This window comes from Pecten maximus, chromosome 5 (genome assembly GCF_902652985.1).
Source record: "Pecten maximus chromosome 5, xPecMax1.1, whole genome shotgun sequence".
Classification (NCBI taxonomy): Eukaryota; Metazoa; Mollusca; class Bivalvia; order Pectinida; family Pectinidae; genus Pecten; species Pecten maximus.
In genome coordinates, this window is record NC_047019.1 from 19,829,672 (window position 1) to 19,956,422 (window position 126,751).

Here is a 126,751-nt window from a genome sequence, read left to right on the forward strand (position 1 = left end):
ATATATATGTTATACATGTATTAAACGGGAAACCATTCAATGTTCTTTTTATTGCATTTCATTTAGACAAAATTAAAACATCGAAAAATAAATAGTGTAAAAAAGTGCGCGAATCAGTAACATTATTCATGACGTCATTACTTTGTGACGTTACTCCACGTCAACTTGACGGCGCCATTTTGAAAGGACTGATCAACGCAATTTAAGCGTTTTCTGCTGTTATCAGAGAATCTGTGCATGAATAGCAAATGTCAAGTGAGTATTAAGTCAAAAACTAGTCTGAATATTTCATGAATACAGCAAAATAGCCTATTTATCTATCTTTGCTTCGATACGAGATATAACGTTAGGCAAGTTTAATACAAAGATTCTTTCTGATTGGTCAGAAACGAAGAACTTATATTTTCACTGAAAAACCTACATTTTCACTGAAAAATCTTTTACTTTCACTGCTCATCGCTGCAGTGAAAATATAACTTTCATTAGTTTGATAAATTTCTATATTTCACTGGCGAAAATGCAAATCCATATATGTAGGTTGTTACTCCTTCTATGCGCGGTGGTCGCGGTCCTTAAATGATCAACTAATTAACCAAGCCATCCTCATTACGTTCTGATGATTTGGTACCCATGTCTTGTAGAGTTTGTGAGGTATCTATACTGTCGATTCTTTCTCACTAAGTCTCGTAGTGTTTCTATAGCTTCGTAATCTTCTTATCCTCAGCAGATTACCCAGATAAACCCTGTATTTTCAATTCTTTTATTACTTCGGCCACACGGCCTATCAGTCACAACAACATTGTACATGAAATACATAATTCCAGCATGGCGTATACAACAGAACATAACTTATAGAGAATGAGACATCATAACATCAATAATTGGTTTAGGAATTAATTCTTTTAGTCGCCTCATGTATATACTTTTCTAGAGAACACAGTTCCTTTACATTTCTACTCTGAATAGCTTATAATTAATTTAAAAACAGATTGATTATTCCAGTAATAACGTTTGATGTAATTTTCCCATAAAATTCTATGAATATATTCAAGATTGAAATGATATTCATCTTCTATTTGTTATCTAGTATTGCACATATTACAAAAACGTCTTGATATTGGAGTATTATTATAGTATATCTACCTGCTTCAATGGTACATATCCAAAAGCAAGCGGAAAGGGGTAATTTTTAACAAAAGTTAACCAGTTGAAACATTTTCTTGTTTTACTATGTCTTAAAAAATCCTATGCATGTTTTAAAATACAATTTCGTGTAGTAATAAACTTAAACTAGTACTCAATTATCCTGAGTTTCCTGTGATATTAAAGTGGAAAATGACTAAGTTCACAATACGATATCGCATTTGAGGTCGATTTTTTACATTAATTATTCGTTTGCAAAAATTGGTGTGTACCTTTTCAATGTCATTTTCATTTGACGATCCCCATATGTCGCCATCATAGTTTAATGTACTTCCAACATATTATCGAAAAGACGAAGCATAGTTTCAATATTTAATTTCATGTGATCACATTTTATAAAAGTGAAAACATCGGTGATTTGCTTCTTAAATTTGAATTCTGCTGAATTTATTCAGACTTACTCCTAAATATGTGAATTCATTTACCAGGCAAGATCACTACCTTGGTATGTCCATTTCGGATTGCATTGAACTATTCCACCTTTTCGGAATACAAAAACTTAAGTCTTTATTTAGGGTTTTTAAATTTGTGTGGGTGTGTGTGTGTGTGGGTTTGTGAGTGTGTGTGTGTGTGATGGTCAGGGAGGTGGTGTGTGAGTGTTTTTTTTGTTTGTTTGTTTGTTTTTTGTTGTTTTTTTTTTGTTTTTTTTTATTGACAGTCCGTTTCCGTTGGTTTGAATACCTTTCTAAATTATCAAGTAGATCTAGCAAACCCTTGACAGTCTCCGAAAATAGCAATATATCGTAAGCGTAAAGCATGAGAAATAAACTGAGGTCTTGAAAATCGTATTGTGAATTACAATGCGATATTAAGAAAGATTCAAAATCATTAACATACAAAGAAAAAAGTATCGTGGAGAGAATTTCCTCTTGGAAGAGGCCGATCTCATTATCGAAGAAGTCAGAGATGGGTGCATAAAAAGGTAGATAAATCGAATGCTAACATCTTCATCAGAGGTGTAAGTCTTGGTAAAGTATTTTCATCAATATCAAATCGTCGGTTATTGAAATGGAGTGAATCATATGACATTATATCTGATGCCCAATTCGAGTTTCGTCCTTAAATGAGTACAATTGATGCTGTTTGCATTACATTCAATAATTACAAAGTCTTTGTCAGGAGTAATCGCTCTAGACCATCCAGCCGACAAATATCCTGAATTTAAAATTTCATTAAACAGAGTACACAATGTGGGTAAAAAGACAGTTTCCCTGATAATAAACATTCGTTTAAAATACCGTCAAACCCATGTGCTTTCCACGTTTCAGTGTCAGAATTGCTCGTGATATTTCTTCTATAGAAATTTATCATATACTGGTATATCGTTGCCAACTTCATTATCCACAAATATAACAGAATCACTGTCTAAGTCTGTATCGTTATTAGTATTTGCATCATCAACTCTTGACAAATCCTTAAAATATTCATATAAACAACTCAAATTCGTTTGAGGTCCTGATGATTTTTTCTTTGCAAATTGTTTTTATATTGAAGCGGGTTATACTTTCGCAAATAATCTAACATATCTTTATATTCTATTCAACTTTCTATTCACACAAAATTGTCAACTGTCCTGTGCTACTCTAAAATCTGAATATGTTTTTTGACCCAAAATTACAATTGGTAGACCTTTTTTACCTGATGTGTCTGTTCACTCTTTAAATTTACTTTTCGATCAAAATTAATTCCATTACCATTCCAAAAGATTGGCCATCTGTCTCTCGAATACAATATAGTTAAGTTTTATAATGTTTGTCTCTACGACATGTCCTATTCGAATTCCGAACTTATATTATAATTAAAGCTTGGCAGTTTTGTTCAAAAGTTGGAGCTGGTGGCCATTACATGTTTGAGATATTTTCAAATTTGACCATTACATGTTTGAAGTATTCTCACACTCAATCATTTCATGTTTGCGATATTCTCTTACTTGACCATCACATCTTTGAGATATTCTCATACTCAATCTAATTAAAATTAGACTTGTAATTTCCGTTCCTCTACGGTACACTGCAATACAAGATCTAACAACACTCCATAGGAGGTCATCTCAGCATGACCTTTGAGCTTTAAATATAAGCCAATGAAAACTGGCCAATGACGTCATCAGTCAACCAATGTCAAACAGCCTTATACGAGCCTTTGGTTGCGTCTCCTTAGTACACTGTAAAATCAGCGCTTGTTTTGAAATACCCAAAATTTCACAAACATTATTTGAAGACTATTTCAATAGCTACGATAATAAAAAAAGGTTGCTAATCCTCTGGACATTACATTGAAAGAAGAAAAGAAACGATTATACATTGTCTTGTCGACAGGACGGCTTGTGTTGCCAACTGGATTTCGAAAACCGTTACCGTACACGTTATTCCCTATCAAACTAATTTTTACACGACGCTGCTGCCTTCAATGTCTCTCACTCATACAGTTAAGGACAAATTGCACAGGCAGCACACGTTTGTAAAACTATTTTGTTGAAGTGTTCTCGGTAAAATGGAGTGGGTGAAGCCATGTTGTTAACCGTTGCTATCGACCATCGGAATACCTCGGGAACGTTACTTAAGTATACCGAAGAATGAAATCACACCCAAGATTTCATAGGCAACGCGCTGATTGGCTGAGCTCAAAGGTCATGTAGAGGTGACCTCCTACGGGGTGTTGTTAGATCTTGTATTGCAGTGGATCCTAGAGAAGCGGACATTATAAGTCTAATTTTGATTAGATTGTAAAGTTCTCATACTTGACCATTACCCAATGATTGATCAAATTCGTTTAAAATGAAGTCACGAGAGTACTGACACGATTTTCTTGAATAGCAGCCTTGACCTTGGCCTTGGTACCTTTAATTACGAACTTGTTCGAGTATACTTGTATTTGACCAATATGCATTATGCATGAAGTTTGATTAAAATCCGAATGGAAATGAAGTCAGAATAGAGCTGACAAAGATGTTTTGAAACAACCGTAACCGTGATCTTATCCTTGACAATGGCACTCTGAAACATGAACACTCGAGGGAACTGGCCATTGTAAGAAACTGATTAAAAGTGAAGCCACAAGGGTGCTGACAAAAGGCGAGCATACGCATGTACGTTACATCCCCTCTCCGACTCCGGGGATTAGAATATAGTTAATTTGTATTAACAACCTTATTAATATTACAATATTGTCTGCTTAACACCTTAAAGTGTACATAAGCTTCACGTTTCATTTGTATAATTACAGTGACAGTGAAGTCACCGAAATGCCAGCCGTGAAATCCAATATAGGTTTGGATTAATCTTAGTATATTCACATACGTGAACACATAACACTACATTTTAGTTATTGGGCCCATTTGTACGAGTAACTGATATTTTGAAGTACATATTACGACTGGAAATAAATGCAATTGTTGTTTAATTTGTTAATATTTACATTTTCACTTCGCTCCGCCTCAATGAACATAGTAAACTCAGATCACTCCATTTCCCGTTGAAGATTATGGGTCGCGTGCTTCTGTTCTGAGAGACGATTCACTTTCTTGCCGGCGTGTGAATACATTCACTGAGTTTACAATGGCGATCGAGTTCTGTACCGCCACAGACTTGAATGCACTTTCATTTCGTGAATTGTGTAACATTGTTATAAACGTATATAAACACAAGTGGAATAACCGCTTTAGGTGCTAATAAAAATGCCAGTATAACGCAGACAGTTTAGAAAACAGGATCTGACAGAACACTAACACTCCCGATAGCACCGAGCTCATGACCTACGTAGCGCAGTAGGTCTAACGTTAGCTGTATCTCGAATGCCATGCTTGATACCATTTTAGTGGTCACAGAAAATAAACCTCAATTTTAACACTATTTAATAACACAAAACAAACTGTAGCAGCAGTATGCTATATCGAGCACAGGGACACATTATTGTCGTAATTTGACTCAATCTAAACATATGGAGGACACAAGTTTCCAGCTGTCGAATACCGCGATTTTCAAATCAATGTTTCGTTACTTACTATTATCAGAATGTACATCCCAAAACGCCAGTACGACAATGAAATCCAATATTTCAAGGGCACAATGTACATCATCAGCTAACCTGCGACTAAAATCCACATTGTTACACTTTTTCTGGAGCTCTGAATATCCCGGCTATTAGACTGCATCACATACGGTCACAGGGGATCGGCGTTAAATTTTGAGTAACATATATGACATCTATAAATAATCGAAAGACTAAAAATCCATCATTCACTCAAATTATAAAACCTTACAAAAGCCATTTTTTCAAGACTTTAGAGAGAATATAAACTCTGTTTTTAATGTTGTGATATTTCATTGAACAGCTGTCGTCACGTTAACCTTGTGCTCATTTTTTTTAACCGAGTCCCGGTGTCTCGAGTGACCCAATCACACACATACTATACTGTCAACACTGCACTTAAATTCGTATTTATATGGGTATTGCTAAGGTTTTATTATACAATATCATAAATATGTGTTATAAATGAATATTTTACCTTGAAAATATCGTATTTATGTGTATCAACATCGTAATAATCAAAACGTGTATGGGACTATAATTTGTGTTGCCTTGGCGACGAGAATAGCTGACTGTCTAGATCTGCTGTTCAACTACTGTGCACACATGTACGATAAGTATAACAATGTTACAAAAAGTTTTTAATTTGGTTAACGTTAATATAAGGATTGATTGTCAATTTTGTTGCTTGCATGGACTGATGAAGGGAAGTGAACCTCGTGCAAATGGTGCATGAACTGCTTCGCAGTTCACTTCATTTGCACGAGGTTCACTTCCCTTCATCAGTCCATGCAAGCAACAACATTGACAATCAATCCTTAAATAAAATGGTAGTGTAGTGTAGTGTAATGTGGTGTCTAATCTTCCTAGTTAACTATTACCAATCATTCCAACAACACTTAATAATGTCAAAACACTTAATTCCCATAAACTTGAGATTTACAGTAATTTCGATCGCGGATTTTGCTGTTTATGTTGCATAATTCGTTGATTGGGACATGATTTGGTCATACCCGCCTACACTGTGGGCGAATTAGCAAACAAAGAGAAGTTTTTTTCCTGTCCGTTCACGGCTTTGCACTAATGACGTAACTTTTACCTGTAATGACGTCATTTACTCGTGCGGCTGCGCACTCGTGAAAAATATCAAAATATTAGCCCCACTCGTGAAATATATTTGGTATTACTGAAGACACTGTTAGATATCCTCTATATATTCTTTCATCAATGAATCATGTGTATAGATAATTTGGTTTTCCTCTTTTTATGTTCAGTGAAGGAATTAGAATACTAGTATGTAATTCGTAAATGTCTTTTTACAGTTTAACGTTCAACATATTTTGGTCTTGATATGATGTCACTTCATTCTAAGTTCTGTGTGGAAATATATGTAATATTAGTATTGGAATTACACTACATTTTGCTTGTTCTTTGTTATTGTACTATTGTCACCACCCTAACTATTATTCAAGATTGATATTTAATCATGATATTGTCAATATTATCGTATTGCGGTTGTCGTCTATGGAGAATAAGACGCTTATTCTCTCGGATAGCCTGGTCTTATTATCCTTATATTTTAACCTTTAACCTTGCTTAATCGAGTTTGACTTGTTGGTATTCTTTGTATTACATGATGTATTTCTATTTCATTTTCAAATGAAGTTTAATTGATGTTTTCGATGGTCACTATTCTCGCAATAAAAATGATATATAAGAAAGTAGAGATGACGTGATAAGACAGATAGAATGCTTTCAAGACTTCATACTTAGATTACAGTTCAGAGACCAACCAACCAATTGTCTTCCCATAGACCTTAGTGTTAACGTTTTGGATTATTTCATTCAAATTCTTGAATTGAATATGACGATTATGGTTTATAACAAAGTTTAGGGTCTGATATAACACCTAATCAAAAAAAAAAGTTGGGTCCTTCAGCTCAAATTTTCTCCAGGGTAGCCATTTTGAAAATAGGTGAATTTCGCAGTAAAAATTCTCAAAAATCTTAAATTTTGACCTGTTTACTATTATTACGTGAACTTTTGGGGAAAAAACCAATCGGACTTCAGAAATTTATATCAACATTTCTTATTGATAGTTACCTATCAGGCTACATATCTATTTTCTCACTTCATAACATACTGGCCAATCAGTGGCTGCCAGACATTTTATCCTTGGCTCAACGTTCTATACACAGGGGCTGTTTCAAAAATATATTTTTTCAATTCGTTGGTTGTTCCCTTCAAGGAAAATGGCCCGAAAAGGGAAGATTTAATTATTCTGCCACTTAATTGAAATTTATATCCTACAAGTTTCAGTTCAAATATTAAAAAGGATTTTCCTTAGTCATCAAATAAATGAATTGATAATATAATGAAATCTGTGAGGAGACCACTCGACGAAAAATTAGCTGTATAAAAATCGACTGTAGAACGGAAGTAGACCTGATTGGTCGACAGCTCTATAAACAACTAACTATACGAAATCAACTCTGTGGTATATTAATCAAAAACATGTAACGATAATATCATGATTACGAGAAACAACTGGAGGCTATATAGCTACTTTGTCTCGGGGTAATTTCCCAAAATGTTATATTTAAGCTTGCGCCTACGGAAAAGTGTGGTGGTGGGTAGGGTAAGTCTGGTGTTATCGTCAGGACGTTCGTATGTGGTTAATATGGCTATGAAACAACATAAAAACGAAATATATGTACACTATATGTACAAATGTCTTTGTGCATTCACGTTAGTAGTTTTAAATGGTAAAGGTAGCTGTGGTTAATTATAATCTGTATACAGGCGGCGGTTGTCTTTTGCCCAACATTGATACAAGACGATAAACACGTTGTGAATTGAAATACGTTTTATAAGTACACTGATACATGCATAGAAAAAAACAGATATGACTTTGTGATTATTTTATTTAAATGAATAACCGTACAAATATGAAACACAAGCATAGCATGTAATTCAATAATACGATTAAAGCATGGAAAATAGTTCAACATATTGTTGAACAAAAATATTGAAACATTTCATGATTAGTTTTGAAGAAAGTTTAACCTCCAATAAAAATTCACATACAATAATTGGATAGTTTTAAAGATAAACTATGATAACCCCTGGTAAAAGGGTCAGATACATTTCGTATTTTGTCATTTTCCGTTAAATGTAAAGAGTTATTCGACGGATGAATGACGGCATACCTGCTTCCAAAATATAAATAGGAAATAAAATCATATGTTTTTAGTTATGTTGTCTAGGGAATTGTGTTGTTTTCAATGGAAATCAAGCGTCATAGTCAAAATAATCATCATTTTAGATAATTTTTACTTTTAAGAGAGGCACTTTGAAATTGTATTGCCGGTTTATACATGTTTGAGCAGTAGTACTAATGTTAAAGTCATAATAAGTGTTACCTGTTACTTGATACTGCTGACATATTTGACATTTTTGAAAATGTTTCATGCAGCAATACAACATTGAATCAGTAGTATGATTTGGAAAAAAAACATGTAAATTTCTCATCAGAGTAAGTTTATATAATTTATGTACAGGTTATGACATTCATGAACAATCCCGTGATGATACAACGCGAAGGTCTAGAGGATGGGCGTAGATACCACAGAGTTCCTTCCATATCTCCTATAAAAATATGATCAAGCTTCAAAGTGTCTATATAATGCATTTATGTTGATACGCACATAGGAAAAAACACACATATTTAAAAATCCAATGTAGAACAAAATTGATAACAAATCAATAATATTCAACAGTATTATAAGTAAAACTGACACAATATACTAACGATGTTGTCTTTCTGGTGTTGACAACGCAATCAGATAAAGTATTAGTAAAAGGTCTATATGAATACACAAGATAAATATCATCAATCGAAACAAATCAAAAATAAAATTTAAAAGCAAATGATACACAAAAGCTTAATAATAGCATGAATCAAGACACACGAAAATTAAAGATACATGTAAATGAATAAACTTGTTTCGACGTGCATGTATATATGCATGCTATTGCGAAAGAAAGCGTATAGGCCTTGTACGTATCTATAAATGTCAATTTAACTGCATTGAATATACACTGGAATATACGTTAAAAACATTTTAAACTACGTAATAAAATTGTCTCTATTTACTTACTCCAAAAGCCTTTTTACAGAAGATACAATTTGAAAAGTTGCAAAAAAAACCACAATAAAACAAAAACAAAACAAAACAAAAACAAAAAAATGACAAAATAACAAAACAAAATGTGAATATGTTTTAGAATCCGTTCAATTATGTTCAGAACAGGCATGATTATAAAATTACATTCTCTTCCCACGTCTTGTACAATACAACAGATATAAGCATATATACAATGTAACCAAGTCATATACAGGAACCAAAACAATTGTAAAATCTGTTTACGAATTCTAGCAGTAATAAAACTTTCTTGTCAAAGATATATTTAGCAATATTTACAGAGCACTACAATAGGTACATGTGTATATAATAAAAGTATTATCCTAAAGGACGAAGGAATACAAAAAGAAAAACAGCAACACGTCTTTGGTTGATTCTGTACTTTCGTTGTAATTCGTAAAATGAATAAGATATGAATACTTTTTTTAAATTAATATAATGACAACCTAAAAAATATACATATTTATATTACATATTGTATATTGGTGTTTTTGCCGGTTCTGATAAATTAGAACACACATTCTTCTGAAGCTAATGAATATCTAACTATTCTAATTTTAAATAATCTTTCATAGAAACATTCCAAATTCGTGACCATTTTGAAACTGTAACTGATATGACAGGTTATCTGAGTTGAAATATGAAATAAATCATTCAGAATATTGTTTATTTTCCTTGCTGATGGGAAGAAATGATTTGGTTCACTTATCATCACTGTAGCCGATTCATATCGACTCATCTCTGTATACACAATCTAAACTAAATTTTGAAAATTGAGAAAACTAAAATTAAAATAAACGAATGGCAATAATTAAGGTGAAAAGAATAATCGACTTACTTTATAATACTCTTAATAAAAAATGAAATTACGAGAAATAATGACAGTTCACATAAAAACAATAGGTTTTAGTAGAAATCGCGGTATACCCTCTTTACAAAATGTATATCCGTTGGGTATTTACCCATAACGTAGGAACCAATAAAAAAGAGAACTGGTATATTATAATATCGCATGTATTAAGGTAAATCAGAATATCATAAAATCATTCAAGCTTGGCAGAAATAATATGCAATGTTGAACATTGATTAACCTTTATCTTATTGTCTTTTTTTCAATCTATATTTTCGCACCTAATGCAATACTTGAAATAGTCCTTTTATCAAGAGCAATTATATGATAGTAAATATCATGTAATAGACATTATATACAATTGATTTGTATATACAAACACCTGAATAAAGGAAGGTGAAGTGATAATGATAGGACGGACATCTGTAATTTGTCACATTTCCTAGTCTATCTGGCCATTCATCAAGAAATGCACATAAAACATTAAAAGTATCACAAAAAATAACCTGAACGATGATAATAAATTTAAGTTAACCAATTGTAAGGCATCCCTTCGGAGATATCAAATCTTACGAGGATTGATTAGTCAAATTAACGATAACTTCCAACGTAGAATTGTTTTATCCCAACAGAATAAAAATCGATGACAAAATATCTCGTAAACAGTCTGCTATATAAACGTCTGAATTTATGTTCATGAAAACATCAAGACCAACTAAACCGCTTAGAACCACTGTAAGGAAAAATCCAATACGAAACACAGAAGCATACCTACCTTGACGGGTTCCTCTCGTTTTATATGAATGTTAAATGTTATTCTGTCCATAAAACAAACATTGAAATAAATACAACTTTCAGAAAAACAGACAGCCATCATAGACACAGTTGTATTTATTACAACTTTTGATTTTTGAAAAGAAAAAACACCAATCCTACAATTTGAAGTGCTTGTCTTTTTCAATATTCTATGTCGGAAGGGATTGAGGTTGAAGCTTGCTGGTCATAGTTTGGGTGCGAATGGTAAGCAATTATCATCATCATTTAATACAACGGCCACGTTTGAAAAATAAAATGATTTTGTTGAGATATTATAATACACAAGTAATTCGGTTCCTACGTTATGGGTAGTTTGGTACGAAAAAAAAGAATGCAGTATTTCTAACTCAATTTCAATAACGTGTAGTGAACTGTGAGGTTGGTTGGGGACTCGCTGATTTACATTCCAGATATTATAGGTTAGGCAATGAAAATAAACACGTCTTTCCTGTTCCAAATCTTTCTGTATTCTAACAATTATAATCTTTTATCACAAGAGATTTACAAAAAGGGGAATAACTCCGATACATACTGGAGTTTTATTATCTCCCTTAGACTGTAATGTGTAATCTCCTCACACCCATATAACTATATACATAACATCCCCGCCTACAAAATTAAAATTGGGGATACACAATTTTACGATGGGTGTGGAAGATTACAATAAAAAAACGAGTAAAGAGGTTAACCGAATATTATCAAGAAATAATAAATCACTTTAAGTTAATGAAGTGAATGATCAAAATATAGTGGTAAAAATGAGAAATTACTGCAGACCAAAATTACACACATACCTCTCATAAGTACCTGAGCTGGCCAAGCATCAAGTGTACTTTCACACTCCGATTCATTGTCTGAACAATTTGTCAAATTATCACTCTATGCTTTATAACATCACACTTTGGGAAAGTTAAAAATAATCAGTAACATATATTTTTTAACAACTATGTTAAGTACATCTTAAATTGGATAAAGTTTTGGGACATTTTATCAAGCTCAAGATTATATAATGAAAACAATACATACAGGTACATATAGCATCAATTTAGTTTGTTCTGGCAATACTCCACTAACTGCATAACATTACAGCATCAACATGTTGGGTCATAAGACCATGTGATTTAAAGTTATAAAGAAATTGACCATAATAAAACTTACAACATTTAAATAATCTACAATATTAACCGGCTGCCAGCCTTATATTTATCCATATCAGCCTTATCGTAGCTTTATATACGTGCTGAAAAATACCTCGGCGTGGCCTTATGGTTCATAAATAATCACAACATCATACAATACCAATTATCACCAAATACTACCAGCATAAAATCACCAAAGTTCAAAAAACATTACAGTGTAATGTACCATAATTATAATACTTCCCAAAATCCATTTAACAACATAATACAGTTGATATACTTATTGATTATATGCTCATCCTTTAAAAATGTAAACCAAACATCACAAGTTATTCACAGTAATATCAGCAGAGATTTCGCTCTTCATTGAATAGTATATTTCCGATATAATTTTTCTGAGAAAATACTCATGAACATTTGGAAAACAATGATGTTGTGCAATATAATTAAGACATGGGAATGGGTACTAAAACATTGTAAATCAAGGGCTAGATGAAAGGTTCATATTTGTCATAATGATATTGTTCAGTTTCTTCAAATTCACGTCATGACTGTTCGCTGTTAAATTTTGCAGAAACGTCACTGTTAGTACTAATATAAGTTCATATATAAATTCAAAGTTCTGTATGAAGTGGAGTAACTAGATCTCAAAACAAGTTGTTGGACTGGAACAGGTATCAATTAAACTGTCAAACAAATGAAACAATGATCATTCCGTTATCCCCCGCATGAGTTGGAAAAGTTTAGTTCATCGTCCACGTGGTTCGACTGGCTGATGTGTGATGGATACACATGTGTACACGGGTGTCGACGTCAGTGACAGGATACTGGATAATTATATGTACGAAGTTCAATTACGAAAATATAACATTGCGATGAAGGAACTCCTTTCCTATGTAAATGAAAACTGTAAGAAGTGCCGGCTTTATTCAATTGATGATGACGTCATCGTTTAATCAGAGATATACGTCTCAACAACGCACAATCCAATTGGAATTGACAAAAGTCATAAAACAACCAGAAACATATATAACATGTTTCTGAAACAACGAATCAAAGAAGATATTCACAATAAAATGTTCTTCATTATATCTATATCAAAACACAGGAAACTTCATCAAATTATATTTCTTCTTCAGAGAAGTCCAATAAACAATCACTGTTCAACTTCCCGCCAAAAAAGCACATGGCGTGATGATGTCTGATGTCTGGCCGACGAGCTGAGGCTGACTCGCCGGCCACATCGGCGAATACACAATAAAAAAAGGTTACATATTGTCGTCAGTTATCCTAACCAGGGTTTGGATTCTCCACCATGTAGTGAACTGTGAGGTTGGTTGGGGACTCGCTGATTTACATTCCAGATATTATAGGTTAGGCAATGAATATAAACACGTCTTTCCTGTTCCAAATCTTTCTGTATTCTAACAATTATAATCTTTTATCACAAGAGATTTACAAAAGGGGGAATAACTCCGATACATACTGGAGTTTTATTATCTCCCTTAGACTGTAATGTGTAATCTCCTCACACCCATATAACTATATACATAACAAACGAAAGTAAAACTAATAAATATACAACGATATTAACAAAATATTGATTTGCGCGGTGAGCCAATACACAGTTGAAAAATATATCATGCACGTGTTTACTTTGCGGTAAAGAATAGAGCTGAGCATTTCACTGCCACATTGAGAAAACGGGAAGTCTTCAATAAGACTATAGAATGGTATGTATGACAATTAAAAGGAAAAACAGATACAAAAAAGTATATATTGAGACTAAAACGTAACTGTTAAATGGTATTTCATAGCACTAACAAATACGAAGCCTTTAATGTTATGATATTACGAGAAAATAAATTCATATGTAAACGATTATAAAGAAAAGAAACGAGTATATTCGGAGAAAAAGAAACATTAATCTAGTTGATGCAATATATGATATTTGTTTGAATGTAATCATTTATAAATCTTAATGTGAAATAGTTCTCCAATAGTAGCGTCTGGATAGCCAGATGATTCCGTAGTGAAAACAGTGTTCATTAAAGTGGACAATTTTATGTTTATATGTACACTTTATAACACACGAGAAAATACATCACTCTTTTAAACAGGGTTGTTGATTAGCATTGGAAGCACTTCTTGAACTTTGTGCATTTGGAAAAAAAATTAAGAAAAAAACAAAAAACAAAAACGATGAAATGCCATTCACTGGTTAAACAAATCTATCTGTTAACAAATGTGCCAAAATGTATACATCGCCGCCTTTTATTATTCAAGTAATAATAGTTCAGGACAATTCTAATACACAATGACTTAGATATGGTGATCTGCAAAAGATAATGCATTGGAAAAAACAAAGATTCATATTATATGCAAAGCACTGAAATAATGAAAGTTCTTCATTGATTTGTGATTTGTTATTACCCAACACCTTTTTTACGTTTGTCTAAATAAATCATCAAAACAATTATCCATGGATGTAGCATGCTATACAGGTTATAATAGCTGATGAATGTATGGTTCTTCCACCATTCACGAGAAATATAAGTATTAAGATAGCCATATTGATTTTATACATACATTATATGAAATCGTAATAAGTGATAGGTTTTGTAACCATCCATTTATGTATGTACATGTCGATAGTAGTAACTAGTAAAAGTAATCAACCGAAATAAGACACATTGTTTCAAATATTTGTTAATTTTGATACAAGTATCGTATTATTATGTAGTAAATTAAATATCCATATTAAGGATAACTTTGCAACCATCCATGATACACCTATTGTGATATGTTATACTTAAATAATGAATTGATTTACAACTATCTATGCATTTTGAAACATGTATCGTAATGTTTTAATCTGACTATACATCTTTTTCATGGTTCAAATATTTTATTTATATACAACAATATAATTAAATCCATTCATCCATGTATTATAAGATACATGTTTCACAGAAATAGTAGTCATCTTATCATTAAAAAAATCAGAATCGAAAATATGTATTAGGCATACATTAAACGCTTTGATTAGATTGACTTCGTTAAGGTATTCATAAAAACGATTGATAATCAGTGTTATCTTTGTATCCTTTCTATAATCATATATACACTGGTTGTTCATATGAACGATTGTATTACATGCAGGATCAATGTTATTTAAAAAGTTCAATATGTATTAAGCTATGCCTATAATTATATGTCTGATATAATATCTTTCAAGACGAACAATGTAAGTATCAAATGCTTAAATCGGGTCATGCCATAATGATCACGCATTATAACTGACAAACTGATATACCGTTTCCGTTGGCAATGAATGGTGAAAATATCCCCAATACATACAAACACAAATATAAGTGGCAAAATGGGCCTGCAGCTCAGCTGGCATTAATTCGAGAAGTGGTGTAAGCTGAAACATCTTTGATTTCAATGACTGAAACTATATCGAGGTCATTCGTTTGAATAGCAATGTCTCAGGTTGGCAACAATTCATTCCGACATATCACTGACCAATTATTTTAAACAATTTTGACTCCTTTGTCACTAGATATAAGTCAAGATCATTCATTTATATAAATCAGTTAACCCTTCATCCCAGCATGTAACATGTCCAACATAAGGTATCTGGGACTTTTTGTTATTTAGAAGTTGTATGAATATTTAAGAAAAATTGACCACTGTAACCTTGAAAGTAGATTAAGTTCATTCATTTGACCAAATCTGGTAGCAATTAAGGCCAGTATACTACAGGCCCAATATCTGGTCACTGGGCGTATTGAATATTGAGAAGACACCATTTTAAAGATTTCAGACCCATGTGACCTTTAAGGTAACTCAAGGTCGTTCATTTGAACAAACTTTGAGAAAAAGTTGTTGAAAGATTTTAGTTTTTTTTAACCCGATGACCCTAAATAAAGATTAAGGTCATGTTGTAAACAAACGTGGTCAGCATACAGCAGGCCTAATATCAGGTAACTGTGCTTGTGCCTCTTGGTTGTTGAAGATGTGGTTTTGATGACACGTTGATGACGGACAAACGACGGACGCCGCACCACGGTATTTGACCCTTCAGGCTAGATGAGCTAATAATGTTCAAAGGTCGTAAAATATCTATTTTTAATTGCAGCATAAACAAGCACTTACTACAGAAAACACGTTTTTACATATTGCACATGTGTCCATTGACAAGATCCCCACTCTCGAGTTTCAGGTGCAACACACACCGATAGTACTATCTCATTCGGTACCCTTAACAGGGTTATGTCATTGTTATAAACCTGACCAACAGTCATGCTGCTTTCGGTATACCGTCATTATAATGTACAACACTATGACACATGTATCCGGAATACCATTGCCGTCTGTCATCATATCAGGGCCAACCTTGTGTACACACCTACGTCACATACAAGGCTATACCGATCAAGATACTGTGGTGCTTTGTAAGTGGCTACGGCGCTTCTTGTAGAATAGTTGTGGTAATGGATCATTTATCCTAATATAAACAGCTGGCGATTTGTATCTCACGTTATCTCTATTTCATTTAAATATCTGAAACTTTGCTGATGTCGCGATACATTTCAATCCCGATACATCCATTACTTAAGCTATTTCAGTATTAGTTTTGTGGATTTTTCTTAATTTTCCAAAAGCTTACTCTCCCAGCCTTATGCAGAAAAGGGACCATATGTCATTTACCATTTATTTGACCATGATATAAAGGTTTTTTGCCAAAAAAATGATACCTTTCATTTTTTTATTTTGTGTTTTTAATTCAGAACTAAAATTAGCATAGAAATGTGTTTATAAAGAAAAAAGGTGATCGTCCTATTTCTACATAAGCTTACCCTACTCCAAAGCGTATGCAATAAAAGAACCATGTGTCATTTATCATTTATTTTACCATTAAATAGAGAATATTTGCGTAACATAAGGAATCATTTCAACTTCATTTTCATTAATTTCAGAACTAACTGTATAACTAGCCTAGAAATGTGTTTAAAGGAAAAAGGTGATGATCTTATTTCTGCATTAGCTAACCTTACTTAAAAACTAATGCAGCAAAAAAACCAAATGCAAGGTATCACTTATATACCTTTTAACATTATTTTTCATTAAATTATTAAAAGTTATGGTCCTATTTCTGCAATACTAACTCTATAACCAATCTTACGCGCCAAAAGGATCATATGTCATTTATTGTATTTATTTATCTTTTTTTTAATATTAAATAAAGGTTATTTGTTTTAAAAGGCTAGTTTTAGTTCTGAATTTGATGAAAATGAAGTTAAAAACATTTTTATCACGGTAAAATATATTATGATGGTATATTATCCTTTTGCTGCATAAGCTTGAAAGTAGGTTAACTTATGCAAAAATAGGACCATCACCTTTCTTCTTTGATAATTTTATTTCTGAATGTAATTAAAATCAAGTTGAAAGCTTTTCTAATTTTGGTAAATAATTTTCATTTTACGGAAAGATAAATAATAAAAAGCATGTGGTCCTTTTCTGCATAAGCTAACCCTACTTTCAGCTTATGCAAAAATAGGACTATCACTTCTTTTATCGTTAACATATTTCGTTACTAGTTATCGTTCAGAAATTAATGAAAATAAAGCTAAAAATTTCCTTATTTTGACCATCACCTTTTTCCTTTATAAATACATTTCTTCACTAGATTTAGTTCTGAAATTAATGTAAATAAAGTTGAGAGGTTTTCTTATCTTGGTAAGTAATTTTTATATCACGGTGAAATAAATAACAAATGCCACATGGTCCTTTTTGCTGCATAAGCTTGGGAGTAGGGTTAGCTTATGCAGAAATAGGTCCGTCACATTTTTCTTTATCAATAAAAATCTTCAAATGTTTTAGTTCTGAAATTAATGTAAATAAAGTTGAAAAGTGTCCTTACTTTGGCAAATAATTCTTATATCACGGTACAATAAATAACAAATGGTACATAGTTCTTTTGCTGCATAAGCTTGGTAGTAGGGCTAGCTTATGCAGAAATAGGACTATCACCCTTTTCCCTTTATAAACGCATTTCTTCGCTAGTTTTATACTGAAAGAAATTAAAAGATACGTTGAAAGGTGTCCTTTTTGCGGAAAATAACCTTTACATCACGTTAATATCAATGATCAATAGCATAAAGAAAACAGCAATGGCCCATATTCTGCATAACTTAACCCTACTCCTAAAATGTGTGTAATTTTTTTTCTTAAAAATTCAACTGATATTGACTGCTACTGATACCAGGAATATTCATTTTTATAATTCTTTTCTTATATAAAAGCAAAGGCAACTCTAACCATCTGGGTCTTTCCCTTTTCAACATATTAATATAAATGCTAAAATGTATGTATGTGATATGACATCAACAATGTTTCTCATCGCTTATCATCTGTAAATAATGGTAACAATGCTTTCAGACTAAGTTAATATATTTGGAAGTTAAAAATCTTGACCCTGTATATGGTCATTTTTTCTGCATAAATTTTTGTTCATGCCTTACGTGAAAAGTATGAAATTTTAAAAAGATTTTGGATTAAACTTAAATCCCCGTAAATCGATTTAGTATTTAAAAGGCTTTGTATAACTGCTGCAAATCCCAAAATAATAAGCGTACTAAAACAAGATATAGGATGCCATTCATTTTAAGCAAAAATCAAACTCTACTTCCAAATAATAATGGGTCTTAAATAAATATCAACCAACCTGAAACATATATATACATATCTTATATTGTCAGTTATCATGTAAATTGTTGATTATTGAATAGAAAGTATTTTGAGTTTAAATATTATATAATATTTAATGCTTCATTTTTCTGCATAATTTAGGAAGAAGCAAAAGCAACTTATGATAGAGAACAAATAACAGTTTAAATATATGAATATTTGAATCTAAAACTACCATAAAACGGAAAGAAAAGTTGAGATCACCGTTAAAATGTGGTTTTACAAGCACTTGAAAAGGGGCATTTTTCAGCATATACGTTTTTATTTGCTCATTACATTTTTGTCTCTTGATATTATTCTTCAAACTGATGTTTTGTTCATGGTTTTAATGAAAGGAGAACATAAAAACTGATTTTTGTTTTTTGTTTTTTTCAACCGAAGATATTTTCGTGAATTTAGTTAGTGTAAATGTCTACTAGGTGCTTGTGCTAAGACACCAGGAATCCGAAAACCCAGGGTTAAGACTTATGTAGGAAAAGGACCACTTTATAAAAATCTATCCGTACTCTTAACCCTTGAATAGCTTTTAATGATTTTAATATATCTAGTTTCTTTGGAACTTTCCGAAGACATTGGTACCAAATTTGATAATGCTCTATCAATTTTTAAATTTCCAAAAACGTGATAATATCATATCCTCGATATGCCCGTTCCCATTTCTTCATGGTGTCAGGAATGTTCTAAAGAAAGTTACCGGTCACAAATCAAGGATCTAATGCAGAGATGAAGGGAATTCAAACCTAGCTAATAATTAGTCGAATCAGCCTGTTTTGATAATTTGAAGAGTTAATGTGAATCTTTTAATATATCATATAAATACATTTTAAGACTTTTCCTTTTTACGTAAATATGAAAATACAAAAAAAATATGGTTTGTAGCAAACTGAAAAAAACAAGGCGCAAATTTCGAAATATAACTTTTGTTTGAACGCTGACGATATGAAGAGATGGGATATAGATCGCTGATATAAACTGTTATGAACGAGAATTTTCACATGTATTAATTGACATCAATTCAGATACTGAAAACTTACATCCTATTAAATAAGATCACTCACACTAATTCAGGATGAATTAAACTTGTGAGAACACTTCTCATTTAATGAAAAAGAGAAAACGTTGGGTACGCCGCACCAGCTGTTTTTGTTACTGTGTCAATATTTCAATGTCCAAACCTAACCTCCTGAAACTTCGTGTCCACTCACAAAACAGAACAGTAGCCCATGGCGGATGCCATAGTATCCCGACCGATATAGTCTTGTATATGGTGTAGATGTCAGACAAGGTTTTCTTATAAATTAGTGTTAAAACACATTTAAACACACGTCATCTCAAATACACACTCATACACTTTCAACATTCATTTTCCGTGCTCCATTCACATCATATAGACTTTCACACATTTGTCAATAATACTAGGCGCACACATACACAATTCACTAAGTATTCATTCATACGCAAATTCAGGAACCCTTTCACTCTCTTCTCTGCATACATACTATATATGTATATATATGTTCTCACACACATTCATAGCAATGGTTGAGGTTTGCATATCCGCATTTGATCATACTCATCACCCATTCCTATAAAACGTAGTTAGTTTATATATCCTTTTACACACACAAAACAATAGTTAAGGCTTGTATATCAGCCTTCAACCAATATATTATCATCCATTGATCCATCCAATTTGCGAAGCCTCTCGTACACAAACTCATAAACTGTATTTCGTTAACTTACCTTGTCACACACAATACATAGACACTTGATTGACATATCTACATTCAACATTTCAATGTTTTTGGGGTTCTGATATCCGTAATACGTACATCAACTCACGACCTTTTCTCTCGCACTTTCCTTGATGTATACAAATAATATAGATTTCACACATTCGCAAATAATATTAGCGCACAAGTATCTTCATGTAACAATGATTCATTGATTCATTCGTACATACATCTATGGACTTTTTCATTCACTAACTGTTCCGGATGCACACTGTCTACTGAGACCACATTCAACCATTATGAATTCACGAATAACAATTGTTTAAACACTAAGGTAAATCATAATCTACGGAGTAACAAGTTTATTCAATTCAAAGTTCGTTATTTGATCTCATTTTTATTTACTCTTCCTCTCTGTCGTTAATACATCTATCATCCACGTAAGCAAACTTACCAGCATTTCCCTTATATATCTATCTATTAATTTATTCTATACTCAATTAATGGGTACATTTATTTACCAATATTGAAAGAACCATTGTCGTAAATGCTTTATCTATGTACACCATACATGTGCGAAACTAACATATATGAACACTGTATCACTATTTACAAAAAAAACATTTGCTAAGTTTTGACAAATCTTGGGAGTGAAGAATATGTTAGGATTGTTGATCACACAGAATCTCAAATATCGTCAAATATTGTCAGATAATACGATGCATATCAATTTTAAAACTATAAAAGAAGAAAACTTCAAAACGTGATCTTAAAGGGAAATATTAGATCTCAAGAAATTCTAATCTAAAACATAGAGAGAAATTTTATAGGATTTAATATCAAGCAATCATCTATAGCTTTAGTGGATATTTTTTAAAAACAAAATTCGTTTTACGGTTTTTATATTGAAGAGATTTGATGAATAAGCTTCACCCTATCCTGAGTCGTATGACATGTAAGAGTCACCACGTCACTATGGATTAAATTAACGGTAAAATTTAAAGTTAATCTAGAGCATGTGCAAGCATTTGAGATTGTGAAATGATAACGCTCCCCCGTATTCTATAGTCCCCGAGGTGTGCCTTTACCTTGAATGACGTGTCTACGTTTTGTCAACAGTGGCACCAATTCAGAACCTACTCAACTGATCATCTATCAAATGAATGTTCAAAAGATGCAGAGCATAAAATTTAGTAAGAAATATATTATGATAGTACAGAAAATTAGTATAAATCTACATAACACAGTCGACTTGTGTTTGTAAGACTCTTCTTCAGTGACACTAGGGACATTCATTATCCATAACGACCCCGCTAATTACGTTGGGCTGTTAATGCATCCCTCATGTGATATTTAACATTTCTTCCATCCGATTTTAGTTCCGTCCCCCTCTCTGCCAGATACAATCTCACAATTTCTAAAGCAGCAACGTTAACACCACTGACGAACATCAATTAACTGGTTTGTATTGAAAACATTGTGGTAAATCATTACTGATTATGGACGTTCCTTTAAATATTGTTATCCGTGCTTTATCATGTCCACGTGTCATTATTCGATATCTAAAAAGGTTATTGCTATTGGAAAGATTATATTTCAATTTCAATTAAGATACCGATAAGGGAAACCAATATCGAGTAAAACAATAGTAAATTAATCATCTGATAATAAAATAATTAAATCCTTCAAGTAATTTCGTTAATTCATTTTCATGCCACGCCTAACACTAGTGTTGTATATATATGTTATTCATTGTCATTAGAAATTAACAAAACTAACCAAATTGATTAACCCTTGGGGTTTATTTAACCCTAAATTCGTCTTTTTAATTTCCATAGCTTCTTTAATGAATTCCCATGCGTTTTGTCCCTAGTATCATTGACGACTCGTACAAATTCTGTAGTCTTTACTAACACCAACTAATTGTGATTCGATTCTTCTAAATACATTCTGATATCATTAGCACGCACATGTAAAAGCATAGATGCTGGTGTACATAGTATCGGTTATTTTTACTTTTATCAAATTACTGACCCTGTCGTCTTCTGACTGATTTCTTTTCCAGATTGACATCAATGTATAAAGCATCAGTCCGATCTACGGATATCTATCCCAATCATCTATCTCATCTGCTGATATATATACCAATCATCTGCTCGATCTACGGATATCTATCCCATCTGCTGATATATATACCAATCATCTGCTCGATCTACGGATATCTATCCCATCTGCTGATATATATACCAATCATCTGCTCGATCTACGGATATCTATCCCATCTGCTGATATATATACCAATCATCTGCTCGATCTACGGATAGCCATGCTTGACGCATCTGCCCAATCTACGAATATTCTTGCTTGATGAATCTACTCGATCTTCGCACATCCATTCTTAAATCATCTGCTTCACCCATCCAATCCAACCATTCACATATTCTCCCAAATCACCTTAATTTCCGTTCATCTATATATTTGTATTTTCATTCTCGTGTCTACTCTTACCGGCAAGTCATTTAATTCATTCGTCCTCTCTTACACAAGTTTAGCTATCCTCCACTCTTTCATACCATTCATTCATTCATTTGTTCGTCATTCCATTCAATCAGTGATTCACTCAATTAATTATTCGACCAATCAGCGGTTTCTGTTCATTATGTTTTGAAATACAAACATCCATATATTGTATCTAATAATTGGATTGATCTATGCCAAGTTAGTAAAATGATTCAGTCTATACTTCTGTCATACTTCACACTCCCATTCTAAAATGTATTACCATATGTGATTATAAAGACTTACCCTCGTCCCGGGCTGTTGGAGAGCCTAGATAATATAAACATGATAAGTAATACATCTGGAGGATATCAAACTGATTGTAAATCTTTTGACATTCTTATCAAAATTGTTATGTTAAGTTATACTTACTTGAAACAATAGAACATCTCTCAATTAAGGTTTGTTGCCCAAAGTACTTACCTTAACTTGTTGAACACGGTACATACACTATTTTAACATGATTGATTAGTAGTTTACCCTTAAAATTATATTATTAGATTAGATTATGATAATCCTGCCGTGTCAATAAAGATACAAATTAAATTCATATTTAGCTAACACTGATAATTTAAAGATGGATGTGTTTTGGGCTATTCTGTGGCTTTTTAATAATACGTTGTTTTTATCATATTTATTATTTTTTGTTCTGGAAGAAACGTTTACATCTGTATGAATGGTGCAAAAGTCAACGAGCGCAAATTACAAACTTTAAACACAACATTTCATTCACCATCGGCATCGAGTAAAAGCCATTTTTCGTGTAGTTTCTGCCAAATATACATCAGGTTTAAGGCATTGAAGGTCGCAGTGACATATTTTACTATTGGTCTATTATGATAGCTATTTCTTTTGTATGGATTCTCAAACTAACTGCCGTTCGGGAATCAATACTACCATTTTTTAAATGAAAATCAGACAAACGAATTCTAGGAAATAATTTATGAAACATTAAAAAAACACTATCACTCTCTTTGGCCTACACCATGTCCCACTTTTTCTTGGGGTCACCAACTTACCAAATATAGACAGTAATCTCCACGTTTCTTGAGTTTTGTTTTCTTTAATATCATTTTTACGGTTTATTAATGAAATTCTTTGTTTTTTTTAAACGTATTTCATTTCTAAATATACTAATCATAAATACAGTGAGTGCGAATTAATTCGGATCATCATATTGACTGGATTTTTTTTTGAAATACAAAAACCTGATGTTTTAGAAATCATGATGCATGCAACGTACCTAAATATATCTTTTTGTAAAAATAGACAAATCATTGAGGGGTAACAGAAACGCTCAAATTGTCACCAATCCTTTCACTTTAATTATTTGTTAAATATATAGGAACGTTCGAGAAATATCACGAAAGGCCCGATTGCAAGCGATTATATTTACAGATATAAACAGATTTACGTATCGATTTGAAAAGGGGGATATTTTTGGTTCTGGGATTTAATGTCGAAGACAGGATTTGTCATGTCTTCAAATTATGAATCCTAAGTCTCCCCAATAATCGACACATCAACAAGATGACTTTTTTAAAGACTGAGATAATGTTTTGTCTTGTCTTAATATTACATCATATCTATAATTGACTTCATTGTTAGAAAAAAATAATACAAAACTAGACCGATTTCACGGGAAATACGATTAAAGTATCTCATATTAAAACATCCCTAATTAGTGTACTATATGTCTCTCGGGTAGGTATGTGATTAAGACTTAATGAAAATCTCAAGTATAGTATGTTGTATCTTCGCTCAAGACGAAAAAGACGAAAACGCCGTATAAATGGCGAAGATGTCGTAATAACTGATGATATAGACCAAGGTACCACACTTATTATACCGCGGTATATAATCATTTACTTTTTTACTTCTTTCAATAGATTATTTGTATGTCTGGTATTGTATTTCAATGGATAATTTACTTGTGACAATAAAGATGACAACGGTTGGATACTATGTTACGTTTTGGATGAGCGAGTTAGTCTGTTACATTTAGCAGGTTGATGTCAGTCTTTAACAATTTTGAGGTATTAAAACAAACTAGTCGACTACTAAAAAGGCTAATTCCAAATACGGTTGAAGTTGTTTGTGATAACACATTCAAATGTAAAGCATGGCATTTCTAAAAGTTTTTTAAAAGCGTGATACAGCTGTTTGAAAATTCGTACAGAAGTAAAACATAATAATAATAAAATAAAAGCTGGTAAACCTATATAAAAATGTCATATACTTTGTATAATATCTTATACATTTAGTTAATAATATCAGCACCTGTATATATTTCAGTTAGGTAGATAGGACCTGTACGCATCATATACGTATATGAGTATGTCAAAATGTAAGACAGTATGTATACATGAAATATCCGTGTACATTGATAAACTTATACATTGATATAGATAACATATTAAATGATGACATCATGTGTATAAAGCACCTTCACAAATCAAATGAAAAATGACAAACGAAAGACATTTGGCAGTAAAAAAGTCAGATGTTTGAAAGAGAGTAAAACGCACCGATCTTTCTCGATGGCAGTGTGATAGCAAAAATACGCGGCTAGTAAAAATATATAAAATATACATACAAACCATGACAGTGTCACATATCCATAATAAGCTGTTATAATCTGAAATACGTTTGGAGTTAGGAATGGCGAGGCAGAAAGACTTAAGCGAATGAGCTTCGTTCTTCCTTTCTGAGCCAAACGGTGAACAGCATTCATTTTTTTACTACAACAGTGATCTTCACATCAAAACGGAACTCCACTCGCATGATCTTTTGTTTTTTTGTGTTTTCTTTTTTTTCTTTTTTCTGTATTCCCTTTTCTTTGTATTTCTTTGAATTTTTTCTGTTTTTTTTTTTCTCTTTTACTTCTTCCTTTTTTTTGTTGTCCTTTTTTTATTTTCATTTTTTTTCCATTTATTTTTCCCCAATATTTTCTGTCTCGTATTCCATCATTGGAATTAACACAAAACACTAATCATTCTGCGTTGCAGACGTGAATGACGAAAGTCAAAATTCAGCTCAACTCAGATAAAGCACATGTGTAAAGGAATTGTTTTGGCACTTTACATTGTTGAATATGTTATTGCTTTAACCATTGGCAGTTGTCGACTGCTATCCGTGGAGGGTGAAGGATACAACAATGTATTTGCTTAGCTACAGGCATATACGTTAGAATATGAAAATGTAAGAAAAAAAACATACACATGTACATATTGCATAAAACTCTTTTCGATATTTTTCAAATATACCAGAATGAAAGGTATGTATGTATTGATGTTTTTTGTGCGGAATAACTACATTTGTAAGAATTAAGCCTAGTTAGCAATTGACCATGACAGAACGCAGTGGTCTTCCACTGGGTATATATTTCACCTTGAGCACAATTTGCCTTGAGTTTACATAAATGTACGAAATGCCAAATCATAATCACAAATTGTATGCAATGACACCATTGAACAAAAAGATATTTCATACACGTTTATATGTGACGGTACACGAAATACTCGTGTAGATAACACGTTCAAAATGCCTTGGTTTAGTTTTCAAAGCTATTACTAATCTATTCTCGTACAATTTATTAGATCGACCGTTCCGAATGTTTAAAAAGAAAACTTAAAAGAATTGTACAACTAACAGGAAAATTCTCTCAAATTACACAATGAACTAGCTTACCATTTGATTGTTATTTACGAACTCTTCCAAGTCCAGGTTACATGAAGAGTCCACCATATGAGCTTACCCTAAACGGGATAGTCATACCTTACTTCCACTCATTTAATGCTGAACGCCAAATTGAGGGCAGTAAGTACCAATTTTAGAGACTTTGGTTTGTCTCGGTAAAGGGAAAGAATCCACAACCTTCCTCACTTGGACGAAGGTTCATTACTTATGCCAAAATCGAGGTATTTACAAGTAAGGCGTCAGGAAACAAAAATGTAATAAAGGATGTTTGGAAAAATATCAAATTTTGTAATTAAAGATAGAAATTTCCCCATCGGTTCTTGTTCTCCAAACTTTTAAGAATAAATTTCGCAAGCACTGCAAGGGTTTTCACATTAGTTCCTTCCTCCTACCTGCAACGGGCAACAGCAAATATATTCTCATTCATTAACTAACTAAGCAATGAACTTTCCGTGTGACACTGTACAAACACTGGTATCCTGTTAGAGATCTTTGTTCTTACCAAAACTCATACGATTCCAGTTCTATTGAGGCAAGGCCTAGGTATGTCATTGACGGTTTATCATAATCTTCAAGTTGCTGACACCGGCTAACATAGCAGATTGTCGTAAATTGGTCGTGTATGCACAGTTCAAAACATTAAGAGTAATATGCATCTTGTACTCTTAAGGGGTACCTTCTTTCTGTCAAAATAACTGCAAAATAAATCATATGTTTGTTGAGTCAATAGATTATTGTTACGCACATGTGACCGATATTAAGGACGTTTAACCTAATTAGGACAAGCTGTAAGGATATATCAGCAGTTTCATCAACCAAACAATGAAATTAAATCATCTCTGCATAAATTTATCATAAATATTCCATCGATACAGGTTGGTTTATACTAGAGTAGATCAAAGTGGTCTAAATAAATTCGGAACCGACGATCTGATAAACGTCCGAGCGTATGTCTTTCGCTTTCAATTCCTTTAATTGAAGGAATCAGCTTTGCATGCTGTGTCATTATGTGGTATTGAGATCTTTTTAGTAAATGTATTCAGATGTTCATTGAATTTGCAAATCCTGCATTTTTATGAGAACACGTTCTGCATGTCAAAAGTGATCACATATTTAAACCGAGGGATTTGTATTAATTAGGAGTCTTTCTCAAAGCAAATATACTGTTTTGGTACCACTTCATGGACGTATAAATCATAACTCATACTTCATTTAGAGTTAATTAAATTGAGATTATAATCATCTCGGCATGCTTTTATTCCACTTCCTGACGCAGATCTAGAAGTAATTCTTTGAATGTACAGGAGCAGGTTACTGATCTAGTACATGTTGCAAATTTTGATATTATTTTCGAACCCGAAATTGTATTCAGCCGGTCCATTTCGCCATTGCCACTTTGCTGTAGATGTAGATACTACATTTCCAGTGGTTACGGTGCATATGCTGGACGTGTGGCTTGTGACTTGCTGGCAGAGCCTTTGAGTTACGGCGGGTTAAACAGAAACCCTTTACCAGCCTAAACCCCCGCACAGAGTTGTCTCTAAATGACTGAGGAGAACAACTATATTGATCTTCATACCAATATGACTAGCTATAATCCAAATGTTTTAAACTGACCTTGTTGAAGTTTTAGTCGTTCCGCAATGATGTACATGCTTTATCTTCTTGAAAACCATTTACATATGAGGGATGTTATAAATGTCAGCGTCAGTGTATGAAAATTCTAACGTTAGTCCTCCCTTTCTCCGCATTTCATCCAACGCGTATAATAAAACGACAATGGCACAAAGTATTAAACAGACCTATGCCATTAGATACGCATAGCGTGATACTCTCTGAGGAATGCAGCTACAGGGTAAATAGTATTCCTTCTTACATAAAGACATCCTTTTCAGTGGTATTGTACGATTCCTGGGTGCATAAATCTTCGGTCAGCTCGAAATTGAAGACCATTTCAAGGCATTTTGAATTCACTAATAAAGATATTTTTCGATTTATACTTAAATAACACCAATAAAGTGATCCTACATAATGTATAAACAGGTCTGCTCAATATTGCTTAAGAGTAGAATGGTTAATGAATACTCCACATATGATAATACATGCAAGAACTGTAATAACGATCTGCCTCATATACATGTATTCGTCCTTAAAAATAAGGCCAATCTATAGATTTTCCTTTCCTTATTTATGAAATTACATGTATGCGCACTGTAACCCGATACATCGTAAAACGTATAATATCACAAACCAAATAGGAGTCATACACACCGTCAATGTGTTTGTGGAGCTATACCAAACAAGGTGAATTATTACGCTGACAACAGTTTATCATGTAAAACAAATAATAGCCCATACGCTCTTGACATTTGTCCGATTTTGAACTGACTAGAGGAGTAGGAAGAAGGTATAAAATAAATTCGTGAACTATATACATGTATATCATATGACTAGGTATATTTTACATGACTAGGTATATATCACGTGACTAGATATATATCACATGAGTAGATATATTCTACATGACTAGGTATATATCACGTGACTAGGTATATATCACTTGACTAGGTATATATCACACGAGTACATATATTTTACATGACTAGGTATATATCACATGAGTAGATATATTTTACATGACTAGGTATATATCACACGAGTACATATATTTTACATGACTAGGTATATATCACATGAGTAGATATATTTTACATGACTAGGTATATATCACATGACTAGGTATATATCACGTGACTAGGTATATATCACACGAGTACATATAGTTTACATGACTAGGTATATATCACACGAGTACATATAGTTTACATGACTAGGTATATATCACATGACTAGGTATATATCACACGAGTAGATATATTTTACATGACTAGGTATATATCACGTGACTAGGTACTAGTATATATCACATGAGTAGATATATTTTACATGACTAGGTATATATCACGTGACTAGATATATATCACATGAGTAGATATAGTTTACATGACTAGGTATATATCACGTGACTAGATATATATCACATGAGTAGACATCACATAACCCTAATAAATTCGATAACATACCACCATCATGTCTAAAGCAAGCTCAGACCAGTTAATGAAAAGTAAGTTAAGTTTCAACTTCAACAGATATAAACAATTAATGTACGAGTAGGCATACATAGCAGGATAGCAAATTCGATTAAGCTGTTCATTTTATAAACTTAAAACTATGCCTGATATTAAAAGACTTAAAACGAACTTGCGAGAACCATAACTTTGTCTGATCACAGAACAAGTGAAAAATAACACAAAAACAATAGGATAATATCTGTGTGTAAACTTAGCCATAACTAAATGAGTATTTCGTCTAAAACATATCAAAACACTTCAAAATCCTAACCATACAGGAAAAAAACCATCACGTGATTCATATGTCATGTGATATATTATTAGTATTAAGATACCATCGTTATGTTATGGACAAAAATGGATCGAAATTTACATATTTCATGAAAGGGATATATATTTGTTGGAGGCAAAAATTGCATGTAAAAGGCACATTAATACATAAAAATACGACTGTATATATCTTCTATATATCTACATATGAAAAGAATCAACTAGCATAGTTATAAAGCAATGTTGCAAACGTAACACATGAAATGCTTAAAGCAAATCAAATGTTCTCAGTGACAACATTTCCAGTAGTAAAACGTATAGATATTTAAATATAAATACATGTACATATTTCTAACAAAAATAAATACATCATATATCATATTAAGCTTACTTGCTAAAAGTAATGTTTATATAAAATGGGATTAATTACTGCAAATATTAAAATATATAAACAATGCTACTAAAGTCATAGAAATGAAAAACATACATAAAGACTATTTTACATTTCATACATATGTGTATAAGTAATTAAATTGTAGAAAGAATAGCATTAATGTCAATAAAAGTGGTAAGCAAGAATAGCATACATAATCGTTGTTTTATTATAGTTTATATAGAAATTGAGAAAAAGAAGAAACTTTTTTTTTTCTGACTTCTTTGTCAAAGAAAGACTAGAACATGTAAAACACCACATAATATAATAAGTTAATTGATTCAATGAGCCTTCTAGCGTTTCAAATGCTATTCATTCTTATTTTCAGTAAAAATGTAGAATCAACCTGGATGGAACATCTATAACATCTATAACATTGAAAACAGAACATAGATAGATCATGTAATATGATGTGGAGGTAAAACGATGTCAAACGATTCCAATCGGAATTAATACAAAACATCAAATAAATTCGCTCGAGTATTATTTCAAACAAAACCTATATATACAGTGTCTGTTAGTGTTTCCACAGCCGCTATGTTCTATTCCTTTCCCTTAAGCGTGAGTTCAGCATACACTCGTTCCTTTCTGACGTGTTAATACAATAGTTATATTACCACTCTCAAGTAACGTTAGGCAGGCATATGTTAATGTTTTATATGTAAAACAAGCATTAATCATTGTATTAATAATTTTGTATAAAAATCATGTAAATAACACCAGAAAAAATGGCGGTATACAGTCCACTTGCAAATAAATGAATCAATGTGTATTTTTTTCGAGAACGTACTCGAGTGTTATTCCTTTTCAACGCACCGGCTGCTATTCGAGACTATACGGACTTTACATATAAACACGGTTTTTCTTAATATTTATGTATATACATGTATATATAAAGCACATCATTTTAACTTATACGTGCACTGAATAATGAGATATAATCTCTACATCTATGTGTTTAAGTAAAATGTTTGGTAACGTATGGTAGTCCTTCCCCTTACTCTGCGGTATTGTCAATTATTCAGTGCGTGACAAACGGTTAGGTACACTCATAGAAGTTGGTGGAAATATAAACTATGAGAAGTCTATATAAATGTTCTTATGGGTTTTATGGCCAGTATTTGCTAAAAACAAATTCCCCGATAGGTCTCGGTCTTGGAAAACTACCTGGTACACTTATCGAAGGACCTGTATGTTGAAGGAGGAAATTGAGGTTCCGACTTTGCCTGGTCTAGTCATTCTCCAGATATTTACATTATAAAAAATGTTTGGAAAATGTTATAAAACTTGGTCAGACCTAGTCCAGAATATTAAAGAAATATACATTGTGTTTTATTATTATTATCATTATTCAACAATACAATGTATGGTATGCATAAATCGGCCCGTTGGCATTAAGAGTCATGTGTTATCGGCCCGAATCGGCCCGAATTGGCCGGTTGGCAGGGAAAGTGTTAATATCAATATTGTTACTGATATATTGCAGATTATGAAATAGTTTCAAGCCGAAGTATCAAACAGCAAGTTATTCAAATAGCCAAAGCAGAAAGACAAATATTTTCATATAGTAGGAAATACGTCTATATGCCAATGACATTTTACAACTAGAAATTTGCGCAACGTAAATGTTCCATGGGATTGAATAGTTCATGATTATGATGATAATGAACATAAAAACAACTGGTAAATACAATAGTCTTACCTTTTTTTAAAACGATCCCCTCTGGCTCAATCACAACGACACGTGTTTGCATAATATATATCATAGCATTTGAATTTGAAAAATATTCGGAATATAAAAAACACTTACCTGCAAAACTATTTGGCGTTTCCGTGGTAAATAAAATCGAAATGAAGCATACGGCATTGTATGTTTGTATCATAGTATCATGTTAATTTTTATTTTACCATTAGTGAAATATGTGACTAAACAATGACTTAACAGTGAATGAGAAAAACTCTGCAAAGCATGATTATGATTTTAGTTATGAAAACTGCATTTTTGCCGACACATTACCGAATCCGCATGATAAAAGTCGCGCTTTGCCATCGTTCAAATATATGAACAGGTGTACATTTATACCCAGATCGCCACCTTTATACTATTCTTGGAATGTCAACGTTACTAAGTACTTGAACCCTCATAGTCAATTTCATTTGAGAGTAGTTGTATTTGCCTGCATTCAACTTTGGCTATCTCTATCATCTGACAAATTTCAATTATCTTTAAATGATTTTAATGGAACGTCTAACGATATTGCCATTAAATTTCAAATAATAACTTTCAATCAGTTCTGTTAGGTTTGGCCTAATAAATGATACAGTATTAACCAGCTACCAGTATGGAAGCTTATGTAATTATAAAGAAATTAAACTCAATTTGAAGTTAAACAGAAAACTTAAACAAGGCCATATCAATTAGCTGAGTCTAATGAAGGGGCATCTAAAGATCAAATCCAGTGATATTTTAGTCTTATCAATCTCTTATATGGTCAATTTAACAGAAGTAACATTAGTATGTAGCATGGTTAACCTTGGACCTTGCTATTTATGTAATTTGTTGAAGTGTTTGGTAGATTTCAACAAAACAGACGAACAATGCATTTTTCGGGGGGACACGATGAACTCATTTGTATTACATCTATTGTACAAAATAACCATGTCCATTTGCTCGCCAGTAACACACAATAGGAGCATGGGTGTGACCAGACTTGATTTTATTAAACGTATAAAACTGTTTTTTAAAACTATTTTGACCTTCAAATGCAAATGGCGGTTGTGAATTATATAGCACAGATATGACATATAAGGAGGTATTTCAAACATAAAAAAAAAAAACATTTAAGAAATCGAGAACTCAGGAACTCAGTTTTTAGGTAAAATATTCGACCGCTTAGTTTGGGGTGAAAGATGCAAATTCACCAATGTAACATTTTGCCTTAAAATCGTCGTTCTGACTATAATCAGATGTCTTATGCTACAAGAGCATTTCATCTATCTTCTTTGTGTAATATTATTCACAGCCGCCATTTACATTAATTTTCAAGATATAAACAAAATATGAGTTTATTCGTACATCAGTAAAATCTGGTCAATCCAATGTTGGTAACTAGTGCTATAGACACTTGTGAGCATAATAACAAGTTATGTGTGCGATTTATTCAATGTAATTATTCCCTTCTACACCATACTACAAAGTAACTTCACAGAAGAAACCGTAAGCATCCACAGTAAATTATTGGTGATTTTAAGAAACTACATGTACAGACAAACTTTTCGTATATTCAAGTAAGAGAGGTTTCCAAAGTTTTATGACGCTTGTGCATTGCATGTAGATGTAAAATGTATAATTTTGTTTATGACTTTTTTTTTCGGTCTGTTTTTGTCCGGGTTGGGCGGGGGTCATCAAATGTGTAATATGTTGTAAATCTTGGTAGGTTTTTGGTACTGGTTTTGGTATTTCAGACGATGCGGTTACCTGTGCACGTGCATTGCCATTCATAAAAGACGTTTGTCGGCTGGTCAACTTTACTTAAATTTTCATACAAAAGGTTTTGCTTTTTACTCTTCAACATCACCGATTCATTTATTGACATCAACTCGTTGGCATACATATACTAACTTTATATTCTTTTAGGATTCTATTTTTATGTTTGATAATATTGAATATGTATGTAAGATGGGGAGTACAAGTGTCATGATCCACCTTAAGACAAATTGTTAAACTGTTGTGTTTGGGGCCTTTCTCAAAATATCCATATTTAACACCAAACTCAACGATTGAACTCTTTAAAAAAAACAGTGTTTATAAATATAAAGTCAAATCTGGTCAAATCGATGCTACTATGTTGTGCTTTAGAATCTTGTGAGCAAAACGACATGGCTATTTTTGCAATATATGCGATACAAATGATCTAATTACATGTATGTCCTCTCCCACCTGAAACATGCATGTTTTGCATGTTTTGTTTAAATTCACAAACAGCTTAACAACAATTACATTCAACAGCAAGTCCCACTTCCAGGGAAATAGCCATGAAAAATGGCATTTTTTCTAAATTCCAGACGGCATTTTTATTTCCATGTTAGTATGAAAATTGAAAGACTAAGGAAAACTTCGATATGATATTAAAATGAGTTTTAACAGTGACATTAATTTCTACTGTAACAATCCAAGATACCGGCAGTGCGCCGATACTCTTGAATTATACCTTCCACAAGGAGATTCAAAGGGGAACCTACATATCAAAAGAAAGAGTTTGGTTATGAAATACTTTCTTAGCATTCGAGAAAACAAAATTGCCTCAAAAGATTTAAATTTGTTTGCCAATTCATGTTGTGCACGTTACGATCTAATCATCTAGCAATTAATCAGAACTGGCAATTATAGTACAAAAGAAGCAACTTCTGAAAGTTGATTACCAACACTCACGGGAAAATAACACCTTAGTCTCCCTTCTGTTACGCCGCAAAACAAACATCAGTGACGTGTACTTTCATCCTGACCATGTATACGGGCTCTCGTCGCACAATGCCCCTAAACAACTAATTGAAAAGTGGGATAAATAGATGACTGGATTTGGAACCATTCGTTTTGAACTTATGCAGAAGTATATTGTCCCCCTTATTCAATCCTTGTGTTGCTACTTTTCAAGTTCCTTTAAATGTTATGATAAACTTAGTTTTGGAATTCAGCTTTCTCTTAAATTTCGTTTAAGGTCCGTCTATTCTTTTCATTTGGGTACTTATAGCATTTGCATATGACGATCGTGGATGTTATTATCTTTGTCTTTTATATAATTTTGTTAATAAGTGACCGGTGATAACGAATATGCATTAAAGATGGTGAAGAACTATGCGGTACATATAGAGAAACAAGGATGCCTGACCCAGGAGTGCAACTATTTATTTCCCATCTTTTAAACTACGTGATATACTGATCACGTATACAAAGTTTCGTTAAAATCGGAGTAGTACTTTAAAAGGAGTTGTCCGGACAAGCCTCAACCAATGAGAAGCCGGCAGCCATTTTGAAAAATGAATTTTTGAAAAAAAAATAATATGGGATGCACAACTACATGTTATACTGATCTTGTATACCAAGTTTCGTTAAAATTGGAGTAGTACTTTAGGAGGAGTTGTCCGGACAAGCCTCACCCAATGAGAAGCCGGCAGCCATTTTGAAAATTGGTTTTTCGAAAAAAAAAAAAAAATGTGGGATGCAAAATTGGGATGCACAACTAAATGTTATACTGATCATGTATACCAAGTTTCGTTAAAATCGGAGTAGTTCTTTAGGAGGAGTTGTCCGGACAATCCTCACCCAATGAGAAGCCGGCAGCCATTTTGAAAATTGGTTTTTCAGGAAAAAAAAGTGGGATGCACAACTAAATGTTATATTGATCATGAATACCAACTTTCGTTAAAATCGGAGTAGTACTTTAGGAGGAGTTGTCTGGACAAGCCTCAACCAATGAGAAGCTGGCAGCAATTTTGAAAAGTGAATTTTTGAGAAAAAAAAATGTGGGATGCACAACTACATGTTATACTGATCATGTATACCAAGTTTCGTTAAAATCGGAGTAGTACTTTAGGAGGAGTTGCCCGGACAATTCTCAACCAATGAGAAGTCGGTGGCCATTTTGAAAATTGGTTTTTCGAAAAACAAGAGATCCTAGAGAGATCTTGGCCACCACCATTGAATGATCTTCATAGGTTCCATGTCAGATTGATCTTTTTTCTTTTTTTTTTCCCCCTTCCTCTTACTAATCTGTATAAATTGAGAAACATCCCTCCAGTGCTTTTTAAACAAGGGAAACTTATATATGAAATTTGAGATTTGGCGATAATGGTTGTCTGTCGACAATGCTTTCAGATTGGTCCAAAAATGCAATATAACAGACAAAGGAGAACCTACATATGAAATTTGAGAAAGATCCCTTCAGTACTTCCTCAGAAATAGCAATAACAAACTTCAATTGTCAAAATCCAAGATGGCTGCCTGCCGGCAATGCTGTTTTTCGATCGGTCCCAAAATGCAATATGCATAACTGGGCACCAAGGGGAACCTACATATGAAATTTGAGAAAGATCCCTTCAGTACTTTCTCAGAAATAGCGATAACAAACTTTAATGGTCAAAATCCAAGATGGCTGCCTGTCGGCCATCTTGTTTTCCGATCGGTCCCAAAATACAATATGCATAACTAGGCACCAAGGGGAACCTACATATGAAATTTGAGAAAGATCCCTTCAGTACTTTCTCAGAAATAGCGATAACAAACTTCGATTGTCAAAATCCAAGATGGCTGCCTGTCGGCCATGCTGTTTTCCGATCGGTCCCAAAATGCAATATGCATAACTAGGCACCAAAGGGAACCTACATATGAAATTTGAGAAAGATCCCTTCAGTGCTTCCTCAGAAATGGCGATAACAAACTTCAATTGTCAAAATCCAAGATGGCTGCCTGTCGGCCATGTTGTTTTCCGATCGGTCCAAAAATGTAATATGCATAACTAGGTACCAAGGGGAACCTACATATGAAATTTGAGAAAGATCCCTTCAGTACATTCTCAGAAATAGCGATAACAAACTTCAATTATCAAAATCCAAGATAGCTGCCTGTCGGCCATGTTGTTTTCCGATCGGTCCCAAAATGCAATATGCATAACTGGGCACCAAGGGGAACCTACAAATGAAATTTGAGAAAGATCCCTTCAGTACATTCTCAGAAATAGCGATAACAAACTTCAATTATCAAAATCCAAGATGGCTGCCTGTCGGCCATGTTGTTTTCCGATCGGTCCCAAAATGCAATATGCATAATTTTTATTTTGAAGGCACCAAGGGGAACCTACATATGAAATTTGAGAAAGATCCCGTCAGTACTTTCTCAGAAATAGCGATAACAAGAATTGTTTACGGACGGAGGGACGGACCACGGACCACAGACGCAGGGCGATTTGAATAGCCCACCATCTGATGATGGTGGGCTAAAAAAAATGTGGGATGCACAACTACATGTTATACTGATCATGTATACCAAGTTTCATTACAATCGGAGTAGTACTTTAGAAGGAGTTGTCCGGACAACTATTGCGTGACAGACAGACAGACGGACAGACGGACAGACAGAGGGTAAACCTATATTCCCCCTGTTTTTCAAACGGCAGGGGACTAATAAGACGGTGGCATTTCAGTCCTCTAATACAATAAGCACAAGTACATGATGACTAGTTGACCTTAAACTGGATTGAATTCCAAGATAGATGTAGTAGTATGGTAAGATATTGGGTGGCTTTGGGTAAAACTCCCTACAGTTTCTCAAGGGGAGTGTGTCAATAATACTATTTTCAGAAGCATTTGAGGCACAAACAGCAGTGAACAATCACTTTAAAGGTCAAGCAAGAAGGTAAGATTAAACAAGGATCAGCTGCATGCTGAACTGATTTTTGTTGAACTAGAGACACATGAATGAAAGACTACGTTTGCCATGCAAGCTTTTTGCATTCACCATTCTTGATACCCCGCAGGTTAAATATTGATTATGTGCTTTCACAAGCTAACATTTCAACAATGAGTTTCCCCCATTCATTCTAATTTCTTACTATGGGACTCGTATAAGACATGTATTTAATGTGAGAAGGGGAAATCATTCTGAAATCTTAGCTTGCAAAAATATATACAAACTACAGAACAATTTAATACTAGTAGCTTTTCATTTTCATCCTTGATGAAGTATTAGATAACATTAAAAAGAAGGCACTTCAATAGACTCATTAAAATTGAAATAAAGTTTATTTCCAAATATATTATGAAGGAACTTGCAAACTCACAAAACTATCAAACCTGATTTTGTTTAGATTGAGATCGATAAATATTGCAGGCTAAGTAGTAAATAAACCATGATGATATAACATGAAAATGAAAAGTAAGAAATAATTCAAAAGCATCAATAAATATGTAACTTTTAAGATCAACCAATTAAAAAAGATTGACCAATCAAAAATCATCAGAATTCACATTTACACATTTGAATGCAATTAGTTTTTACTTTTCATTTAAAGCACGCAATGAAGCATAAAATGTGAATGATGAAACATTTGTGGTATTTGCAATATGAGAAAATAATATGAAAAACAACCACCATGATTCACATGTAAGTTCCCAAATTAATGGGAATTAATGTTGAACAAATAATGCATTTTTCAAGAACAATGGATGGTACATATGATACGAGTGGTTGTTCTGGCTAAATCGCATGACTTTGCTACATACTATACTGAATTTAATGTCACTATAAAGCACACATGCAGAACAACAAAAATAATGACAATTATGAAAGCATGAAAAACCGAACGCAATTCCCAAAATGAGTTCGAGATGAAATATCAACAAAATATCCATATTACAATGAGGTCCTTTGAAAGTCACAGAGGATAATACCAGACATCTGAAATAAGTTATTATGTCACTCCGATACTCAATACAATGCAGTTTACTTCATTTCAAGTTTGTTAGTATATACAGATACATTAAAGAAATCAACATACTTCCATTCACATCTTTCACACAAAATATATAGATCTAAACTAAATGGTAGGGTTACCGGCAGCGTCAAGACACATATACCAAAGTCTGTACAGTTTAATGTCAGCACCCGTTGTAAATGGCAGTATGGCTGAGGCTCGGGATACCGAGGAGAAGGAATGACCATCTCTGTGGAAATGACAGTGAGTCAGTGTCAACTAAAAATAGTCAAATGCTATTGCTGGGACAACTCATGTCAGTTAAGGTGATATTCCAGGTTAAACAACTACACAGAAACCAAAGTCTCGGTAAGCCTACATGTGCCTTTGAACTTTTAAGTAAATATGATGGATGTTGAAAGAGTTCATTTACGATGATATAAATCAATTTTCATAACATAAAGTGAAAAAAAACTATTATACTGCGACAAGAAGCCATCATACCAATAAATGGTGTTGGACAGAAAAAAAACATGATACCACTTAATTATATTTCACTCATGTTGTCCTCTCTCAGTGGCTCAATGAATATTGCTGCTGACATTTCTATACATCTACAGTCATTCAGAAGTATTTTCTAAGGAACAGCATGCTATCAGTTTTCTGTATGCTCTTTTCAAGATATGTAGCTTGACATTACCTTTTGTTTAACTGATATTCAAGTTTCACCGAATAAATATAAAAATCCCATAATTTGAGAAAGTCTCATCTCAAGATGCATGATGTATATTCTGAGGTTGTATGATTTTTAGCATCATAGGGCAGGATCTTAAGATTTCTTTTATCATTTTTTGATAATGCCGTACATTCTACATCCATAAACATACACTATGTAGAACATCATCATTTTCAATTCAAACCGTTTGATTATTAAAATCGTTAAAAAGATGAGAATGTTTGAAATAATGGAAGCCTACAGTATGTCTCTTTTGCTTGGTTTAAATCACTGACGTTAATCTTATTGTTCTAGTAGACACAGCATTATCCTTATTCATTCGGAGATCATTTCACTATCACTGCAGAATACAACATTATATCTCGAAAAGACATTTTCTGTGGTATTCCTGACAATCAGTGGATTGTCATAGCAACAGTGAATTACTATTTTGTCGACACAATATCACTGCTATTTCATAGGTCAGGTAATTTCCAGTAGTACCATGGTGTGTTGGTTTCCCCCTATCATAAAGTCATGGTATTCTAATGCATAATGCTGAAATACATTTCAGTAGCATGTGCTGCCTTCTAAAAAAATCAAAAGAATACCTAGAAAATGAGTCCACAATATACCTGAGATGTACTTGTTGACTAGACATGAATATGATATGTTGACTTTTTAAATATTATTAATTGAAGAATATCAAAACATCACATAACTAGGATTAGGTAATAGGTGGTATCATGTACAACGAAAATGTTTGTCTGTTTTTACTATAATGGTGTAAATCAGATTTTAAAAAAAAACAAAATACACAGAGTCCAATAATTAGATGGACGATATAAGTAAATGTTCAATTTTTATCTAACACTTTCAGCTCTGGACATGATTTGTTAATAAAATACATTCAAGAAGAGAAAATATTGTTTGCTTTGGTAAGATTAATATTTTTCATCATTCTACACAAATGGTTAACATATGATAGCATTACTACGCAATATTTCCTTTTTAATGTATTTTACCAGGTCATGTTGTAACAGTCAATATGCTGAAATTGCCTCTTTTACTGGCATCCATTGGCAATTGGTCAATCACCAAGGGAGTAAACAGCTAAGTGAAAAATGTATTTTCACTGTTACGCTTCTTCATTAACCAAGGTAGGTTTTATATCGCTGTTCAATCTTACTATCACAGTGAGGACAGGTACTTGCCTGTTCCCCACAACCCTGACATGTTATCCTATGCCCACAGGGCACAAAAACAATGCAGCGTTCGTTCTTATCACAAACCTTACACTTGAATTTCTCTCTCAAGTATTCGTTTTCTTTTTTCATCGCTGCGGCAGCTTGAAGACAAAAAAAAGGAATTGTTATATAGTTTCCTTTCTCATTAACAATTTCTATCAACATCAAATTTGATTATCTGGAATATTTTGAACTATACAATTAATATGAGTAAAACATATAGATGTTCAAGCAGAACTCAGAAAAGAGAGGGAACAACTTGTGAACATAAACACACAAAACAATGTATCAACGCAAAAAACAACTTAGTTTTGTTGTTGAAATCAAACAAATATATTCTTTTTCCAAAATATACGGAATAAACATTATTAAATGAAGATTTTATGTATAACTTAAGCATATAACAGATTCATTAATTTATAGCTCTAAGAGTATGATTTATGATCACATAGAAAGGGACATTCCTTCATTTGAAGTGTCACAAAAATGAAACTTAATGAAAAACATGTATTTTTGTCAAGTAGTAAATGTTATCATCTTTAAATTAATACAACTCATGGGAAACCAAACTGCTTCAAGTATAAGATCATAAAAATTCTCAATTGGACATGAAGTATAACTAATTACGGCAAAAGCAGATGGTATTTGTGTATGATACATCATTTTTCTGTACATTTCGGCATTACTTTCATTACTGGTAGGCACAAAAACTCATATAATCCTCATTCGGGCACAGATTTTATCAAAAGAAATTTTGCACCTTTCTGATGTCCAAACCAAGGTATGCCCCCTTTAAATTAAGTTGAATGACTCTTTGATACACCATCTGATATATGGAATAGCAAAATAAAGAAATGAGTGATACAGAAACAACATCGATATTGAACCATAAGAAAATATAGTGGGAAAGCATATCATGGCTATGTAAGCAAAAACTTACAGAGTTCCATTTCCTCATCACATCCTCCAGCAGCTGCTTGGCCTATACAAATTCAAGACAAAAAATTGTTAAATATTGTCCATTAATATCAAAATTTTACTAAACATTCAAAACGAATATCATCCAATTTTCTCAAATATAATTGGACTGATTCAAATTTCTAATGTCATCTACTGATTCAAATTTCTAATGTCATCTTTTCATTATCTACTACACTAATTATTTCATAAAATGTGTCTCTTGGAAATGCAATAAGAGTGGTAATCAAAATAGGAATATGGTTGTTGAAAAACAAGCCAATCTGAAGTTGAAAGTTTATATATTATGAACATTTCAACCAGTAATGCTAATGGATAATTTCACTAAATTAAAGTTGATTGTACAGTTAACAATTGATTCTCGATGTCTTTACATTTAATTCATTACTTTGAGAACAAAACAAATCGGAGAATGGCATATCAACTCTCATGAGATTTGAAATATTTTCAGAGAAATTAGATGTGAAGTTATGTATAGCAGGTGGTCTAAGGAGAGCCTTCTGTGTTAAAAGCACACCCTTTATAAGCCTGACTCATACCATTGAAACTTGACTTCATGTAAATTACCAGATGTAATGTAAAATTTACAAAGGTATTGAAATAAGCATTTTTGGAAATTGATAATATCCTTCCATAACCTATGATAAATAATGACAGTAGCAACTGCAATGTGAAAGGAAATATAAGATTTGTTATCTTATCTGTACATACTGGCTGTTGCACCTATTTTGTCATCATCGTCCTCCAAATCACTCTCCAGGAACTGCTGACCAGCATCTTCCATCCTCATGATAATGTCCATCAAGTCGGTAGCCTTGAAGTCTCGTCTCCCTAAAATCACGTAGATGAATCAAGTTTGTTGTTTTACTTGTTAATGAGAACTAGTACACTGACAGTAAGGGCCCCGTCTTGTGTCAAACAATATATCCCCAACATCTGTACATATAGCAGAGATTGATGTTTGACATTTGGACTTATAATGCAAATATTTTACATTCCACATGTACTGTCATCTTCCATATTTGCTGGGTTAATAGAAATGTAAATACTGATGCAATACTCATTTGTTGGTTTTGACAGGATTTATTTCAATTTAAAAACCTTCCCCATCAAGAGCCAAGTTTAAGTCAGAGACCTACATGTACCCTAGGCAGTTTGTGTTTCTTGGGAAGCTAAGAAATGGACCCGTCTGTTCCAGTGTGATTTCACATGACTTTTTGTTTATTTAAATATGCATAACTACAGACCAAGGGGAACCTACATATGAAATTTGAGAAAGATCCCTTCAGTACTTTCTGAGAAATAGTGATAACAAACTTCAATTGTCAAAATCCAAGATGGCTGCCTGTCGGCCATATTGTTTTCTGATCGGTCCCAAAATGCAATATGCATAACAACAGACCAAGGGCAACCTACATATGAAATTTGAGAAAGATCCCTTCAGCACTTTCTCAGAAATAGCGATAACAAGAATTGTTTACGGAGGGACGGACCACGGACGCAGGGCGATTTGAATAGCCCACCATCATCAGATGGTGGGCTAAAAAAGATATAAAATTGACATTGACCTTTGACCAGTGACCTTGACCTTTGGTCAGTTGACCTCTTATCAATATCAAAAGCAACAATGTTTTAGTTTCAAAGTGTCACAAGAAAAATTTCATTAGTGAAAAGCAAAATCATTTTATCTTGACCTCTGACCCAATGGCTTTGACAAAAGATGGATCATGGACCATGAATCAAACTCATATAATGACATTTTTATCTCATGTAGGTAAGATCATCTAAATATTTATCAAATATTTCTAGTTCTTATTGTGCAATGTCTCATATACATGTATGCAAGTGAAATAATTGACTTTTAATTGTTTTTAATCCTTTTCAAAAATCAATCATTTGTCATAAAAGTAAACAGCCACCTCAATATCACACATTCTATCAGTTACGTATACATAAGGGGACTTGTGTGCTATCTCCAATATTCATTTTCATGTTTATATACTCTCCCTGTACTGTTTTCAATGAATAATCAATTCTTATTCCTTTTCCGTAGATTTTCATTCATTGACCTGTCAGACAAATTGTAGAACCACTCGCCAGTTTAAACCTTTGAGTTGACATATAGGTCTGTATATTAGATATAATTCTCCTTAATTTATTTCCTTACAAATCTAAATTTCAAACATCTCTACAAAGAATATCTGAACTCTTTAAATGCAAATCAATGCTACTATAGGTGTATCATTAACAATAATAGTTGACAATATCAACTTACAAAATACTATGAACTTCAGCACTGATAAGAAGCAATATTCAAAGCATACAGTATATCAAAAACAATAATAATGAAAAAACACTTGTGAGTTCATGTGCTTCACTCAGTCATTGTTTACACGCATGAAACCTAATAAAATTCTGTGGCAACATTTCACTGAATTAAGTGTCATCATTAACAGAATGATTAAGTGGCCTTATTTTCGATACCCTAGCAAATTCATCAAATGGTAAGAAATGAAATATTAAGGCTTCAGTTCCTCGGCTATCATGATCTTTGTACTGTTTAAAAAAAAATTCAAAAATAATAATTGTTTTGCCAGTGAAGCTGGAATAACTACCATTGTCAAACTGCTTTCAAATAAATGACATAAACAAATGAATACAGGTAAATGTTTGATTAAATGTTTTACCAGTATGAGCAATGTAACTGTCAATAACCATTCGAATTGTCGCCTTCGAGTAACCCATGCTCTTCAGACTCTGAGCTGCAGCGGAATACATTGGGTTTCTTTGTTCCTTGATTCTACAGCTATCGACAAAGCTTAATGCCTGAGGAGCTGAAACAACACAACATTGGTAAGAGGCTGTATTAAAAAGTTCCATAATGACATAATCTTATTACACAAGTATCTATTTTAGACCAGTTTATCAAACAAACGTACTTTTCATTTTTGTCAATCACATATTTGTATTTGGTGAACAATATGATACTCATCGAAATGTTAAACTTCTTTATAATGCAACATGACTTAAGGATATCGTTATCAATTAAAATCTCACTCAAATCAGTTTCCATTTTACATAATTTTTTTATCAATATGCCAAACTTGACCGATTTTTCTCATGATTTAACAATGAAGAATGTCTTCCGTGAAATCTAAAAATCAGTGGTAACAATATTCCTAAATACCACATCTTATTGCAACTTAAATTTCAGTTCGAAACCAGTGACATGCAAACCCTTAAATGTTCCTAAGTCTGAGAACCCATTACACGAAGTATAAGATATGTGGCATCTCGCGTCTAATTTCCAACAAGAACATTGACAGTTTAGTAAGGGCCCTGTCTTGTGCCAATCATCCCCGAAAATTATCAAGGAGACATTTGCCCATATAGCTAAGGTTGATGTTTGACAATTGGACTTCAAAAACTATTGCAAGGAAGCAAAATAGACCATATTTATAGATTACAATTATATGACTGGAATCCTGTTTCCTTCCACCTAGATATATGCTGGGCTAACAGAAATGTTAATACCGGTGCCATCCTCTTTAGTTAGTTATGTTTGATCTAAAGCCTCCCTAGACATTTAAGCCTGTGAGTGGCTGTGATAACTCACTTGGTTACAGTATTGGCAACATAACATGATGAGTGGTTCTACACATGGTAGGTTGTGTTTCTCGCAAAGCAATTTGAAAGTAAAAAGATATGAATTTGACCCTGACCTTTGACCCAGTGACCTACATGTAGACATTTGGTCAGATTACTCTTTGATGAAATATAACTGACAATGTTTCATAGTCTCATAAAAAAGGCTTCAACAGTGTAAAGATACAAAATTTGATATTGATAGTTGACCCAATGACCTTGACATTTGGTCAGTTGACTTCCTGTACAATTCTCACCAACATTGCTCCAATGTGTCATAAGGAATGTTCATCAATGAAAAGATACAAATCTTACCTTGATCTTTGACCCTGTGACCTAAACTTTTGGTCAGTTGACCGTTTTTTAATTTTCACCAACATTGCTTCAAAGTGTCATAACAAAATGTTCACCAGGGAGAAGATACAAAAATTTACCCCTTCTTGAAATCAAACCAACATTGCTTCATAGCTTTGCAAAAAATTTTCACTTAATAAAACCTACAAAAGTTGACCTTAACCTTTGACAAAAGTGACCTCTGACTGATGACTCTGTCCTTTCACCAGTAGATCTATGAGACCTTGTTTGATTTAATTTTGAGCAGCTTTGCTTCATCATTTCACAACAAAATGTTCATCAGTGAAAAGATGCAAAGTTTGACCTTGACCTTTGAACCTGATCACTTTGACCTGGACTTTTAACTGAGTGCATTTTTGTGCCTATCATTGGTCAACCATATCTCTGATACAAGCCCCTTATTAATGCACAATAGCATTGCTACTGGTTTCTACATATATGTTACCATGTATAGGATTGCATCTAACCTGCACTTAGCAATATACCTCAATGTGAATTTAATATACTTCAATGCAGGTACAGAAATCAAAAATAATCCTGAAATATTTACTTTAACAATAAAATTGTTTACTGAAACAATGTGCAAATTATATGGTTCATATCTCTGATGGGTAGATATAAATTCTACAACACTGAGCTGATTATCCCATTATACTTACGTTCACTGGCATGTGGTGCTACTGGTGGAGCGGCCGGTGCCTGGAGTCCATTTCCAGGCTGAAACAAGTTATAAAACTTAACTCTACTGATTTAATATATGTGAAATATAACTACATGTATCTATATATGTATGTATATGTAAAATGCTGACAAATCTGCAGGAGATCAACATCTATTTTTTCTAAAATTCAGTTTTTAAATCTATATGTTAAGAAACAAACTATGGTTAATTTGTGAAGTCAAAAACATTTCAATAGAACTTTAAATGTCATTATTGTAAAATAAGTGTTTCGTATTATTGTTGATGATGGCAAAAGAAAACTCTGACAGAGCCATTTTCATTTATTGAAAACAACAATAGCCTGTTGTATATTGTATGCAATACTAAGAAATGGTTTAGGTTTTATCATCACCCTCTAAAAATTTGAACCTTGAATTTCATCTTTTAGATCTAAAGTTAATAAATTGTTGCATCCCGTAGAAATCCTTTCATGCTCCATCTTAAAGAATTAATCAATAAACTAAAGGTGTCTTAATTAGATTAACAATAATCAATATAACAATCAAAATCACCAAGATATGCATTCAAATATTTTACTCACATTTCCAGTGGCAGAAGCTTGGATGAAGTCGATGCCTTTTATCTTCAACACAAACTTACAAAACGGAAACCATCGGGCATGTTCTACCCAGGGATCATCTGCGGGTTCCCACTCCCTAAGGCCTCCATCACAGTAGTGGCACCTTACAGTGTCGCCCTCTCCTACAGGAATAAAAAAACATTTATGTATTACCTATCCCTAAATAAGTACCAATTCATAATTAGCTACATTGAAAATATTAACAAGCAGTCATAACAGTGTACATGTCTATTTATCAGAACAAATTGCACAACCTAACTCTTATATGTACAGCAAATTTGAAAAAAAAAAGGTTTCCTAAAATAGTATTTTACCTGAGGTAACATTGATATACTCATTAAAGGTGTAACCATGCTGTAGAGATCACTGGGTGTATATATTTATCATATATAAGATATCTAGACCCATGTGTAAGGCATCATATCACCCAAGTATGATAACTATTATGAATTTAGTTTCAGCTAATAGACAAAATAATAGCTAATAATTGTTTAATACAAAAATTGTTTATGGGGTAGAAATAGGCTTTCCTCATATGACCCGAGCTGTTACAAAGAAATTAAACCCATTTAACCAGAACACTCTTTGCAAATACCATGGTAATGACACCTCTGTTTCAAACTTTACACGATATATACACAACTGTCCCACTAAACATTTACCTGTGTAAAAGAAACCAGCGGCAGCAAGCAGTTCAGGAGACTGCAATACATTATCTCTGGGCCAATTCTCATTTCGAAACGTCCTACGTCTTTCATCGACTTGTGAATGTTGTGGATGTTTAGGCGTGTAAATCTGTATAACATCACATAACACACAACATAAATAGAGGTCAAACAATGAAAGGTCATTGTATATGGTATTTATTTTTTCAAGTTTGTTATCTTTTAAGTTACAAAAAACATGAGTAACATATTAAGTGCCAATGGATAATGCGTATATTTGTTTTCCAAGTTAAAACAAAAAGCAAATTAAGTGGAGACTCACAAACATATACCCAGTCCACACACCATGCCATCAATGGTCATCATGTATGTTATTATCAACATTTTTTTTAAAGCAGTCCAGAGCAACTTCTAACCCAGGCCTTTTCTTTTCACTGATGACCATTGAAACAGTCCAGATCGACTTTTAACCCATTTCTTTTCACTGATGACCATTGAAACAGTCCAGATCAACTTTTAACCCAGGCCTTTTCTTTTCACTGATGACCATTGAAACAGTCCAGATCAACTTTTAACCCATTTCTTTTCACTGATGACCATTGAAACAGTCCAGATCAACTTTTAACCCATTTCTTTTCACTGATGACCATTGAAATCTAATCATGAGCAGATCTTTAAGGTTTGGCAATATGATGTCAAATATGAATGAAATGTGATAAGGGATTCACCATATCATACAAACAACCTTAATGCACATAGAAAGAGACAGACCAATTGCAGTACAGCTCCATTTACTAAGAGGGGTTATAATAACCATGGTTTTATCTGTCAAATGTAACAGTCAATCACTGCTTTATGAAGGCTGAAGGCCTGTTCCTGTTTTTCATCATATTTACAAGATACCTCACCTTTGCCCATTGTGTCTGAATGTTGTTGATGTAATCTTGACCTTTTTGGACTCTAAGGTATGGACATTCAGGACTATGACGGGCGTGTTCTACCCAGGGGTCATCATCTGGATTCCATTCTGCAAGTCCGATGTCACAATAGAAACATCGCACAATATCTTCGGCTCCTAGAAACAGCAAAACAATGCAATTTTGTTGTTTAAAACACAAAATTTGGTAGGAAACATAATGTATGATGGATAAAACATAAAGACATACAGGTATATTTTCTGATAGATTTCTAATTCAATATCCAGAGGAAATGTGAGACCCCTGGGTCATTGATTTCACAATTTGGCACCTCAGGACACTTCTGTCTACAAAGAGTATTTTATTTTACCATATAAGTCCCACCCCTCCAGCCTGTTGGGTCATTTTGGGCCAATATGTGTACCAAACTGCAATCCCATACTGATAATTCAAACCAAGTTTCAAACCATTTCCAATACAAAATAGACAATTAGTGCTTAAAAATGTGATTCCCAGAATAAACTGTAGATATGTTCTGGCATGTGAGTACATACTCCTATACGTATATGAGGTCTTATTCCACCTGATTACATTGGTGGATATTGCGACCTCATATCCCCTCAGCGTGTTTTTCTTGTAGCTGCCAGCGCCCTGATTCTAAGGGCGCGACGAAAAAGTGTCATAAACCATCTAAAACGATAATTTATGTTAACAAATATGTGTACGCTTACTTGTTGATGAAGTATCAATCCATTTATGCACAAACTGTTGATGGACACCTCTTAAATATAATTATATCCTCAATAATTCACTTGCAACCTACTGTGTTAAATATTGGGTCACTGAAACAACTTTGCTGTTCCGGTTATTATAAAATACGGAATGCAAATAAAACGGAAAATGTAGCGTAATATTTTCACAGCGTTTTGTTTGTTTCGTCTATTTCAACTCCATATTTGGATAAACCGGAAATAACCTCGAGAGGTCACAATCAAAACAAGTATGGCGGTATATACAAATGGGACCTACGCTTAAACGACAAAAGAGGCTAATAATCACTGATCTTGGACATAGATATGGACACACGTTGTGTGACTTTGTGTATTTATGATAGATAAATAGAATAAGGTAGGTCAGATCATATGAAATGTGAGTAAAGATAACTTTTAAACGACTTTAATTAGGTGGGTCACAGCAACAGGTTTTATGCGCGGTGGTGATTAGAGGTTACATGACAGCCTGTCAAAAGTTTCCTGTCGTGTAAACCTCTAATATTATTGGAGTAGTGAGTACAAAGAAACCAGCGGCAGCAAGTAGTTCAGGAGACTGCAATACATTATCTCTGGGCCAATTATACAAGGTATCAGTCAATATTAAATATCACTCTCCCAGAAGTAGAGTAAATGATGCAGATATTTACAAACCTACATGTGATTGCTACATGAACGCAATTGCTCTGATGACACCATTCCAGGGATTTGAAGAAGAATATTGACATCTGATTCTGCTGACTAGAAATACTATGTATTTGTGTGAGCAATTTTAGTCATACAGAGCATACACAGTAAAGGTAAATTGCTCTGCAGTCAATTTACTTGGCGATCATCTCAATTACCTACGTTTTGTTAAAATTGCTGTCCAAGCAAAACATTTTTCAATTTGATTATTTATAATATAATGCCATTTTTTACTACTTACCTGTGTAAAAGAAGCCGGCATTCACAAGAAGATCTATGTCATGTGCTCTGCGATGTGGCCAATGTGTGTATGATTCACGACGGGCGTTCTGTTCTGTATACCGTGCATTACGTATCGGGTAAGGTGCATTACCGCCTTCAGCACCCAATATGGTGTTTTCGATCTCTCTTACAGCTTCCCCACTGGAGGTGACATTGTTAGTATTTGGTACAGCCAAAGCAGTCCGATCAAACACTTCCCCAGTCCTGGGACGATCTGCAATGATTGGGTCCGATGAAACTATTCCATTATTTCCAAATACTGAAGATGAACTATCAGTTTGTCTAGGATTATTGATTGACGGTGCATTATCGATGAATACATTTCTATCATGTCCTGGTGGTGTTTTTGTGACTGAATCTTTATCTTTCAGGTTACTTCTTGATTGAGGTCTTCCAGCATCACCAGTTTGTGTGCTATCCAGTGAAACTTGTGGGTCAGCATAGGCCGTAGCTCCATGGCTATCGACGGACAAAGATGGAGTGTTTGACGAACTTGTCGAAGTTCTGACTTGCTCGCCATCAGCATTTTGTAACTTTGGTTCGTGGAAGAATTCACAATCAGGAGAATTTTTCTTATGGTACTCCAGTGGAGTTGTACCACTCAAAGTGGATACATTCAGCTCCAATCCACATGCTGTACATTTGACAGTGGCTGTTTGGGGATCCTTACAAGAAAAACCTGCCTCCACTAAAGGACCAGTCCGGATGTTACGATGGGGCCAAAGACTAAAGCTGGACAGCCGTGACATCACATCTTGTACAATATAGATAAATAATTGTGTGTGATACGACTGCTGTCGCAGGGGTCGAATGAGTTCCAATGCTTCCTTTGATGTCTTCTGTATTAATCTCCTATTTACAACTTTCTGATGATGGAATTCCATATCACTTATGCCCTTAAAGAAATGCTTTGTTTTAACCATCAGGATATTTCCTCTTTCATTCCTGTCTTTGTCATCAAACAATATCAGACTTTCCAAATCATTATGTTTCTGCATAAAGTCAGCTTCACATATTCCAATGCCTAAAATTCAATAACAATTTCTTAGATTTCCATGCAAATATCAAAGTATCCTTATTGTGTCAAATTTAACCTAGTGCAAATGTGAATGCTAGTTGATTTTGATGCTAGACTAATTTTGATGATGTTTTATTTCATAGAGAACAAGACTGCAATCTCAACTCATATGTGTTCTTTTATATACAGAAACTGGTAGTTTGACAGTATTGAAATATTTGTAAGCTTTTAACCTGTATATTTATTGTACATGACCAAGACTACTTATTTGATGTAGATCTGTGAAGAATTGATGATTAGAAGTATGAGCCATTTAATGTTGCTTTCAGACCATGTATCACACCCAAGATAGATCAGTTAACTTTTTCATTAAAAGAGCCATACCATTCATCCCAAAAAAAAAAAAAAAAAAAAGGTGATCATCAATATTCTGTAAAATAAATACACACATCAAAACATTATTTTGCCTCAATGTCATGCTAAAATTGTTTCTTAAAATGAAACAATTTCGTGTTTCACTAGATAACTGTTTCAATGATTTCACCTTTTAGCCTTTTAGACAATATGTTTCCATATCTGGATTGCCATCACTATGACAGTAATCATTAACACACCCTGAATGCCATTCTTACTTTTTGTAGAAAATCTAAACTTTATCAATACATATTCCAAAAAGTAGTTTCCTTTTAATTTTTGTTCTTTTCTTTTCGGCTTACTCATTCAACATGGTAGATATAAAAATTACATAATGTTATCATCGTACCATGCAATTACAACTGATTTCCATCATAACAAATGGTTTTACTATTGTTACTCTTGACCTGTCTTTCATCCAGGAAAGATTGACAATAATATTTTAACATCTCTAAACTTTATTTAAGTACATTGAAAGATCCCTGTGACCTTGAAGGGAGATCAGTGAATTAACAACAGTATCGTAGAATAATCCAACCATATGCATCGTAGGAGTTGCTTGACATTTGGAAATTGGAAAATAGTGAAATAAAAACACGCACAATTTATAAAGAAAAACTAAAACCAAACTGCAATGTCACAGAAGGTATAAATGGAACTATTTCATAAACAGCTGTCTGGAAAACAAAAATGGTAACAATGATTTATTTCCCTTACCTCCATCAGGAGGATCCAAGAATTTTCTTTCACGCATCAAATCTATTTTCCCTTTCACATCAGCAGGATGCATTTCAGAATGTTTGGTTTCGTTTCCCTGTAAATATATTGGATGTTATATTCCACTAAAGGCATATAAATAACGATTTATATTGTGTCACTGAGGAAATCAGAGAGTAGACAACCACAATTTTAACCTTAGATGTACCTGTAAAATTCTCTTCAAAATTACTTTAATTGGTGATAATACATGCACATGCTGAATAGTGAAATATGTAAGCAAGAATTGAGATTCTCAATCGATGCCAAATATGAAGAAAAACAAGGAGCCGCAAAGCTTGGCATTATCCCCCGCGCCTCGCAGTTGGTATGAAAACCCAAAGAGGCACAACTAGGGCATTAATCCAATACATACATAAAGTTTTGGTGAACTGTTTTGCAGCTGTAGCCCAGAAAAGTATGTCAAATGGACAGATAGGACACAACTAGGATACTACAAACAAAAGGAAACATTAGTAATTTGTTTTTGACAAATTTTTCATTATAACAGAAAAAATACCGAAAAAGGAAGGTCTGCAATAGCAAAAGGCACAACTAGAGTACTAGTCTGATCCATACAGAAAGTTTCCAGGAGCTGCGCTGAACGGTTTTTGAGTTATAGCCTGGAAACAAAGGAAACAGTAATTTGGTATTTTTGACTAAGTTTCCATGGTGACAGAAACAAAAGATCCCAGAGGGATCTTGGCGCCCACCATTGAATGATCTTCAAAGGTTCCATGTCAGATTGATCTTTTCTCTACTTTTCCCTCCATTTTACTAATCTGTGCAAATCGAGACATCCCTCCAGTACTTTTCAAACAAGGGAATCCTAGCTATATAAGAAAGTTGAGATTTAACGATAATGGCTGTTTGTTTGCCAGGTTGTTTTCAGGACAGACTGGTCCAAAAATGCAATACAAGGAACCAAGGGGAACCTACTTATGAAATTTGAGAAAGATCCATTCAGTACTTTGAGAAATAGAGATAACAAACTTCAATTGTCAAAATCCAAGATGGCGGTCTGTCGGCCATGTTGTTTTCCGATTGGTCTCAAATCACAATATGCATAACTAGGCACCAAGGGAAACCTTCATATGAAATTTAAGAAAGATCCCTTCAGCACTTTCTCAGAAATAGCGATAACAAACTTCAATTGTCAAAATCCAAGATGGCTGCCTGTCAGCCATGTTGTTTTCCGATTGATCTCAAAACGCAATATGCATAACTAGGCACCAAGGGGGCCTACATATGAAATTTGAGAAAGATCCCTTCAGTACTTTCTCAGAAATAGCGATAACAAACTTCAATTGTCAAAATCCAAGATGGCTGCCTGTCAGCCATGTTGTTTTCCGATTGGTCTCAAAACGCAATATGCATAACTAGGCACCAAGGGAAACCTACATATGAAATTTGAGAAAGATCCCTTCAGTACTTTCTCAGAAATAGCGATAACAAACTTCAATTGTCAAAATCCAAGATGGCTGCCTGTCGGCCATGTTGTTTTCCGATTGGTCTCAAAAGGCAATATGCATAACAAGGCACCAAAGGGAACCTACATATAAAATTTGAGAATGATCCCTTCAGCACTTTCTCAGAAATAGCGATAACAAACTTCAATTGTCAAAATCCAAGATGGCTGCCTGTCGGCCATGTTGCTTTCCGATTGGTCTCAAAACGCAATATGCATAACTAGGCACCTAAGGGAAACCTACATATGAAATTTGATAATGATCCCTTCAGTACTTTCTCAGAAATAGTGATAACAAACTTCAATTGTCAAAATCCAAGATGGCTGCCTGTCGGCCATGTTGTTTTCCGATTAGTCTCAAAACGCAATATGCATAACTAGGCACCAAGGGGAACCTACATATGAAATTTGAGAAAGATCCCTTCAGTACATTCTCAGAAAAAGCGATAACAAACTTCAATTGTTAAAATCCAAGATGGCTGCCTGTCAGCCATGTTGTTTTCCGATTGGTCTCAAATCGCAATATGCATAACTAGGCACCAAGGGAAACCTACATATGAAATTTGAGAAAGATCCCTTCAGTACTTTCTCAGAAATAGCGATAACAAACTTCAATTGTCAAAATCCAAGATGGCTGCCTGTCGGCCATGTTGTTTTCCGATTGGTCTCAAAAGGCAATATGCATAACTAGGCACCAAAGGGAACCTACATATGAAATTTGAGAATGATCCCTTCAGCACTTTCTCAGAAATAGCGATAACAAACTTCAATTGTCAAAATCCAAGATGGCTGCCTGTCGGCCATGTTGCTTTCCGACTGGTCTCAAAACGCAATATGCATAACTAGCCACCTAAGGGGAACCTACATATGAAATTTGATAATGATCCCTTCAGTACTTTCTCAGAAATAGCGATAACAAATTTCAATTGTCAAAATACAAGATGGCTGCCTGTCGGCCATGTTGTTTTCCGATTGGTCTCAAAACGCAATATGCATAACTAGGCACCAAGGGGAACCTACATATGAAATTTGAGAAAGATCCCTTCAGTACATTCTCAGAAATAGCGATAACAAACTTCAATTGTCAAAATCCAAGATGGCTGCCTGTCAGCCATGTTGTTTTCCGATTGGTCTCAAATCGCAATATGCATAACTAGGCACCAAGGGAAACCTTCATATGAAACTTAAGAAAGATCCCTTCAGTACTTTCTCAGAAATAGCGATAACAAACTTCAATTGTCAAAATCCAAGATGGCTGCCTGTCGGCCATGTTGTTTTCCGATTCGTCTCAAAACGCAATATGCATAACTAAGCACCAAGGGGAACCTACATATGAAATTTGAGAAAGATCCCTTCAGTACTTTCTCAGAAATAGCGATAACAAGAATTGTTTACGGACGGAGGGACGGCCGGACGGACGGACGGAGGGACGGACGGACGGATGGAGGGACGGACGGACCACGGACCACGGACACAGGGCGATTTGAATAGCCCACCATCTGATGATGGTGGGCTAAAAATACCAAAAATGGAAGGTCTGCAATAGCAAAAGCACAACTAGGGCATTAGTCTGATATATACAGAAAGTTTCAAGGAGCTGTGTTGAACGGTTTTGGAGTTATAGCCCCAAAACAAAAGGAAACAGTAATTAGGAATTTGTGATTAAGTCTCCATGGTGACAGAAAAAATACCGAAAATGGAAGGTCCGCAATAGCAAAAGGCACAACTAGTCTGATATATTCAGAAAGTTTAAAGGAGCTGCGTTGAACAGTTTTGGAGTTATAACCGGGAAACAAAAGGAAACAGTAATTTGGTATTTTTGATTAAGTTTCCATGGTGACAGAAAAAATACCGAAAATGGAAGGTCCGCAATAGCAAAAGGCACAACTAGGGCACTAGTCTGATATATACAGAAATTTTCAAGGAGCTGCGTTGAATGGTTTTTGAGTTATAGCCCGAAAACAAAAGGAAACAGTAATTTGGTATTTTTGACTAAGTTTCCATGGTGACAGAAAAAATACCGAAAATGGAAGGTCCACAATAGCAAAAGGCACGACTAGGGCACTAGTCTGATACATACAGAAAGTTTCAAGGAGCTGCGTTGAACGGTTATGGAGTTATAGCCCGGAAAAGAATCTCGGACAGACACACGCATTTTCCGGGAGATAAAAATTGTGAATGTCCACAGCATCAATAATGGAATAATAAATGTTTTTGTTGCATTAATGCAAGAAGAAATAGTTCCATACATCACCATTAGCTTCGCAATGAAGGGGTGATCAGTTGAGAGAAGGTAAGGATCTTTTGTGAGAAGTTCCGCATTAAATACATATTGCACATTTATCTTACCTCTTTGAACTCTTGCTCGACATTCACTCTTCTATTCACTCTGCTGAGATAAGCACATCCTGGGCTTCTTCTATTCACTCTGCTGAGATAAGCACATCCTGGGCTTCTTTTAACATGTTCTTTCCATGGATTGTCAGTGATTTCCTCAAAGCCAATTTCAACGCCACAACAGAAGCATAAGACATCAGACTCTCCTGAAATAAGAATTCCTAAAATTACTAATATTTTACATAGTATACATAGGTATGTTACAATGTTTCTTGTTGAACATCTATCTGCCAATAAAGACATGTGTATCTCATTCTTAATAAACATTAAATGACAAATAATGGGACATGTGACACAATTTAAAAAAACGACGCTACATCCTCCCCAGAGGTACTTCAGAGAAACTCTCTTTGCTTTGATGATCATATATTAATCACTCTTATTAGCCAAAAAGGTAGTAAAAGAGTGTTAACTTGGTAGTCTTACTGTGAGAAAAGCCAGAGTGCCACTGTAAAACCCATGTTGTTGGTTTTAGATGAGCCCAAATCATTTAAGGTCCAATCAGATTGAATTGGGTGAAAGGCGAGTGTGTTACCACTGCATTTGAATTGCAATTTATGGATAATTTTGAATTTTTGCAGGAAAACATTTTTCAAAGGGCCATATCTACATCATTTTTGATGATTTGACCAAGAAACGCTACACACACCTTCATAAGAGCAAGTTTTTTTAAATGTGATCTAAATAATTTTAAAAGAATTTAGAATTTTTCGATTTTTTCATCAATTGACACCTGTGACCTTGCATGAAGGTTAAGGTCAATGATAAACATAACAGTTGTAGTCAGTCACACATGCTCTGTGTGTCAAACAACCAGCCTCCATGTGTATAGCTAAAAGAGCAGAAATCTTTTATGTGCAGTGTCTGGTGATTTTCGAAATTCGGCAGGATTTTCTTTTTTCAAAGTGTCATATCTGCTTCATTTTTTATTATTTGACCTTGACACATCGCACAAACCTTCATAAGAGCAGGTTCTTTAAAATGTGACCTAAATAAAGAATTTTGAAAGAATTTTGAAATTAATACTAATTTGGTTATCAATATTAGTATAGAGGGGCATTATGTGATACAGTAATGTAATAAGTATAATTGATTAACACATAAAATATGAAAAGAATCGGAGTGTTTACATGTATAATAGGACCAGCTTAGATCTGTTAACTTGGTCGACTACCTTAGAGACAGAGTATAGATGATGTTTCTCTGACCCCAAGTTAACAGATCTAAGCTGGTCCTACATGTAAACAGACCAATTCTGCTGACACTTACAAATCTACTGGTGCATACTATCTTAAACTTTTAACTATATTACATCAAACTATTACATGATCTTATAGGGAAATAACTGGCCAGCTGACTCTATACACACACGAAGGTCACATAAGTAGATCAATACTAATGTACAAGGGCCACTTTGGCCAGGTAAACACATTGGTCAAGTGAGTCAATACATCAATCAATTTTACTTATCACATTACTATATCACATAATATAGATGAATGGTGGGGTTTAGTAAATGAAATGTCTTGAAACATGTATAGATGAATGAAGATGTATAGAATTTTCGATTTTTTCATCATTTGACCCTTGTGACCTTGAATGAAGGTCAAGGTCAATAAGTTAATCATTTTTAGCCACCCAAACATGCTATTAATGTGCCAAACATCAAGTTTTCACATTTGTTTCAGTGGATCGTGTTCTTTCATATGAGATGAAAAAAAAAAACCTGGTATATCCTTAAATGACCTTGGCTGTTAATAGGACGTTAAACAAAATAAACAAAACCAAAACCAAACCAAACCCCCTCCCCAGTGGGTGGGAATGTGACCCAGGGGACATGAAATTAACAATTTTGATAAAACACCTTAAGAATCTTCCATCCAGGAAGAGTATACCATTCTGTCGTATCTAAGGACCTAAGGAATATCTGATTTTGACTGAATATCATTTGAACAAAATGCAAATTTTGATGACATCCCATGATAACACATACTGAAGTAAAATTACACTACGGTACATACCTGTATTGAAAAAACCAGCACAAGCTAGCAATTCCAAATCAATACCTTCCTGTATTACAAAAAGGAAAGTTTCCAAGCGCTTGTGTAAATCTGCAAAGGATTCATATCGTTCATTTGTGTATGAGTTTTCATTTTCAAAACCTTGAAGATTCTGGTCACTTTCCTCCAGCATTGATTTGCTAGGTAGTAGCTTCTCCACATCTGGGTATTCTTCATCCCATGTGCATTCCTCATAACCTGAAACTACAATCAAACAACCTGCTTCTTTAAACATATTACAAACATATTAATTTATTAAGATATTTTGAATATTGGCACCCTATTTAATAATTTGTATCTTCAAAGGGTTATTCAAAAAAAAAAAAAGATATACTGGTAAAAATCCTGTATAAGATAGTCTGTGATCTTTCTATAATTTCTGCTGACAAACAAATCTATCTCCTGGAAAAAATGGCTAAGCTTGGTTATCATACCTCCAGTGTCATTTTCATCAATGTCATTTTCATCCCTATTTTCATCGACACTGTTTTCAGTATCATTTCTATCCATATTGTTTCCTTTGTCATCTTCATCCATAATGTTTGTTTTGCCGTTTTCATCAACAATGTTTTCCTTGCCATTTTCATCAACAATGTTTTCTTTGTCATTTTCATCACTTTTGTTTTCCTTGTCATTTTCATCACTATTGTTTTCATTGTCATTTCCATCAGCATCATTTTCATCGTCATTGTCACCAAAACTGTCTTCATTGTTATTTTCAATAACATTGTTTTCATCGTCATTTTCATACATGCTGTTTTCAAAACATGACTGTTTTTGTTCTTTGCATTTTGTACTTTCCAAATTCAAATATAAACTCAGAAAATCTCTCTCTCTAGGAAAATCTATCTTTACCATCTTTGCAGGCATAACTTCATCATCAAGTGCTGAAAATGAAACAAAAGATGTTACGTACAATTAGTAGTGTAAAAGGATTATAAAACCTTTCCTGTTAGAATGGGCATCAAAATCAAGAAATAAATATTTACTTTTTCAGCACTAAAATAACAACTGAATGTTTACACCAGAATGTTGACTTGCATTTAGTTGAGTATAGAACAAAACTTTTGTAAGGATCTTGGTACCAACCATCCAATGACCTTTATTGGATATATTTAAGATAGATCTATTCTCCAGTTTTCATTTTAATCATTTGAATACCAGAAAAACTTAACATTCAACCCGAGAACAATCCATCAAGAACTCTCTAAGAAATAGTGAAAACAAACTTTAACTGACATAATTCAAAATAGCAGTCTGTTGGCAATCTTATTTTCTAATCAGTACATCTGTAGGCCAAGTCAAAACATACATGTAAAATTTGTGAAAAATCACAGAACTCTCGAGAAATAGGGAAAACTGACTTCAAATGCCAAAATTGAAAAAGCCACTTTTTGGTCATTTGGTTTTCAGACAGGTGAAAAAATTGAAATTGCATAACTAAGTACCAAGGAAAACCTATAGGTAACAAGAGGCCCATGGGCCTTGACGGTCACCTTGGTTTATCATTCAGTTAATTTAATTGGCCCATTTTGGCCCTACCCATCAGTCGAAGGGGTCAGTCTGGGCCAACATATGCATACCATCATACTGTCATCTCATGCTAATAATGTTAACCAAGTTGGAATGAACTCCAATAGAAATCCAATAAATAATAGTCAAAAATGTGATTTCCTTTATATAAATCATAGTAAAGTTTACCCCCTCCCCAGGGTCAAATGTGAGACCCCAGGGTCATGAAATTCACAACTTTAGTGAAGCAACTTAAGACCCTTCCATCAATGAAGAGTGTTTGATCCCACCATATGTGAGAGTAAAGAAGATTTTTGAAGTTTAAGTCAATTTGACACTCTCATGCCCCTGGGGGGTGTGGACCATATAATTCACAATTTTGATTGACCTTTAGCCATAAAAGCTTTCTGCCAAATTTCACTGAATTTTGTTCAGCAGTTTTGGAGAAGAAGTCGAAAATGTAAATTGTTTATGACAGACTGATGACACACAGCGACAGACAAAAGACTTTGTCTTCGTCTCAGGTGACCTACACATTTAGAAAGATTAATGAACAACTTTCTGAGAAAGAGTGATAACAAACTTCAACTGTCAAAACTCAAAATGGCCACCTGTCAGCTTCATAGCAGCCTTAAAAGGGAATATGCAAACTAGGCACCAAGGTGAAACTACCCATGAAGTATGAGAACTATCATCATTAAATCTACCAATGTACTTTTTAGTGACAGAATGAACGGAAATCAAAACACTACACACTACAAATCAATCTTGTCCGTTTGTCCAGATGGAGGCCAGAAAGTCGCCGGGTACCAGACAAAGAAAGATTTGAATTTCCTACCATTTGACATAATGAATATACGATCTGAAAATAGAATCGTTTGTCCAAACACAAGCTTCTGATGTACACATTGAAAGTATTTTATGAGGAAGCAATATGTAGATGTTTGGGGTTTTTTTACTGTTAAGATAAATAGGCTTCATATCATAACTGCTTGCATTGTAACTGACAATCCATTCAAATCAACAATTTATTGCAAAAAACATAATTACCATTTTCTGAGAGAAACTCTCTCACGTGCTTCCAGAAATGATAGCATGTCTCCATCCTCCAGAGCTGGAATATTGACTACAAATAAACAATGTGCTCTAATAACACGAAAATGCATGTGAATATATATATCTGTTGCTGCGTAAAAAATCTATAAGAGAACAGATTGAAAAAACTTGAAACAAGAGTATCAAACCACAGGCATCTTGTTGTGATTGTTGTTCGCTTGACAGATAACCCAACTCGCCATTGATAGAGAAACTTTGGAAGTGAACTTTATTACCTTACTGATGAAGAGCTACAAAGTACAGCGTGACTAATAACGCACTCTCTGAAATCAGATACGGACTAGATATCCGGAATAGCTATCATTGATAAACATTTAATGGCAAATACATAACATATCCTCCTGTCTAGCTCTGACATACCATGACTATAAAATGAAATGTTATTAATGACTAGATTTCTTTTCAAAATACACAATTAGCAGTCTATTGTGAAACAGTCTCTATCTATATGTAGATAATATAACACTTATCATTACTGATGATATGGTTAAAACAATATCAAAGGAAATAAACTTGATAAGGAACCGATGGGGTTCCGTGGTTCATACAGGGATTATTATGCACTACCACACGTATGACCACAACTAAAATTTAACAGTCTTTGTACTTTGACGGAGCACTCATCCGATTGGGTCTCACAGGGTACCTCGGCTCCGGGCTGGAATTGTGAATGGTGACTGGTGGTGATTCAGGTATACTGCTCTCAGATATGGGTGGTGTAGAATCAGAATCACCACATGTGGTAACTGGAGTCACAGGTGGATCTTGAGACTTGTTTAGAGGTTTTGACACTCTAGGCACAGATGGATAAACTGTTGGTGTGTTAACTGGAATCTGCGCGTGTGCATCTCTAATCTGATCAACATGTCTTCGCCAAAATATTTCTGGGAATACTTCCACACGATATTATACTGGTCCTGTTCTCTGTGTGATCTTTCCGGATACCCACTTGTTAGTTCCTCCCCGACAATAATCACGAATCTTCACAGACTGTCCTAATTCAAATTCCCTCGTCGAAGATTTACGTTTTTCCATCATCTTTCCTTGTTGATGAGCAACTCGTTCCTGGACGTTTGGACGTATGAGGTCTAACCTTGAAGGTAACTGTCTTCCAAGAAACAACTTAGCAGGACTTTCATTGGTAGTAGGATGTGGAGAGTTCCTGTACGCCAATAGGAAATTAGCTAGTTTCTTGGTAAGTGAGCCATGATCTTTCTTGCTTGCCTTCATCGCTGACTTAAATGACTGAACAAATCGTTCCGCCAACCCATTCGTACGGGGATGGTAAGGAGCTGATGTGATGTGTCGGATTCCGTTAGCCTTTACAAAGTTCTTGAAAGTTTCGAAGGTGAATTGAGGTCCATTGTCGCTGACAATCTCGGTTGGTATTCCGTTACAAGAAAATACTGTTCTGAGTATGTCAATGGTTTTCTCCGACTTCGTCGTCCTCATCTTCACCACCTCGGGCCACTTTGAATATGCATCCACAATGATGAGATACATAGCATCTAGAAATGGACCCGCGAAATCAATATGTATACGATGCCAGGGTTTAGTAGGCCAATTCCAAGGATGGAGTGGAGCCACATGTGGTGCTCCCTTTACACTCTGGCATCCTGTGCATGACTTGCACATCTGTTCAATGTCACAGTCTATGTTTGGCCACCAAGCATAGCTTCTAGCTACTGCTTTCATCCGTACAACTCCAATATGACCATTGTGTATCTCATTTAACACATGAGCTTGTAATTTTGGTGGTATGATCACCCTCATTCCCCACAGAAGGCATCCTTGATGTTCTGTGATCTCATTTTTCCTCACAAAATATGGTTTCAAAGTATCATCAGACAACTCCTCTTGCCAACCACTCATCACTGTCTGTAGTACAATAGCAAGTACAGGATCACGAGTTGTCTCCCTTCTAACCTGAGACTGGGTCACTGGTAGTTGTTCTAACTGGTGAATATGTATAGCATTCACAGTTTTGTCCTCCTCATTGTCACTGTGTTTAACATCTAGGGGTAATCTTGATAAGCTGTCTGCATTACCGTGTTTGTGAGTAGATTTATACTCAATGTCATATGTCAAACCTGACAAAGACAACGCGTATCTCTGCATTCTAGCTGCCGTGGTTCCTGGAATTCCCTTCTCTGGACTAAATATAGACACCAGGGGTTTATGGTCTGTAATCAATGTGAATTTACGACCGAAAACATAGTTATAAAAATGTTTTACTCCCCAAATTAGACCAAGAGCTTCCTTGTCGATTTGAGAGTAATTCTTTTCTGCAGCACTCAAAGTTCTTGAAGCATACGCGATAGGACGTTCCCCTCCATTTTCAGTTTCATGTGATAACACAGCACCAAGTCCTACGGGTGAGGTGTCGCAGGCCAACCTAAGTGGTTTCTTAGGATCATAGTGAGTGAGTACTTCCTGTGAAGTTACTAGTCGCTTGACCTTGTCAAATGCCTCCTTACATTTGTGATTCCACTCCCATGTTTTACCCTTGTCTAGGAGACGGTGTAGGGGATGTAGAACTGTTGACAAGTTAGGAAGGAATCTCCCATAATAGTTGACCAAGCCCAGAAACGCTCTCAGCTGTGAGACGTCCATTGGTTCTGGTGCCTCTAGTACTGCCTTGACCTTATTTTCTGACTTATGCAGGCCCTCAGCATCAATGTTGTGTCCACAAAATGATACTTGGTCTTTGAAAAACTCGCATTTGTCTTTGCGTAACCGTAGACCGTATTTATCTAGGCAATCCATGACTGCCTCTAGATTTTGTAAATGTTCCTCGTCACTTCTTCCAGTGATCAACATGTCGTCGATAATACATCGAACCCCTTTTAATCCCTGTAGGACTGTGTCCATAGCACGTTGCCAAACTGCGGGAGCCGATGCTACTCCATATACAAGGCGATTGAACTGATACAATCCCTTTTCAGTGTTTATGGTGAGTAAGTCTCTAGAGCTTTCATCCACCTCCATCTGGAGATATGCATGTTGTAAATCCAGCTTACTATATTTCTGACCACCAGCTAATGATGCGAAAATGTCTGTCGCGCGTGGCAATGGATACTGGTCAACCTCTAACACCGGGTTCAAGGTCACCTTGAAGTCACCACACAACCTGACAGATCCATCTTTCTTGATAACAGGAACAATGGGCGTTCCCCAATCGCTGTAATTTACCTTGGTTAATACTCCCACTTTGACAAGTCGGTCGATTTCCTCCTCAACCTTGGGCTTAATAGAATATGGCACTGGTCTAGCTTTACAGAACTTGGGGTGGGCTCCTGGCTTCACATTCAACTTAGCTTTAATGTCCTTAAGAGTCCCCCAATCATCTTGGAAAAAAGACTTGTGTCTGTTCATTATTTCCTCGACCTGTTGCTGTACAGCTGTATTTGTACCGGTGTGTACTTTCACTATGCTGTGGATCCTGTGCCAATCCAATGTTATTTGTCGAAACCATTCTCGTCCGAACAATGGTCTTCCACCATTTTCGACTATATACAAGTCTAGTAATTTTGACTGACCGTTATACTCGACCTTAACCTTGGCAATACCCTTTGTGTTAAGTCGTTCTCCCGAGTATGTTTTCAAACAGACATCGGTTTGAGATAAGTGTTTCATCTTACCATTGAGTTTTTTCCTGTAAACTTCTTCTGTGACAATGGATACTCCAGAACCTGTGTCCAGTTCCATGTCCAACTCGTGCCCATTTAACCTTGGAGTCAACCAAATGGCATCTTGTTTACTGTTATTTGTAGAGTTTACACTAACAACTTCAATGTGAGCAATTTCTGAACTAGAATCAGAATCATACTGATGTTTAGTCTCTATACTATGCACTCTTCTGTCACCACCTTTCCCTCGACAGGCCTTTTTGATGTGTCCTCTTTTTCCACACTTGTAGCATGTCTCCCCTTTATACCTGCAGTCTTTCTGATCATGATTACCTGTACATCTGTAACATGTTTTTGTGTACTTGTTCTGTTGCATGCCTTGTATAGGAAAAGTCTTCAGTTTTAGTTTACCACCATTCTGTTTATGTATCTTGTTTACACTGATGCTCCCTCGCAGCTCAGTAGTGTCTCTAGCGGCTGTTTCCATGGCAACCGACAAATCTACCGCCTTATCATATGTCAAATCGACTTCAGACAAGAGTTTTCGTTGTATATGTTCATTTTTCAACCCACATACAAGTCGATCGCGAAGCGAATCTGACAAAGCTCCACCGAATTCACAATGTTCGGATAGTTTCCTTATAGCAGCTAAATATTCACGTATTGTCTCACCTTCACGCTGGTCTTGCTTGTGAAACCTGAATCTTTCTGCTATGACTAGTGGTTTGGGGCTAAAATGTTCTTTCAACAGGGCAACTAATCGGTCTAATCCCTCCTCAGAAGGTTTCTTTGGAGCCGTGAGTCCTCTAAGTAATGAATACGTGCTCCCCCCGATTAAACTCAAAAGAGCGGGAACTTTCTTCTCGTCCTTGATATCGTTACAAATGAAATATTGTTCCAATCTTTCACTGTACGAGTCCCAACTTTCCAGACTAGTATCAAATGTATCTAAACGACCTATTTTGCCCGCCATGACAATATCCTAAGGCAAAATATTGACTGATATTTCGATGTTGACCGTCTGGATTCCACGTGCTTCAAAACTGCGCCAAACCCAAGTACCACGTGGTTACAGAAGAAACAATTCGCCGTAACTTTTGCTGACTTTCCAAACTCAATTCAATTAATTTTACTGTTCATTAGTGTCACTACTAATTGTTGAACGTACTTGCAATAGGTTTTCACACTGACAAGTCATCCTCATCGCCATAATGTTGTGTTTGTTGTTCGCTTGACAGATAACCCAACTCGCCATTGATAGAGAAACTTTGGAAGTGAACTTCATTACCTTACTGATGAAGAGCTACAATGTACGGCGTGACTAATAACGCACTCTCTGAAATCAGATACGGACTAGATATCCGGAATAGCTATCATTGATAAACATTTAATGGCAAATACAAAAAAAAAAAATATAACACATCTGCTTCTGGTTAAATAGAAAAAAATATTAGCCCCTACTCTTACTATATCAACTTTCCTAAACTATATGCATAAGCTATATTTTGAACTATTACATGACTAAAATGACTATTGCACGGTCATGTGCCAACTTTTGAACACCAGTGAAGTTTCAGAATTTAGTCCTACCCTTTATTTTTGTAAAGTTGTAGTTGTAGAGATGAATAATGAGGAAGTCGTTGATTGTTGGTTCCTCTTGTTTATTGATCATGATGTAGGTATATGTTGTATCCATACTAAGATGGCAGGAGTGACATGGCTATGAGCAAAGTGGTAGTCTTTTATACTAATCTTAATGTGCATTGGCCGGACAGATAGATTTCCCCGACTTAATATGGTCATGGGGTTTGTGACCTAAAGTCAACATGTAAATACCACATTAATTAGAACTACACAAAGATAATTGAAAACAACCAGTATTACATGAACATGGTATAGATAACATCCAAGTTGTTTAGAGAACAAAGGTCTATCTATATCACTGGCAGATTAGCTAACATGTGTACATGTAGATATGATGATTTACAAGTTCTATGTATAATCATAAAAACTGGTACTGAACATATTACAGTACACAAGCGTCTAAGTCACTCAGATGTCAACATTGTCAGACGAAAGTCATGGCAACCACTAGGCCTACAGGAAAGTCAAGATTTCAGTAGTTCTAAGTGTGTTTTAATGATAATGTATTAAAACAAGTATATCATTGGTGTCTGTACCATAGTCCAGAATATTTGATCCTCGGTACTGGTAATCGACCGATGTTTTATTGCACTCTGCTTTCGGCCTCGTGTAATAGAACATCGGTCGATTACTAGTACCTTGTTTGAAATACTCAGGACTATTGCACAGACACCAATGATATTGTTGTGTATTATTAAATGATGATCAAAAAACTTTGAATGGTCTGTGTCATTTACTAGATTATTTAGGCAATAATGGCACATATTTTCTTCTTCAGAAAATCCCTTAAAAATTCTTTATCATATTTAATCCTTGAGGCCATGAAGGTATATCAAATTTATTTAGATGAAGAAATTTTATAATATGCAACCCCCTCCCCCACTTAGTATATTATATCTATACCCAGTATTGTACTTCTGGAACAAACCAAGTGTATTAAAAAAAAGCACAGTTAAGAGTGCAAGGGTCAGTTTTTGAATATAATTTTTCAAACATATATCGTGACGGACCTGCAAATGTTAATACAGGCCATGGGAGTCTTTGTCAAGACTCGTTTGAAAACAATATAAAATCACCAGGTCCGTTTTTTACTACATAAACGAACAAGACCGGTCCAACTGGACCAATCGTATGGACCAAAAAAAAGAAAATGGCCAAGGCCTTCCAATAGTGACTTGGCCGTGTGTCATGACTCTGTGACATGAGGTAAAGCTCAGAAAAAGAACAGGGAATATTTTGATGGTTTACTTGGTGTAGACCAATCAATTTCCAGATCAAGTACTCACTTTCCAAGATTTCTTTTTGTGAATATCTTTTCCACTTGTGTCAAGTTTGTAGCTTAGTAGTACAGAAATTTTGCTGAAAGTGGGATGGTAGTTGGGTGTCCATTTACTTGTTATGCCATTGAAGGATATGTGCTGCACATTTATTGTCAGTTCTGAAAAAGAACATTGCTCATGTTATAAATATATTCAAAATGTCAAAGGTGAGTTATTGTGAATACAGTGACAATAATAGTTCTGTCAAACTAAATAATAATCCACTTGAAACAATTTGTCTTTCATAGAACATCTCATACCATACAAATAAGAAAAAGATGATTATTATCACTATTAACTGCATAAAGAGAATTCTGATTCCATTTCGATCTAATACTGTATTGCTATAAAGAAAATATGTGGGGAAATGAAAGAAAGAGAAGCTGATAATAGGACTGAAATGAGACAGAAGAAAAGAATGAAAAGATAAGGACAAATATCAGTACAAGCATGTCTTGGAATGAAGTCAAAACAGAGCTAGATGTAGATACTAATTGAGAGTACAAATGTAAGTCACAGGATATAATTACTGAATAATTAAAACTTTAATAGAGGAAGAAGAATGTGTTATTAGCCTAATTCATGCTAGAATTTAGGCAATATCAACTTATTTCTTCCATTTTTTCAATTCATTTACAAAAAAATTGCACGACATTGGTCACTTACCAAAAGAAATACATTTTTGAACCACAAACTTTTCTTTTATTATATCAACTAGAGCTATAACATAATAAATACAATGATTAGTTCTGGTTCTGTAGATAAAAATGATTTATATAATCATTGGGTGCCATGTTGTTTCACACATATCTCGTTAAATAAGGTGGTCTGTCAGGGCTATGGTGAAAACGCGACGGTGAAATCACAAGACTAACTACACTTTCTCACCTTTACATGATCTTGCAGAAGGCATTGGTACATCAATAACTGAATATCAGAAATCTTTTTTGGGACATAAACACCTTCTTGTCTACTTGGGGGGGTAAATAGAATAACAACATTGTCTATTAAGCAAATAGATGTATATATACCTTAAGATAGTGTAACAGATGTGAATAAGTTTGAAAGAGATAACCAACACAATTTAACAGACATTCATCTGGAGTCTGTACATGATACAAATATAGGAGATGAAAAAATACATCAGCGATAATTAGGCCTATAAACACAATTTAATGTGGATGACAGCAGGAACACTGACCTTGGTTGTTCTCAAACACAAAAGAAAATGTTCTTATCACCCTACTAATAAGAATATGAGATCCAGAGAGACTTTGGTGTCCGCCATAAAGCGGTCTTTATTGGTTTTAGTAAGTTTATTCTTTCTCTATATATACACAAGTAGGGTCTAAAAGGACCTATATGTTAAGTTTGAGATATATATCCTTCCAACACTTCTCGAGGAGTGAGGATAAGAATCTTCAATTGTCAGAATCAATGATGGCAGCTGTCTGTCGGCCATTTTGTTTTCCTAAAAGTGTTCGCTGGTATTGATACAGTGGGTGCAAATTTATGCATTTTTGTGACATGCAGTGTATCGTTTGTCAGTGCTGTAGCATCTATAAATAAACTACATTTGTAATTTAATGTAGCTTTTACCCCATCCCAGGAGGGAGCACGAGATTCCAGGATCCTGATTTTGGTAAAGAACATTAAGGCCATTCCACATTTGAAGTGCATTTGATTCTACGAAATATGGGTCTTGAGAAAGTTTTTTTTTAATTTCAGTAAATTGACCCATTTTAGTTGACCCTGTCCATCTGCACCTGGGGGTCAGTAAGGCTAATATGGCTATACATCAAACTGCCATGCTGTTTACTGTTTATTTAAAGTTTTTCCAATGGCACTGCAACAAATGAGACTCAAAATAAAACTTCCCTCTATAAACTTTTGTAAATTTACCCCCTCCCAAGGAGGAAGCGTAAGACTCCAGGGTAATGAATTTTTAACTGTTTCGTGATTTATTTCTGATGCATGACAGGCAAAATGCAACTAGAATAGGTAACTTGAGATTTTGTCTCAGATGACCTAACAAAATTATATAAAATTTCCTGTCAAATTTATTGAAAACTACATGCCATACTTTAAAACAATTACTAAGTAACATGCTAGATTGGAATCTATGTCATGCTCTGATGAGTCATTACCTATGTCCTTCCATCGACCAAATACAGCTTCTTTTAAGTTGTGATTCAGTACACCCATCAAGGCACATGGTGTGACCACAGTCTACAAAACATATCATTAGTAACCATTATAAAAGAAGATGAAATTGAAATCAATAAACATGATTTTTTTTTGCTTACTTCACAGTTTTTTTCAAGTAACTCATATGATACAAAAAAGCAAAGACAACTTTCATACACATTAAGTCCTGCATACACAAACTGTATACCAGGGTTGTGTTGAAGCTTGAATACAATATAACAAGTAGCTGTATTAAAAAGATGGCAGCATAAACAGTATATTTAAACTCAAGAAAAAGAAATACATGTACATAATTCTATGCAGTCTATTTTTTTAACTATATTTTGAAAAAGCCTCAATCTATGAATGAAAACAGTTTGTTTAGGCCAAAACAAAAATATAGTTGGTTTGGGTTAACCCGCCCTACCCAGAAAAAATGTGCCTACTCAGAAAATTATTGTGAAAAATAAAATGGCTTTTTTTTGCTTTGCAAGTTTGGAAATATGTCTCGCAAACCCAAATAAGCTTGGTGTGTGTTTCTTTTGTTAAAGACCACAAAATAAATAATGATTTCCAAACAGTTTATATTCTGGTTTGTTTTTGTATTGAAGGTTGAAAATCTGTTTTCAGAACTGAATAAAAAAAAGTTCAGCACTACCTACCCATATGTAAAAACCCCTGGTCTGGTTACAACAAACCAAGATGTTTTTAAAGATGGCCTTACCACTCATGCTTGAGGTATACTTTACCATATTGTATATCGTTCACTATGTTTCTTTTAACACTTTCCAACAGGAGTTGATCACCTTTAACACGCTGTTTATATAGATATATTGTTTAACAAAGAGTATAATAAGGTTATGTATGCCATATTGTTTACCTGTCTTCCCAAACAGGATTTAAATACCTTATTTGACCTAATAAGGGCACAGGGCACAGGTAATTGACAGTGGGGGCGCCCTTATTAAGATTAGTTATTCTGAAGTTTTATGAAACAGACTATACCTTATAGCAGAATACCCAAGGCTGTGGAAACGGTAAAATATTCAGTCATAAATATATTCCAGATGAAGATATCTATTCATTATCATATATTAAGCTTTAACATCACTTGAATATTCCTGTAAACATGTAAACCATGCCAGCTGATCTTTAGACCAGAGAGCGTGTGTTCCACCTTATGTTCATATGGAACTCTTTTGTGTTCTGTTTATAGACACAGGTGATTTCCCAGATCATATCAGACATCGTTTTCTTTGACCTAATAATTGATTTACAATGTCTTTTACTAGCTTTCTGTTCTGAACAAAAGTTATTTATTAACAAGAATGAAGTCTTTTACTTTATCTTCAAATAAAGATGGTAAGTTATCACTTGTATGTGCGTTTAGTTTCGGATGCTCTTTGCACTGACATGTCATCTGTAGGAATAGACAAAATGTGGCAAAAACTTGTGTTCCAGTTACTTAATTTGCTGAAGAAACACATAAAGTAGCAAAACTTTTCACATGAATTGTTACTTTTGAACACCATTTTGACACTCAGTCAAAGATTAATTTCCTTGAAAAAAAAAGGTAGGGGCGCCCTTATTAGGTCAAATACGGTATATTGTGGGGTTTTTTCAAATATCGGATTTTCAAGTAATATCCACAACCTCTCAACATTTTCACAGTCATAAAATATATGCTGTTTCAATTACCTTATGTTTACAAACGGTACAAATAGGATCACCAAGTATATTCAGTTTTGATTTTAACATTGCATGCATGAGCTTGACATGAAAAACTGAGCTTAAAATGTTAAAAGAAGCAATTCATTAATACGCATAAGACTGATATATATTTAAAATTATATATACATGTATCTTTTTTTCCAAATAAGTCAAACCAGTTAAACTGTCCAAGGTAACGCTCTATGTTTCTGACTGCAGTATGTTATTGTTAGTTAAGACGTCATTCAGATAAGTCATTATTGCAATACATTCACACCTACAAAATAGTTGAGGGAACAGTTAATATTATAGTTTTTCAGCATAACCTTACAAGCCTGACGGTACATAAGTTCGTATTGGCTGCATGACCTACATAATGTAATGCCTCAGAGCTATAACAAAAGAGAGTCTCAAGAGATATATATAAAAAACAAATCAAGAAATAGCAAAATAGATAGTTAAAAATACTAATTATTCATACATTGCGGTCGATATCATTTACAAAAGTATTTAACTGAAACAATTGAAAATGATACACTCAGGATATGCACCATAAAAAAAAAATTATTTACATTGTTTTTATGATCAGGTCTTTCGAGCATATCTTTTGTTTTTTCCATATTGCTGCCTCTAACAGTGTAAACAACGCCCTACAAAAACAAATGAAATTAGCGACATTTTAGGTCAGTGACTTCAATAATCATACTGGAATTCAATTTCAGTTGAAAACAAAGATCACTCTTCTCCTATATACACTAGTAGGTCAAGCCTTTCCACACATTTTAATTTTGCTATATAATCTTAACATTTGAACATTTTGTCAAAGAATTTAGCTGGATTTGTTAATGGACTGATTTTAGCGAAAGATTGTATGCTGAAAGAGTTTTTATCTACATTTCATTTTATAATATTTTCATTATTTACCATTGTCATTTATTTCAGAAATTAAAATCTGTTTTACGATATGAATTTTTGTAACACCATTTTGATGATAATTTGGTAAGTTGATGAATAATGTTGGTGCCACGGGAAATTTGGTTTTGTTGTTACTTTTAATATCTACCTATATAGGAGGTATTATGCATAAAAAACTTTACATGAAGAATGTCTAGCTATTTCTTTTCCATCACATAAAATTTCAATAAAAAACAGCCATGTATGAAAGCAGGGCAAGTGATTAAAAAAAGTTAAAATGCAAAGAAATTATAGCAAAAAAAAAAGTTAAAATGCAAAGAAATTATAGCAGAAATAGGTTGTGAGGAAGACTTTTGATCGGAAACTGTACAACATCAGATGATTGAATTGAGATGACAATGGTCATTGCAGTCACGTTCAATTTCCCTCAGCAGATACTGAGCATTGTATTTCCATTTAATATAAATATCAAACTATTTCATATAAATTACAAAATTTTGTAATAAACTGCATATCACCAAAACTAATAGAACATATATGAATCAGAATATCAAACTGACTAAATACATTAGATTTCTTTTTAGATACAAATATATATCTCAAGGTTTTGAATATGCATCACATGTTTTCTCATTATATATCACAAGTTGAACAGTATAAACCCCCATAAATTATCTATATATTGAAAGGGAAAAGAAACCTAATCACATTATGGAAAACAAAAAGATTACATGTTATAGAATGTATTAATGGTTTAATAAGTTAAAAGAAGGTGAGCCACTCTGTGGTCTATTAAAATTTCATCCACTTACATTTAGCAAATTCCATACGACGTAGTGGTACATATACCCAATCACTCAATAATTCTACTTTTATATTCTATAACTCATCGTAAACCAGGCAATTTCTTATTGCAGTTTTTTCCTTTTAGTATATGAATCACAAGATTTTAAATATAAATTGTAATTTGTTCAATTCAAATCACCAGATTTTGAAAATAAGTCCCATATCTAACTTTTAAATCATCTGACATGCCGTATTGAAACGTTTGACAGGTTCACAGCAAATTTTTTTTTTAATCTTAGAGCCGTTCCACATATCCATGTCATATCAAAATTATTAGGGTATGGAATGCATTTTCAAATGTTAACAAACTAAATATTTGTGTAATTATGTAGCGGAAAACATTAAATTAATAAATAGCCAGATTTGGCAAAGACCATGTCGGTATATCGAATACAATGTAAGATTTATCTCCCGAGGAACTTACTTCTTTTAAATCAGCTCCATAGTCAAGCAGCTCTTTCATTACATGTATATCCATACAGATACGTCCTTTCATTACAGCGATACCCAAAACAAAACCCTGTAAGAAACGTTTAAGAAATTATTGATTGGCACATAATAAGTTTTTATTTTGTACACACGAGCGTTAGCACAATATATATTCTTTATATACAGCAGATATCACATAATAGAGCAATAGTTTACATGACATGTATTTTCAATTGAATTTGCATTTTATTTCTAAATTGACACATATATGCAATGATCACTGTCAGGTGTGATAAATATTATTATTATTATCATTGCTGAATGTTGAATTAATAACATATCCTGTTTGATATATTGGGAAAACGCACCTTGTAAACAAATAACTTGATGAAGTGATTGGGATCTGCTCCCCGTTTTAATAAAAGAGATATCATCTTTAAGTTACCACCAATGACAGCCCATTCAAAGGCATCACCCTGGAAAAAACAGTTGATAGAAGACAAATAAAACAAAAATTTAATTAATGTAGGTAAAACAAAAATAGCAAGAGGCTCAGGGGCCTTTATTGTCACCCAAGTTCTAATGTGTACACTGACTGATGATGTTTTGCTTTTAAACCAACATTAAACATGTCTCAGCCCTGTGAGCTTGAAAGAAGGTCAAGGTCATTTATTAGAACAAACCTGGTAGCCCTTTATTCCAGCATGCTAATGGTCCAATATCATGACCCTAGGTCTGAACCTCTTGGATATTGAGAAGAAGTTATTCAAAGATATTAACACATTTGACCCCTGTGACCTTGAAAGTAGATTAAGGTCATTGATTTGAACAATTTTGTAGCCTTTCATCTATGCATGCTATTGACCAAATATGACCCTGGGCCTCTAAGCTATTGAAGCTATAAGTCAAAAATGTTAATTGTTTATGACGCATGACGGAGGACACTTAAGACTTTGATGATATCATAAAAAGATACACAGGAAGTAGCTTCATATCTATTTATATCAGCTAGGTAAAAATTTAAGCATGTTGCACATATATTCATAATTTCAATCAAAATATGTACATACATATATCACTACATCAATAAATTGTACCATTAGGTTTGGGTTGGTTAAGTATTGTTTAACATCCTATCAACAGCCGAGGTCAATTAAGTCACTGAAGGATGGTTATCATTAGCATTGTGATAAAGGGAATAATACATTTTGCACAGAAAATGAAAGTGACAAATTTCAAACGACATCCTTTTTTTTATTCATTTCTTTTCAAAGCACATAATTAACACCCCCCCTCCCGCAGCATCCTTTATACAAAGATATCAATGTTGTAGTATATAAATACCATAATTTCTTTTCTATTTTAGTTACATGTACAGCTTACAAGTTTAATGTCTGCTCTATGATCCAGCAATATCTTCACAACATCTACGTGTCCCTTGCATACAGCACACTTCAGCAATGTATCCTTTCAAAAATATGCAAATGTACACATTTGAAAACTTATTAGATAGTTTTATATGTTATTGAATATATGTAATAACAGAACAACTGGTAGTTCAACTAATATAAAAACACTTAATGGCTAAAGATTTCAGGTCATTTGATAATCAATTCCTTTCATTGTCTTTTTATATTTCATTTTATTTCTGAACAATTTAAGTAAAAGTAAGAGTCATCACAAAGTTAATGCAAGCTGAGTCATCACAAAGTTAATGCAAGCTGAGTAAACAGACAGATTTTGTGAAAAAGAATTTTATTTATTTTTTCTTAATTATATCAGAGAAAATATATCTTCAGATTAATTCATGATATAAATATACAGCACTATCTCCTAAAAATAAAAAAACAACTAGAACTGTCGTCCAGAGGGCCAACTCATACCCCCTTGTTACCATGGAAACCAAAAATTCTGTTGAGAAATATTATGCATGCACATTTACACATGGTCCCTATCACTCCTGTGTAGTTTGACTTGAAGCAGTTCACAGGTTTATGAGGATTTGACTCGACAAAATTATTTTATATAATTATTTTAGAGGAGTAATGACATCAAATCTAAACCTTTTATATTGACAAAATTATTTGTAGATAATAGGTATTGTTAACCTAAGGGATCTTCGCGCCCAGTATTGAATGATCTATATCAGTCAAATGAAAGACTGAACTTTTCTCTTCTTTTTCCTTTTTTCACTCTAAGACTTCTTCAAAAACATTTAATACCTTGATATAGTACAATATAGCTGGAGCAACCTGCAATAGTCAAAATCCGAGACGGCCGCCTGTCAGTATTTTTCCCCAAAATGCAATATGCACAACTTCAGACCAAGGGGAACTTACATATGAAATTTGAGAAAGATCCCTTTAAAATTTTTTGAGAAATAGTGATAACAAACTCCAATTATCAAAATCCAAGATGGCCACCTGTCGGCCATGCTGTTTTCCTATTGGTCCCAAAATGCAATATGCACAACTAGCAACCAAAGGGAACTTACATATGAAATTTGAGAAAGATCCCTTCAGTACTTTATGAGGAATAGTGATAATAGGAAATGTTTAAGGAGGGGCGGAGGGACTGACTGACAGACAGACGGCTGGACAGACAGACCACGGATGCAGGGCAATTTGAATAACCCACCATCTGATGATGGTAGGCTAAAAACGCTGTTTTGAAAGAATCTGGAGATCAAATTTTGCTGAAAACACCACAAAAAGCATAGTTTGGCCAAATGTGTTTTGTGCTTTGAACCCACTTCCTTTGTAGAGATGAAGTGGTGAATCAGTACAGCCACCTTGCCATTATATTTGGCTATGGAACACGAGGTTTAATGAGCAAAATTAAGCTGATCTCATTAACCAGACAATAACAGACTCAAAAACCTTGATGAAGAATTTTGAACATAGAAAAAAAACTCTGATGCAACAGATAATTAAATCACACTTGACAAAATTCAGAAAACAAATTATAATGTTCCCCCGCTGTCCACATGAGGTCTTAAACATTACTTAATGGACCTGTCACTCAGGGACATCACTTTCTAATCAACTTACTTTGACTACAGTACCAAACTCGAGCAAATACTCCAAGAGAATTATATCTGGGGTATCCTGTTTCACAATAAATTCAACTTCAGCCTCCTAGAAAACAAGAAAACATACTTCTTAGCCCATGCAGAAATATTTATTGAACTTTATTAAAGTATGAAAATTAAGATAATTGGTCCCTGAAATCTTTCAGACAATAAAAACGTTTTTATTAATACAGTACAGTACATGTATATGTATATCAAAACAAAATGACAATATCAAAGATGAAAATACATGTAATTTATTCCATGCACTGGCTTTGTAGAAACTTTTGTGTTGTACTTGTTATTTACATATACATTGACCATGTTAGTTTACTCTATAAGTAAATACATACTGAATTACTGTTTCACAATTAATGGTGTTGTATTCAGTATAACCAGTATTAGTATTTCAAATAGACCACAATAGTCATATGTATTCACAATTACTTTATTTTCATCTTAAATCTAAAACTTTCAACACATTCAAATCACTGTTAATTACTGACTGACTGAACAACATTACATAACATAATAAGATTTAATAATGGACAGTTTATATGCCGAGAAATGAGAAATACATATTTTATAATAGTTAATGTCATTTCAAAAAATATCTTAAATTAATATTGTTGCTTAGTTTTATTTAAACAGTGTATTTTTACTCTAAAAATTGTGATTTTACTTACACGATCATGAGGAGTTTTAAGTTCATCAGCATGTCTCAGCATCTGCAGAAAAAATTAATTCTTTTTGTAAAAGAGACACAGGTATGATCTGATTATTTAAAAAATAACAAGAAATTAATTTCAATATCTTAATCCAACAACAATATCAAAACTTGGCCTGAAAATATCCATGTAACAAATTATCAGTAAAATGAAATGGCCTGATTAGCAGATTTAAACTTAAACTCTTCCTGTTTATGATCATGTAACAGACAGATGAACTGACAAACAGACAGTGAGGACAAACGTGTTATGTATCTGCCCAAACACCTTTTGAAATTAGAATTTTTCCAGCACTTACCTGCAGTCTTCTTTGATCCATGGGGAACTGTTCGACTATAGCAGTATCTTTTGATCAGAAACAAATATACTTACAATGCAATATGTTCTGCATTTATTCTTTCAATTTTGATGACTTTGATGATTTATACATGTACATGTATATGATAACATCTAGCTAGAATAACAAACATTCCATCTTAAAATCAGAAAAATGCAAATGTGATTTACTGTAGAAGGAACATGGTTTCTACAATTACAGACCAGTGAAAGATTCCACGTATATGAAATTGAAGAAATAATCCTCATTTAATTTCTGAAAATTTTGGATAATATATTTCAACCAAGACGGTTGTATTTTTCTGCTATTTTCTTATTTTCACATGGCTTACTAACTTTAGTTTGTTGGTTGGTGGTTATTGTTAAAATGAAGATGAACTAAAGACAACTTGAACTGGCATTCATTCTATGATGATGAACATGTTTGACAATAGATATATAAATGTACTCGGCCTTTTTTTTTCACTTTGATTAATTTTCTGTGGAAACAAACTGTAAAACAAGAAATAATGAAGTACTGTACCGTTTTTGATCATGTGTTCACCTTTACATCTGTCAAGCTCACTTGCCCAACATCCGTTATGGGGAGCCATAATGGATCTTGCTGTTCTGACAGTACGCTTTCTGAAGAAAAAAAATGTTTGTCAACAAGAGAATGAGCACAACTAGGGACAAAGGGAAACTTACATTTGAAGCTACTAGTGACAAGAGAAACTACCTACATATGACATATAAGTGCTATCTAAGAAGAACTTTTTGTGAATTAAGAAATCTTAATACAAAAAAACTTAAGCTATCAGCCATTTTTTTTCAGGATCAAACTTAAATTGAGCTAGAACACAGAGGTCAGCAAAGGCCTCATCATGTGGCAAGGGAGCAAAATATACATCTTATGAACCCCCCTCCATATCTGTTGGGTTAACAGAAATTGAAATACCTGTATAAAACACTCTTTTTAAATTTGTTTCATTTTAATTCAGAACACATCTCCCACTAAGAACCATGGTCATCTTCAGAGATCCACTTTCTCCTTGACCTTTTTAACCAAATGTTGTTTCCTTTTGACCTAGTGACCCTGATTTTTGGACAGTACAGATTCCTTGTTTAAATCCAATCAACTTTGCCTCATAAGTTTTAACAAAATGTCCATTAATGAAAAGATACAAAACCGAACATTGACCTCTGACTGAGTGACCTTGATATTTGGCAAGAGGAATCCCTGTTTAAATTCCAACTAACTTTCTATCACAATCTCATAACAAAATATTAATCAGTGATAACATAAAAAATGTGACTTGGCCTCTGACCTAGTGACCTTGACCTCTTCACAATAACCTTAACATTTGGTTATCATCTTTGAATCATTATGTCCGACAAAATATTCATTAAATGACCTTGAAGGAATTATCCATAAGTTTTTTTCTGTGTAATTACGATAATTGAATCTACAATAAATTTCAATAAAATACTATGAATGTTGCTTATTACAGTGTCATAGATAATGTTAAATAAAGAGATGCATAAATTATAGCAGGTCTTTCAGATAGTGTATAATATGTTAAAATAAATCAACACCAGTTACAGACAAAAAATCCAAACTGAATTATGGTAAAAGGGATTTAGATCATCATTAATAAGTCAAACAACAATAGATATATCATATTTCATTGATTACCTTTTATTTGATCAGTGATCTAGGCTAAGCCATTTTCAAATTTGCAGTGTTTCCCTTTTCTCATCTTAATATAGTTTTCTCTTCAGATAATAATAACAGCAGTTTTCTTATCCTGAAATGATAAAAACATGTATGCCTTATAAAATATTTTGCAGTCCACACTTAGGGGCATATTTAGTCTTTATATATAAGTATTTCTGGCTATTTTTTTAATACAAGACTAGACATGCCCCTGTCGGTGGGCCTATAGTCAGTTACTCCATAGGGATTGATACTGGCTAATTTTATCATATTACACAAGACATGCATGCCCCTGTCGGTGGGCCATTAGTCAGTTACTCCATAGGGATTGATACTGGCTAATTTTATCATATTACACAAGACATGCCCCTGTCGGTGGGCCTTATATAGTCAGATATGCCATAGGGATCGATACTGGCTAATTTTATCATATTACACAAGACATGCCCCTGTCGGTGGGCATTATATAGTCAGATATGCCATAGGGATCGATACTGGCTAATTTTATCATATTACACAAGACATGTCCCTGTAGGTGGGCCTATAGTCAGATATGGACATTGGACAGATGATTTTCGATGATGGTTGTTGTCAAGGTAGTGTAGGCAGGGTATGAATAATAGCTGTTCCATTGGATCCCTTGGCCTTCCTGTGCTTCAGTCCACTTAAATACATGTATTTATTATGTTCCGAAACAGATGGAGAATACATTACACTATGTGGTCCCTTGCCAAAGTCTTCATTAACTTACACTGAAGCTTGTGTCTTTTGTAACTTTAACAAGAGATCCCAGAGGGATCTTGGCGCCCACCATTGAATGATCTTTATAAGTTCCATGTCAGATTGATCTTTTCTCTACTTTTCCCTTCCTCTAAGTCTTACTAATCTGTGTAAATTCAGAAACAGCCCTCTAGTACTTTTCAAACAAGGGGAACCTATATATAAAATCTAAGATTTAGCGATAATGGCTGTCTGTCAGCCATGTTGTTTTCGGATTCGTCCCAAAATGCAACACCAGGGACCAAGGGGAACCTACCTACATATGAAATTTGAGTACCTTCTGTAAAATAGCGATAACAAACTTCAATTGTCAAAATACAAGATGGCTGCCTGTCGGCTATGTTGTTTTCTGACTGGTCTCAAAATCCAATATGCATAACTAGGCACAGAGGGCAACCTACAAATGAAATTTCAGAAAGATCCTTTCAGCAATTTCTGATAAATAGAGATAACAAACTTCAATTGTCAAAATCCAAGATGGCGGTCTGTCGGCCATATTGTTTTCCAATTGATCTCAAAATCTGATGATGGTGGGCTAAAAATGGTGCATGATATAATTGAAAGCTCAGTATTAATTTTTGTCCTGCAACTGCCACTGCATTGTCGGAATACACCCATCATATATATTTTTGCTGTATACGGCAGCGACAGCTGTATATTGGAATCTTAGCAAGTGGTTCAATTTGACTGACCTACTTCAAAGAGAAACAATGTTTAAAAGGCGAAAATATTTGTCATTTTTGACACCGTCTCACTTCAAAATGATTATTTTTGATGAATGTTTTTTTATTACTGTTGCAGGATAAATATAATACATGGTCAGTGTCTTAAAATTTTAAGACAGAAGCTTTTGTTTTATGTTTTATGTTTTATTGACCCTGTATAGAGGATGTGTCAAAACCGACTACCTTTGTTAGTTATATACACCACATGTATCTTTTATTCAGAATGGAGCAAACATGTCATATGTATTTGTTGTTTGAAGATTTTAGAAAATTGTTTCTGAACAATCATAATTCAAGTAAAAATGTCTATTCCATCGTTTCATGACAAGCACTGGTCCTATATTTGTATAAGCAAATTTTAGTGTAAATATGCATGCTTAGCTATCAACTTTAGGCCAGCTCTTTGCTGTCAGAGATATCATCGATGCATAATTTATTAGCTTTGATTTTCATTTGCCTTAAAATATTGTCAATATCTCATATACGATAATATGTCAGTGAAAATAAATAACTTAAGTTATTTTTTATTTCTCCTGAGCTGAGAGTCAAGCTGTTCTTTGGCCCCCGTCGACTTCTTCCTCTTTAAGGAATAGACTCTTAGAAAAGAGTGTGCAACATACATTGTATCCTTCCTGGGTGTATGTGCAGAAAAGTATATATATATTATTATTGATATTTCTCTCGGTACAACTACGACAGGAAATTCAAATCTTTATCTTCGGATCACCAACACATAGTGTAGATGATACATTGTGCTAATAATTAGATATAGCTTAGAAACACAAATGACGAAGGAAGACAACTTTTTGACTCGTGCCCTGACCGGGCCTCGAACTCACGATCTACGGCACCCAATCGCCTACCCAGAAATATCCGCAGCCTATACCGCTGCGCCACATCGGCGTTCTTAAAAAAGAATGTTTCAATGGCGCAGTGATGGTCGGCCCGATACCCTGACATGATCATTGTGGAAGTCGTCTATAAGATGATATAGAATACCTGGATCGCAATGTATTTACATACATGGATACGAATTGTACATATATTATATATATTTCTCTCGGTACAACTACGACAGGAAATTCAAATTTCTTTGTCCTGAAATCACTCTTCTTACCATACTCAGATGTCTTAATAGTGTCATATTTTAGAGCATTTTTTAAATTGAAATGTATACCTAGTGTAGATAAAATAAATTTATGCAATATGATTCACACTCTCTAGCCGACGCTATTTGCATTTCAATGGCGAAAGAGAATGTTTGTGCTTATAAAACTACATCCGGTCTACAAACACCATGGTGACAGGGCCAGTGAAAACTCGGGCTATCTACGTACGTGCATCTCTATTTCGTGCAAGATTTCTCCTGATTTTTTTTTTTTTTTTTTCGCATATAGAGTCTACACTCGAAGATTATATATTGAATTCAATAACAGACGATTCCAATAACCTACAGTATTACATGCATGTACATTGTATGGTTTGCACATGTACAAGACAACGCCGACCATCCAGTCAGGGAATCCCCGATCAGGGATTTCCCTTGTCCGAATTTTCAGACGATCTTACTGCGTAGATAGTCTACAAGGCAACTTTACATCAGAACCTTCGTATTAGGATTCCCGCGCTGTCTGTGGCTATAGATGACCAACCGGACAACCGGACAATCTGTCAAGCATACATTGAGACAGTCGAAAGCGTGCATGTAAGTACAGTTCGCCATTTCCTAATCTTTGACGTGCTATGCACATGCAATGACTAGGCCTATGTACACGTGCGTTTGGAAAAACGCCCGGTACGACAGAGCGTTCTTAGTAACTGCATTTGCTGCATTATAATAAAACACACACACACACATATATATACATATAGGCCTATACACGAAATTAATTCTTTACTTCACACAGGTCCGTGCCTTTAAAATATTCTACTTTTTTTGTTTTTGTTTAAATCTACGACGAATCCGGTGTCATTTTCTTCGGTAGTGCTGAACTACATTATCTGGTAGGTCTAAAAATAGCTTCAGGGAAATAACCTTGTCTTAATTTAGAATATCTTTCAAAACAACAAAAACACATAGGTTTATCACATAGCATAACTTAAAGAGTAAATAATTACATATTAAGAATTTGTGTAAGTGTTGTCATGACAAAATTAGTGTAGATCATCTACTCTACATATGTTTCTAGGCTAGTGTGCTGACATGTGAAATGGTCTACACCGTCTAAGGCATTGCCCGTGACTAGGCCTAATGACATCAGTAACGTTGAGTAAATCCCATTGGCTCATTCAAAACAAGCGATTGAAAATAATGATGCAATATCTGTAAACGGAACATTGATACACTTTTCATTCGTACATACCTTAAAATACGACGAGTAATACTTAATCCTTTGGTATTCAACTTCTTCTAGACATGTAACGTCAGTAGCGTTCTGCATGAGGGGCGGGGCTCGGACGTTCAGCCTATTACAGTATCAACCAGCTCAAATAAGCCTTAGGTATTAATTAAGTGAGGTATAGGAACCTAGATTTTTCATTAAATAAATGCGACTGGAGACGATTTTTTGAAAAGTTAACTTTAGTGTGATTTTGGCTAGCTCTACTTTTAGTAAAAAAACAACAAAAAATTGGCGTATATATACGCAACGTTCATAGGCCTATAACGTCCGAGCTAGCCCCGCCTCCATGCAGAAGGCTACTGACGTAGCTGGATTTCTAGAAAAATTTGAATACCAAAGAAGCAATATATTAAGTATGTACGAAAGAAAAATGTATCAATGTTCCGTCTAAAGATATTGCATCATTAATTATTTTTAATCGCATGTTTTCAATGAGCCTTTAGTCAACGGTATGTCATTAGTCACGAGCAATGCCTTGTAGACGGTGTACACAGACCATTTCCCAGGTCAGCACACTAGGAACAATATGTACAGTAGATGATCTACACTAATTTTGTCATCATACAAATGCAAAATAAATATTATTTGTGCGTTGGAAGTAGGCCCTAGAGCAACAACAGATTTCTAGGTTTCTAGGTTCATTTAACATATTTTAGTAAAATATTATTTAATAAAAATTTTACGAATAAAATAATAACATATAAGAGTACATATAGGCCTACAGATGAGACCAAGTCAGGCACCTGTCATGTACTCTTATATGATATGAAATTTTATTTTATAAAACTAGTCAGGTACCCGTGCTTCAGGTAAATGTTGTATTCAGATTAGGCCTAGAACATGTCATCTAATCATAGTCCTGTTAAATATTAATAGCAGTCGCTCCTCAAATCTATTTTTAGAAAAAAAGGTAATACCCTTTTTCAAAAATAGACTAAGTAGTGTAAAATGTATATACTGTATACTGTACTCTTTTTTATTCTCCGCTTTTTGCTTATAAAAACCGATTACACGACCATGTTAAACTACAAATACAGAGATCTACATACATACATATCAAAACGAAACAATACCCACTCTCCCATGTAGATACTCACCGTCACCTTCCACATACGCTTTTCCGCCTCACTTTGCTGATGTAATATCTATAAACAGCAACATGAAAATGCGCATGCGAATGATACACGATTCAATATTTTTTTAAACCTTAAATTTTACGCACTAAACAAATCGAATGCCATCTCCGCAAAATTAGCCAATAATTATCATTTCCAGGATTTTCGAAAAGGGGGTGGGGGTCCAGTTATTTAGTGATCATGCGAGCCGATTTTATTATTATTTTTTTTTTTTTTTTTTGCAAGGGGTCTGGGGGCCGCCCAGAGGTCAAGGGCAGCGCCCTGGTAGGGGGTTCCAGGGGGGTGAACCCCCCAGCGGAAAATGAATTTAGAAAATTTGCAATCATTCGGAATCAGGCGTGGATCCAGGATTTTCGAAAGTGTGGGGGGGGGGGGGGGGGTCCAGTATTTTAGTGATAATGGGAGCGCCATAGGCGCCAGCCGAAATTTTTTCCATTTTTTAGGCTATAAAAAAATGTCCTCCTCCGAAAAAAGGGAAATTTACCTAAAATAGGTATTCACTTTAAAAACTTATTAGTTTTCCTTAATAATTGACAGGTTTTTAACTTTCGAATCTGATAGAATGTGTATCTAAAGCGAACCCTATATGCTGCTAATTTGTCGACAACAGATGCCTGTACCGGTTCATGTTATACGGTGTTTCCTCAGTCGTATCTGTCGGTAATGAGTATCGCTCTTATCCATGTTGTGTTTCTGTCTTGTTCTCATAATGAAATCAATCAACTTCACAAATTATCATCAACTTATCGAATCTATGTGATGAAGTTAAGCAAAATTCCGTATTAAGATTAAATGTTGACTTTCATGTACCAGGCTAGTGCAGACGACCGATACACAGCTCTGAGGATTGATATACTAGTATAAAAGTCGGAATGTTCCGGATGTACAAGATTAAGTAATTTACGGACACACACACACACACACACACACATTCCAACATACCCAGCATAACGCCGCTTACTGACTGAAGGCAATGTAAGTATTTCAATGTTGATTTAGCAATTACGATTTTGGAAATATTAAGGAAAATGAAAACATTTTTTATGATGCATCTCTTGACCGGACACTAGCATAAGTTCGCTTTGTTTACGAGCTTCATGGCAAAGAAAGATCCTGCTTAAAACGTTTCGAGAATGATTTATAACTCGTTTCATCGTACGATATAAATACTCTTTATAATCTGCATTTTCTCTAAATATTTATCAAATATATCAAGCAAATAAGGTAGAATGCTTACGACGTGTATTCATTAGAAGTTGATACTGGAATTATCTCATTTTTTAATGTATCAATTTAAAAATGAATCAGAAATGTGAGTACATTGTATTGATAATCTTATTAGAATCAGACATTTAATTAGCCACTTCGATTTCTAATACAAAAGTATAGAAGCCCTGCCGCCCAAAGAGCATCAACTTTTCTATTTATGTAACTTACATCAAATCCGTTTTTTAACCAATTTTACTTTGTAGAATTATATCTGTAACTTATGTTGCATATAAAGAGGATTGTGGTCTGTATTCAGAAACTATACACATGCGATGTTAGCATTGATAAAACAAAGATTGCGGTAGTTCAAAAAGGCAACAGATGAGAGGAAATTTCAGATATAGAATATTCTGTTCATCGATCTGACCAATCTAATAACGTAGCGCCATATTTGCTTTTATTTCCAAAACGCTCTTAAGGGTTGTATTGGTTTATCAAATAAATCAGAAGATTTATGAAACGTTAAACCTACATTTCTGCATGTTACTTTTCATTTTTCCAATCTTGATTTGTTCAAACAGACGTATATATCACACGTGATCTTTTCATCCTTCATAACGTATTTCTTACGTTTTCATGATCATTAACGTTATAATCATTTTCGTTTTACACTAAATTACCATTCACAATTAGATTTTCTAAATTCGTCCATTAATTATAGCTCTTAGGATTCCCCAATAAAATTATTTGATAATGTTTCAGTTTTGTACAAGATTCATAATTCAGTTCCACTGTATTGACTTTTATTTTGCCGTTTTCTTTTTTTTTTTTTTTTTTTAAACATTTAATATAATTTTGTCTCACATGAATATAAAAGCACGTGGAATTTGTTTACTTGTAATATTGCGTTTTTTTATTTTGATATACTTAGTCAAACGCTTCTCTCAACTAAGACAAAAATAGTGTTAGTAGTATCGACGTGGATAGACAGTGGTATTTAAACAAAACAAGTGTGTGATTTGAACGTGACGTTAGATTGGCTACCAGCGTTCAAATCATACACTGGTTGTCTGGTAAATCTTATTCACATTATCTTTTTATCGAGACAAACTTCCCACAGTGACACGGTTATATGACTCCGTGACAATGTTCGTCCGTTACATGTATACATGTACACAGCCAATTAATTAAGACGGCATAGCAACTCCGTTTTACATATATATACATGTATGTATTGTTCGTCCATTACAACTTAGAGTATAGACTATATTACAATCTGATTGAAATACTGGTCATCATCATAGATATAGGTAGTGTATGATAATATGTATTTTAATCAGATTGACTATATTACATCATCGTTTTACCGTAAATGTTCGCCCTTACATGGATTTAGTTAGAAGTATGTAACCACACACCGTAGACAATTCATTGTAAGACTATCTTACTTTTGGTCACATAGGTAAATATCCTTTGTCTTATTTCTTTATTGTTGATATTTCTATATGAAGTTTTCTTGACTTAATTAACATTATTATCTTTTTTAAATCAATATTGATTTCTCTAAAATAATTATCTTTATGGGAAGTCGCCAATGTGTGTTGGTCAATGTTTGTCTATCAAGCTATTTGCGTCCTTACATGGTAATGACCTAGCTGGACGTGAATACCAGTTAAACTCTATATTATCATAAATGAGTAAATTTATATTCAATTTTTCACGAAGAATGAATTCATTTAAACAACTTATTAAATAAGGGTAATTAAGATTAATTAATTCTATCTTCACACGGCGCTATTGAAATATGAGTGTGTAACATTTTTGGAGAAAATATATACATATTTAAATGGTCATTACATTGTCACCCTTTGGTCGTCTTACGTTAGGTATTGTTCGGACTAGTTATCAGGAAAAGAAAATTATGATCAAACTTTATTACAATTCTGCACGGTGTATTCGAACGTTATGGAAATGTTTGTACAGATATGTATATCAAAAGAAATGCATCAGTAATATGCGTCACATTCCATGATACATTGTACTTACTGACTGAGGGCAATGTAAGTATTTCAAATGTTGGTCTAGCAATTACGATAATATTAGGAAAATGAAAACAGATTTTTTCCAATTTCATTTATATATACATTTTTTCCATCCATTTATCGGACACTGAAAACACTATGCACTATCATAGGGCAGTACTTCCTACAATGTATACTTATCATACAGGTTAGAGATTCATAGCAAAGACAAATCTTACTTAAAACGTTTCATAAATAATTCATTACTTGTTTCATCACACGATAAAAACATTCTTTTCGACTTGCATTCTATTTACCGCATCAAGCAAATAGGGTAGAATGCTTACGATTTTTTTTAAATGTGAGTATTGATAATCTAATCAGAATCAGATTTCATATTAGATATTTGGAGTTAAGCTTAGCTGATATACTGAACAAAAATGTATTCCCAGATGACAAATGTTTAATCTCGTAAACAGGACAATGTAGACATATATTGATAAGACAAAGGTTGCGGTAGATCAAAACGGCAAAAGAGGAGAATAAATTCCAGATATAGTAGATGATACATAAGTCATAGCCTTGTTTCACATTTAGATGATACATACGTATCATAGCTGTGTTTCACATTTAGATGATACATAAGTCATAGCCATGATTCACATTTAGATGATACATAAGTCATAGCCATGATTCACATTTAGACTATACATAAGTAATAGCCATGTTTCACATTTAGACTTTACATAAGTCATAGCCATGTTTCACATTTAGACTATACATAAGTCATAGCCATGTTTCACATTTAGATGATACATAAGTCATAGCTGTGTTTCACATTTAGACTATACATAAGTCATAGCCATGATTCGCATTTAGACTATACATAAGTCATAGCCATGTTTCACATTTAGACTATACATAAGTCATAGCCATGTTTCACATTTAGACTATACATAAGTCATAGCCATGTTTCACATTTAGATGATACATAAGTCATAGCTGTGTTTAACATTTAGATGATATATAAGTCATAGCCATGATTCACATTTAGACTATACATAAGTCATAGCCATGTTTCACATTTAGACTATACATAAGTCATAGCCATGTTTCACATTTAGACTATACATAAGTCATAGCTGTGTTTCACATTTAGATGATACATAAGTCATAGCCATGATTCACATTTAGACTATACATAAGTCATAGCCATGTTTCACATTTAGACTATACATAAGTCATAGCCATGATTCACATTTAGACTATACATAAGTCATAGCAATGTTTCACATTTAGATGATACATAAGTCACAGCCATGTTTCACATTTAGATGATACATAAGTCATAGCCATGATTCACATTTAGATGATACATACATATCATAGCTGTGTTTCACATTTAGATGAGACATACGAATCATAGCTGTGTTTCACATTTAGATGATAGATACATAATTATCATAGCTGTGTTTCACATTTAGATGATAGATACATAATTATCATAGCTGTGTTTCACATTTAGATGATAGATACATAATTATCATAGCTGTGTTTCACATTTAGATGATAGATACATAATTATCATAGCTGTGTTTCACATTTAGATGATAGATACATAATTATCATAGCTGTGTTTCACATTTAGATGATAGATACATAATTATCATAGCTGTGTTTCACATTTAGATGATAGATACATAATTATCATAGCTGTGTTTCACGATGGAGTTCCTCTGTTGTCGATATATATTGGACATGGTTCAGTCGATTTTATTGACACCATATGTTGACAGGTTTATGGAAATGTAAAACTTGTTACCTTCATTTTCAGTATACGTAATGTAAGTCGGATGGCAAGAGTATATTAGAGGGACTATGTATAGTAATTAGTATGAACCACTTAATGTCAAATTATTCAATTCACTTTTAAAATTACTCATGAATACGATTATTGTCAAATTATCATTTAATAACGAGTTTATTCTATTAATACTATCTTCCTTGTTAAGGAGATACGATAATGATAAAGGACTATCATGAACTGTAAATATCGATCATATTAAGGTTTCATTATCATGGTACAAGAAAGAATTTCGTGTATCTATAAATAGGTTGACGTTTGTGAGACTTCATGTCAACCTGTTTTACTGAATCATTATGTTTCATTTCCGTTGCCCTCGATAAAGATGTATAGTAAGTCAATTATCGTATCTATTTACATGTACACTGTACATCCGAACTGGGGCCTAGCGCCTCTTCCGCGCCTCCCACATGTAGACCAATCGACTTCCGTGTATACTTTACATATGACTAAACAGGAAGTATTGCAGTGATCAGAAATACATGTACAATTAAACTTATTAACGTTTCGTTTTTGTATATATACTGTATATAGAAGAGAGACACACATATATACATACCGTAACTATTTCCATATACATGTACCTGTGTATTTTGCCGCTCTGAACGCACCCAGAATGATTTCTGTTAGTATTAATAGATATCGGTTTTCCCGATTTAAAGCGCACAGAGTTGGAGAGAAATCAAGTGTAAACACCACAGGGGCTTGGCACGATTTTCCAAATGATAGTCCATATATATATGTATATAGTATCAAGGGTAGTAACTACAAAGAGGGGGAAGACGAACGTATTTAAAAAAAAAAAAAATTGTCGTATTCTGCGGGTCAAAAATCTTAGTGACACATACATTACCTTAAAGATAAATGTTTTATCTTTCCAATGAGTGTTCGATGAACAAAATTGGCCAAGTATTATCCAAGTTATGACCTGACGAATTCGGAAATAGATACTATATACATATATATATGGACTATCATTTGGAAAATCGTGCCAAGCCCCTGTGGTAAACACGTGACTACACTAGCACACGTACTTGCCTCGTCTGTTATAGTACATCACACTTGATTTGTTTGCCTAACTTACACTGTTAAAACACAGGTGCCTGACTCGTTTTATAAAAAGATAATATATTGAGTACATATTACAAGTCAGGCACCTGTGGTTGAAACGTAGTATCGTATTGTAGTGTATCGTAGAGAAGCGGAAATTACAAGTCTAATTTTAATTAGATTGTTATAACCCACGATATTGGAAAATATAGCCAAGTAAAATAGTACTTCCAGCAAGTATCACAGGATCCTAATTTGGTGTTTGTTAGTATCCCAGGGTCCCGATTTGGTGTTTGTTAGTGTCCCAGGGTCCCTGGTGACCTTTGTTAGTATCCAAGGGTCCCTGGTGACATTGTTAGCATCCCAGGGACCCCGGTGACTTTTGTTAGGTCCCTGGTGACCTTTGTTAGTATCCCAGGGACCCCGGTGACATTTGTTAGTATCCAAGGGTCCCTGGTGACCTTTGTTAGCATCCCAGGGACCCCGGTGACTTTTGTTAGGTCCCTGGTGACCTTTGTTAGTATCCCAGGGACCCCGGTGACTTTTGTTAGTATACCAGGGTCCCTGGTGACTTTTGTTAGTATCCCATGGTCCTGGTGTTCTCTGTTAGTATCCAGGGACCCCGGTGACTTTTGTTAGTATCCCAGGGTCCCTGGTGACTTTTGTTAGTATCCAAGGGTCCTGGTGTTCTCTGTTAGTATCCCAGGGACCCCGGTGACTTTTGTTAGTATCCAAGGGACCCCGGTGACATTTGTTAGTATCCCAGGGTCCCGATTTGGTGTTTGTTATTGTCCCAGGGCCCCTGGTGACATTTGTAAGTATCCAAGGGTCCTGGTGTTCTCTGTTAGTATCCAGGGACCCCGGTGACTTTTGTTAGTATACCATGGTCCCTGGTGACTTTTGTTAGTATCCAAGGGTCCTGGTGTTCTCTGTTAGTATCCAGGGACCCCGGTGACTTTTGTTAGTATCCCAGGGTCCCTGGTGACTTTTGTTAGTATCCAAGGGTCCTGGTGTTCTCTGTTAGTATCCAGGGACCCCGGTGACTTTTGTTAGTATCCCAGGGTCCCTGGTGACTTTTGTTAGTATCCAAGGGTCCTGGTGTTCTCTGTTAGTATCCAGGGTCCCTGGTGACCTTTGTTAGTATCCAAGGGTCCTGGTGTTCTCTGTTAGTATCCCAGGGACCCCGGTGACTTTTGTTAGTATCCCAGGGACCCCGGTGACTTTTGTTAGTATCCCAGGGTCCCGATTTGGTGTTTGTTATTGTCCCAGGGTCCCTGGTGACATTTGTTAGTATCCAAGGGTCCTGGTGTTCTCTGTTAGTATCCAGGGACCCCGGTGACATTTGTTAGTATCCCAGGGACCCCGGTGACTTTTGTTAGTATCCCAGGGTCCCTGGTGACTTTTGTTAGTATCCCAGGGACCCCGGTGACATTTGTTAGTATCCCAGGGACCCCGGTGACTTTTGTTAGTATCCCATGGTTCCTGATGACTTTTGTTAGTATCCCAGGGTCCCGATTTGGTGTTTGTTATTGTCCCAGGGTCCCTGGTGACATTTGTTAGTATCCAAGGGTCCTGGTGTTCTCTGTTAGTATCCAGGGACCCCGGTGACATTTGTTAGTATCCCAGGGTCCCGATTTGGTGTTTGTTAGTGTCCCAGGGTCCCTGGTGACCTTTGTTAGTATCCCAGGGACCCCGGTGACTTTTGTTAGTATCCCATAGTCCCTGGTGACTTTTGTTAGTATCCCAGGGTCCCTGGTGACCTTTGTTAGTATCCAAGGGTCCTAGTGTTCTCTGTTAGTATCCAGGGACCCCGGTGACTTTTGTTAGTATACCATGGTCCCTGGTGACTTTTGTTAGTATCCAAGGGTCCTGGTGTTCTCTGTTAGTATCCAGGGTCCCCGGTGACTTTTGTTAGTATCCCATGGTTCCTGGTGACTTTTGTTAGTATCCCAGGGTCCCGATTTGGTGTTTGTTATTGTCCCAGGGTCCCTGGTGACATTTGTTAGTATCCAAGGGTCCTGGTGTTCTCTGTTAGTATCCAGGGACCCCGGTGACATTTGTTAGTATCCCAGGGTCCCTGGTGACTTTTGTTAGTATCCCAGGGTCCCTGGTGACATTTGTTAGTATCACAGGGTCCCTGGTGTCCTTTGTTTGTATCCTACGTCCCTTACCTGATAACTCCATGGTCCAATGTAGGATCCCATCAGTCCTATCCTAGTATCCGGGTGTAGTAAATGAGCATTGTAAGTTTATCTGGATGGTTCTATATGACTTTAATTTATTTCACCAGCAGTTTTACATTATAACCACCAGCATTAAAATTATGCCGTTTATCTTTTTTAAAGATATTTCTTGTTTAATTTTAAAACAAGCTGGAATATATCTTCCATAATGATTATAATATTTTTACATAATGGGTCACATTATTATTCATATTTCATTGAAAGAGAGTATTTATAATCCCCCATGACTGAGCTGCTTTCTGTAAAATTGGCAAAGGATTTAAGTTACAACATGTATGTTATTTCTACATACAATGCATTTTTACCATTCTGAAAGCAACAGAGACAAAAGTGACATAGTGTTCCCGGTAAGTATCCTAGACAATCTAATTAAAATTAGACTTGTAATTTCCGCTCCTCTACGATACTCTACATACACTGCAATATTGTATTGAAGTGTATCGTAGAGTATTGTAGAGGAGCGGAAATTACAAGTCTAATTCCAATTAGATTGGTATCCTAGGGTCCTAATTTGGTGTTTGTTAGTATCCCAGGTATGCTAGGTTCTTAACCTGATAACTCGATGTTCCAGTGTAGTATACCATAAGTCTTAACCTAGTCAGAGACCTATATACTAAATTAATATAGGTCTCTGACCTAGTATACCGGTGTAGTAAATGAGTACATGTATTGTAATTTTAACTGGATGGTTCTAATGACTTCACGTAATGCCGAATTTTGACTACTTCTAGTTTCATTAATGAACATGTTTATATAATTTTCATACTGCTTTTTGCTGTATCTGTTTAGATTCGGACTGTTGTATGATTGGACGCATGGCAGGACACAAAACAAAGAGTTTGATTCAGTTTGTAATGATTTCTTATATCATTTGTTTCAAATAGTTTCAAATCACAATATCAACCGTTTCACAAATTATAACAGGATAATTAGTCCACATGTATTGGTATTCCAATAGATACAATGTATATAGCTGGCGATCCAACTTTGTAAATTAAGCAAGTCCAATATAAGTTCTGATCACACTTGGTAATCCGTAGTGTACGTGTTGTCCATTTGCTGGTTGGGAATCCAACTGCCGCCCGGGTCTCCGGTGTAAACATATAAAATGAGAATTGACCATTGTCTAAATTGACACGTATACGAGTATATAATTAAGATGACTGACACGAAGAGGCGTTATCACAGGTAAATAAAACTGGACATGCAAGTGAACTTTCCCTGACATAACAATAGATGATGTAATCGCCTCGGGAAGGTATTAAGGTAATAAAACATTGATAAGTGGAGAGTTCGAGTGTCATTCCTAATTGTTGAAAGAATTAAACATAAGCTTGGGGACAAGATTAATTATGTTCCATACAATGCATTGAAACAGATATAGGTACAGGTAAACACAGATTGAATAGAATAAAGGAACAAAGACAAAATATCGGAAAGTTCTCTATGATAACTTCCCTCTCGCCCCGGAAGACTCTGTCCCAGAGTCTAAATGAAATGACACATTTCCAAACATAAATAATGTCCGTTTAAATGTCCGTTTAACTTCCGCTGAAAAAAAAAGGTCCGTGATATGAACACAATATATATACATTCTTTTTTGTATATTGTCTTTTGAAATAGCACACACATTTTGTGTGTAACAGTGGATATTTTTGTTTTCAAGAGACTTAATTTAAATTACCTCTGAGAGTGTAGGAACGCAATTTGTCTGAGTTAAAGACATTTTTGAATTAGGTACTGTAGGACAAAGAGTTTATTGATAGCTGAAATGGGGTTTGAAGTTTCGACGTCTTTGATTTGGACGGAATTGTTGGTTCTGAGGCACGAAATTTCGGTTGTTTTGCGGAATATTGTGAAAATTAACAACCGAACTACATGAATTTGCCTCAAAATTTTGTATCTTACTTTCCAGATTGAAAATAGTTTCTTTGCTGATTGAAACTTCCTTTTTGAGACATAATATTTCATCATGGTTTTCTTTTTCCCTTTTCTCAAGATATTCATTTAACTGTTTCAGTCTATCATTTTCAGCTTGATATAGTTGAAAACATTTTGAAAAACTTTCTTTGAGATCTTCGTTGTGATTTTGAATTTTGCTAATATCTAGCCTCAAGTCTTCATTTTCAGATCGAAGATTTACAATGATGAGGTTAAGCTCTGTGATTTCCAACTTTCTTGGATTTGTTTCTTGATGACATTTAATTGTTTGTTCTTGAAATGGACTTCTTTTGTTTATTTTAACGAATTCCGTATCCAAAAGTTCCGAAAATGGAAATGAGCAAGCGGTTGATTTTCGGGAGATAAACTCTGACATACGTTTTGCGTCCCTGCTTTGATGAAACGTACTTTTTGACTTTTGAGATTTAGAATTTTGATTGTTTGGTTCTAATGAAGGGCGCTTTGAAAAACATACCCTTGAAAAATGTCCGAATTTGCCACACTTGAAGCACTTGACTGATTTTGCCTTACAAGTTAATTCAACGTGCTCTTGAAAACAATGGAATACCCACTTACCACATTTAAAACATTGAGTTCTGGGCGATGATCCAGAAAATTGTGGCCTGATGGGTGACATCCTGGGTCCCTGGTGCTTTGTAACCGTTGATTGGCAAGCGTCGTCGGGTAGATGCTGTAGTTCACGTGTCCATCCTCGATTGGCCGGTACGACGGGTTTAGTCTTGGGGAATACTCTAGGGTAGTGCTGGCTTGTGGTTTCCATGGTTAACATCTTCAAGTGTTGAATGTGGCGAAGATCTTGGGTTTCCAAGTATCTTGTAGTATTTGAGGTTCCAAGGATCTTGTACGTAACTCGTCTTACACAAATCAATGTGGCAAGTTACTCCGGGTTCTCACACCAATTTTCATACTGCTTTTTGCTGTATCTGTTTAGATTCGGACTGTTGTATGTTTGGACGCATGGCAGGACACAAAACAAAGAGTTTGATTCAGTTTGTAATGATTTCTTATATCATTTGTTTCAAATAGTTTCAAATCACAATATCAACCGTTTCACAAATTATAACAGGATAATTAGTCCACATGTATTGGTATTCCAATAGATACAATGTATATAGCTGGCGATCCAACTTTGTAAATTAAGCAAGTCCAATATAAGTTCTGATCACACTTGGTAATCCGTAGTGTACGTGTTGTCCATTTGCTGGTTGGGAATCCAACTGCCGCCCGGGTCTCCGGTGTAAACATATAAAATGGAGCTGACCATTGTCTTAATTGACACGTATACGAGTATATAATTAAGATGACTGACACGAAGAGGCGTTATCACAGGTAAATAAAACTGGACATGCAAGTGAACTTTCCCTGACATAACAATAGATGATGTAATCGCCTCGGGAAGGTATTAAGGTAATAAAACATTGATAAGTGGAGAGTTCGAGTGTCATTCCTAATTGTTGAAAGAATTAAACATAAGCTTGGGGACAAGATTAATTATGTTCCATACAATGCATTGAAACAGATATAGGTACAGGTAAACACAGATTGAATAGAATAAAGGAACAAAGACAAAATATCGGAAAGTTCTCTATGATATAATCATCAATACATACCTTTCAAGCAACGTGATCACGAGACTGAAGTAGAGGGGAGGTGTGCTATGAATGTGTGTGTATAAATACATTTCATGTCGTTGATTACATATGTACTATAAATACAAAATGATGTAACCAGAAGAAATAAAATCACAATAAATCATGTATGTATATACTCAATAGACCAAGTTTCGTCTGTCTGTCTGTCTGTCTGTCCGTCCGTCCGTCCGTCCAATGTTTGTAGAAATCTCATGAATTTTCATAGCGATGGAATGTCAGCCATAAAGCATGTCAAATATCTGCCCAAAAGAAGAAATACCTAGTCATTTAACTATATTTCACATTTAGAAATCTGAATTGTTATATGGACTGTTGCTCAATAATTGTCAGTATGTTTAAACTTCACACATTCTTTAATTATACGATAACTATCCTTATGTTCAAAATGATAATACTCTTTGTAATTAAACAAATTATGTACTACGGAAACTCTGTCAATTCCGGTATTTTAAAATCACAAAATCAATTCCTATTTTTATACAGTTTGAGCAGTACATATGGTCCAAGCCACTTCGAATATTTATGTAAAATTGATCCCGAAACACAATAATAATGTATTGAACCTATTTTTAACAACGTCATTTTAAATAGTATGTCTGTATACCTGGATATGTAAGATTATTGAAGTGGAAATGAATGCTCTCTGTAAGTGACGAATGTTATAATCCGGAATACAATGTAGTGTTATCAGAACCTGAAAGATTGTATATGATATTACATACTTAGCCCGAGTTTCCTCTGGCCCTGACACTATGTCTGGTGTAGGTTACACCAGACATGGTGTCAGGGCCAGAGGAAACTCGGGCTATTGCATACTGTATCCATGAATATGATATACTAGGAACAATCGACGGGGAATAGTGATTTTAAAATAAACATTCATACCTGTATGACAGTGTGTATTCTTTCTTATGGCGGGATTGAAATGTTAACTGTTAAAAAGAATAATTCAGGAAAACAATTGGGAGTTTCCCAAAGTATGAACAAAGAGGTATTCAACTAATCATGGTGCAAATATAAATGAATTTCTTCCGGGATGCCTTTAATTTGGTTACTTGAATCACCGTTTATTCGTATCATATATTAAAATTCTGCTGGGTGAAAATGCGTATACGGAAATGTTACACTTACGGGAAGCAGTTTAACCTATAGTTCAGAAGTTGCGTAATAAATATTTGATCCATTTGTGCTCATATGAATATAAAGGTGATTGGCACTGGATTTCTATATCAATTGCGCTAAAAATAGCCATGAAAACCCCATATTCAATCGTGTATCTCAACAAATATGTATATTGTGTCCTCATTCATACTGAAAATAGTATTATTGATTGTTTTAAGTGTTGTAAATGATATAAATGACATCGAACATACAAATACAAAGATACGATCGACGACAGCCTAAAAATATATATATCGACCAGCTTTCAACATGTAGTGAACCGTTGTAACTAAAAACGGTATAATCCAACAGTTACGTACTTCAGTTTCTCAAAGTGTCAGAATGTCCTCATGTTGCGCATTGTTTGTGAAGATGGAACAAAGGAAAACATACAAATATGATTATGGACCTTGTTTTAAAAAGTGAGCTTCGATTTATTACACAAACGTTACATGGAAATGAGTTCAGCCGCCGCTTTTGTAAGCAGTTATTGATAAAACAAGGTTTCAGTAGTTCAAAAAGGCAAAAACGAGAGAAAACTTCAGATGTAGTATAGGCCGGTCATGACAAAAAACGTAGCACATATTTTCATTAATTTCAAAATGCTCAGAATTGGAGTCACTTATGAAAGGATTGTACTACGTATGTATTGGAGTCTAAATTTGATATTCTAGATTGAAATCGCGTTCGGTCGAATTTAATGCTCAACATATCCTTAAAACTTTACAGAAGTGTAAATTTGTTATCAAATCTAGTCATCACATTTTACTATCGTGAACTGTAAATATTGATTATTTACCGATTTAGCTCATTAAAAAGATTATTATGGAAGTCAAAAATTTTTTTTTAAATTGCAAAAAATTACAGACTGTTTCATATAAGTTTTCGGGTACATAAATATTTGGTCTAAATTGACCATTTATATCTTATTTTCGTCGTATAATCCCCGAATCGCTGAAAATATTCCCTTTTATTCTGAAAAAGTAGTAAAGAGCTTACCACTTCAAACTTGAAAGGCAAATTTCAGGATTCGATCTAAACACTGAGCTGGAATGTGTTGTCCTCTTGTTCGCAGAATATATATATTTTTTCTCGTAGGTTCATGTAGTATCAGTCAAGCTATAGAAAAACACTTCAGCAACTCGACTGCAAAAAGACAAGGACTAAACTCGAACTGTAATCCCTCATTCATGAAAATGTCACAAATCAAGTTATATATTGATGTCAAAGAATATTTGCAATAGATGTCATCTGTTTACCATTGTGATCGAATCCCGTACAAAGTTATAAATGGATATGGTAGGTGCCAAGAAAACGATTAATTAAGCGGATATATACAATGTGCAAATGGCCATAGCTCCAGCAAAACTGGAATATTGGCACAGGATTCAAACTCTATCTGCAATCTAGTAGGATAAAGTCATAAGCGGTAGTGCAAAAGATTGTAAAGCGTTAATTACAATAATAGCCTATGTGTGCAAAGGATAATAGCTCCAGCAAAAAGAAGAGATAAATACAATTAAAAAAAAAAATGGAATATTGACACGGGATTCGAACTCAAGCAGTAATTCATCTTGACAAAATCATATACTTAGTTACAAATTGATGTGATAAACGATAATTGAAAAAGTCCAGAAAACTAAAGTATGGCTGACGACGCTGACGACGCCAACGATACAATGTAGTTGAAATGAAGCAAGGCGATTTCCATGTCACTACTTAAGGCAAGGTGGACTGTATGTAGCTAGTTGTGATAAAGCGATGAACGAGTAACTTGGTTACATGTAGGATAATGTGAGAACAATGTACTTATCTACATTGTATGTAGCTAGTTTGGACAATGCTATGGTATCTACATCGAAGATGTGGTATCTAACTGACAATCATCCAGAAGTACCCACTTCGTCTGTCAATCTGGTTATATATTGAATGTATACTATAACAGACGAGGCGAGTACGTGTGCTTCATCAAGTATCGTAAGGTAACATAACTGTGTAACATAGTGTAGTCACGTGCTTACACTTGATTTCCCTCCAACTCTGTGCGCTTTAAACCGGGAAACCGATAGCTATTAATGCTAATAATAATAACAGAAATCATTCTGGGTGCGTTCAGAGCGGCAAAATATACAGGTACATGTATATCGTTACGGTATGTATTCATGTGTATAAATATAACACTTCTGAACACCATTTAAAATGCGTACGTAGCTGTGGTAATTTGGTAAAGTTATTATCATCACTTTATCGCAACAAGTTTCACATCACTTTTACCACATTTTAGTCATTGTTTGTACATGTATTTGACATCATGTAACAATACGCAATTTCCGTGTACTGAGTTTGTGCTTTCCGCGGAAATTATCAGCCTCGAAATTTAGCCCTCATTTGTTAGGGGAGGTAGCGCGCAAAAACGGGAGGAAGGGCTAGAATTGGAAGGCAAGCAGTTGTCTTATACATTTAAAGTTGTCATGATGTCGGCACATTTTGGTTGTGTGCCAAGATGCAATGCGGCAACGAAAAATCTTAATGTCAAATACTCATGGATGGATGGTGTCGAATTCGGAGAAATTGGACCTTGCTGATCGTGACTGGCCCCGAAATAAATTTGGTAAATAAATCGCTCTCGCCATTTTGTGAACGGAAATCCCGCCGAGATGAGTGCCGTCCCAACGTTCGTTCCAACGTACGTTCGTGCCAACGTTCGTCCCTTATGTAAACTGAGTTAACCGCCACGTATGTGGTACTTCAGAAGCTTTCATATTTTCTCGTTATATATTATTGTTTTATGTACTTGGTTTTCTAATTAAACAGTAACATATATTGTTTAGTTCTTTGTATGTCGGATATCTGTAACTCTGAAACGCATCAAGCTAATAATTTTACTTCTACTGGGTTCTACATCATGTATTTGCAATATATTATACCTATATTGTTCTGGCCCAAACTGCAAATCGGAAGTGTATTTATCATTTTAATGAGCTCATAAGGAGAGACAAACTCGGAAATGGCGTATTCAATTCCAATTCCTTTAACCGTATTACGGAAAGACTTGAGTAGTTTATCATTGAAAAATATGGCGTATAGATAGTTTTTAATGTTCCTAGATTGTAACATCAGGTATGAAATACACATGCTACCACGAGGACACATTGACAGTAACCTAAATCCTACCAGTATTTTATGTAGGACTCATTGTATCTCGGAAAATTACACAAATGAAAACTGTTTATATTTCAGGACTTCCGGACTGAGTAAAATGACTTTGAAAGAAAATCGGGAGTCTTTTAAGGAAACTCTAAATTCTAACCAAGAGGTTGCTGTGGAGAGTTTAGAACAGAATGGATGCACCAACGCAGAAATCCAGAAATCAATACTCATCTTCAGACGAAAAAAGGGTTAGTGTGTATAGAATTTAAGTATGCATTTGATGATTTGTCACTGTGGATAATTAAAGGTAAATACAAATGTATGATTAAAACGAATTTCTTGATTTGCTCAAAATAAGTTAAAGCTAGACATATGTTATGCTTTTGTTTTTAAACCGATATGATTAAGCTAGTGAAAATGAATTGTACATTCCGGAAAATGAATACATAATATTCTGATAATGTTTTCAACATGAACTTTGCAGGAGTCAAATGTGTAAGGTTTTTAAGGGGGGGGGGGGGGGGGGGGGGGGGGGGGGGGGGGGTGCGCTTGGTATAAGTGTAGTGGAAAGCTTTCACACCAGCTCCAATTTAAGCCAACCAGAGCCGTGGGTTGCATCTCGTAATCTGGGGAGATATGATCCTGGTGGTTGAACTATCAATCGGCTGGGCACTCAGGGTGGGATCCCGTCCGTAACCCTTTTCGGTCTAAAAATCAACAGTGTAACTAAATGTTTCTGAAGGGTCTCTATTCGTTGATGACGTCTTAATCTGCTATAATTCGAACTTCAACAAAGTTTAGGCAAACTACAAATATGGGCAGATGAAAACGGCTTCAAATTCTCCAGATCAAATACTGTCTGCATGTACACGTACTTCTGTCAAAAACGAAAACCACATAATGATCCATCATGTTGATGATGATGATGATATACTGTTTACTGTTTTTGGTACAGGTAATGAAGACTTTCGTTCGGCAGATCTAATGGAAATTATTCTTAACCTTAGAGAAGAACAGCATGGTAATATTTCTATACATACAAATAGATAATCTTTCAAAATTAACAACAGCAATAGGTTTCTTTTATACAGTTTTCATGGAATAGGTGGTTAGTTGGAACTTCGATGATAAATAGATGAACATAAAATTATTTACACTTGCTGTAAATAGATGGCTTGTTGAATATTTCTAAAAGGTTTATAATAAAAAAGAAATCTTTTGAGATAGATTGAAACCATTTTATTACTTAGGTTTACTTAGAAAGATATGTTATATATAAAATAGTTTACTTAGAAAGATATGTTATATATAAAATAGAGAAACTAATTTCTTGTTGTTTTTATTAGTCAGTGATACAGACGATGAAAATGATGCGAAAGACCACGAGGAGAATTCTGAACCACGACTCTCCAAGAATATTCCGGGAAAGAACAGCTACTTCTGTTTCAAATGTACTAGACCTGCGTTCGCAGCTATCATATGCGATGAATGCAAAGCTTCCGTTATTGCTAACCAGAGACAGTACAACAACGTGTAGGACAGATGTTCAAAACCAGTTACTAAAACCCCAGCCTTTCAAATTCATCATGTCAATTTCTGTCTTTCGGACATTTGTCAGCTTTTGGAAGTTAGCTTATAGAACAAACTCGAAAGTAGTTTTCCTTCTTATACAGTTTGTCAACAGCACACACGTGCATGTGCTCACCCAAGTAATAATTTCTCCTGTAATACTTTTCAAATGATTGGGGTTGTACCTATATGAAATTGTTTCAACTTATGAGATTGTTCAACAAAATATATTTTAGTTACAGAATCTAATTCTCATAGGTACTTTGTAAATGAATTGAGAAACCGAAGGCAGTAGAAAATTAGCAAAGTTTAATTTTAAATACGTAATGAAATTCAAGCATATATCAGTTTAAATCTAGGGGTTATAATGTCAAAAATACTAATGCTGCGTTTGGATAGTGACTTGTGTAGAGTGAACAAAGTGTATGTCAGTTTGGAACAATAACTAAACAAATTATTGGATGTTTTATTATACACGTTCTTTCATGACAGTACCCATTTCTACAAAAGGTAATGTGTGATTTTACGACAAAAAATACAAAATAATGTTACCTTTTCCGATTTTTTTTATATAATTTTTACATCAGAAAGACACTTTTGAACAGATGTTTAATGTCATGAAGAATATTATAATATGTAATGTCGATGCTGTACTGATTTTCGGACATTTCTAGACAGGAAGAATAAAAAGCGTTAAATTTATATATATTAGAACGCCGATGTGGCGCAGCATATCATCTAATAGACGACTTCCACAATGATCATGTCAGAATATCAGGCCGACTATCACTATACGCCATTGAAAAGTTCTTTTTTATGAACGCCGATGTGGCGCAGCGGCTTAAGCTGCGGGTATTTCTGGCTAGGCGATTGGGTGCCGTAGATCGTGAGTTCGAGGCCCGGTCAGTGCACGAGACATAAAGTTGTCTTCCTTCGTCAATTGCGTTACTATGTTATATATCAAATAGTTAGCACAATATATCATATGCACTATGTGTTGGTGATCCGAAGATAAAGATTTGAATTTCCTGTCGTATTTGTACTCGATGAATATTTGATATATATTTTCATAGATAACTCGATGAATATTTGATATATATTTTTATATTTATGCGATTATAATATCTACAAAATACTTGTTTCACCATCGAAATCATCTTCACAGATAAAGGATTTAAAATGTAAGTGAAAGCTGTGATTTTATCCCCCTGGTTTAGATTTTACTAGGAAGGATCCGCCAGAGAAAAGCACTTATGCTATAATAAACGTAGCAAATTTAAAGAGCCAACATACACAGTTTACAAAAATGCATATCTTTATATATATTTAATGCGGTTCGGTGTGTTCCATGTGTTATTGTTTTCCTATAGTCATGATTTATTCATAACATAAAGAACGGTAGAATTGTTAAATGCCGAAAATCAGTAGAAACATGTCATTTACGTTTTGTTCCAAATAGAAATGCACTGTGAATATAGATCGGTAAAGAATTTTCAAGTAGTAATAACGACGGTACAGTGCCTTGAGTTTTCCTACTTGATTCAACTTTTCCATATCATAGTTCTTTGATTTTCCTATATTAATTTGCTAAAATAGCTCTGGAAAATCCTGTATACAGCAGGTCCTCAAGCAGGCTGGGAAATGTATCGTTAATACAGAGGATTATATATTAGATACAAAGAAATGATCGATAACAGATCACAATATGATATATGCGGCCTAATAAAAGCTTTTAACAATAAAAACTATATTAACCTCATCCTCTTGTAAGTCTTGTTTATCTAGGAGTGTGTACTCCTGCCACGGAGGAAAAGGGCGAATTAATACACATATCATATGAATATGATGATTTTGAAGAGCTTCATACCATTTATGACAAATCGTCGCCACCCTCCTTATACTAATCCATGCTGTTAGTACCCTCAGCTTGAATAATTGATATAAACAATTTCATAGCATCATGATATCAACTTATTTAGTTTGACGAAAACGTATTCGTGCAAGCAACATATAAAAAGTCGAAGGAACAAGATGAAAAGTAGAAGGAACGAGATAAAAATTTCTACGAACGGTTTACAAACGAGATAAATAATAATTTTTATTACATTTTTACCAGTGAAATATCAAAAATTATTCATTCTATAAAAGTGATATTTTTCACTAGTGAAAAATATCACTTTTGCTGATTTGACCAATCAAATTAATGAAAGCCCGACATATATGTCAGCACCTGGACAGGGGAAACTACTTTTTTGTTTACAAATGATCGCTGTAGGCCTCGTTAGCATACGGGGTAGGCTTTTCGTTGATAAAAAATGTAATAAACAGAATATCTAACAGTATCTTCAGTAATACCAAATATATTTTACTCGTGCGCACTCGTGAAAAATATCAAAATATTAGCCCCACTCGTGAAATATATTTGGTATTACTGAAGACACTGTTAGATATCCTCTATCTCTACTGGTCAGTTGCACATTATATTTTATTCCGTTTTGCCACTGCATTAGTACCAAACATCTTCGGGTAGTCGGAGTTCATGTCGGCGGAGGCACCGCCACTCTTGACCACAGCATTACATTCTATCCATGACTCCTCATTTTAAGTCGGGTACATTTAAGTAAATCATTTAACAAGGATTCATCTCAACAGTATTGAAAAAGTTTATCTTCCTAACTTCATCCTGTGTAGTTCTATTTACTCAAAGCAATCTATTGTTTTATCAGCGACGAAGAGACAGCAGTGTCATCAATTTCTAGTTCTACAATGTGCACTAAGTATCTTATCGATATGGCCAATAAAATGTTATTTAAGATAAAACATCTTCAATATACCTAAAGTTGAAATTGAAGAACATGACAAAGTATCTGTTTCCTTTTCTGGTAAGTTCTTCAATATAATCCACCTTGTACGAAACCAAACACAAAACAGAGGGGCATAGATGCTCCCACGGGTATGCAAATGGTCTGTGGGAAGATCTGGTCACCAAACTGGACAAAGCTTTTGTCGATAAAAAATTGAATGATCTCATGATTTCATTGTAGTCGTACCTCATACGGCATATGCTCCATATACTAGTACTTCACAACCACATGCATCAAACTCCATTCTTTGAAAAGTAAGCTCTCGTCACAAAAGAACAACTTTGGGCGTTCCTTAAGTTTGGAATTGGAAATGGTATTGTAAATCGTAGATAATTTAAACTTTTGAGGTTTCGGGAATTGATGCTCAGTGTTGATAAAAATGTATTTGCTTTGTTCAATATCTACCTTCAATTAGTTTCACTTCTGAAGTAAATAAGATCCCAATAGGACTGCTGCCATGATTTATTTGTACTAGGAAAATGGAATTTGGATAGAAGTTAAGCCGAACAACTAGTCATGTCAATACTAAGACGTTGCTAATATAAGGATTCCTATGAAGCTTAGGTTCCAATACAAACGATGATATCCGCATCCGGTATCTTGAAAGATTGCAATGATTAAAAATGATTAGACAGCATTCCGTCTCTAGAAAAGACAATGTGTAGGTAGAGTCGCCCAAGGTTTCATGTAAGCATAGTTGTTTTTGTAAACAGGAAATGCAAGTGTTGGATACCTTATCTGCCAACACAACAACAAACCTGCCATTTGATTATTTTAATGTGGGTTTTTTCAATACAGACCTGTGCTTTAAAATACCACACAGGTGAGGTTGTCATTCCTCTTCCGTGTGATAAAAACAAGAATAGGTATAGGTTTGATGTAATTCCGTCGTGTTCTGGCAAACGGTCTGTTTATATTATAGAAGTTGGATGTCGAGAGATGTTTGACACCCAAAAGACTTGAGTTATTTTATTTTTTCGATGTACCAGTCGTACAGGGCCATAACTTTTGAATAGCACTATAACAGTGGACAAAAGTCAACTCCAGGTCTCACCTTCCGGTTCTTTCTCTGGATTAGTCGAAATGTTAAGATCCACAGCCACACCAGATAGTTAAACTCAACAAAATAATAGTAACTCAACTATGATTTATGCCAACACTGTTAAGATCCACAGCAACACCAGTATAAGTTTCACAAGTTCAATTAAGTTTAATTGTGGGTGGTGCCTGTTTATGAAGCAAACAAGTAACAAAAATAGCATTTTACTAAAAATAGGGTTCAACATAGGAAAAATCAGGCGTAGAGCCAATAGAAAAATATGGTTAACTGAATAAGAATAGTAACAAAATAAACAAAGTTAAACTTTACTCTGATTTATGCTGGAACAGGAACAGTTACGGTGTGCTTCCCACAAGACTACAACGTTCTCCTAAACTTGCAACTTAAGAGACTGTTTCTACCTTCCCTAATACTAAGAACTCATAGATGAGCTTACGAGACTGACTTAACATCAAACCCCATTCCCTGAGGAAAGTCTACATGTTAAACAGTACGGAACCTACACTATTGTGGAGGCAAACAGTTCTAACATTATCATAGTACGACCTACGTCCTTGATTCTGTAATTAACCCCAGTCCAAAGCTGAAGTCAAACCCACCGGCCTGTTTTCAGAGCGTAGCTGAGGTAAACATACGTGGATAACATCAACATGCCAAACTCGCCCAGCTTTTCAAGCGTGTCATGTCCTAAATGAGCCCTAAGGTATTCATTAGCACAAGTGCCTAAACTAATCACTCTGATTTCAAAGCGTCAGAATGCTGCGGAAACAAATTGCAACTCCGACTGAAATGCACAATTTCATACACGTGTTTGACTATTATACATATGAGACTCAGCGATTGGTTCTACCGCCGAAGCCTCGACCAATAACAGCACTCAATACATGCTGAGCACGGTCCATCTCAAAATAGCCGCAATAACCATCAGGACCTGTCAGCATACATCCGCGTCTGTACAGGTCTCTGTCTGTACAGGAAGTCCCCAACTGTACTGCGGCGCGTTCGTTGCTGTTGTAATGCTTGTAAAGATACTGAATATCAAGATTTCAATAAAGAAATGGTTATGGAAGTTTCAAAATAACCATTGACAATTGCTAATCATGATTGACTTGTGTAATCAAGCACTATAATTGTACAAATAATGAATGATAAAATACTTGTTATGATATCGATCGTTGTATAATGTCCACTACGAAAAACATAACCGGTACGGTCAGGGATGTAAATAAAAGTTGTATTATATCAACAATACAAGTACTGATGTTGACCTTTACAGTCAGGGATGTAAATTAAAGTTGTAGTATATCATAAATACAGGAACTAAGATTGACCGGTACGGTCGGGGTGTAAATTAAAGCTGTAATATATATCTTTAATACAGGTACTTATGTGGACCTGTACGGTCAGGGATGTAAATTAAAGCTATATTACATCATAAATACAGGTACAGATGTTGACCGGTACAGTCAGTGATGTAAATTAAAGCTTTATCATATCATAAATACAGGTACTAATGGTGACCGGTACAGTCAGGGATGTATATTAAAGTTGTATATTATCATTAATACAGGTACTTATGTTGACCGGTACAGTCAGGGATGTATATTAAAGTTTATCATATGTCATTTATGCGGGAAAGGTCATCAATAAGTTGGCAAAAATTACCGACCAATCCCTTTGTCATTTTATGTCAATAAAATATGTTTAAACTAAAAGTTGTATATTATCATAAATACAGGTACTAAATTTGACCGGTACAGTCAGGGATGTAAATTAAAGTTGTAGTATATCACGAATACAGGTACTTATGTGGACCTGTGCGGTCATGGATGTAAATTTAAGCTGTAATATATCTTTAATACATGTACTAATGCTGACCAGTACGGTCAGGGATGTAAATTAAAGTTGTATTATATCATGAATACTGTTACTTATTTCGACCGGTACGGTCAGGGATGTAAATTAAAGTTGTATATTATCATTAATACAGGTACTTATGTTGACCGGTACAGTCAGGGATGTATATTAAAGTTGTATATTATCATAAATACAGGTACTGATGTTGACCGGTACAGTCAGGGATGTAAATTAAAGCTGTAATATGTCTTTAATACAGGTACTGTTGTTGACCGGTACAGTCAGGGATGTAAATTTAAGTTGTATATTATCATAAATACAGGTACTAATGTTGACCGGTACAGTCAGGGATGTAAATTAAAGCTGCAATATATAATTAATACAGGTACTGATGTTGACCTGTACGGTCAGGGATGTAAATGAAAGTTGCATATTATCATTAATACAGGTAACTAATGTTGACCGGTACAGTCAGGGATGTAAATTAAAGTTGCATATTATCATTAATACAGGTAACTAATGTTGACCGGTACAGTCAGGGATGTAAATTAAAGTTGTATATTATTATTAATACAGGTACTAATGTTGACCGGTACAGTCAGGGATGTAAATTAAAGCTGCAATATATAATTAATACAGGTACTGATGTTGACCTGTACGGTCAGGGATGTAAATGAAAGTTGCATATTATCATTAATACAGGTAACTAATGTTGACCGGTACAGTCAGGGATGTAAATTAAAGTTGCATATTATCATTAATACAGGTAACTAATGTTGACCGGTACGGTCAGGGATGTAAATTAAAGTTGCATATTATCATTAATACAGGTACTAATGTTGACCGGTACGTCAGGGATGTAAATTAAAGTGGTATATTATCATTAATACAGGTACTTTTGTTGACCGATACAGTCAGGGATGTAAATTTAAGATGTATATTATCATAAATACAGGTACTGATGTTGACCGATACAGTCAGGGATGTAAATTTAAGATGTATGTTATCATTAATACAGGTACTGATGTTGACCTGTACGGCCAGGGATGTAAATTAAAGCTGCAATATATCATAAATACAGGTACTGATGTTGACCTGTACGGTCAGGAATGTAAATTAAAGCTGCAATATATCATAAGTACAGGTACTAATGTTGACCGGTACAGTCAGGGATGTAAATTAAAGCTGCAATATATCATAAATACAGGTACTGATGTTGACAAGTACGGTCGGGAATGTAAATTAAAGCTGCAATATATCATAAGTACAGGTACTAATGTTGACCGGTACAGTCAGGGATGTAAATTAAAGTTGTATATTATTATTAATACAGGTACTAATGTGGACCGGTACGGTCAGGGATGTAAATTAAAGTTGTATATCATCATTAATACAGGTACTGATGTTGACCGGTACAGTCAGGGATGTAAATTAAAGCTGTAATATATCTTTAATACAGGTACTAATGCTGACCGGTACGGCCAGGGATGTAAATTAAAGCTGTAATATATCATTAATACAGGTACTGATGTTGACCGGTACAGTCAGGGATGTAAATTAAAGCTGTAGTATATCTTTAATACAGGTACTAATGCTGACCGGTACAGTCGGGATTTAAATTAAAGTTGCAGTGATGCAAATCAATATCTGTCGTGTTTCTAAGGAGTGAGCAACTTTTTGTCAATTTTCCGTGGTGCAAGTTAAATATGTTTCACAAAGTATCTAAAAGTTTGGTTATCATATGCGCTAGCCGTTCGCCTTTTAATGTACCATATTGTAGAATTGCAGGGAAATCTCAGCACTATACGGAAAACCTGTACACCTATCGGCTGCGATTTGTAGTTATATCGGAGAAAATAAGTTTCATCTTTAAATGGATACATGGAGTGGATATCAGTGTCGAAAATTTGAATTGGTATACGTAGTCATACATAATTTCTTACATATAATTGTTAAAGATAGAAAAACTACATCACTGTATATGCAGGTAAAAATGGCAGTTTTCTTACATACTTACTATTAATATTCAATGGTTTTCTGCTAATCCTACGAGTGATAATACAAACATACTGACTACAGAACATGTTTATTTCAGTTGCTTACAAAAGTCTGTGGGAAAGCATGAATCAATACGTATTCGATTCCTTAATAACTCTGCAGTCAAAATTGTCCAGATGTAATGACTGCTGTAGCGGAGATTATTTATCCATCCACTGCCCTCTATGTCCAGTTTCAAAATATAAACTCAGAGCAACATCAAAATTACGTGCACATTTGGAAGTGCATTGAAAAACACGCATAGAAGGTAGAAATGGTAAGTAGCGAACAAATTCAAATAAGCAGGGTCCGTTTTTAGATAATTGGTCACTACTTACTAATGGGGTAATGCTCTTTTCCGCGTCAGCGTCTACACACCATAAAGTTATGCTTATAAGTATTTCGTCAATTTACTGTTGATTAATTGGGTAATTTTTGGACGTAACATTCGTCCTGTTAATTGTGAAAGACTTTTAAGTTTACGAATATGTATCCCATATTAGTTAATAAATAATTGTAAAACAAATACTGTTGACAATTTGAACTTGTATGACGTATGTATTGATGATCAATCTCAAACGACAATACCGAAAAACCCTGTAATGATATAACTTTTAAGATTCGCCGATTTTAGTGTCAGGACCCGAACGAAGTGAAGGTTGAAGTAGTTGGTTTCCTATCAAAATCTTTTGCGTGTCCATATCGGGTTCTCTGTAATATTTGATATATATCAATTTGTGTGAGCGATTATTACCAGCTAACATCATACAATGGTAAAATATTACGTGAAGTGGCCAATTCAAAAAGGTGTCGTATTGTTTCTCCTTTAAAAGTGCAAGCAAAATAATGGTACAGGTAAATATCATATATGTGTTTCACTCGTATGACTCTTGCTTCGCACTCGAGAAAAAAATGTACTTTTTTCTGTATTTAGTAATATTGATATACTAATAAAGCATATAGATCTCTTTGTGTATGAGGGAAACATTTCCTCTGGACTAAATCATATCTTTTTCATGCTTTATAGCTAACGTCCATAATGCACCAACTACATGTGCAAGTAAAGCTAGTATTTTCTCAAAGTAGAATGTGATATTCAAAATCCCCCGCCGAATATCCAGATGACACTTTATGAAATATTTTTGCATGCCAATTCAAATCCTTTGTTATGCGAAGTACTAGAATGTGAAAAATAGCTCCAATAGCAATAACACACAAATCACAAAGAATGCAGCTATCAAACTGCAATCACATCTTCACATAGTGGTGTACCACACTTCAAAACGTAGATCTAACCCTCAGGGCGCATTAAATTTGTTCCCGAATCCCTTGACCATTACTGCCTATCATAGATTACTGTTCACAATTCTATTCCCGAAGCAAATGTATACAAACGCGGAATCAGTTTGTGGAAACAGCTGGTCGACTCAAGGCTCATCTATCAAACAATTAATTATAGCCATTGACACTATGGCTGTCCTGCCGTCAAGATAACACTCTTTAGTTAAAACAAGTTTTATTTCCAGATAAATGCAAAAGGACTGGACACAAGTTACCCTAGAAAGTTATCTCTGCATTCATGTATAGATGTATATATAAAATTGTAAAGTTGCTGAAAAGATTATCTGCATATTTATCGCGTCATCGAATGTGCGTGTGTGTGTGTGTGTGTGTGTGTGTGTGTGTTTTTTTTTGTTTTGTTTTTGTTTTTGTCGTTAGTATATATTAGTTATTCGATATGTTAAGTGCTAAGAGTAAACTAATGACCCGAAATTCGAGTGGTAATTTAATTCAGTTATCTTTCAATTCTAAACTGTCTTATTAGCCAGTGCAGGGAGATTGTTTTACCTGTCAGGACACCTGGCTTGCTAACCTTTAGTATATGTCAGATAAGGTTAAGTCATCACCTCTCCGGATTAAGGGGGATATAACTCATTTCACGCCTATTTGCGTGTGAGAATTGTTTATGTCATTTTTCATGTGAAGGTATGGTGAAAGTATCGTGCATGTTACTAATCAGTTTCATCGTAAATATCTTAGCTAGGCGCACGTCAACGCTTACCTCCAAGTCTAACACAAAACAGTCTCAGAAGATTGAGTTTATTATACCCCGGGGGTATACTGGAATCGGCCTGTCGGTCTGTCTGTCGTCCCATAATCGTGTCCGGACAACTCATCCTAAACCGATGGGCCGATTCCAATGAAACCTCACACGCATATAAAGGATCGAATGTAGATTTGCATGCAGCTGTTAAAATTACAAAATTTCGGTTGGCATGGTGGCCGGTCATTTTCAACAGGTTTTCCTTGTCCGGACAGCTTCTTAACTGGTGATCCGATTCCAGTGAAACTTCACACAAATATAAAGGGTCGTGTGTAGAATTATGGTTACTATGGTAATACAATAAATAATAATGTAGGTCATTATAAAGAGCTATACCCCTCAGTCGTTTGGCCAGTACGGTATTATATTTATCCAAAATGATACTACAAAACTGTACTTTGCAAATAACATTGAGGGGAAGCGGGGTATATAAGTCAGCCATCGGCTTACAGTTATAAAAGGTCATAAAATTATTTTTTTTAAAGATGTTTCATCTCCCAATACAGGTAAATATGAATGATTAGAAAACAAGACTGTTTCATGTTTTTATGCTACACTTTAAATATCGTGCACACCTTTTCTTAACGCTAAACTTTATCTTTATATCTTTTAAATTTAAGTCACGAAGAGTCTCCACATTTTACCCGAAATTCTGTAATACAAATGTATATGCGATTATTTTTTGACGCTGATCTTTATTCAGTTATTCCATTTGCTGCTATTGATAACATATATTTCTTTACCGTACGGCACTGAGATACATTTGATGTATTTTTGTGACCAGTAGTGAATATGTTGTCAGTGGTGTTACATTTGAATTATCATACTTGTTGTAATACTATTGATATATTAGTTTGTTTCTTGAAATTGATATATTAATGTTAAAAGATTATTTGAATACAAACTTCAAATATATGTCCGTGATAGAACATATTGGATGTTTCGTGTTCATAATATCGTAAGTGAAAACATTGAAATCATTAATAAATGTTTTATACACATTTAATATAAGCACTCTAATCCCACAGATCGTCGCCCCATTCTCAGCAATCCGCGTTCTTTCTCAAACTTTTCTTGATAAGATATTTCATGTTATCTAAAGTATTGTAATAAATGTAAGACTTTATATTGAAATGTATACCAGTATCATTTTGGCCATTTACGATGTGTGCGTCAGGTGAGATTCTGATCGTTATTTACAGCTTAGTTTACCCAAATATTGTACATGGGAAATGTTGGGAAGTTTTAGAAATAGTGCTAGCTTACTTTGTAATTTGTATCTATAATCGTGTGGAAACCATTGCAACCGTGATAGGACGTTGCCTATGGAAAACAGAAGTGGAATCTGTGGGATTGATTCGGTAACTACACTTAATCACATATCAAACAAACTTTCGTTCATAATGAACTATCAGGATGTGTTACGTACTTGAAATACAGGATTTTCGTCCTTGGATTACGATCACCGAACCACGGAAGGGACATTATCGTAAAGCTAAACATCGTGACTGAGTGTGTTGTCCTATTCGCGGCGCCATCTTTGTTGATGAAGGAAGTGATGTAACGACTATGTTATAAGATAGGGACCGATAAATACTCTCTAAATAGTTTAGATAATCAATAGATATATTGTATAAGTGATTTGGAAGAATGTAGTATCGAGTTGTGAGAGCGAACAGAGTTTATTTATTGAAAAGTCTGCGGACTATGTTTCATGTTAGTAGCATCGATGCACTTCCGGTACTATAATAGTTGTGTATACCGAAGTGCCGGACAAGTTTACAAAAGCTTTCATAGTGTGTAATTTCTGACGGACAAGTCATTATCTAGTATTAATTTATGTCTACATTTATTATAAGCCAAACGGACAGGCGACCGGCAATTATTTTGGTATTTTATTACAACATTGATTTTATTGTCCGGTGACGAGATTATGGTCCGGCGCCGGACAAGCGCTGATTGGTCAGATTCGATCACGTGGTCGCTGCAAAAGTTTATAAAGGCGCGGAATTTCGACTGGCTCTCTCAGATCTGCTCAGCCAGCGACAGCACTAGCATCATTCTTGCAAGGTACTTATACCTATATAGCCATACAAGATGGCTTGGGATTTTATGGAATCTCTTTTATATTCTACACTTAGTTAACTTAAGACTAAATTGTATCTCTAAATGATGGTAAAGTTTTCAGTATAACAACTTTATTTACATGTAATATTTCATGGGTTATCTCCCATTTGCTAATAATATACTGAGGTGGTACATCTGACCAGCCGGCGTGTCCGATATTCTAATAGTATGCCACTGTAGAGCTATCGCGAGCAATCTCCCACTACACTAGTGACTTAGAGAGAGAGTGAGATTAAGAGGAAGGCCATATAATGTTGTACAAATGTATAGATGCTCCTCACTAATAAATTGACCGACTTGAACTTAAAGAATTCTGTCTGTTGTGTTTGAGAAGTTACCTGGAGGAAATCAATGAATCGGCATTCCTGTTACAGTATGTTATACTTAAGTATCTTGTATGATATATATTATAATATTGAATAGCATTATCGGCCTTAATTATATATACTTATATCTGAAAAAACTACAGTTATGATATCTGTTCTTAAATACATATAAACAGACACCATCGGATGAGTAATTGTATTTATGCATTTATAAGTACATATACGTTAACTACGCATGTACTTTTGACAGATATTGAATAGTATATATGTCATCTTCAGTAATAAGTGAATGAAAGCGACCGAGGTGTTTAAAATATTACCCTTTGCTTACAAGTACATTTACTGTGTACACAGAAAATTGCTACATGATGATAGTCGGTTTCGATCTTTTAACTGTTAGTAGAAATCATGCAATTGTTGATATTCTCGACTCCTTTCACCTTTCGAATATTATAGATAGACCGACACGTGTAGGTCGCACTAGCTCGACCTACTTGACCCCATTATACTGTCCGACACGTGTAACTTTACTTATGCAGATATTATTGACGTTGAAAGTGACATTTCTGACCATAAGGCGACAACTGCTGAATTGACTGTTAAAACGAATTTTAGAAGGACGTATGACAGGGAGATCAGATGCTATAATGATGGAAATTATGATTTATTCAATAGTATATTAGACGAGACGAACTGGGTTGACTTTTTTGCGAATGCTAATTCACCAGATGATATGTGTAATCTTTTTACGACTAGATATCTCGACATAGCCCAGAGAATGTATACCGACCCGGGGGCCGGGGAACCGACCGGCAAAACCGGGAACCCCCACGGAAAGGGAAAGGGAAAAAAATGAAAGCGAAAATTTTAAAATTCCCCGACCCTTCCCGACCCCCCAAAAATTTTCCCCGGGCCCCCGGTTTCCCCCGAAACCCCAAACCCCCCCCTGAAAAGGGAAAAGGTCCCAAAAAAACTTTTTGGGAATTTGGGCTTGATAATATCAAAGGCAAAATTTTTTGGGAAAAAATTTCGGGAAAAAAAAAAAAAAATAATTCGAAATTATTATAAATAGAATTTAACCCGGAAATTTTTTAAATTCGGAAAAAAGTAATATTTTTAAAAACCCCCCAAAAACATCAAAAATTTTTTTAAATTTTTGGGTATAAATTTTGGAAAATTTAAGATGTAAGTTCAAATTTAAATTAAAAAAAATTTTTTGGGGAAAAAATTTTGTAAAATTTTAAAAAAACCCCAAATTCGAACAATTGCCCCCCCTTTTTAAAGTTCCCCGGAAAAATTTGGGGTTTTTCTTATGGGAAAAAAAAGTTTAATTTTTTAAAAAGAATTATTTTGGGGGTTTCCTTCCTCTTTGCGAAAAATTTTTTTTTTTTTTTTTGTCCGGGCAATTTTTAAAAGGAACCCCCAAATTTTTGAAACCCCCAAAAAAATTTAAAACCAGTGAATTCTGGGCATTTTTTTCTAAAATTTTTTAAATAAACCCCAAAAAAAGGGTTTTGGGGAAAAAGAAACCCTCCAAGGGCCACAATTTAAAAAAAAAAAAATCAACCCAAAAATTAAAAACCTTTAAATTCCCTTTAACCCTTTTTTTTTTTTTAGGGCTTTGGAAAATGGATTTTTTCCCCAAAAAAGGGAAAAAATTCTTTAAATTTTCCCAACAAACCCCCCCTAAAGGGAAAGGGGGTTTAAAAAACTTAAAAAAAAAAGGGGTGTCCGTTCCTTTTTTTTCCCGGGGCCCCGGGCCTTTTTTTCTGGTGAACCCAAAATTTTGTCCGGGAAAAATCCCCCCTAAAAAGGGGGCCGATTTCCCTGAAACTTTTAAACAAAAAATAAAGGAAACCTGTTTTAGATGTGTGGCACTTTTTTTTTCTCAAAATTTATGGTTTTCTATGGCAACTGGTCCCTAAAAAAGGTTTTTCTGATAAGAACCCTTAAACCCTTTTAAATTTTTTCCGGCAAATCCCCTAAAAGGAAGGGCCCCCCATTTTTAATGAAACTTTACACAAATATAAAGGGACCCCCCTTTTTTATGTCCTGACAAATTTATTTTTTCCAAAAATTTTTGGTTGCTTTTGGCCCCCAAATGGTCACTTAAAAAAGGGTTTTTGATTAAGAACCATAACTTTAAGTTTTTTTCCCGGAAAAACTCCTCCTAAAGGGAAGGGGCCCATTTTAATGAAAATTCACACAAATATAAAGGAAACCCTGTGTAGATTTTGATGGACACTTTTTTTTCTCAAAATTTTTGGGGTTTCCCAGGGGAAAACGGTTTAATATAAAAAGGTTTTTGAAAGAACCATAAACCTTTGGTTTTTCCCGAAAACTCCTCCTAAACCGGAAAGGGCCGATTTTTAATAAAAATTTACCAAATATAAAGGACCATGTGGGAAAATGGGCCCTTCCCCTTTTTTTTCCCCCCAAAAATTTGGTTGCTATTTGGGAACTGGTCCTTAAAAATTTTTTTGGGTTAAATTCGTTGGCCCACCATTTCCTTTCCAAACGGAAGGGCCGGGGTTTCAATAAACCGGGGGGGCCCAAATTAAAAATTTAATTTGGGGAAAACTTTTTTTTTTTCAAAAATTTAAAAGGTTTATTCCCAAAGGTTCAATTTTAAAAAAGGGTTTTTTGTAAAAATTTTAAAAAATTTAACTTCCGGCAAAAGAAAATTTTTCCCAAATTTTTGGGGGGTTTTCCAAATGGAAACTTCACAAAATATTAAAAACCAAATGTGAAAAATTTTTCAAAGTCCACTTTTTTTTCTAATTAAATTTGTATGCTTGGGCCAAAAGGGCTGATAAGCCAAACCTTTGGGTTTTCCCCCCCCCTTTTCCAAACCCCCCCCCTTTTTTTCCCCCCCCCCCCCCCCCCCCCCCCCCCTTTTCTCCCCCTTTCTTTTCCCAAAATTTTTGACAAAATTTGGCTTTTAAAATTTAAACAGGGGTTTTCCCCCCCCCAAAAACCGGAAAACCGTTGTTGGGGGATTTTAAAACCACCTTTCCAAAACCCAATTTTAAAATTTTGGGGCAAACAATTTTGTTTTTCCCCCCAAAATTTTACTAAAAAAACATTTTGTTGGGAAAAAATTTTTAAAAAATTTTTGAAATAGTAAAAAATTACCTTCAATAATTCAAAATGTTAACACCCCGGGTTTTTACCCCCATTCACAGTTTAAAATTTTGGAAATAAATTTAAGGAAAAAATCCTTAAAAAAAAGGACCATCTTTTGGTTTTGTTTTTTCTATTAAATTTTTTTATGTGTGTGGAAAGGGATTGGGGGGTTAAATTAGGAAAAATGGGTTTAAAGCAGCAAAACGTTTTAAAATTTTTTAAATTTTAAGTTGGAAAAAACAATTTTGTTTTGGGTAAAATTAAAAATTTTCAAATCTTCTTGGGGTTTCCCCAAAGGCTTATTCCCCTTGTTTTTTATTTTTTACCCTTATTGAAATTTGGAATGGGGGGGTTGTTTTACGTTGGTTTTAAATTTTACTCAAACAAAATAAAAAACCCCCCCCAAAAGGGGTTAATCTTAATCAACAAAAGTTTCATTTTTAATTGGAAAAATGGGTTAAGGAAAAAAAAAAAAAAAAAAAAGGGCCCAAAAGGCGGGGGGTTTTTAAGGAATTTTTTTGACGGAAAAAGAAAGGGAAAAAAAATTTTGCCCCCCAAAAAAAGGTTTTAAACCCGGGAAAAAAGTTCCCAACCGGGTTTTTTGGCCCAAAATTCCTTTTTTTGGGGGAAAAAAATTTTTGTCCGAAAGTTTTCTTGTCCCCCAAACAACTGGTAACTCAAATTGGCTTTTAAATTATATAAGTGAAAGGAAACAACAAGTTTGTTTGGGTGACTATAAATCACTTGTTAAAACTACTAACTCTGGCGTTCCACAAGGTTCTGTACTTGGTCCCTTGTTATTTATTTTATACATTAATGACATTTCCGATAATGTACAAAGTCTTTCAAAGTTGTTTGCAGACGATACGTCATTATTATATTCAAATACATCCCCTCAAAATGTTGAATCTGTAATCAACAACGATTTAGAGCACATTCAAAATTGGGCAAATAAATGGTTAGTAAATTTTAATCCTTCCAAAACAGAGGCACTGCTTATCCATAATTCTGAGCTAGATTATGTAATCGATATTAAATTTGATAATGTTAGTGTGAACTTCGTAGAGAATAGGCACTTGGGAGTTATAATGGACGGAAATTGTAAATGGACTAGTCATATTGATGGTACATTTTTGTATTTGTAAAAAGGTATCGAAACAGATAAGTGTTTTGCGTAAACTTAAATATATATCAAATCGTCATTCTTTATATAGAATATATACTTCGTATATTATACCATTATTAGAATATTGTTGTGAGGTATGGGATGGGTGTAGTCTCGGTGACTTGACTCAAACAAACTAGAAAAACTTCAACTAGAAGTTGCACGTGTGATTACGGGATTACCATCTTACACTAGTATACAGTCATTATATTCTGAAAGTGGTTTAGAACCTCTTGCTATTAGACGCTCTAGGCGAAAATTGCAGCTTTTTAATTAAGATTAAACATAAATTATCTCCAAATTACCTAACATCACTTCTTCCACCTTTAGTATCAGAAAATTCTCAATATAACCTTAGAAATGCCAATAATTACTCAATACAAAATTACCGTTTACATCTTACTAATTCATCTTTCTTTCCCTCTACTATCCAACTATGAAATCATTTAGATAACGAAATCCGACAAAGTGTTACGTACTCGGCCTTTAAACATTCTCTTCAAAATTTTACAGACACAAAAGTTCCCTTCTACTATCAAATTGGTGACAGAAAACAGAACATTATGCATGCAAGATTAAGAAACACTATAGTACCCTAAACAACGATTTATTTCATGCAAATTTGATTAATTTTAAACACTGCCAATGTGGACACCCTGTTGAAGATGCATATCATTTCTTTTTTTAATGTAATAATTACTCTGTTCAGCGTTTGCAACTGTTTCGTGATCTAATTATTTCATCCCACTAGATCTGCAACTTCTGCTATTCGGAAAAAATGAACTTACTCATCAAGAAAATGTAACTATATGCCAATCAACCCAACTATTTATTAAAAATACAAATAGATATCTTAATTGGAAATTAATGTAAATTGTATTTTTGTTTTTGCGGACTCGGGTGACATTCGGGTGTGTGTGAAATGTTATAAATGATGGACCAGAAAAGAAAAGGAGGAAGACACCACTGGCATGGATTATCATAGACATTAGACAAGTTTGAACGAAAGGAACGTCGAATTGTGTACCAAAGTGATTGTTGCCCGAATCCGCTTAGGTCTACTGCAAAACTATTAGTCTTTATTAAGTATTTAGATATACATGTATAGCCCATATATATAAGATTATCTGTATCAATATCTTATAAAATCTCTTCTCTGTCTCTCTCTCCCCCCCCCCCCCCCCCCCACTCCCCCTCTCTTCCCCTTTCTCTCCGTCACTCTCTCTCCGTCTCCCTCCCCTCTCTCTCTCTCTCTCTCTCTCTCTCTCTCTCTCTCTCTCTCTCTCTCTCTCTCTCTCTCTCTCTCTCTCTCTCTCTCTCTCTCTCTCTCTCTCTCTCTCTCTCTTATAAAATTAGATTGTAAATATGTAAATAAAACTGCCACCATGTAAATTTTCTCTCAATGTAAAATTGTATCGGGAGAGGGCTTAATATAAGTTGGAAAACTTGTGCCCAATCTCTTTGTAATAGATTGTAAATTACAAATAAAATATGTTTAAATCAATCAAAATCGACGGGAAATCGGATATGCATTTGACAAAAATGGAGCTTTATCAACAACGAAACTGCTAAATATAAACACCAGCTATCTGGTCGGTTCGAGATAACATGAATTTCAGCGAAGTTTCATTCGGCTTTTTATCGTACCGATCGTAATCAACCGATGTTTAACAGAAAAAAACACATCTTTCGCAAAATATTCGAAGTTAACTTCATTTCAATGCAATTTTTGCACTACATATTATTGATACCAATTTCAGGATACTTTTGTGGAAAATCGATGCGTTGGCCTTGGTTAGACCGACACGCGAAGGCGTATCTATTTTGAGTATTGAATCAAAGATATTTAGATACGTGGTATTAATGTGATGCTTTCTAACTTTTGAGATCTAGAAAATTATACACATTACCACGCACCTCTCTGCTTATTTTATTTCTCCTCATTTTTCGGCATAGCCGTATAATATTCTTTTTGGTCCCGGATATGACGCGACAGGTGGCGTCACTGGTCAAGATGAAGTATGTGATTGGTCAATGTAGCAGTAAATGCAAAATGCAGATTTGCAGTTAAAAACGAAACAAAGTTAAGATTAAAAGCAAGCTGAATAAGTGGATGCATCTTTTTAAAATGACACATTAACATAATTATATTCCTTATGCGTTGATTTATTTCACCAGTAGTTTTACATTATAACCACCAGCATTAAAACTATGCCGTTGATCTTTTTTGAAGATATTTCTTGTTTTCTCCTTTTTTACTTTTATTTTCTATACTTTCTTTTCCCTGTCCTTCTGATTTTTCAGACATCGTAGTTTTTAACAGTGAAGAGTTAACATGGACTACACTTTTTTCAGGTAGATTTTCACCGTTAATTAAAAGAATTCGAGATATCAAAGACAGAAATTACAAGAATCCAACATATTTGCATCTACATGTGAAGTAGGTGAATGAACACACAGATGGAAACGACAGGTGTTTCTAGGAATAGATACCTAGTCTATTATATTTTTGTAAAAGATAAAGACGACTAATACTTTGGTACGGAAATCTTTTGATGACGCACAAGGTACTGCTAGACACACTGTTTTGTCCTTCCGCCATGCTGTTGAAGGGCTGTTTAATATTTACCAAATGTTGATATAACCATTATTCGTCTTAAACCATGTAGTAACCTTATACACAGACCAAGAAGGTTAATATTCATACAGATTAAAATTAATTCTCTGGTCACGATGCACATTTACTTATTTACATTTGTGCTCGCTATAATCAAACCAGTGTCCTGTATGGCAAGCCAAGTTGTCATTTATTCACGGAGCAACATTGATCCAGACTTTTACCAAATTATATCTTATAAACTTTATAAGATATCTTTTATAATAAAGGAGATTTCTTATATACTTTTCTTTATAAGATATCTTATATAAGATATATCATAAAATATATGATATCTTATATAATTCGATAATATGATATCTTATAAAGAACGAGATTTGAATTTGAGAAAATGAACTCTCCTCTACTCGATGAAGCTGAAACTACATACAATGGTTTTAGATAGATTTATAATTGCCACATATTCAAGTTTGCTCGAACACGACTTCTGCTCCACGCCTAGCCTAGCCGATGTGGTCACGACAGACGGTTGATTGTGTATGTTGCGCGTGCCTTCGAACGAAACGGAAGTTACCTTACAGAGGGAACAATCAATCTGGAAATTTTAGGTTTTCCGGTCTCACGAGAGTCTCGTTCTTTATAAGATATCTTATAAACTTTTCTTTATAATTTTTTTATTTTTTTTTTTAACGTCCCATTAATAGCCAGTGTCATTTAAGGACGTGACAGGTTTTGGAGGTGGAGGAAAACCGGCCTACACTCAGTACTTGGCAACTGCCACACGTAGGTTTCGAACTCGCAACCCAGAGGTGGAGGGCTAGTGTTAAAGTGTCGGGACACCTTAACCACTCGGCCACCGCGGCCACTTTCTTTATAATATATATTATATAGTATATAAGATATCTTATATCTTTTATAATATATCTTATATATTTTATGAGATAACTCATATTAGTACTTAATAAGATATCTCATAAACAAAATCATATAAGAATATGAGATATCTTATAAAGAAAGGTTTCTAAGATGTCTTACATACTTAAAATGATATCCCATAAAGAACAGTTTTTAATATATCTTATATGAAATCTTATATATTATATAAGATAACTTTTAAACTTTAAATAAGATATCTCATAAACATATAAGATATCTTACATACTATATTTGATATCTTAAATAATTTGGTAATATACTGGATCAACATTACTTACGAATAAATGACAACTTGGCTTGTCATAGTCCTGATTTACTATCGCTATTATTTGCTGAGTAAACAAACTGTTACTAATCCATTACTTTGTAATAATTGGTCATCGAATTTGGAATTGTAATTTGGTAATAAATATTCGAGAAACTTCACCAATTTGTCATTATCAGTCAAGATATTTATTGAAATATCTACAAAATATGCTTGTGTTCTTAAATTCACTATAACATTAAATTTGCTCATTCGTTCTATTTCTTTTTAAGTTAATTTTCGGTCATTTGTCATCTCAGACACAACGACATTACCTCTTCTCATTTTCACTGCCCAACATGCGGGAAAATTATCAAGAAGAAATCTATTATGGTTACACATAGTTCTAGATATGAAAACACACCAGAATTCGCCCAAAGGCCCTGTCACACTGTTGCGTATGAGAGAATACAGAATTGAGCGTATACTTACCGTATTGAACCTATGAGTAGCGTATGGTCAGCATATTGAATGCATATTGACAGCGAATGTCAGCGTATGACCAGCGTATGTCAGCGTATGAACAGCGTATGGCCAGCGTACTCTGCGTATGGCTATCGTATGAGTAGCGTATGAACTGCGTATGCCCAGCGTACCGCCTATCACGTGACAAAGTGCCTATATAAAGGCTGAGAATACGCTGGCCATACGCCAATAATACGCTAGTTATACGTTAAATACGTTACTCAATCGTCAGGCATACGCCAATCAATCAATCAATCAATCAATGCGCTTTCTGTACGATACACCTTCCGCCAACGTATGGCAACTTATGTCCAGCGTACTCGACCTATGAGTAACGTACCTATATCGTACCTCTAGCGTATTCAGCGTATGCCTAGCGTATGCTTAGCGTATTAACCATACGTCCGCATACGTACAAAATTTTTGAACATGCTCAAAAATTTATTTCAGCCTCAGCGTATGCCAGCGTATGCCAGCGTGTTTGAAACGTATACAACCTATGCCTAACGTACCCCTAGCGTATGTCAGCGTATACCAGCGTATGAGTGATAATTTTCCATACGCTGGCATACGTAGTACGATACGCAACAGTGTGAAAGGGGCCATAAGAAGAGCCCACCACTAACCAGGAAGAACGAAGGATCCCCCGTGAAGTAAACGCACAGCGTGAAAAAATTTGCAGATCATGATCATGTTTATAGCGGCAGTAGGACTGAAGGGCGGAAGGAAACACAACCTCTTCTTTCCAATGTTCTTACCAGAGTACCTAAAAGAAAGATTTGTTCAAAATATGGTAAATCAATCCATATCCGTTGGATAAAGAAACACATGAAAAATCACGAGAAAGGAAAGGTTCTTGACATTTCAGTTTACAGACACCATAACAGTGTGGTAATTGACGCCAAAGAAGGAATATTTTGTTCATCTGTAAATTTAAGCGGTCCTTACTTTCCTGTTCACGTAGTGAAAAAAACAAGTAGATCAAATCAAGAGAGCTTTTGTGAACACCAATCATGCATTGATTTAAAGGGGACCACAAGGAAATGTTTCCTTTGAATAAGTGCATGTAAGGTCAGCATCCTATGCATGTCAAGGGAAAGAAATCAACATGAATACATCAAAACTCAAGGGGCTGAATGATGGCCGTTTCCTCACAGATCGGCGATATCATAAAATATAAGAATTCAAGGAAAACGTTCTAGGCGGTACTCCTTTACTTGTACAACTTCCACACGACGAGAGCAGCTCCGACAGATTTACCTACTTATCTGTTTATGCAAGTACCAGACGGTATTGGTCTGTGATAGGTAGAACTGTCGTCACTTTTGACAAACTTGAAAACTCGTTTTCATGCAGATGTTCAAGGAATTAGTACCTGTATTTATGATATAATACAGCTTTAATTTACATCCCTAACCGTACCGGTCAGCATTAGTACATGTATATATGATATACTACAACTTTAATTTACATCCCTGACTGCACTGGTCAACATAAGTACCTGTAATGATAATATAATACAGCTTTAATTTACATCCCTGGCCGTACCGGTCAACATTAGTACCTGTATTTATGATATAATAAAGCTTTAATTTACATCCCTGACCGTACCGGTCAACATAAGTACCTGTATTAATGATAATATACAACTTAAATTTACATCCCTGACCGTACCGGTCAACATCAGTACCTGTAATAATATTATAATACAGCTTTATTTTACATCCCTGACCGTACCGGTCAACATAATTACCTGTATTAATGATAATATACAACTTTAATTTACATCCCTGACCGTACCGGTCACCATTAGTACCTGTATTAATAATAGAATACAACTTTAATTTACATCCCTGACCGTACCGGTCAACATCAGTACCTGTAATAATATTATAATACAGCTTTAATTTACATCCCTGACCGTACCGGTCAACATAAGTACATGTACCTGTATTTATGATATAATACAACTTTAATTTACATCCCTGACCGTACCGGTCAACATAAGTACCTGTATTTATGATATAATACAACTTTAATTTACATCCCTGACCGTACCGGTCAACATAAGTAGCTGTATTTATGATATAATACAACTTTAATTTACATCCCTGACTGTACCGGTCAACATAATTACCTGTATTAATGATAATATACAACTTAAATTTACATCCCTGACCGTACCGGTCAACATCAGTACCTGTATTAATGATAATATACAACTTAAATTTACATCCCTGACCGTACCGGTCAACATCAGTACCTGTAATAATATTATAATACAGCTTTATTTTACATTCCTGACCGTACCGGTCAACATCAGTACCGGTATTTATGATATACTACAACTTTAATTTACATCCCTGACCGTACCGGTCAACATCAGTACCTGTATTAATGATATAATACAACTTTAATTTACATCCCTGACCGTACCGGTCAGCATTAGTGCATGTTTTAAAGATACTTTGCAGCTTTAATTTACATCCCTGACCGTACCGGTCAACATCAGTACCTGTATTAATGATATAATACAACTTTAATTTACATCCCTGACCGTACCGGTCAACATCAGTACCTGTATTAATGATATAATACAACTTTAATTTACATCCCTGACCGTACCGGTAAGCATTAGTGCATGTTTTAAAGATATATTACAGTTTTAATTTACATCCCTGACCGTACCGGTCAACATCAGTACCTGTATTAATGATATAATACAACTTTAATT

The 126,751-nt window shown here is 34.5% G+C and overlaps 3 protein-coding genes across 9 annotated transcripts; 1 reads left to right on the plus strand and 2 right to left on the minus strand.

Annotated features, from left to right (window-relative positions):
- Positions 1-38,604: 38,604 nt before the first annotated feature.
- On the minus strand, positions 38,605-97,126 carry LOC117327448. 7 transcript variants are annotated; one of them, XM_033884422.1, is made up of 26 exons: positions 97,108-97,126; positions 80,085-80,196; positions 78,933-79,033; positions 78,372-78,418; positions 78,032-78,073; positions 77,326-77,412; positions 75,659-75,742; positions 74,644-74,751; positions 74,271-74,366; positions 72,658-72,735; positions 70,336-70,417; positions 68,156-68,307; positions 61,531-61,606; positions 59,403-59,855; positions 58,930-59,172; positions 56,861-57,054; positions 53,005-53,101; positions 50,815-51,879; positions 49,108-49,274; positions 48,197-48,329; positions 47,496-47,656; positions 46,893-46,950; positions 44,922-45,068; positions 42,946-43,065; positions 42,197-42,238; positions 38,605-41,357 (listed from the first exon to the last, which is right to left on the minus strand). In XM_033884422.1, exons 3-26 carry the CDS (start codon positions 79,000-79,002, stop codon positions 41,161-41,163), a joined length of 3,999 nt encoding a protein of 1,332 aa, XP_033740313.1. In that variant the 5' UTR covers positions 79,003-79,033; positions 80,085-80,196; positions 97,108-97,126; the 3' UTR covers positions 38,605-41,160. The 7 variants fall into 7 exon arrangements, with proteins under 7 accessions (XP_033740313.1, XP_033740314.1, XP_033740315.1 ...); XM_033884423.1 differs by lacking the exon at positions 97,108-97,126 and adding an exon at positions 90,802-90,820; XM_033884424.1 differs by lacking the exon at positions 97,108-97,126 and adding an exon at positions 85,110-85,128.
- On the minus strand, positions 61,628-68,149 carry LOC117327449 (uncharacterized protein K02A2.6-like). The gene has a single exon (XM_033884428.1). The coding sequence runs from the start codon at positions 66,196-66,198 to the stop codon at positions 62,503-62,505; it is 3,696 nt and encodes a 1,231-aa protein (XP_033740319.1). The 5' UTR covers positions 66,199-68,149; the 3' UTR covers positions 61,628-62,502.
- LOC117327450 lies at positions 82,899-104,788 on the plus strand. The gene is made up of 4 exons (XM_033884429.1): positions 82,899-83,315; positions 101,551-101,708; positions 102,416-102,481; positions 102,807-104,788. The coding sequence occupies exons 1-4, from the start codon at positions 83,254-83,256 to the stop codon at positions 102,995-102,997; spliced, it is 477 nt and encodes a 158-aa protein (XP_033740320.1). The 5' UTR covers positions 82,899-83,253; the 3' UTR covers positions 102,998-104,788.
- Positions 104,789-126,751: the final 21,963 nt, after the last annotated feature.

What these genes read in the sequence shown, in the direction of transcription:
- LOC117327450 (XM_033884429.1), top strand. Translation starts at nt 83,254, where the DNA reads ATGACCAACCGGACAACCGGACAATCTGTCAAGCATACATTGAGACAG. An exon ending in AGACAGTCGAAAGCGTGCAT is followed by an intron (nt 83,316 to 101,550) that starts GTAAGTACAGTT and finishes TTTATATTTCAG; the next exon opens with GACTTCCGGACTGAGTAAAA. An exon ending in CATCTTCAGACGAAAAAAGG is followed by an intron (nt 101,709 to 102,415) that starts GTTAGTGTGTAT and finishes TTTTTGGTACAG; the next exon opens with GTAATGAAGACTTTCGTTCG.
- LOC117327449 (XM_033884428.1), bottom strand. Translation starts at nt 66,198, where the DNA reads ATGGCGGGCAAAATAGGTCGTTTAGATACATTTGATACTAGTCTGGAA.
- LOC117327448 (XM_033884422.1), bottom strand. Translation starts at nt 79,002, where the DNA reads ATGGCTCCCCATAACGGATGTTGGGCAAGTGAGCTTGACAGATGTAAA. An exon ending in TCGAGCAAGAGTTCAAAGAG is followed by an intron (nt 53,102 to 56,860) that starts GTAAGATAAATG and finishes ATATATTTACAG; the next exon opens with GGAAACGAAACCAAACATTC. An exon ending in TGCCGGCTTCTTTTACACAG is followed by an intron (nt 49,275 to 50,814) that starts GTAAGTAGTAAA and finishes TGCTGTTTCTAG; the next exon opens with GAGCCGAAGATATTGTGCGA.